Source organism: Ruditapes philippinarum, unplaced genomic scaffold (assembly GCF_026571515.1).
Source record: "Ruditapes philippinarum isolate M1 unplaced genomic scaffold, ASM2657151v2 ctg373_1_1_1_1, whole genome shotgun sequence".
NCBI lineage: Eukaryota > Metazoa > Mollusca > Bivalvia > Venerida > Veneridae > Ruditapes > Ruditapes philippinarum.
The window spans coordinates 8,409-140,988 of record NW_026855566.1 but is presented as its reverse complement, the minus strand read 5'-3'; the positions used below and the strand labels follow the sequence as shown (position 1 = coordinate 140,988).

The window sequence follows — 132,580 nt, the reverse complement described above, 5'->3', positions numbered from 1 at the left end:
AAAGCAGGGCAAATCCATCGGACAAAATTTGCAGATTCAGGATTGACAATACAATGTATCGTCTTAGAGTTGTATCATAACTGACTCAATGGAAATTTCATAAAAATCTAAATCCGCATACGATGTATCTACTTGCATCATTTTACATATATTCTAAAACGGATGTACATCTATTCACGTTGCCTTTGTATAGTTTATTGACAACGGAATATGTTGCATATCATTATTTGAAAAGGATATTGCGAAACAATGTTGTAAAAAAAATGACCAGGCATGTTTATTGCTATTCTGTTTATTCTGGTTTATATTTAACTTTGAACAACAACAAAGACTTAGAACAACAACAACAACAAATAAGAAGTTTGCTAGACAAAGGGTAGGTGCCGTGGAAATACATTTCTTAGATATAAATATACATTGTATATTTGAACACACTGAACATTTAACTTTATAAACGATGCAGAAAATGTGGATACATATGTATTGTGTGTACGCAAATAGTATACAGAACAAAGTTGGGAATTGTGAACACTAAAAAGTCATCATAAAGATTTATAATCTGCAGTCACATTTCTTCCATGATTTGTTGATTATCATTTTGATTAAAATAAATAAATATGCATTAAAGAAGCATGCCTTTAGATTGTTGCTATTCTTTAAAAGAAAACATTGTCCAGTGAATAAAGAAAGTAATTTACGCATTGCACTTAAAGTCTAAGAAAATTACCAAATATAGGTAAAAATGTGCAAATATAGCCCTTACTGCTTTATTATTGTGATAAATTTTGTGTTTCATTTGAATTTATTATTTCACTGTCTTTGAATTATCTTGTAAAAACTGACCCCCTGTGACCAAATCTGACCGAACCAATCGACTCCTCTCTTAAGGAACACTTTTTTCTGCCTCCCATAGATGTTGTACTGTGCATAAAAGTATAAATTCAACATTGATCAACCATGCTTTGAAACAGAAACATACAATATGTATTTTTTTCTCAGGCGTTTCGCTCCATCCAATCATTTTTTTTATATTTGCCCTTTTTAGTTACTTACAACTTGCGCTCAAAAAACTATTTTAAAATGATATATTAAACATTTTTACTGCTGAATTACATGTTAATGGAAGTTTCTAATTTGTTAACAACGTTACATCTTTAATTCTTAATTAAACATTTGTAAACATAATTTATGTATATTTATCAAATATAATAAATCTTTGAATTAACTCGACAAAAAGCTACAAATTACATGTGTCAAGCCCCAATAACTAATCCTAGTTACTTGAATCTATTTTTCAAGTCACAGTATAAAAATATGACACGAGTCAATGTTTAGAAAATAGCGAAATGTCTTTATTTTATTAAAAAAATATTTTTTAAATAGGTGAATCTTGCAATTAATAAAACAAACTCAAACGGGGTAAGAGTTCTACAACTGTTAGACTTTTGATGACAGTCCACTATCTTTGACAAAACTGTGCTCTCGTATCCAGCTACTTTGTCTGCAGTTTCCGTATTTGGAGATAACTTGTTCAAATTCATTACTGACACCGTCTCCATAATGGTACATTTTTCTCTGAAAAGAGAGGGGCGGTCTAGGCTTGAACTGCTGCACTGGCGATCGAAGTTTTGGTAGGTGGTATTTCCAGTGATAACTTTCATTTACTAGAAACTCATCATCGTTATTTATGTCAGGATTTAACTTTTCAGTGTGGCTAGAATCTTTACTTGACCGTTTAAGAATTGACTTGATTTCTTTCGTTATAGCGTCATCTGTAAAATTAGGTGGCGGAATTGAATCGGTCTCCGCAGTGTGTTCCTTTGGTGTCATGTTGAAACCAACGCTCTTCTTTCTTTTGACGGGAGTTTTTCTGTCAGTAGTATTAATTGTTTTATGTTTAGCATCAGAGCTGACATTCAAATGACTTTTATCTGGTTCCCATTGCCACTTAGTATGGACAAGTCTTGGTGATATAACGCTATTTATAGCATATGCACTCTCTGACGACATCTTTGACCCTGGTGGTGCTTCAGGAGAAGGAATTCTTGTACCGCGGGGGATGTGATCACTAAATCCTGAATGCCTAAGACACCTGTCATGACCACGTAATTTATAAAGCGACAAGGAATTCATGAACGTATTATTTGAGTAACGTTCCTTGATTTTCTCAACATCACTGAGTTTTTCGTTTAAATCGAGACTCTCGATTAATCCAAGATGAATTTTACCCGAAGAATCCGTGCTTTTGACACTTTTCGGGGAACTACTCCTTGCCGTATCATTTTTACTGTAGAACTTTTCAGATTTGTCTTTTAATCTTATTTGCCTTGAAAATAGCTCTGGGTTTTGGCCTGGTGTTAAGTAATTTTCGTTTAGTTTCTTCAAGGCGGCAGTCTCACTGGCGCGATGACGTGGTAAGTGTAAGTGACGCTTTGTGTTTTGAAGTTCCTTACTGTCGCTGTAGAAACTGGATCTTGAATGTAATCTTCCTTTGCTTGCCCCGTCATTTGCTTTATCCAAACTTTCTTTTGAACTGATGGAACTAATTCTTCTAGGCGGAAGTTTTCTTTCACGCATAAATGGCGGCGAGATAATTGGTGCTTCATGGCCAGATTTATACGCGGTGCTTAAAGACAAAGTACTTAATCGGTTTCGAATTTGAGCAAATGAACTCTCATCTGGGTCTAGAAATGACCTAGTCCTTCCCTTCTTGAATGTAGAATCCAGTGACTCGGAGCTTCCGCCTATCTCGCCAGTATTTGGAATTGTCCTGTTGGAAACATTATTCTCAGGTGTGAAATATTTCAGTTTATAAACAGTAGGATTTGGCGGATGTTGTAGATACATTATTCCAATTTTGTACGTTGATTTACATAATATTCTTTCATTTCATGCTTACATTATTTTCTATAAATCCATGTGCTATGCACATTATTATTTTAAAACCATTAATAACCGAATTGCATAAATCCCATTCAATATTTTTTATTATCAACTACACATCTGCACATTGCCAATCTAATCTTGCAGGGTTATTGTACAATTAATGCCGCCAAAATTTTATATTAAATTTCAATTTTAAAACCCGCTTTACGACACGGTACAACAAGCGTTGGCAAAGAGGTCTTTGCATGTATACTGAATTCACCAAACCGGTTAGAACCCTTTTGTCTTTGCGACATTCTCTTGTTTCTGAAGGCATTGTATTTTTTCACTACCGCCACCTCAAAGGACCCATTTTATTTATTGAAATATTGGAAGGTAGATTAAATAACCTGGTTATATTTTATACTACGGGGAGAAAATGTATAATTAACCGAAAAGACTTTATCTATGTAAGAAATCTAGTCTTGTTTATATAATAGATTACATTTAAACAATACTTTTTTGTTACTGATTTATCATTTTTAGATATATCGGTATATGATAGGGAAAGTTTTTGTAATTATATTATTTATTACAGTTATCCATTATCCTAAATATGCATTACTTTGGCCTCCATATGAGCAAAAACACTTCAAGACAACCAACTTTGAGAAAAATAGACTAAGATTTTAAGAAAAGTAAAAATATTCCCAATTTAAAGAATGATTTACATGTTAAATGCAGTGCACAACTGATTTTGCAGTATTTATCACTATATTACTACAGCGTGACTAACGTAATATGTGCTATTTTTGCATATTTTGGCCTTTATTTCAAGTTATTTGGTAATTTTCTTTGATTGAACGTACCGTATGAAATGTGTATATTACTTTCTTTGTTATTACGACAATATCTTATTTTTCAATACATTTTCAAAATTTTCATGAATATGGGCATGGATCTGAAGTCGTGCTGCCCTAATTAACACAGCGGATAAACTAGTCTACTTAGAGAGGTGCCCCCTACAAGGTTACAGTGGCCGGAAGTAGTATGTGCTTGTATTCGCAAGACATGGTATCATTGAATTTTGGGTTGCTGAAGGATTGTAATTCCTTAATTTTCTTTTTTTCTTCCCCGCTTTTAATTTTTCCCTTACCACGACATACACATCGCGAGATTTGATATTCAGAAATCACGGGAGAAATTGGTAATTACTGGTTAGCTATCCAGAAATGATCGACGGCCATGATATGACCAATTTATGTGTTAAAATCGGTGAAGAAACCAGAAAAAATAACAAAAGTTTGACGCCGTAATACGTGCGAAATCTGCAGTTTCGCAATGTCAAACTTCTTAATTAAGTATTTATATCTTTTGTTTGCCTTATTTTTAATTAAGATAACAATTAAGCAATAATGTATTAGAGATGTAAATTAACAACAAAATTTAAGATAAATTATAGACTTTACGGTATTTTAAGTTGTTTTATAGTCTAGCATACTTGATGAGTTCAGCGTCTTCTCAGCAAATCCGTCATCCACAAAGAAAACGTGGCGCCATAAATAAGAACCGTTTCATTCTATCCCTTCAAAAGGCCTTATCTTGAAGTATAATACTTAATTTATTCAATCAATGAACGGCCGCATTTTTAATCAAATAAGAGTTATCTCTCTGTAGCACGGTGGTAGTGGCATTTTATTCAAGTAATTTAATTCGTATACAATGTATTATGTAGATTTAGGTACGTGCATACAAATTTTTAACTTATGAAACACACATTATTTTTAGAAATACACCTTTTGTTTGTATTGAGTTTTGTTAAAGGAACTCCACTGAGGCTCAATTCCGAAAAATTATTTCCAACCCCGTTATTTAAAAAAACAACAACAACAAACAACAACAAAACATTCAGGCCCGGGAGTCTTTTTGAGGCCGTATGGATTTATACATTGATAAAAAGTAACAACGTAAGAGCAATATAGCGGCGATAATGCAGGGTACCAGTATGTTACCTGTATAGAATCAGACCAGACTGTGTATTGTAACAAAGGACAGTTATTAATTCAAATAAGGACCAGTCCATTTATATATACAAATAAAAACATAGGGCTTAAAACAGGAGATGGTAATTCTCACAGGTTTGATGGTATGTACATGTATTCTCATTCTTCAGATCCCTACCGAGGCGTGCATGTCGCGGAGAAGCCACTCGGCAGGTCAAGGTCAAATAAACTCAAGTACCAAAGTTATTGGCTGACCTGTCAGGGTGGCGCTAACAAGAGCCGTTTTTGTTAGATGATGCCGGCTGAAAAATGATGCCTGGGAAATGATTGTCGTCTGCTTCAACTACCAACTAGCTATGAACATTTCCCGGGGAAGATTCTGCATGACAAGTCGCCGTTGATGTGGACTCTACGATCGGATTAGCAAATGTGCAGATAATCTGGCCCATATGATTAATTCCGGCCTATCTTCACTCTATGTGTTAATTATGAGTTGAATCTGTTTGATGTTTGTGCCATAAAATGGCATTTTCAAGCTACCAAAATTTAGCCTAAAATTTTAACTTTACTGAAATGTATTTTAATAGAGCTATCACTCAAAAAGTTATGCATGGTAATTTGTAGACAACGTAACTTTCAATTGCTTTTATAATAATTACGTTTTTCTATTTTTATTAATGTTGATGAATCAAGATAATGGAATATCATGACTGTTAAACAAGAGCCGAGACACTTGCTTGTTTATATCAAATATACATTGCCACAGAAAAACTTTAATATCTTGATTCGGATTGCTCTAACATTCACCATGATCGAAATTTATGGTCTTTGTCTTTATGCTTCCCGAAGGGTGAGCATATAATCGCCGCTCTATTCGTCCGTCCGGTTGTCCGTTAAACCGTCTGCTTTTCTTGTCCGGGACATAACTCTGTAACAACAAGAGTTTCAACATACACCTTTGTAGGTAGTTCATTTTTATACTTTGAACTTTGTCCAGGATATAACTCTAAAACTGTTAGAGATATCAACATGAAACTTTGTCGATAGATAAATCTTATTTGGTAGATGTGCAGTGCACAATAACCGTAACTCTGCCTTGTCTTATTTTGGAATTATTGCCCTTGTTCATTTTTATACTTTGAATTTTGTCCGGAACATAATTCTAAAACTATAAGAGATATCAATATGAAACTTTGTAGGTACATAGATCTTATTGGGTAGATGTGCAGTGCACAAGAACCGTAACTCTACCTTGCCTAATTTTGAAGTTATTACCCTTTGTTCATTTTTACACTTTAAACTTTTTCCGGAACATAACTCTTAAACTATCAGAGATAACAACATGAAACTTTGTAGGTAGATAGATATCAATGAGTAGAAGTGCAGTGCAAAAAACATAACTCTGACTTGTCTAATTTTGGAGTTTTTGGTCTTTGTTCATTTTTACATTTTAAACTTTGTCCGAGACACATAACTCTGAAACAATAAGAGATATCAACATGAAACTTGTAGGTAGCTAGATCTCATTGGGTAGGAGTGTAGTGCAAAAGAACCATAACTCTGCCTTGCCTAATTTTGGAGTTATTGCTATTTGTTCATTTTTACACTTTGAACATTGTCCAGGACATAGTTCTGAAAGTATAATAGATATGAACAAGAGATCTGTAGGTAGATTGGGTTGATGTGCAGTGCACAACAACCGTAACTCTGCCTTGCCAATTTTGGAGTTATTGCCCTTTGTTCATATTTACATTTTGAACTTTGTCCGGGACATAACTCTGACACTATGAAGATATGAACAAGAAACTTTGTAGGTAGATAGATATCATTGGGTAGATGAGCAGTGCAAAGAACAGTAACTCTGTCTTGCCTTAGTTTGAATCATGCACTTTTGAACTTTGTCGAGGGGGGGAACTACAGGGCTCTCTCTTCTCTTTCTCAACATATTTTCCAGGAGCTCACAGTTCACCGGTTCTTGTATTTAAATGTTTACTATTTTATGGACTATGTGATTTTTGCTAAGTCTAAGTCAATTTTTAGTGTTTTCTATCAAATGGAGTTTTGGAAAAACAAACATAAAAACTAATGGGAGGCAACTTAATGTCTGCAATTTTGCCACGAGTTTTAAATTAAATGTTTAAGAGAAGATTTTAATTATGACAGCCGGAGTGCATTGGTAATTGCGGGTCACAGATGGCCTTTCCTTACATCTAGCGCTCTGAAAGCCGGTGCTGGGGGGGATATTTCACTTTTTCATTATCCCTCATGAACAGACTCGGTAAAACCAGGTCTGCATTGTTCATGTCATATTGTTGTTTTCACTCTTTCCGAGGGATTACCCCTTTTCTAGATTTTTACAGCGTAATCACAACTCTAAACTATTGAAATTTCATTTGCTATGTCACTATAAAATATGCTATAAAATAAATATAATTTCATAAAAGGTTTTTCTTTTTATGAACTACTTATAACTTGACTGATTACAATTTATAGCCCATAAATTATGCTAACTATGTAACATGTGAAGGAAATAAAGAGTGATTTATCTACCTACTCTTGCAACATCAACTTTAAAGAACTTGGGCATATATCAAAATAAAAATATAATCAAGCAAGGCTAGCTTGGTCAGAGGGCGGTAACTACAAGATGCCGGCATGCGGAAATATTTGAAAATATGAAAATCTGAGAATGAACAATATATAGAAAGTAGCAAAATTTGATATTACTTTGTACACAAACAATCGATTTGTGGTGAAAATGTTGGGTTTTAATTTTCCATGGCTTCGTTTTCGTTCTGTTATGATTCATAAAAATCAAACACCCTATAAGGCACAGTGATTGTAAAAACGAGCATGTCGTGGGGTATACACCAGACAATTTGAAGAAGTGAACTCGCAAAAGATTTAAATGCAATACGTATGGCATTTAGTCAAATATATGCCGGAGCCTTGCGCGGTGGCAGTGGAGTGGGTGGCGTTAGTGAAAAACAGCTTTCTAATTTCACGACTGAGAATTAACCTTTCAGCTTGAAAAACAGCTTTCTTAATTTAACCAGGGTTTATTGTTAGCCAGGTATACTGTCATGAACGGGACGAACATCAAACCGTCAACATTCTGTCAATTACATGTTATATCGAATATTGAGTCTCGAGTTAAACAGGTTTATACTAGGCGTATTGTGTTGTTTGTAGTTTACCCCCGGATACAGCAGTAGCCCGTTTCATCTATACTGTCAGAGCTAGTTTCGCAAAGTTCCTGGGCAGGCTTTCAAGCAGTTTATCAGTACTAGTTGCCTTCACTTCGCAAGGAACTGAAACTTCTGTACATACCAGAACAGAGTTACAGTGCGAATTGCCGTAGAAAGGACTCCATGATCAACCACAACAAAAGTGATCTTCACCGTCCGAGAATTGAACCCAGGTCGTCCGAATAGTACATAGATAACCAAATACACAAATCAACAAATATTAGGACAGCATTTATTTAATAATAAAGCTATTATATGATTTAAACAAGACCAGTTACAAAAATGGACATGTACATAGTGAAATGATTGTGAGACAATGAAATCTATAAATAAAGCAGCTAAAATAATTAGTGCACATAAAATGATAACAAATGGCGGGAAAATTAACATGTATTTTTAAATAGAACAGTAGTAGTTAATAGAAGCAATATTCTTTACAAAAAAAATACACATACATATATTTACACTCAATAAAAGTATTATTTGTTTGTGTTAAGCTCTTAGGTTCGATGAATTTATCTAACTTAAGTCTTATTTTGTTGAGATAACCTAAGTGAAGTGTAGTCCTAATTTAAGTCAGAACTTGAAATAACGTATCTTAAATATGCATTTTGTTGAAATAATCTAATTGAAATCTGTATTTTGCTGAAATAACGTAACCAAAGTCTGTATTTTGTTGACATTACGTTACTGAAGTCTGAATTTTGTTTGAATGAGCGAAATGAAATATATACTTCTTGGAATAACCGAACTGTGAACTTTATACTTGTTGGAATAACCAAACTGAAGTCTGTTTTTGTTGGACTGATATTACTTTCTGTTTTAGATGAATGGATTTTTTTTTGTGTGGCTTTCGTGTGAAGTCAAGGGAAGTTGTTGAGTAGAGTTCAAAAATACGATTTATAGTTACATGTACTCCCTCCTACTCGAAACTACTTGTTAGTCTGTCTCGTTCAGGGATAGGCCGTTTTAATTACAGCACAATTAAAAGTTTATGAGACTTCCTTACAATATATACGTATTCGGTTTCTATATTTGTAATTTCATTGACAGCTTAACATTGTTATTTTCATACTTTTTATATAACTTCACATTGTAAGAAAAAAAAAACACTTTCTATATTTTTAATTTCATTGACAGCTAAACAGAGTTTTATACTTATTATAGCCACACATTGCAGAGAAGAAAAAAAAGAATCGAATCGTTTTAATGTATAAAATGAGTTTTTATTCTTCAACCGGAAAAAAGAAACAATAAAAGAAATAAAGCATTTTTGACTTTATATAAAAACTTTCACAAAGAACGGAAGTGTCTGCGTATTTACAGGAAATTCGTGTTTCCTATTAATTATAGTACGGACAAAAACTTGTGATGTTTTTTGTTGTTGTTTTTTTGTAGAAAGAATTAAAACATTGAGTTTTTACCGTATACGTTAGAAACACAACTTTATAATCCATATAAAAGTATTCAATCAACTGCTGGGTTATAACACTGTATTTTCAATTATAACGGTTTACCTAATATTTCTAACAATCAAAAATTTCACACACATAGAAACAGGAATTATCTTGTCTAATTGTGGCTGTCTCGTTTTGATCTAGAAACCCAAGGTAGGGTGCCGCCGCGAACATGAACTAATACATGAAACATCCTAAACAAACACACCGTACACATCTTTCCCGGTTTTTTATAAAAAAAGGTTTCGATTAACGTTGATTAAAATTTGAGCCGCGGTTCACACAAAAACCAACATATTGGTTTTTGCGACCAGGGATCCAGACCAGCCTGGCATCCCGCAGTCTTGTCAGGGTCCTTGCTGTTCGCTTTTACAAACCCTACTACAAGTCCGAGAAGAAACTAATAGCGACAGCATGGCCTGATCAGATGCGCCGGATGCGCAGGCTGGTCTGGATCCATGCTGGTGACAAACGCATAATGTTGGTTTTGTCATGACGCGGCTCATTTCTTCTTATAACCACTTCTCACATACCCGTCCGTAAAAATGGCATTGCTAGACCGTGCATATATTTTGACGTGACGTCCTTTGCGTTACACAAAGATAGCGTAAAGACGCGCTCGATGTTAGCGTTTCTCTATGAGTGAGTTAAATAAAATGTGTGTGTGGTTTTATAAAATACTTTAAGCAGTTCTTAATTAGCTTATGTTATAGAATATTATTATATTATTATATTCGTATACTCATTTAGCGGACCGATTATCATTTTCCTGTCGTACTCTGTCGTGTAATTACATATTTTTACCGTCCTATTCTTACAACTGCACATTCGAGTCTCAACACTTTCAACCCATATCATTCTCGCCTGATAAAGTTTACATTGTTGTTTTAAAATAAATTACAAATGTAGCATGTTATACTTAAAATTTCTTTTTTTTTTTCATGTTCATGCGATACAAAAATATATAAACTCTAAGATGTTCTTTAACTTTTCCATTAGATCTATTAATGCGGTTTCAAGGTAACATTTTTATAATTATGTGTGTCAGATACCAAAATATAGCAACTTAATTAATCTTCATATTGACATACCAAAACATACAGTTCCACTCTAATATAATGTGCATTTAGTACAAATGTATTTTCAGAAGTAAGATAAATTAATCATACATGACTCATCAATATGAACTTTATGAAAAATAATTGCTATTTTGTATAAATGTAGCGTAAAATGTGTCATACGTAGATAGTCTCCCCCACAATAATAATGTTAACAACTAAACAAAACCCTCTTCAACCTTAAGACCTAATGTTATTCTCAAATCTTGTATTTCGTCGATAAAAAAACTTTGAAAATGAATTCATGTATAACAGTTCACAAAACTAACGCTGGAATTCTTCGATCACTTAAATTTGTTTTTTGTAAATGTCACAAGGTATTCTAAACCACAGTAAATATGGAACGCTGTTATAAAACACCATTTATACCATACCGCTTTCATAATATTCAGCTTGAACAAGAAACCAAGTAACTGTTTTTATCATTGATTATTGTTGTCGCCTATCAGACATGTGTTAAGACTTGAACAGCTTGTTCACGTGAAGTTTTAAGTAATTTTCCTCCGCATCCGCAGTTTTTCTCTTAAGTCGATTTCATTGTCGTCTGCTGGGTTATGCACGCAGGTGAACTGGTCCTTGTGAAGGCGCCCGATACTTGATCCATGTACGTTAAATCGAATATAGTCAATTTCTATACCGTAACGGTCACTATCTAAGACAGAGATTGTCAGTTTGTGTTTGCCAGCTTCTAGGCGTTGATGTCCTCCAATTGGACCGGAAGATTCGAACATATTCCACAAATCGCCCCATCCAAAATGAACCTTCGTCTTGAAGGTACCAAGTTCCTTGTTGTCCAGACTCAGCGCAATCATGTCCACCCCGCCGTCGTTCGAGTAACGTACATCTAAAACGTCGATAATTGCGTCATTCGGCAACTCAAAATTGATATTCAAATGTTCATTCTTGAACAGCCATATGGTTGCCTGGTCCTCGGCATTTTTGCGCAGTTTCAATCGATGTTTAAATTCCTGGTTGTTGCCCTCAGACGAACAGTCCACGGAAAGTGCTTTTGGTTTGGGAAGTGTAAACGCGCTATAACCATCGCAAGCAACCGCCAGAATTAAAAAGTAAATCCTTAACGACACCATTTTAAAAATACCAGTTTTTTAAACAGTAGTCCAAAATATAAAATATTATAGTATCCTACTAGATTTTTAAATAACTGTCTTTGTTATTTCAATTTTCAAACTTTAATTTATTAAAGGAGCCGATTCATCTGCGAGCAGTTATCTGTCAACTGAGCTGCGTGTCATCCAAGCAAATAATTTATATACTTTATATTCTTCACTGTTGAGATGTAGTGTATTTAAACAACGTTCAACAAACGCTATATCTAATCACGCGTTCTTTTTACGTCGTTACGTTAATGTTTATTTAACAGCTTTTGATGTGTTTTTGCCCAGCCTTTCACGCCTTAAAAAGCCGCATTTGGGATCGAAGTTCGGAAAGATTAATTGCTTTTAACCAAATACGCGCTAAATATAACACCGACTTAGATTGCATGACGACAATTGTGTGATTTAACAATTATTCTAAATTCAAAAATTGGGATAAGCTTCGGTTTTTTAATATAGCTTATGTGTAATGAAAAATTCTAGCAGAATTAAAAAATTAAAAAAAACAATAAAAACTTATGTATAAAAAATGACAAAAAAATAAGCATTTAATTTGTTATGGTCTATAAAAAATAACAAAAAAAACAATAAAACAAATTAATTAAAATTCAAATCTTATGTTTTAAAATCCATTAATTCTTTATTTACGAATATTCCCAATATATTATCCATAATTATTATTTTCCATGTAGCTAACCAATAAAAAATTATTATACATGCAAAATAATCATTATCCTATAATGCCATACATAAGTATGTCGTTACAGTTTAATTTATATAAACTTTTGATACAACGATTCTTTTTTTTCATCATCATCATCATCATCATCATCATCATCATCATCATCATGATTCATCATCATCATCATCATTTATTTAATTGCAAGATATTCTTTTAAAAGTGGTAAGTACCTTTATTGTGCGATTCTGAATTCCAAATAGTTGCACTATTGTAACAAAATGTCTTTTTACCATTATTTGCACGATGATCCGGTATAACTTTGTCATTATATGAATTCGATCTTGATTTGTAAATTTCATTGCTAAAAAGGTAAAAATATCAGAGATATATACGAAAGACTTCCCACTTCAGACTTCACATTTAATGTATAGTATATCATATGGTAGATTCTATATAAGAAATGTGAAGTTTGAAGTGTGTAGGTTGAAATCTGAAGTACGAAATTAGTAATCTGATCACTCTAAATAGTCACTAAAAGCAAACAGGTGACGTACTACTGATGACTTGTGAACTTCTCGCTTCAGATTCCAGAATTCATACTTCAAACTTCAAATTTCTGATATATTGTACATTAAATCTAAAATGTGAAGTCTGAAATGGTAAGTCACCACCGGTCTTTTGTTGATATATGAAGGCGTTAGGCTCTTACAAGACTAGTAATCTTATGATCGCTAGCCGCATGGGTTCAAACCCTGACAGGGGCATGTCGTTGTTTCCTTGAGCAAGAATCTTTACACTCATTGCTAAGTACTGGTTGGTTCCAGGAACGGATTCGAAAGTGTGTTTATAAGCTAATAGCTTCCTACACAATCGAACTAAAATAAATTCTGTATAAACAAAGCTTTTGTTAATAAGAAAAATTACATCGTTCATTAAAAGACAACCACCCAAGTTCTTTTAGGATATCTTGTTTTCATTCTTATTAGCGATGTTTCGTTTAAAATATTTCTTGCATGCAGCTTTACCTTGTATTTTCACTATTTTCTTGCCACGTAAACAAATTGTTGAATGTTGACGTTGGTAAGGTGTTGCCTAAACATTTAAAGACAAAATATTTTAATGGATAGAAGTTGCACAATTTGTACAAGTCAATTAATTGTATGTTCTGTTCGTGTAATCCCATATTAATCTTAGTTCGCATTATCTCTCATGCCACCTTACACCGCTCTTGACGTTTTAAAAGCAAAATGTTTTAATTCCCTCATTACTGTATTAACATTTCATATGTACTTTTGATATGCATCCGGCCAAAAAACATGTGTCTACAAGACAATCTATTAATTTTTTGGGTGGTTTCGAAATGTGGTTTTCTATAATATTTCAAGATTTATCTTTTCTAATATATCAAAGAAATGAAGATCGTTATATCTAATGTAACGACTCGCAACATGAAAGTATCTACAAAAAATGTCGAAAAAGTCGAGATAAGCTGAACGTCGCATATTTTATGACGTAAAATATGACAGAATTTTGCAATTTTCTCGTTTTTAAGTCTGTTAATAAGACATCATTTAACTTAAAAGGAAAAGAAAAAGCGTAAATGGTCGTTTCATTGCTGGTCTTAAAGCATGGACAGACTTACGGTTGTTTTAAAGATTCATGTCTATTAAAAAATATATAAAGTCAATACGGAAGCCCATTGAGGCCGTTTTGAGATAGAAGATAGAAGTTAGATGTTAGATCTTAGAACATAGATCTTAGAACTTAGGTCTTAGCTCTTAGAACTTACAGGTTCCATATTGGCGGGAACACGCCATATTTACTGCAAGATAGATAAAGTGAGATAAACTTTTTATTATATTTCTTTAATTTTATTTTTTAATTTAAGGAATTGCAGATATATAGTTAGAACGTTGTAAAAGATTAAGTGATTATATATTATAAATAATTACCGAAAAAAAAACAACCAATTTCAATTGGAGGCAAAGGTCGACCAAGCTAACTTCAACAGGCTGGTACAAACTCCCATAAAGTGGCTATTTTAGCCAGTTCTATCTATTTTAGCCGAACCTGGCTAACAAGAAAAATCTACGATGAGGGACACAAGCGTTGAACCTGATATCTGTTGCCTATATTTATGTTTATATCAACTATCAAATTTAAAACAGTATTTAAAATTGTTTATCTGTTAGTTTTATGATAATCAAAAAATGTCGGTTTTCTAAAGTGCATTAATTTATATTACAGAATTTTCTTCATCCCATTTTCTAGACGACGAAAATGGTTTATAAATTAGTATCTAGGTTTGGAGTTTGGCATTACACAAGTAACAAGTGTTGTAATCGCAGATTTAGCTGCCATTCCCAAAGGGTGAATTTACAAGACTACAACCGATCAACTTGTTGTGGCATGTAAATGGTTACGACAAGTTAAAGTCATGTTGATTCTGCATCCTCGGAGCGATCTGTACAGTCGACTTTCATTTTCTGGCTCAAACAGTATCAAACAGCGACAACTCGCCGGCAGTGAAAACGTCATACTACCCAGACATATTAGAGTAACTGAAAATTCTCAAATATAACGGCAAAGAAAGCGTCTCATGGTTGGAAAGTTTTATGTATGGAAAAAGTGTAGCAAAGCAGCGTTAAGAGTACTGGTAGGGATTACTTCATAGACAAGGTTGAACTGGTGGATTTCATTTTTCAAGGATCTCATTCATTAAAAGTTTGGATATGATAAATCGTGTACACATCGAATGTCTAAGATATTGTTTTATGGATTTGATCCAAGCAGAATTATATATGTAAGCTAAACCCAAAGGAGTTTTGAAATACCTTTCGGAAGACCTGATATAATGTATTTTGTACCTGGAATCTATCGTGGGCATAACTTTTGTCATCGTGTTGAACAAGAAGACATACAGATGTGCCAGCACGTTATGGATCACTTACACGGCTTCATTGAAAGGAAACCGAGAAATTTGTTCGAGTGTTGTCGTCGAATAACGGAGAGCCTTTGAAGCCATTAAACGAATCGTTAACATTGTACCTTGACTTTTTTACAGATGATTGTGGAGCATTTACAATGACTTAGAATGAACATGTAATTGGGTTTGGTGTTGGCATTCATAAATTAATAATAATAAACTATATTATTTATTAATTGTTATATTTATTAAATTATTGATTATATATTATATTCTAACATAGATTTATGTGATTTTAGACCCCAAATATTATTTTTTGTGCTAAATGATGCCTAGAATTTTGCTGAAAAAACCCATTGAACTGTTTCAAGATTACTGTTTATGAAGAACGCCTGGTGTAGTCAGAGCTCTAATAAATGGTCCGATCAAATTGTGTGTCTATTCTACACACTATGTTCACTTTGTATCAGCGGTGAATTCTTCCGTGTTTCCATTTCTACCAGGTCAAGATCACAGTGGCCACTTAAATAAAAGATAACCATTGCCTTAATTTTAACGATGTGCACTTCTGTATTAATATTTGATGAAATTATCAGCGTTTTAATACTGATTTGGGTTACTGTGATACATATTTATATTAAATATATTAAATGTATTGAAATAAAGTGTCATTTGCTACAAAGGTGCATAATTCTGCACAAATGATTGATGGTGTGACTTGCTCTTGGCTTCAAATTGGTGACATCAGTATATTTTACAAGGACATTACTGTATGACACAATATAAATCTAACAATTTAAGTTTATGGGCTTTAAATTGGGAGGGGGAAACCCAATGATGGCCCTTTTTAAACAATTGTTGTATAAAATTTGGCCCAAAAGTAATACTAGATTTTTTAAAACGTCAAAAAAAATAAATTTAAAGAATTTTTAGCGGTTTTATAAAAAACCCCATGCAAAAATTGTGGGCCCCATGTTTGCTGTTTTCCTTAAAGATCCTGTATGTTGTGGTCAAAAGTGGGAAACCCCCACTAAATGAAAAAATATTTTTTTAATAAAATATGAAAAAAAACTTTTTTTCCAAAATTTGAAAAATTTTGCAAAATATGTACTGCAAATTTTTTGGGGCATATTATTTTGTAATTTTTTAAGTATATTGCATTATTCCCTTTTTTGTAAAAATTTTACTTAAAATTTATAGAAAAAAAGTTTTTATTTTCCTCCCTTTTTTTAACGATGAAATGTTAAATTCGGTAATATCTTTATAAATAATGCTTTTGGAACCTACAATATTGATAAATGTACTTTGAGCATCGAATTTATGATTTAAAACCCATAAAAAATTGTGTTTCAGGATCTTTGAATTGCACCGATGAGGCAAATCACAGATTGCAAAAAGCAATTTTGGTTTATATGCAGTACGTTTATTGATTGTTATTGTTCTGTGCGTGTGTGTATGTCGGTCTTTTGTTCAAAGAAGTGTCAGCATCAGAAGAACCCATTTCAACTGATTTTCACACGATACATCTGGACTTGCGCATGCCTTTCAGACTACTTAGGACATGTGTTTAAATGCGCGGGCCAACAGGTATAACAATGCGGTGCAGACAAAATCGGAATATATCAAAGCTGTCCCGATCGATCAAAATATAGGGCTTCAAACAGGTGGTCCAAAGGGGGCCGTGGCAGTGAAGGACCTACAAAGTGACCTAAACATGGTTCCAACTATTAGAACTTAGACATAAGAAATTAGTTCTTAGAACTTAGACATTAGAACTTAGACATTAGAATTTAGTAATTAGAACTTAGCTATTAGAACTATGACATTAGAACTTAGTAATTAGAACTTAGCTATTAGAACTATGACATTAGAACTTAGTTATTAGAACTTAGACATTAGAACTTAGTTCTTAGAACTTAGTTATTAGAACTTAGACATTAGAACTTAATTATAAGAATTTAAAAAAATCGGTTTTGAAAGAGCTAAATGAAGGAAACATAACTCCGTCATCATACATAAAACTTTATTCAAGTAACAGTAAACTACAAAACATGATACAAGACACGTATCTGACTATCACAAAAAAGGATATCACAATCTAGACAAGAACTTGTCAATAGCATACCTCCGTGCACACTTCAGAAACCGTTAATACTTCAGCTTTGTTACAATTATATTTTTGGTAAAGATCAATGATATCTGTAGGTCTACATCGAATATTCATAGAAAAAATTCGTATGATACCATTCACGGATGATATGCTAAGAATTAAGAATTATTCTGAAGAAATAAATTTGGATACACAGAGCCACCTAGTACTTTTTAAAAGGTTGGCTTCTTACGAAACATCACTCGTCGTCATGTCGAACGAACTTTTCAAAACCTCAAAAATAAACACCAGACGAACGATATGCACAAAAAACCTGAAACAAGCAAATCTACATTGAAAAAAGATATCAAAATGAATTATCATATCATGTTTTTAAAACATCAAATAAAATCATACCTATAAATTAAAGTAATTCTAACCTTGAATTCTTTACAAAATGATCATTTAAAAAATGGAGTGGATATCTAACAATTTTCCCTTATATTGAAGAAATTCCTAACCAATGCTGCTAAGGGAAATATTTGATGTTCTTGTAAGCATAGTTCAGATGAAATATAACATCGAAAATAAAGAATTAACAAAATACTTTTTTTTAAACGTTTTGTTAAAAGTTTAAGAAAGTATGGCGTTTCTTTATCCGTCAGTTATATTCAAAACATACATGCACATGAACTTGAAATTAAATCAGAACGATGAACTAAGAACTTGGATATACAGTCCTGTAACTTGCCTAATTAGGCAATATCACGCTATCAATGCGGGCGTGTTGTTGTTGTTTGATACTTCGAAAGACTTTACCCGTCGATCGCTCAGTGGATGCAGAATCCATATAGCTTTAACTTGTCGAAACATGCAACACAAAGTAAAGACCTTTCGAGACATATCTTTGCCGATTTGATCGGTGGCTTTGCGTTCATAAATTCCTTTGGGGTCGCTTTGTGACAATAGCCTCATCACAAAATCTCTACACATTGCAACCGGTAGTCAGTCTCCGGTTTGTACTACAATAATGGGGTCCCTTCCATCGTCCTTTGGTGTACGTATTTTGCGTTGAATAATTTTGTTAGCTTTCAGTATTAGTGTAATATCCTTGTAAATAAACTATGGATAAGTAATTCTTAATCAGTTCTATGCTTGTTAAATACGCCCCTCTGAGAATGACAGCTAAATCCATGATCACAGCACAAGATACTCTGGTGTTTTAACAGCCAATTCCAAACATCCATGCCCATGTAGAAAACATTTTCGTCGTCCGGGAAAGGAATGAAGAAGAGTCTGCAATAGGAAAAATAATCAAATTATTTTCATACACATTAGAAGTCATTTAAATTTGATAATTGGGGATTTACATAAATACAGGCAACAGATATATCAGATATATCAGTTTCAAAGCTTGTGTCCGTCATCAAACATTTTTTTTGGGGTAGCCAGGTTCGGCTAAAATAGCTAGAACTGGCTAAAATAGCTACATGATTTGTCCCTGCTTGTTGGAGATAGCTTGTTCGACCTTTGTCTCCTGTTGAAATCGGTTGTGTTTTACCCGGTCCTTATTTATAATATACAATCACTTAATCTTTAAACGTTCTTGCTATATCTCTGCAATTCTTTAATTAAAAAATAGAATTAAAGAAATATAATAAAAAAATTATCTTCTTGTCTATCTTGCAGTTAATATGGCGTTTTCCCGCCTATACGGAACCTTTAAGTTCTAAGAGCTAAGACCTAAGTTCTAAGATCTAAGATCTAACATCTAAGTTCTAACTTCTATCTCAAAACGGCCTCAATGGGCTTCCGTAAGTCAACGATCCAGTCAAGGAATGTGTACCGTGATTTTCCGATGCTGTGACTTAATTAATTTGACGTTATAATTGCATTTTTACGCGTTTCTATCCTCTATAAAACATAAATTTTACTGACATAAAAATTTGGTATAAATCATAGATGATATTATTATCGCATTAAAATACACATTGTTACTATTAAGTGCATGTATATTGCTTTTTTTATTTTGATTTATAGCTCATACAACACATCTCCGTTTTAGGTCATGCTTCCCTCGAGTTAATGAACCGTGAAAAATCGATTGTTTGTTTACAATCACAATACGAGGGCAACACCCTTGCCAATTCATTTGCAATGTGTTTTTATCAATTAAGATTTAGATCATTTGACATTGATTTCAACTTTACAAACATATTTGAGCCGCGTCACGACAAAACCAACATAATGGGTTTGCGACCAGCATGGATCCAGACCAGCCTGCACATCCGCGCAGTCTGATCAGGATCAATGCTGTTCGCTATCAGTTTCTCTACTTGTTATAGAGTTTGTAAGCGAACAGCATGGATCTTGATCAGACTGCTCGGATGCGCAGGCTGGTCTGGATCCATGCTGGTCGCAAACGCACTATGTTGGTTTTGTCGTGTGACACGGCTCATTTGTTTATCATCGATTGTGAAAAAAAGGGAAAAATCATTATAATTAGTTTGTGTCCAATTCCTTAAACTTACCAGCACTGGAATCATAGTTACATGTTTGTGCTAATAGCCCGTGTAAGGCTGGAACTGCAGAGTCTTTGGCCAAGATGTCGACAGAGGATTAAACTTAAAGAACATCAATGATTTCAGTTATAGTAACATTTCAGTCAGTGACTACTAAATCTACTACTAGTTTTCTATAAATTTTGACAAACAAGAACATCTATATATGGTATTGATGAATAAATTTGTCGGTATCATATTGCCGTTTGACATTGAATGTTGTTATTTATAAAATTCCACTTCACTTGATCTAAGCAAGAATTAATTTTTTTAATGTTTTTAGCCTTTTTTGGTTTAAATATATTTTATTCGTCACATAAGAACATATTTACATACATGACATTTACCATCAATACAAATAAGGGTTAGACTGGAAGCAACCTAATGTTTTTTTTAATCTCAGTGGAGCTCATCAAATGCGTGCACAAGCACCTTTTACTTCCGGTGACTGTACCATTTATTTAATGCTTATTTTGTTCGACTTGTATCATTTCTTGCGAGCACAAGGAGCAGATTTGTTTACCACAGCGAAAAATAAGGTTGTGCATTCTTTGTGTTAATGAACCGTTAAAAATCAATTGAGCCGCGTTACGACAAAACCAACATAATGGATTTGCGACCAGCATGGATCCAGACCAGCCTGCGCATCCGCGCAGTCTGATCAGGATCCATGCTGTTCGCTATCAGTTTTTCTACTTGTAATAGAGTTGGTAAGCGAACAGCATGGATCTTGATCAGACTGTGCGGAACGCAGGCTGGTCTGGATTCATGCTGGTCGCAAACCCATTATGTTGGTTTTGTCGTGACGCGGCTCAATTGTTTGTTTACAATAACAATACTTGGACAACGCCCTTGCCAATTCATTTGCAATGCATATGCATATTTTTCTAGTAAAACGTAATTAATGATGCATAAAATTCAATAGGGAAGTAAATCCCCATTTTTTTAAAACTTTTTTTTTCATAATAACTATACCAGGTACGTATATTAATATACGTACCTGACTATACTAAAGATTATTTTATATTATGGCTACTAATTATAAGATTAAACAACGTTTAGTTGGAGAAACTGGTTTCTTTAGTTCTGTTTTAAGTTGGGGGTTTCTATATTGATTTAAGATTTTGAAATTTGGAAAATAAAACGCAATGCAAGCACTCCTATAATGTATAAGTATCTTTCCTCCTATATATGAGTATCTGTCACAAATTTATTTTAGCTTATTTGTCATACAGCATACATTAATATGTTAAGAGAAACAATTTTAGTGACACACCTCATAAGATAATACTGAGAAATTACTGGAAGAATAAAATTAATATCCTTCATTTTTGGAAAACTCCACCTTCCGCTTACGTTACAATATCCTTATTTATTTTTATTTTTTCTTCAATAAATCGATGTTTTTGAGTTAATTCGTAAACGTAGGATGGTATTCTAAGGACACGGTGTGCAGTAATAAATTATGTAATGAGAATTTTGTAGATTGAAACCATCATTCTTGGTGAAATAAAACAATTCTAATTAGCATTTGATTTACTTTCCATTTACACCATTGACAATAAAAACGCGTGTTTAAACGCAGATAATGTGAATCATGATGTATTAAAACATCGAAAAATATTCTAAATTAAAGAAAATCTCGTTTAGAAACAAATTAGAAAAAAAAGTTCACGTTAATTCGCCAAAAAAATTGTATTAAAACTCGTGGAATACAATTGCATGTTTTCGGCCTTTTCCTTCAGGGTGCTTATTGATAATCGGCGAAGTGTTCCGAATGAGGCTGTACATCCCATATTCGGCAACGTTTTGTGTCAACCGCACACCAAATAGGCAGAGTGACTTTGACAGATACGATACGGAAAGTGACGAGGTTTGCCGATCTTTATACTGGTTAATGATGGATTTCGAGATAGACGATACGTTAACTTGTGCGCACCTTAGATATTTAAATCTCTATTTTTAGTAAACAGTTTCGAATCGTTGTTTTATCTAGATGAATTGTTTTATTGAAAAAATAAAATAAAAGAATTTTCTACAATAATTTTATTATCTTATATTATTCAATTTAAGATATTTATTTAAGTTAGAGAAATATGTATAGAAATTTGTTGATAATTTGAACCACCTTCGAGTCCGCCTCATGAAACTAACCGGTACAGGTGTCTGATCAGGAAATTCAAAATATAACCATGACCTACATAGGGCTCAAACCTATTCGTGATTTGAGTGTACTTTATTACCCAATGCCCATAGCTTCTTTGTACTTTTACAAAAACCAATGATTCCCATCTGATATTATTGTTTAAACATTTTTCGTGAAAAGAAAAAAAATAAGCATACTTGATTTATGATTTTAGCCACAATTCAATGTATTATAACACCTTTGCATTATTTTTTTTCTTCATTTTTTTTAATCGTTCCACTTTTTTCCCATTGATCTTTTATTTTTCATTGATGAGCGCACATATCAAACATATTGATGTCAAACCGTGACTAGTTTCTTCCCAAACAGGAGCGGTAGATTTGATTAATGGTTTTTGTTGTTTTTTTTTTAATCTATGGTTGCGGTAACTGCATGGATACATTTTAAAAGTTCCTTTGTAACAGATTGATTTTTCATAGTCGTGTTAACATAATCCTTTTTATTGTTTGTAATTATGGATGAAGGTTTTTTTTTTCAATCTCAAGCTTTGTTTATGAAACTCTTATGTAACTTCAAATATATTGCCAGCTGAGTGACGATGGCGGCGCGTTCGATCCCAAAACAATTCTACCCTTAGCAACTAATTGCAGAGTATTTTCCCCGGGATGTTCCAAGCCCAAAATACTCTAAGAATGGTCACATAGTGAAAGTCCAAAAGATAATATAATTCTGTAAGTTAATATAAGATCTACATGTACTTTTATCCTACGAATAAGTGTACTACTCATCATTTTATTGCATTATTACTTTACAACAAGAAACTAGTATATATTTGACATCTTTGTGAAAATTTCGTAATGAAATGATAGAACTTTAAAAATGCTATGGGATTTTAAGCTCATACTCTTCATACAATTTGAAAAACCATTATTTTAAAATTATTTTGATTTGAACAATTGTTTTTAAATATTTTTATATTGCCGTCTCTTTACATATTTATCTAGTACTGAAATATGTTTTTTTTAATGATAAAATACTTAAAAAAAGCTAAGTGCTCACATAGAACTGTTCACATATCTATTTCAGCAATAATTGGGATATATTTTGCACAAAAATACGTTTTTTCATTAGATATATGAATCCTACTTCCATTTCTATAGTTTAGTTACTAACTTGACATATAAATCAATGGTACTTCATCCTATTTAAATCTGGATAGACTATATGTGTTAGTAGTGTGTGAATTTGAAAGAATATTTAATAGAAAAAAATAAGAAGTACCACGTGGCTAATAAGATATTTAATATTCTGAATAGTAGCCTATAGTTGCATCGTTTAAACAGACTGTGTATTTCATGCATTTTGAAACTTTCAAAATTCTCCTTTTACACACATTTAGCGGTGTGATACCAAAAACTCAAGAAATATTTAGAAGGTTCCACACTGGCCCGTTTTAGGGCACCAGACGCTTGTCTTGTTCTGTATACAACCTTGTTATGCAATAATCAGGGGAGGCTATCATAAATCACGCAGTTGACATGCAATTAGTGGTTGTAATTTCAAATGTCAAACATACTTCAAGTACAACAACATTCAATTAATAGTAATAAAATGATTGAATATAATATCTTTTTTAGATATGTAACATCAATTTATATAGTAATTTTGCTATTGATACATGATTTAAACATTTGGATCAAGTTATATATATAGACAATAGATTAATCGCTCAAGGCTGTTACACATTGTTTCTTGACAAGTCATGAAATATTAAATGATCCTTTCAAAAAGTAATGACCAAATTCAAATATCAATGATAGAACTTGTAGATAAATGATGAACAGATTGTTTTAAACTCAAGTTTGTGTTTATTTTTTTTGCACCACGTGACATGCGTAACATGTTGTTTTTTTATTCGGAATAGAAAATAAACAAAGGATGGAAACACTTATGATATGTCATTTCGGTGTGTTTTCCGTCAACTTTTCGTAAAGTTCGTTTATGAATAATGAGCAAGGGGTATTGACCAATGATAAATTTACAATAAATAATTATATATATTAATCACAGAAATGGATGCAATCGTATATATTTAAACTAATTAAATTGCAATCGGATCCTTACATTATAGAACAAGAAAAAAAACCTTCCGAAATGGTGCTTTCTCTACTATATCGACTGTTTGACATAGAGATTACTGCACAGTATTGAATCATTACGTAAATTGTTAGCACCCTCGAGCATTTGTGTGCTGGGGTTTCGTGATAAGAGGACTATATTTATTTTAAATGTTAACTGTACGAACGGGAGTTTCACCAAAACATGCATGACTAAAAGTACACATTTATAATAAGACACTTGTTAGGTGATTATATATCCAGTCGTAGCTAAAATGTCATACTGCTCTCTTACATCAAAACCACGTGTTAAGAATAATTTTTCACATTCGGATGTTTTGCCTGTCAATGTATCAATGAATTACGCCTGTGAATATTTTTGCGATTTTCTTTGAATTTAATGAAATTTCTCCACTTCGAAAACAATCAATATCAATTCCCGTAATATTGTTTATATCATGTGATTGACAAAACGTGATCACTTTCTTTTTTTCGGTAATTTATAACCATTTCGCTTTATTGTAATCGTCTTTTTCCGTTGTTTACAGACAAATTACGCAGTTTTAGTGCACGCAACAATTTTGTAGGATATTTTTTCCATCAAATTGATGATCTTCAATCATTTTCTTTAAGCATTTTAAGTCATTAAACAGAAAATAAACATTGTCTCTAAAAACAACATAATTATATCTAAAATATTTTTGGAAAATACATTAAGAAATAACAAATAATCTTCATTTTTCAATGTATGAAAATATTTAAATGACATTTCTTTTTAAATTTTGTCAATGATTATAAAATATGATTAATTACATTGTTTTCGTCTAGGACGTTAAACCTAATCTTACAATACAATTCCGATGTACTTTATAAATATTGAAATTGTATATTAAAGCAGCACACCTCCAGATTCATGCTGATTTTCATGAAAATTTCAAAATGTATTTAACAGTATAATATTGTAAAGTTATCAAAGAATACAATTTACACATTATCAATGGCACTTACAACCTATGTAAATTACTATAAAGAGGTCAAAATATGCAAAGTATGATAGTAACGCAGTAGAAATATAGTTATACATACTGAAAAATTCGGTCATTAATCGCATATAACATATAAATTTTTACTAGAATTTAGAATCTATATACCTTTCCTAAAATCTTAGTACATTTTTCTCAGGTTTGCTTTTATCGAAATATTTTTTTGCTCATCTGGAGGCGTGCAGCTTTAAAACTGATAAATTTCTGCTCAATGATTCTCGAAATGCCGTGATTTTTTTGTAACCACAACCAATTAGCATACATGAGCATTTACATGAAAATTTCTATATGATCACTGTTAGGAATATGGTACACGTATTACTCCCAAAAAATCATGGCTATTGGATTACACAGAACTTTTTACATGTATTGTATATTATGACGCCATCGTATTCGACTGCCATTGCGGTTGAAAAACATGCACGCACAACTTAATAAAAGACCGATACTATCAACAAATTTATTACTACACGTTTATTACGTCGCTTTTCATTGGAAAATCATGACGGTTATATAGTTTTGTAAATTTATGAAGAAATCTCACTTTTTTCTTTACAAAAAAAGATGTTTGCTGTATAATAAATTCGTTATAGATAACTCTTTATATAGTCGTATATAAACGGTTGTTTGCATTATAACCTCACCCTAGCGACTTAGGTTATAGTTCCAAACAACCGTTTATGTTGGACCATATAACCTGTCAAAAATCTTTATATCTAGATCTATATATACGTGTCTTCCCTTAACTATGTTTATACAAAACAAACACCATATGCATTTGTTTATTTTGAGCATAAGCACCTGTTACTTCCGACCACTTTATGATTTATTACAAGCTTATTTAATTCAGTTTGTATCATTTATTGCGAGCACAGGAAGATGACATGTTTACCCTATAACGATTAGGGACACTCAAATGTGTCTAAAAACCTATTAGTTTGTAGGGAAATGACAGTTAAGGTAAAACCTGTCATTATTAAATACCAGTATGAAGTAAAAGGATGAAAGCGGTCGTTGTAGAAAAGTGGCGTCCCGAAAGAGGTTAGGATGTACCATAAGTGACCAGAAAGAAAACTGAACATAAGCTTATAATGGTTGCTTTTGTAAATATAATCTACATTAAATTGGGTATGAAATTTCATTTTAAAACAAAAGTGAAGATACATGTTATTATTTTATTCAAATTGAATTTCTTGATTTCAGGTTACACCCGCATTTTAAAATTCCATACAATTGCAAGTTGCACATACATTATATATCGTAACAGTGAAATTTAAGTTATTAGTATTGCAAAGTTTGAAGCATTTAGAAACTATATAATACATTACGGTATAAGTTTAATTCATGATGAATTTAAAATAATAAAAAATGACATAATAAGTGAACATTGTTAACTAATAAATCATACATGAAATTTATCTACATCAAAGACATTAGTAAAAAGACCCGCGAAAGGACTACTTTGACTACTTAACCTTAATTACTGTGTCATCATCTAGTTTGTTCTAGGACAGTAGTTAATTTTGTTTTGTATAAAAAGTACCCGAATAAATATGATATACATGTATAAAACATAGACGCTGTGGGGAGGGCTGTCCTAATAGTGTTACAACTTGTAGCCCGACCCATTTGCACTATGTTTGTGAATATTTGTTTTTGATTTGTTCGTGTAACTTTTCATGTAAATATATAAAGAATAAATGCAATGAAAATTGCTAAATTTAACTAAACTGTTATGTCCCAGGTTTGTTCAATAAGTAAAATGTACCTAAGGTATATATATATCTTATCAGAGACGTACAAAACATGCCCTGATCTTATCAAAGTTTGCCTTTTGAAAGATAGATATAAAAGTTTGCAGATATAAATTTAAATATTTTGACCAACAAAAACACACTGGTCGAAGAATCTTAAGATGGTATTAATTTTCTCAGTCAAGAGATGAATAAAAAAATAGTACAACCTTAAATATTAGAACGATAAAATAGAGCGCGCTTTGAGCGCCACTAAATATAATCACTGTGTCCTTTAAATTCTAACTGCTCATGCGCAATGAGCGCAATCGAATTATGTATTATGTACTGGTACTATGAGTAATAGTAATTTCATTACATTGTATATATCACTATTTATTAAACAATAGTACTCTTCAAGGTCTTACCAACACTTTAGAATGTTTTCATGAACGAAATCTTATTAGAGTCATCCTCAGGTGAGGTATATCCATTCATATTGATCCTTGAAACTCTGAGCACTTCCGGCTTACTATGCACGCTGTTCAGTTTTGACCCCTGTACGATAGGTGAGTGGTTTTCTACTCCATATATTAAGCGATTTTTCTGGCGCGGGTCCGCTTCGTGAATGAAACGACTTCTCTGGTTTAAGTCAACATCGTGCTTGTATCGGGGCATGTCTGACACGTACATTGTCCGGCTTCTTTGAGGTAAATCCGGCTCGTACACGTACCGACTTGCTTGAGGAGTATCGGTCTCGTATACAGTCCGGTTTGCTTGAGGTGTGCTGAGCCCGTTCATTGTCCGGCTTACTTGCGGTTGGTCCGACTCGTAGCGATTTGCTTGAGAATTGTTGGGATCATACATGAACTGAGTATTGGGCGTATTCGGTGGACACGGCGTTTCTACCTCCCTCTGGGAGCTGCTGCACATTGGACATTCCGTACAAGTATGGGACGGCACTATAATAGGTTCTAGTTTATAAGTTGATTGTTTGGAAGTATATCGCAGCACAGGACTGTGTTTATGTCCATGTTCATGAGGTGAAGTACAAAAATAATTTTGTTTACTATTCCTATTTTCATCTTGAACCTCTGGGACAATATTTAACACGGTTGAAGGTCTGGAAAACGGAGTCCGGGATTTAGTCGTTCTAGATTGATTCCGTGCTAAAAGAGACTGAATGTCATCAGTGTTAGGCCAACCACTTGGCGTGTCACTGCTTTTAAATGCTTCCGCTATTTCTCTTAATTCGTCCGAGGTTGGTGTTTTAATCACACGATCAATTTGATGCATAGTTGTCCCTAAAGTCAGTGACGTGTCGGGTCGAATAGCAAGTGATACCATTGAGCTGTCCGGTTCGTCATCCGGCCCGACATTATCCGAAACAAGTCGCTTGGAAGCGTTCACATTATCTGGCGTCTGTTTTCCTGACGTGATTCTATATCTAGCCTCAATATTGCTACTTATTTCAGATGCACCGAATTTCATCAAGGTGTTAGAACGTGAATATTGTGAATATTGTCTAACTTTTAGATCCCGATCTCGCGATGAATCACGTGATGCTCTTAGAGCGGGTTTTGCGTGAAATGGAAGTGAAACAAGTGTCCGTGCTGTTTCCATAGTGTGCTCTCTGGCTAGAGTCGAGTTCGATCTCGGCGCATTGAATTCATAGTTTTTAATGTTAGCAGTTATAACATTGGCGTTTCTCATCTTTGCTTTATTTAAATCCATCAGTTTCCGCAGAGATTCTCGTGTTTTTGCAACAGTTCTAGAAACCTCTTCCTCTCCTACGTACGTTCTTAAGTTTATTTTAAAGAGAGGCAAGTGAACAACCTTTTTATCATAGTTTTTATTCTGTCGTAACTGTGGAGACGGTGAATCAGCACTTTGCCTCGATGCGGCAATTTTGAATTTCTCCTCAAACGCTTGAGTTTTTGATCTCCTCAGGGTTGGTAAAACGCTAACATCCTTCTCACGAGCGCCGCTTGCAGCTATATTCTGATCACTGCTGCATTTCATCCGTCCAGAATACAATCTAGAATCCAGTTTCATGTCTTTCTTTCCATCCAGGGCCTTTTCACCATTCCAGGTCCCCTTTGCGGTCCGACAAGTGTGATAATCGGAGGAAGGTCTTCCCACCTGACGAATCTTCCCGAGAGGGCGCACTGACTGATATTGTATATCATCGTCTGCTTCGTTATATTTTGAATAAAGAGCTTGAAGTGGGTGGGCCTCGATTGAAATTTTATATTGATCGGAATTCATAGCACTTACTTTCATAATCAAGCAAATATTATTCTAGTGACTTGTTTAAGTGTTCAAAACAATCGGTAATTTGTACAGCACTTGAGATAAACATTGTTTCACTTGTTTATATTTTCCCTCAATAAATCGCCGTCTTCAAAGATACAATTTCTATACCGATGTTTTTGGAATGACATTTTAAAAGGTAGAACTGTCCAATATTTTTCACAGAATAAGCAATGTGTATAACTAAAAATTGGTTTTCTATAAGTCCATATATAACTTTAAAGCTACTCTTGGCGTCAACGCCTTTTTTTTCTTTTATAACTTTAAACAGTTCATGATTCTCAAACGCTATGATTAATTCAGGGAATACGTTCTCTGCGACAGCTCATTAAAAAGGTCGTCCTCCGCTGTTAATCACGTAAATCCAATTTAATCTTATAAACCAAAGTCTAACAGTAATCTTAAGCTCCGTTCACCTTGGCAGAAGCCGTCCGGTACACCCGTCATATAAGACAGAGACAAGGAAATGTATTTAAATGCACATATCGATCGCAAATCTATTCCTACATTAACATGCACAATTGTGGAATATAATTATTTCCGGCAATTCTTAACTCCATCAGGCAATCCATTTAACACTCTCAATTATCAACAGTTGCAGTTTTAGAACGGTTTTCACGTATTCCAATCAAGTGTATTTAAAGATAACGCTTGTATTCGTGTTTTTCTCTGATTCTGTATCAATTATTCAATGTAATTGAAAGTATACCTCTGTTAGCAAATAAACAATTTAATTGGTTACAGAAATGTAAATCTGCTATCACAGCGATTCCGATAATTGACTTATTGGAGAGTACAACTAACTGTCTTGTTGAAGGAATCGATTGAGAACCATCCTCGAAATCTCATCTTCATTAATTAGATACACTCAAGCGTGGTGCCTACACTTTGTTCCAGTCATTATCTACATGAAACTTTAAATCATACATCTTTAATTAGTTTTTTGTCCGAAATATATTTTGTCATTCATTAAAACCCAAGTTTATCATTAATATTTCAACTCACTTTTTTGTCATTTATTATTAAACTCCAGTTCTTTTTTTTTATTTATTATTTTACTCATATATCATTTATCGTTCCTATTTTTTCCATTAATTATTTAACGAATGTTGTGGCTCCAGTTTCGACGTGATGATTTTCCTCTCACAAAATCCGCCGGCGATAACTAAACTGAAATTAGAACACTGTTATATACACGTGCTATATCAGGATAATTTGATACATGTCCAGTTTACGTAATCCCGAATTGGAAATTGCTTATCAGAAAAAAGCATCGTAATTGCGCCTCATTATCATTGCTGTATGCGAAAATCTCGAAATTGCAAATAAATTATACATCGAGTGTTCCTTGTACTCAAATGTACAGTTTAAATCGGAGATTTATTACGTCTTAAGTATTTGTAATTGAAAGTGTACTGAAATCCGCCGATGAATGCATTATAATGAAAGATTAAAACTGTACAATGTACACGAATAATTGTTACAACAGAACGTGGGTTCCCCCCGATCGGGACAATATCTCTTTACTTAAGATATTCATTTAAACCATATCAAAAATAACATTTACAATATTGTTTAAATCTTGCTTTTCTTCCATAACACACTGTTACGTGGATAATAACAGGGATTTTTCTCATTTTAATTAAATTCTTTTTATGTCTTTTTTCAACGAGAAAAATCTTTATGTAGGATACACTGAGAAAATCAAATAGAGACTTTATACAAAATTGAGACGCGGTGTGGTATACAAATTGTCTGTACATGTGTACAAAAGAACTACAAGAGAATTGATCTGTACTCTTACTTTCGGCTTTATCTCCAATAAAAGATTGATTATTGACATATTAATCCAATTTGTCAATCTAATCTACAGCATATTTCTTTTTATAAAGCACACACATGTCAGCCTGAATTATTATGACCACTGATTCTACTTACATCCCCTAATTTATGTTTTGTTTGGATTATTTTGGAGTGGATTTTCAAGGACGTATTTAAAGTTTTAAACATTTTTCTTTTTATTTACATGTATCGTATAAAAAGAATGTTTTATCTGAACGCCACTTTGTTTCAATAAATCTTGATCCAAAAGGACGATGTTCAACACGAGCATGTGTCGTAAAGTTGATAACTTTTGCGACAATTAAAATAAAGTCGATATTGTCTACACATTTATACCGTATTTAATCTTAATAAATCTCGTAATGTACTCGTATAAATTATATAAAGAACAAGAGTGATATATGACAATCATAAATCAGGTTTATATTACACACACACACATATACCAATGTAATACATGTACATTGTTGCACCAAGTACATGTACTTTAAATTAGATTGATATCATAGAAATTATATCGGTATACCATACTGTTGTACTTAAATTTATACCGGTATTGCTATCGCAGGAGTTATACCGGTATACCATTGAAATTTATACCGTTATTGATATCACAACAGTTATACCGGATTATCATACTTATTTAACTGTTCTACAATGTACTTTAAATTAGACTGATATCACAGAGTTATTCCGCAAAAATGTCAGCCACCTTGTCCCACCAAATACCCGTTATCTTATCAAAAAGAGTTACATACAATACATTGTTAGTCACCAAAATATCCGAATCTAAATGCGTTCAAAAAGTAACGAACCACTCAATTATAATTTCTTTTTTAGTAATATTTCACCGTATACATGTACCCTTAATCAAAATACTCAAATTCGAATTATATCATACATGTTAGTAACATGATGTTACCCGTCCTTTCTCACTGTATGTCCCACCAAAAGAATAATATACATGCAACCATTCCTTTTTCTCGCCACAGGTGTTTGGCGCGTTGATTGGTCACTACCATCCCCCATCTTCAATCCTCCTACCTCTCCCAAACACTGTAAACTGATGTATTTTTCATTTGAAATTTGTTTAATTTAATAATTGCTATGTGCTTTTATTTCAATCCAAAATCAAAAGTGATAGATATATATTTAGTACTTTACTAAAAACATGTATATAATTATATGTATCATTTTTTGGGGTAAGAGGGTTGAAGTGTGGGTAAGGGGAAGGGGTTGGTGACCAATCAACAAGCCGAGCACCTTTGTTTATCGCCTTATTCAAATTAATATAAAAAAGTAATCTATCATACATGTTACTTGCTCCACTTCAGGAAAAATTCATATTCCAATTGATTTCAAGTGTAATATATCATTAATTGTTATCTCAACCCCCCCCCCCACCCCCCAAAAAAAATCAATGGGCTGTTATCCATCCTCTCAAAATCACATTTCAACCTCTTTAAATGACATTTTACCTCTTTAAATGACATTTTAACCTTTTTAAATGACATTTTCACATCTTTAAATGACATTTAACCTCTTAAAATGACATTTCAACGTCTTTAAATCACATCGTTACCTCTTTAAAAAAATATTTTAACCTCTTTTAATCACATTTTAACCTTTAAATGACATTTTAACATCTTTAAATGGCATTTTAACCTCTAAATAACATTTTAACATCTTTAAATCGCATTTTAACAGGGTGGTAAAGCAGTTTTAAACTTTTCAAAAAGGTTTGAAGGAACACTGAATGGTAACATTATTTAAAACAAAGGTCAAAGTCAACAACGTCAGGCTCATATTATAATGTATTTTCAAAACAAATTATATTAAGCATTTGTGCAAATTTAAAATAATCTTAAATGCTTTTTTTTCTTATTTTATTTGTCAGTAAAAGACACATGCGCATTGCAAAACATATAATGTTCGAAAAGTAAACAAAAACATATAATGTTCGAAAAGTAAACAAAAACATATATTGTTCGAAAAGTAAACAACATTTATTTTTTTTGAAAAGTACATATTTACACATCTAAAGGTCCATACGCCGAACAGAATGTAAAGATATTGTTATTGGACCACTGCCGCCTTTTCACAAATGTAATAGTTATCCTGTAAGCACGACTCGTCGTTCATTGCCAATAGTCCAATTTCCATGCAGTGCTGATTTTCGTAAAGATTATTCGGCTGGCCAGACTGCCAATTTAGGTTTGAACTGACTAAGTCTTGCGAACTTGCCCACACCCATTTTCCTTCGTGGCCATCATCAGTAGCTCCAATCCAAACGTTGTCGGCATGTACGTTCGTCATTATATACGTCATTTCCTTGTCAGTGTCGGGTTCTGTCAGTTTCCCGCCAAAATCATCACATCTGATTCTTGCTCCATACCAGCTCAACTTTTCATCTTTCTCAAACAGGTAACAATTGTCTCCTTCTCGCTGCCAGTCCTTTGGGCAAGCGTCTTGTCTTTCTGAGCCATGTATAACAATATTGCCGTCGAAATTTTCAAGTTTGTCGTTTAACAGTTTTGTTTGCTCGCTCAATTCATTAAATTCACTCATCATACCCTCCTCGAACATTTTCCAGTCTGTCCTAAACTTGTCCCTTTCAATCTCATTTTGTTCCAGCGTTTCTTCGATTTCTAGAACAGACTCGGCATTACTGTCAGCCAACTGTTTCATTATTTTCAGCATTTTTCTCGTCATCGTCTTTTCTTCTGTTATTGCTTTCGATAAAGCCACACTTTTCTCTCGCTGCTCCTGCATAAATTGTTCAAGTTTTGCATCTAGTGCGTTCAGTTTTATCTCTATTTGAGGATTATTTACAGGTCCACTGCTACCAACACCTGCTGCTGAAACCGTCTCATTGATTTCATCAATTAGCCCTCCTAGCTCTAGAATATCTGATCTAGCACTGACTTCTAATCTACTAACTCGCAGTTCAAGAAAGTCCAGTCTTTTCTTAGACGAAAGACACACACAGATATATCCGAAAAGGATACCAAGTCGGAATATTCCTGCCATTCTCTATCCTTAACAATTACCGTAATAAAACGTTAAGTTAGAAAACAATTTTCATGATGGGAGTGTATACTCTAATGTGACTGGCGAACAAGAGATGCCACTTCATTGCTGAACTTTGCCATCTAATTACATCCTGTGTATTTGAAGAGTTATAAGGGAAATAAGACGGAACACAAGGACGTACTTACATGTATAGAAAAACAATCACATCTAACTAATCGTAAGGTTTTTTTGTTTTGTTTTTTTTTGTCCTGTGTCAGATTTAAAATGTTAAAATAGAACAGACTAAGTCTAAATAAAACAGAAAAATCGAAGAATGACTCTTCACATACACGTATTGTAATAAATGGTTGTAATGCAGATTTAGAACTGTATCAATTCATAGATTAATCAAATAATCAATCTAAAAACAAACCAATCGATCGATCAAGCAATCCTATCGATCAATCAAATGAAAAAGTGTGAAACAACGAGAATTATAACAATAAGCTGACCGCATATAGCTAAATCAAAAATAATCTTACGATGTACTTTTTACATCTACTAGTATTCTATATCGTTACATTGGCATATTTACAGTAACTTCGACAGTGCATGGAGTTTAAAATATGATAAACATGATCAACAAGGAAAGGCGGCGTTCAATGAACGCAATAAATTAGATCTGTAGTCCGATTATGAAAAATGTGATAAATAATTGGTACTTTACTTTTAGTCAAACAAAAGGGACGATAACATTTTTTTTTATATTATTATTTGAAAAAAAGCGTGTTTCTATTGATTTTAAGTTGTTAACCAGTTAACCCTATATTACAAAATAAATTTATTAACCTTTTACCGCATGAGCATATGCTGTTTTCATTGAAAAGCCTCCTGTTACAAGTTCAAACTGCTATAACCCTATAAAAATGCTTCAATACTGATCAAACTTGGCACAAATCTTGACTAGACCATATAGCCTTTGTAACAGCATGCTCAATTGTGAATGTCCTGTTACTGCGGCAACGGGGGACGTCTCAAAATTGCTAAAAATCACTCTTTTGCGTTTTTTTTCTCCTTCAAAACAGATTTCAGTGCTGCAACTTCTCAATGGATTGAGATAGAGTCAAATGCTTTTCAGCGTTGGTTATAGGTTACCTTATGATCTATCTGGGGTCATTTTTAGCCTCTCACAAGTCCAAAATTTTCTTGGCGATGAGGGGGACTGCCGCTCCCCTTCAACCCCCCCCCCAAACAGAAGGGGGCACATCCCCCTTCTCCCAACCCCCTGATGTATCTTTTGGTTGGGGGCCGCGCCGAAAAAGTGGTCACTTTTTTCAACAACATTTCTCAAACAAAAACAAGTGTTGGGGGCCTAAATAAGGCATTTTATAACCATTTGAGACAACAAAGGGGGGTGAAAAAGGCGTGTATATCGGGTAATGGGTTAAAAGTATTTCTATTTTTAGCTTTAGCCAATCAAATTAATATGAGTAAACTTGATAAAAGACTACCCAAGAATGCTACAAAGTTTGGTGATCATCCATCAATTAGTTTTGTAGTAGAAGACGTTTAAAGGTTTTTCTATTTTTAGCCCTAGAGACCTCTAAAAGGGGCCAATCAAATTAATATGAGCAAACTTGATAAAAGACTTCCTAAGAATGCTACAGACAAAGTTTGGTCATCATCCATCAATAAGTTCTGTAGAAATACTAGTAGATGTTTAAAGGTACAATGTATTTCTATTTTTAGCTTAAAGGGGCCAATCAAATTAATATAAAAGACTACCCAAGCATGCTACAGACACAGTTTGGTGATCATCCATCAATTAGTTCTGTAGTAGAAGATGTTTAAAGGTTTTTCTATTTTTAGCTCTGTTGACCCCCTAAAAGAGGCCAATTGAAATGACATGAGCAAATTCAAGTGTGACTGTCACAAGGATGCTACAGACCAAATTTGAAGTAAATCTGTCCAGCAGTTTCAGAGAAGAAGACGATTGTTGACGAATGACAACAGAGCACCCCCTTTGATACTAATAAGCCATCGATCGATCGAACAAGCAAATTCCTTCAAATGATGTCTGGAACTTCCTATAATGTGTTATGTACCGAGAATCAATATGGTCTTTTCTTATTACAATACAAAGGTTTAAGCTATTCACTAAAAGTATGTCACTAGATAAAGAAGAGGGCCATGATGGCCCTAAATCACTCACCCGAGTCAGAATACTTGTTAATTTGGTTTTTTTAAGATATTTTGTTTGCTTTAACTACATGCATACAAGGAAAATCAATGACCCCCTGGGGCGGTGCCAATTTTGATCCAAGGGCTTTTATTTGAACAAACTTGGTAGACACTCACTAGAAGATGTTTCATGCCAAATATCTAAGCTCTAGCTCATTGCGTTTCTTAAAAGATATTTGAAGTTTATTCTTTTGGTTGCCATGGCAACCATTTTTGCATGGAATTGAATTCTTTGAACAATTTTTAAAGGTGACCACCACAGGCACATTCCTGTGAAGTTTGGATGAAATTGGCTTAGCGGTTTATGAGGAGATGGAGATGTTGTTTAAAGTAAAAGATTACGGACTGACAGACGCCGCCGGACGAAAAGTGGTGGGGAGGTAATAAAACATGCATGTAGGCATTTACAAATACAACTCTGATGTTAAAGTATGTTTATTATTCTATTAGATATAATGTCAATCAAAGCACTTGTAAATAAATATTTTTCCCATAATTCATTCAGTTACCAGTTGTTTTCTAAACTGTATTCAATACACTTCAATGTTTTTTTCCCAAGAATTTTATTTGAAGGAGCTCTATTCTTTAACAGGTACTGTCTAAACTCTTCACTTCTCATCATCTGAAATTTTATATATATTAAAGATTAATATACAAAAGCAATTCTATTCTTTCAATATAGGGGTGCATGGTGAAATTTTAGAAAAGGCTGTAAGAGTTTGCCAGCTGGGTACTTTGGCTTTAAATATAATAAACACAGATGCATAAAATCGAGTGAATTTCATCGGGGTTGTTTAGGTCAGGTGACTGTCAAAAAGAGGTGACCCTTAGTACAGTTTCGACTGTATATAATATTATGGTCGAGTACAATTGCTCTCCCTATACTTCGAATAGTGAAGCTAAAAATCACTGTATAATAAATTTTAGTATATTATATATCAAAAGAATTTTACCATCTTCATCCGAGTCTTCAGTGCTCTCTTCCTCACTGGAATCTTCTTCCTCGTCTGTCTCAAATGTATTGTCAGGAATATCATAGATACGTACCATTGGCTGAAATTATATCATCATAACACAATCTTTACTTTCATCTTTACCATAACATTTAATGTTTGACCTAATACTACAACTACTAAAATCGCTTCAAAATGCAAAACTTTCTTCACTATTATCTATTAAAACAGACTACAAAATAATTACTATGTATTATTGTCAGGAATATCATAGATACGAACCATTGACTGGAATCATATCATCTTAACACATTCTGCATTTTATTTTCAATCGTTACCATATATACCATATATATTTAATGTTTGATCTAATTTCACAACCACTAAAATCGCTTCAAAATTAGAAAATTTCATCACATTAATTCATTAAAACCACAGACTGTAATTAAAGCCTGATTAAAACAGACTACAAAATAATTATGATGTAGTTTAAATAATCGGTCATCAAAGTCTGTGCAAGAATGGCATTTAACAAAATTTCGTCCATTCTGCTAAACATACTAGCAGAAAGGTAAAATTTATAATAATAAACATCATAGTAAGTATTAGAGAAGGAAGTCTAACTTAATGTCACACACATAAAAATAATCTGATTGTTGTCATTCATGATGAAACTCAAATTGATTTGTTTGATTCATTTTTCAACATCAAGGAGTCTTTGGTCTCCTTGGCAACAGTCCTAGCAACATTTCGATATTGAAAATAACAATGGATGGATCTGAATCAAAGCCGATCAGTTTCATTATACAAACGATGTTGATTAAACAGATTCACTAGTAAAACACTCACCTTATTAGGATCTTTCATGATGAGGTACTTCCCTTCTTTCAATTTAAAGCATATATCAATTATACACCTTAAGATTCCCCATGCATTGTCCATGTTTAAGTTAATCTGGTTAGCAAATTCCGTAGGTTTAAATTGCTGCGTGCCCAGTATAACATGGTTAGCGGTATCCTTTAGATGATTTCGAGAGACGTATCTACAAACATAAGATAAAATTGTCAGTATAAATAATACCTACAAAAAGAATTATTTATTTTTAAAATTTTTTTTTTCTCTTTTCTTTTTTTTTGAATTTTTGTTGGATTTTTCACGAGATAAACTTACGAAATATATGTACTTTAATTATTATTGCGAGAACTACCCAAAAAGAATGTGTAATAATTGTTAGTATAAATATATTATTCTTACAAAAAAATTTTGCTGTTGTTTTTGGAGCATTCCTTTTTTCTAGAATGTTTCTTTAAAATGCCAGATATACTTAATGTAAAGTCTTTAATCATTATTGCAAGAACTCAAAGATCGTGTTTTCATTTTTTTTTTTTTTTTGGAAACAATTAATTTTTTTTTAAACAAAATCCCTTAAAAACATAAACCAATAACTTACCCAAACTTTATATGATCAGATCCTGCTAGCAGGGAGCTGACAGTCCATTTAGCTAATTTACAGCTGTTGTTTTTCAACTCTGTAGCAAGCACAGCACCTCTTTGATTATCTAAACGACTTCTCCAATCTACACCACCACTACACTGTTAATGAAATAAAATTACAAGTTTAATATAGGAATGACCATAACTTGTATTAGCAGACAAAAATATACGAAGAGGTCCGTACTCTCAGTGCATGAAAAGGCTGATGGACCCCCACTAAGCATAAAATACACACAAATATACAATGGATGCTCACATGTAAGTCGCAAATTAAAACAAGAACAAAACTGTCTTTAAGCTTTTTAGACACCTATAATAGATCCATGAAGCTGTAAACAGTTTCTCAAGGGCTGGGTCTCAACTTGAAACAAAACAGTTGAGCTAACACAATTTTTTTTTAAAGATTTCTGTAAAATTATATCATAAACAAACACCGCTAAAATATATCTAAATTATTATAAATACAAATTTGTTCACATCCTGTGCCTGAACTAATTCCATGAAAAATTTAAAATTCACTGTTTTTTTTATGAAAAATTCAAGGAACATGTTTGTCAGTCTTACCCTAGGATCCCATTCATTGAGTGTTTTAATATTGATGTATTGTTTTTCTCCACTAACACCAAACATGACAGCATCATGTTCACATCTTACTATCAACTCTATATCATTACCCAGGCTAAACTTCTTGTACCTAGTAAAAAACAAATCAGTAAACATTAATTAATCGATAATCATGTACATGTATTTATTTTCTGTTCATTTTATTCTGGTAACACAAAACAGAAATCATTCAAAAGAAGATGATTTTTCTATTTTGTTCATGTTGTGTCATTAACCAGGTTTTCCAAAGGAAAAAACTGGTTATTAGATTGAGGTATGTCGGCGGGCGGGCATGCGGGCATAAACAATTTCTTCTGTGCGCAACTCCTCCTACATTTCTCAACGGATTTTGACCAAACTTTCACAGAAGCTTTGTCTTCAAGTGCCTTGGCGCATATTGTTCGGGGTTTTGTGATTGGATAATATTTGACCTAATTATGGCCCTTTGTTTTTTTTCCTTATATAGAATATATAGTGAACAATTTCTTCTGTGCCCAACTCCTCCTACATTTCTCAACGGAATTTGACCAAACTTTCACAGAGGCTTTGTCATCAAGTGCCTTGGGGCATATTGTCAGGGTTTTGTGATTGTATAATATTTGACCTAATTATGGCCCTTTGTTTTTTTTCCTTATACAGATTATATAGTGAACAATTTTTACCATGCGCAACTTCTCCTACATTTCTCAACGGATTTTGACCAAACTTTCACAGAAGCTTTGTTATCAAGTGCCCTGGTGCACATTATCGGGGTTTTGTGATTGGATAATATTTGACCTAACTAGAACTGCCACAACTGCCAACTTCATGGCGTGAATACCCCCGCATACCACTTTGTCAGAATCAACAGTGGCCATTTAGAGCTCAAGGACAACCTCCCTGCCAAATCTGAGGTTACTAAGCCAGTACATTGCTAAGTTATGTATTCTACATGCTTCAAATGTGAAAATGTCAAAATCAATACATTGCGGACAGGACATTCTTTAGCAATTGCGAAGAAAAGCTTTTTTTTTGTCAAGGTCCCTGTGACCTTGACCTTTGACCCAGTGACCTCAAAATCAATAGGGGTCACCTTATTGTCATGATCAACATCCATGCCAAATATGAAGACTGTGGGTCAAAGGAATCTAAAGTTATTGGGCAGACAAACTTTTTGATGTCAAAGTCCCTGTGACCTTGACCTTTAATCTGGTGACCTCAAAATCAGTATGGGTCATCTACAAATCATGACTAACCTCCATGCCAAATATGAAGACTGTGGGTCAAAGGAATCTTAAGTTATAGGGCGGACAAGCTTTTTGAAGTCAAGGCCCCTGTGACCTTGACCTTTGACCTGGTAACCTTAAAGTCAATAGGGGTCATCTATTAGTCATGACTAACCTCCATGCCAAATATGAAGACTGTGGGTCAAAGGAATCTTAAGTTATTGGGCGGACAAGCTTTTTGAAGTCAAGGCCCCTGTGACCTTTGACCGGGTGACCTCAAAGTCAATAGGGGTCATCTATTAATCATGACTAATCTCCATGCCAAATATGAAGACTGTGGGTCAAAGGAATCTTAAGTTATTGGGCGGACAAGCTTTTTGAAGTCAAGGTCCCTGTGACCTTGACCTTTGACCTGGTGACCTGAAAGTCAATAGGGGTCATCTACTTATCATGACTAGCCTCCATGCCAAATATGAAGACTGTGGGTCATAGGAATCTTAAGTTATTGGGCGGACAAGCTTTTTGAAATCAAGGCCCCTGTGACCTTTGACCTGGTGACCTCAAAGTCAATAGGGGTCATCTAATAATCAGGACTAACCTCCATGCCAAATATGAAGACTATGGGTCATAGGAATCTTAAGTTATTGGGCGGACAAGCTTTTTGAAGTCAAGGCCCCTGTGACCTTGACCTTTGACCTAGTGACCTCAAAATCAATAGGGGTCATCTACTAATCATGACTAACCTCCATGCCAAATATGACGACTGTAGGTCAAAGGAATCTTAAGTTATTGGGCGGACAAGCTTTTTGAAGTCAAGGCCCCTGTAACCTTGACCTTTGACCTCGTGACCTCAAAATCAATAGGGGTCATCTACTAATCATGACTAACCTCCATGCCAAATATGAAGACTAAGGGTCAAAGGAATCTTAAGTTATTGGGCGGACAAGAAAAAAACCGCCGGACGGCCGGACGGACAAGCTGATTCCAGTATACCCCCCTTACAACTTTGTTGTGCGGGGGTATAATTATGGCCCATTATTTTTTTTCCTTATACAGAATATATAGTGATATAATTCTTCTGTGCTGAACTCCTACATTTCTCAACGGATTTTGTTCAAACTTTCTTAGAAGCTTTGTCATCCAGTGCCCTGATGCACATTGTCGGGGTTTTGTGATTGGATAATTTTTTACCTAATTATGGCCCTTTGTTTTTTTCCTTATACAGAATATATAGTGAATACTTCTATTGTGGCAATTCCTCCTACATTATTCATGTTTACATTGCACATAGTTACATTGTTTGTTGCTTGTATTTGTATTTCAAATACAACATATTTATCTACAATGGTGATAATTGAAAACCTGGTTTCGTGGCATTGCCATGTTTCTTGTCTTAATGTTATCATTTTCATTTGAGACAACAAATGTGCTAACCAAAACAACCGGTTTGGCCAAAGGTCAAGGGCAATATTTTAATCAACAGGCCGAAAATATAATCAATTTTAACAGCATTTCAACCCATGATGTGGATCGCCAATCTGCTAATAATCATAATGAAAACCTTGGTTATACTTAGTCATAAACAAATGGTCCTTTTTAATACATGTTCTCCCTAAGTAAAGTATCTTACGGCATTTATTCTATGAAAATCACCAACTGTTAACTTTCAGACATCTAAAATTTCACAGATTTCATTTGAGCATCTTTTTTCATATCATATACATGTGTTTCTGTTAAGATCACTTCCACATGAGACTGTCTAGCTCGCCTTGCTAGTGGGTGATGACATTATTTGCAAGTCCATGCCATTATTCAGTCAGGCACTAGAGGGCAACTGCATAAAACAGTCCATTGATCATTAGTACCCTTGCCTTGCCAGATTGCATTAAAGTAATTAATGTTCATTTCAAGATTTGAACCCAAAGGTAAGATGGCTAACTCATTCAAGGTCAGAGACTTAAACCACTCAGCAAAGAAGGCTTCTGGACAGATGCTATGTTCTGGACAAATGCCAGGGTTTTACGGGACGCAGAATTTTGCGTCCCTATACGCATAAATTTTGACATGTACGCATATAAGTTATCCACTTGCGTCCAAGTGTACGCACAAAAATAATCCTAGACAATAGATATTATTGTTTATGGCCCGACATGATTTTATCTCTTTCTTCTCAAAGCTCACATAATTCCATTTAAATCTAATACAGCGAGCAGAAAATGCTTGCATTGTTTATTTCGGAAGTTAACATAATTGAAATCTACTGCGCATGCTATTTGCAAGTGCCCGCTGCAGAAACTGATGACGTTTATCGTGCAAGCTACAGTAACTGATGACGTTTACCGTAAAATCTATTTTAGGTAGCTGTTTTTGGTTTTTCTGTTGCTATATTTAGACGGACTATTTATAACAAGCAATTACTATTGGTAAGCGTATCCAATGTCGATGCGAATGTATTTTGTACATGAACGGCGATAATAAAAAAGGCAGTGCTTTTTGGCAAACTTATTTTCATAGTGTTATAGAAATTAAGTCGTCACTGGGTATGTTATTATCATTGGTGTTATAAATATAATGGTTTCGGCGAACTTAACTTTTGACTGGGACATCAAGTATGTGCCAGCTTATGAGGAGGTGCAAAAGCGGTTTCGTCAGCCTTTTGTCATATGATATTTTTTAAAACGCAACATATTTAGCTGACTGGTCTGTAAAGTTATATATTGTGTGTTTACTAGTTCAGCTAAAATATTTACAAATAGATCAGTACAAATTATCAGTCTGTTGGTGTAATCACCTTATCAATAACAAAATATGCTACTAAAACTTGACATTCCAGCCACTCAAAGACTTATAAGCCTCGGAAATAGCACAAAGGGCTACTAAAGGGCTATAAAAAAACCTAGTGATAAAAGATATTGAAATCATATACTTCTTATGAAAACAGTACAATATACATGCATATCTCTTGCATAGTAAATAAATGATTTTAAGCAAAATAGAGTGGTCTTCATAGTCTTTTATAGTGAAAATAATTTTGGACCCCTAAAATTCAGGCCTGGACCCCTACTTTTCTAGGCTGTGCATCCACTGGACCCCTAAAATTTCAAAGAGATGTAAAACCCTGAAATGCTATCTATTCTCTATATAAACATACTACTTGTCAAAATCTTGACAGTAATTTAAACAGTTGTACCTTAAACTGGCATCGTTATATAAGTGAAGAATTATATAAGAATTACCTATATCCTACTGAAGCTACTTGACTCTCTTCATCCTCCTGTATAAATGGATTTGGCTTCTCAAATGCATGCTTTTCTTCTCCCTAAATAAACACATTACATTTGATAATTATAATTGTATTTTGTTAATACAGTCAAAACAAATCAGCTTATACAAAAGTAATTGCTTCAAATATTAACTCTTATTTTGTTGCTGTGCCCCCCCCCATTCTCATTTAAATTCTGTTAACTTATTTTGGTTGGGTTGTACATCACAACAACTCAGTGAAGGTCAATGAGCGACTTTCCAGTTCTTCTTAGTTGAAGAAGAACAAGGGTTTCTCTCTGTGCATTATTTCAGGTACAAAGGGACACCAAAGTAGAACCAACGACATTTCATAACCTAGCTGGATCAGGTAACTCAACAATGTTCTGGAGTAGCAGCTCCTGTATACTATAATATCAATAGACAATGCATGTGTACTAGTCAATTGGACTACTATTTCAAACGTGAAGAAGAACTTACCATTTTCAAAACCTGTTGAGAAAAGTTATGATTGATGAACGTAGCTTCTAGAGCCAGATTTCTTGGAGAGTTTATACTTCCTGTCTCATCTTGTGGAGGTTCAATAGCAGTCTCACTGACTGTCAGCAGGTCAAACTCGGAATCGTCACGCTTGTCAAAGAAAAGTTTTTTCCCGACCCTCTGTACAATGATGTCCCAGGAGTACACAGATCGCGTACAGCACATCAGTGTTGCCAGGATAGCATCGGTAGCAAACACGTTACCAGTGGATTTGGCAAGCTGAAATATATACTTCCACATGTAATAATATTGATTACAATCTTTAATTATTATTAATAGCTTTATTACCTAAGAAACTGAATATCTTTAGTACTATCTTCTTCAAATATTATTTTTAAAAGTAAAAGAAACCCTGATACAACATCCCAGATGTTGTTCAAAATGAAAATAGCTACAAATGAATGCTTTTAAAATTCATTGAAAAACTCAACATTTTTTTTTCCAATGAGATTCAGGATACAAAACTATCAGTGGAAGTTATATTTGTCAGCTTCATACATGCAGGCCAAGCAATTTGAACTAAGCAATCTTATACTGCAATGGTGACCCTGTAAAGGAAAGAATATCCATGATAGTAAATCCATTAATTAATGAATGATCAATAACATTAAATAAGCATATATTACCTGTCTGATCATGGGGTCATCTGTTGTGGTGACCTTGTGGAAGATACGATTTATTCTCTTCAAAGGACGTTCATTCTTTGTAGAAACACGATCATAACTCTTGTCATAATACTCCATGCTGCCGCACTTTAACCTGTACACCGATATACTCATTTATATATGCTTTATTTCATTGGATAATTAAGTTCAAATTATTCATAGTTAGCACCTTGTTTTGCCGGGCTGAAGTATTCAACTGCAGCAAAGATAAGTGCACAGCTCCAACAATGGAAATACTCATTTTATTGCCATAAATGAAAAGCACTTAGCCTAGTGGCTAAACTTTAAGACAACACTTTTTAAACCAATTAGAGTTTTGCTGAACTTGTAAAAAAGGATGAGTAATTCATGAAAGTCTATCATCTTTTGTACTATACAAGAAATATTAGTCAGAAAAAAGTTCATTTGTCATGGATCTACTGTTATATTCATGTATTTTGCAACTAATCACATAGAAAATGTGCACATTTATGTCATAACATAATCAAAACATGTTATTTCTTACTAAAATAAAGCATTTAAAGACTTACAGATCTTCCCCTTCTGAAATGTCTGGAAGAGTTAGCTTGGACATACGAGGGAAGTCCAATTCTTCAACAACGCCCCATGTCTCTCGTACTTGCACGGAGGCATCACGATGTTTTAATGGAGTCTGTGAAAACAACCACATTTACTTCAGCATTTTTCATATAATTATACATTGCATGACATTGAATTTTTCATTTTATCTAGACTTCTTATTTATATAAATTCCTTGTACAGATTTTAAGACTGAGACATTTCAAAACAAAAATTTATGACACACAACAACATGATATGTCTGTAAACTATGTATGGTTAACACTTTAATCATTAAAGTAGTATCTGAAAATCTTACTGTCAAGCAATCTTTGTAATGTCTCCTGTCAATGATAAAAACAACAACAACAAACATTTGCTACTAGGTCACATATTTCCGTAACTTTAAAAAGAACTTGGGAGAAAATTTAATCACCTTTTGTCTATTTTCTTGCAGTTGTCTTCCAAACTGTTTCTGCCACTTCCTCAATAGCCTCTGCCTATCTCTGTAATATCAAAATATATTTAATGTACTAGGTAGTGGTCTTCAATTAACATAAAATAGTACCATATTATAGCTTTATTTAAGATGAAATGTCATTTATTCTCACCCATCATCTATTATTCCCATTACTAGGGTAAATTACCATACAACTGTAAGTGAACTTATTGAATCAGATACAAGGAAAAGAAAGAAATCAATGATAGAGTAAACTGTTGACAACCATAAATTTATTATGTACTATGTTTCTATCTGAGCCTTGAGGAAAGAATCTTTCAAACAATAACATGTTTACAATTAATTTTTGAACTGAAAAAAAAGAAGAGTTAATAATTTGTGTACTTTGATTAGGTTTTAAGTCACATTGATTATTATCAAGATCAAATAAGAACTTGTTTGTTTGTTTGTTTCATTTCACGCCTTTTCCCAACAGTATTTCAGTCATATAGGCGGGTAGTTTCCTAACCATCGTTCCTGGAGAGTTACACCAGTACTAGACTTCCTTCCTCCAAAATAAGAACTTTCCAGAGTACTGTTTGAGAGAGAACTTAAGTGCATCTATGTGTGCATTTCTTTTCTCACAACATTGGGCAAAATCTTCTGTCAGGTAGCAGAACAAGAGGGCCATGATGGCCCTAGATCGCTCACCTGACCCATCAAACTCATCCAAACAATTACCTAGACAAGCATTCTGACCAAGTCTCATGACAGGTGAGTCAAAAATGTGACCACTACAGTGTTAACAAGGATTATATATATTTGAGCAGTGTGACCTAGTTTTTTACCCAGGTGACCCATATTCAAACTTTACCTAGAAATCATCAAAACAAACTTTCAGACCAATTTCCAGGATACTTGGATCAAAACAGTAGCAACTAGAGTGTTAACAAGATTTTTCTATTTTTAGCTCCAGTGACCTAGTTTTACATGCGATTTCAAACTCATCCGAGCAATTACCTAGACAAGCATCCTGACCAAGTTTGATGATAATTGAGTCGAAAATGTGACCACTAGAATGTTAACAAGGTTTTTCCATATTTGGGCGGTGTGACCTAGTTTTTCATCCAAGATAACTCATGTTCGAACTTGACTTAGAAATCATCAAAACAAACTTTCTGACCAATTTACAGGATATTTGGATCACTAGAGTGTTAACAAGATTTTTCTATTTTTAGCTCCTGTGACCTAGTTTTTCATCCGAGATGACCCATGTTCGATTTAATCCCAGCAATGACCTAGACAAGTTTCCTGACCAAGTTTAATGACAATTTAGTCAAAAATGTGACCGCTAGAGTGTTAACAAGGTTTTTCTATTTTTAGCTCCTGTGACCTAGTTTTCATCCGAGATGACCCATGTTCGAACTTATCCGAGCAAGTACCTAGACAAGCATCCTGACCAAGTTTGATGACACTTGTGTCAAAAATGTGACCGCTAGAGTGTTAACAAGATTTTTCTATTTTTAGCTCCTGTGACCTAGTTTTTCATCTGAGATGACCCATGTTCGAACTCATCCAAGCTATCACCTAGACAAGCATCCTGACCAAGTTTGATGATGATTGAGGCAAAAATGTGACCGCTAGAGTGTTAACAACTAAATGTGAACGGACGACGGACAATCATCGATCCTAAAAGCTCACCCTGAGCATGCTCAGATGAGCTAAAAAGCCTCTACACATGTATTAATTCAGAATTCCTTGCATGATTTGAAACCAGTCTTACATAATATAGTATTATACTACCATCGTCTTCACCATTTGGCCAAGTTTGTGCAATCAAAATATTAAATCATTCATCATACAAACCTTTCTCTGCTTTTCTGGGTTTTTGAAAGGACTTGCATATTGTTTGCCGCCTGCTGCTGTTGCTTACGCTCCCTTTCACGACGCTGTTTATTCTAGAATACAAAAATAAATTTATTACTTCACAATTTTCCATGTTGAAATTAAATCTTTTTTTAATCTTCTGACTTATAATTCTTAGATGAATAACTTCACACATATATAACTGATAAAATGTAATTCTTTTTTTGCAACTATTGGTATCAGATTGACTAACTTTTTGTAGGTAATGAGACTGTGAACTAACAAAGTAAACTAATAAACAATGAATATTGTAACTACATTTATATATCAATTTTCATCCTGCTGCTATTGTGTTATCATCAAATTAATGCATATGCCTAAATTTGAATATGAGGTAATCCAGCACTAATTTCAAGCAGATTTCATATTGAAAATACTTAAATTAAGCAGCCAATTAGTAAAGGCAGCATGAATGTACCGTCTTGCCGACCTGACCCTGACTTTTTCTCTCTATAGGCAAGTTATAATTGCTGTCAGTATATTTCTGAGAGTTACTCCTCATACCTGTTGAAACATACGTCTACCACGTTGATAGACTGGTTTCTGTACTTTCTGCGTATCAACCAACTGAAAGGTGCTCTCGTCTTCTTCATGGTAATATGCATACTGACTGCCACCTCCACCAAAAGCGGAGTTATACTTCCCTGAAACAAAAAAGAACATTAATGATTTCAACAAATTCTTATGATTTTTATTGCACAATGTGACAACTGGAGCAAAAAACCTATATATTCCAAGACACTAAAAGTTTCACTGCAATACGTTTATTTTAAAATCTTTTTTTTCTGGAGAAATCTGCAAGCAAACACTGAAACAGTCTGGGAAAATAATCCAATAAATACATCATTTTAAAATGGACACGATAATGACCCTGTAACAACCATAGGGACCTGGCACAGTGTTGGGATAGTGTAAAAAAGTAATTTTAGAAAAAAATATATAGTTTATATGATATATATTGACAAGGGGTTGAACTCGCCAAATTGGCAGAATGCCACTAGTCTAGTAAAAGTCAAAATTGCAGTCATTTTTATGTAAATCGTATTAAGTTATATATCAATTTGCAGCTAAATGACATCACTAGAGGTTGACAATAACATTATTGTTCCCACTTTAACCGTTTTTGAACAACAAACCAATATTTCGGATGGAACATCGTATTTTTGCTAAGTCGACAACAACCATGCAACCTGTCAACACTCGATTTTCTATGTGTAAAAACGCAATTCTAAACCATGTCATTGTACCATCTCGCAATAAATCGATTAAACAAAACCAAAGAAACAACTTTGACAAGATTTTAGATTTGGCGAGTTCAACCCCTTGTCTATATATTATATATAAACTATATTTTTTTTCTTCTTGAATTACTTTTTTTCCACTATCCAAACACTGTGCCGGGTCCCTTTGATAACAACAGCCAAAACCCCTGCACTCCCAAACATTGATAGTTGTTTAATTACAGTCTTATAAGATGTACAACTGAATCATACCTAAATGCCTCTTATCTTGATATGTTGCACCTGTCCAGTCAGAAACCTGCAATAAAACAATATATACCAATAAGATAGGAGAAGTTACCTTAGAAAACGAAAATTTTAAAAGGTCTTTATAATCACTGTCTTTGGGACATTTCTTCATACTTTTCCATACTGAAATTTAATGAAAATAATTGAATGGTTTATCTTCTCGGTCATATTATATTTTTAAGCCTATGATATTGTCCCTGGCATGCAACACTGATGTCAGCAATTCTGACCAATTTGTGAAGAAAAAGCGACGTATTTTAAACTTGTGTTGCAAGAGTTGCTCCCCTTTTCTACCCGGAAAGAAAACAATATAAAATAAATAAACAAATAAAATTCCCCCTCCTATTGCATTTTCCCCTCTCCAAAGGGCACCTACCCCCTTCCCCCAAAAGTGAAAAAACTCTGCAGTTTGATAATTTTTCAAAAGGTTTATCTTTTTTACTTTTGTTATAAAACAGTGCAAAATTCAATGAAATTAATGCATTTATACACTGATTTGAGTGCTATATTAATCCACAAGATTTTCTTGCTGAATGTGCAATCTGAATGGGTTTGTGATCATTTTTGATATGATTTTGCTTTGCCAAGAAAAAAAAAATCTCAATGTCAAAGCTACTTCATACTGACAAGACTACGCTTTTTGCTTTAATTTATCAAACATAGGGTCGCGATTTCAGCAATCTCTTCTAATGTAACTCCCTCAAATTATGTCTGACACCCTATATTTTCTGGTAAGACAGTATATATTACATGTAACTTATTTCTCAGCCACATGCATTTCACCCCTCAAATGTCGAGTATAATTCACACCTCTAGCCACATCACCACAGACTTCCGACTTCCCTTCGCGGCGTGCATGTCGCTCGGAAGGCATAGGTCACACCAGATGGGTGAACTAGTTAGGTCACTTAGCTGGTGTGACCTAACCAACGGCGAGGGGTGTGGCCCTAAAAACAGCTGCTGCTCCCGGAAGAGGTGCCTTTCCTCTATTGTCAACCATTGTTCAAGAAGCGAGGAATTGGGTCCTAGAGAAGGTCTACAACGAACGACAGCATGAAAAGACCTCCGTCGCAGCTCTACGACATCGACGACGTTGCAGGCGAATAAGTCCTCCGTTGGCGTTGCAGGCTCTACGACCAGCAATCGTAATAGAGGCCGACTAGTCTGGGACATATGGGAAACCGGCGCCCAGTATAAATAAAACCTTAAACAACAACAACAACATCACCACAGACACAAGTGCCTGAATTAGCCACTGGGTGCGTTCAGGGTTCTAACAACGGTACCTATTGGTACTATAGGTAGCCATCGGTAGCCGTCGGTAACCATCGGTATAACGACGGAAATTTTGTTGGTAGCCATTTCTCCCGCGAGTATACAAGTCGGGTAGCTTTGGTAGCCTCGTTTTCAGTCAAACAAAAATGGCGGCTAATGAAGATACCATTTAAACACTTGAATATTATATCGCTATTTAGTGTTATTATGGAGTTGTTGCGCGATCATCTTACTTGCACGTACCAACATACCACAGGAACATCAGAAGTTCCTTCTCAGTATTCACTGACGGGCCTTTCGCTCGATTAAACGTTGGCGCTTTCTCCATCTGCACTAGCAGTGCAGGGGTGTGGAATTTTGGAATTTTTCCACTTGTCCGAGGACAAGTTGGATTGAAATTTCTAGTTGTCCGCAGCCCAAATTTACTTGCCCCCCCAAAACAGTGCGGATTATGTAAGTTCAGCAGCTATATTTTACTAACTGAACATTATCTGCAAGTTTGACCATAGACATTGTCTGAATTACCTTCTTTTGGCAGCCAGACAATAAACTAGCTATCCTGAAATAAATGTATTCCTTTCGAATCATACTAATTTCTAGTATCGCTCTCTGACTTCGTTTTTTGACTCTTTGGGAGTTTCTACAGGCTTTGAACTATTCATTCTAATAAAGAATTTGTTTAAGTTTTTTTTTGTATGCAAAGAAATAAACTTTGCAATGAAATCATCTGTGCTTTATATTTTTTGCCGCAATACAACCAATGAGTTCCTATAGCACATACGTCTATTGAGAGGCTTCATAGGGGGTAGTCCAATAGATTAGACGTTACAGGCTTGTTATAGTTTTATGTTGGTCAAGCCTTTACGTCTAATAGTTATTGCTCAAAAACTCGTAGCATTTTGAAAAATTAAAAAAATGTCTGTTGACTTGCCTTTCAAGCTTTATTCAAAAGCTTATCTTCTGTTCTTTCAATTGCATGGTCTATCATTAACAAAAACTTTAAAACAATGTACTTATCAATTAAAAATAAAATATAAATATCAGTCTATTTCGCTCATCGGCCATACTGGTTAAGTAAAGCGTTTTACAGATTGATTCCAATTTTTTGAACGGAAAAATATATTTGAACACACTGACGGTGCATGGGCAATTATTTCGTTGAAAAAATATTCCGTTAGAAACTTCTGGACTCATTTAAACGCTTGCATTTGAATTAGCCAATCAGATTTCGCGCACTGTATGGCGGCCATTTGTATATCAGCTGTACAAAGAATTTAATTAAATGAGAGGATATAATCATGACTTTTCGGTTGTGACAGTTCAATTATTTTGTTTAAAGGTATTTATTTTTTAGTTTTGTTCATAAATAGGTCAAAATTAATGTAAATACACGCTGTTTTAATTGTTTAAATTCATTAGATCTAAATCGATGTCTAATGTCAATTTTTTTGCTACACGATTTTGCAAAGATCTGTTAAGACCTAACGTAACATGGAAAATGAAAAATGTAAAATATCAGATTAATGAATGATAAATATGAAATAGGTTACGTATAGGTCTTATAATTAGGACTACATAGGGGGTAAAAAGCAAAACAAAATGGGTTATATAATTAAACTAGTTTGTAAAGGTGATATGCAATATTGGAATGAAATAAAATGATATAGAGTAATCTGTGACCAAAATTTGGCTTTTAATTTTTTTTTAAATGGCTCTGAAATTCACTTGCCCGCCGACAAGTCCAATGAAAAAATCGACTTGTCCGCTGGCAAAAAGGCCCGAGTCGGACAAGTCGGACATAGGAATTCCACACCCCTGCAGTGTTTGGAAAGAGTGACGAGAGAGACGGAAGTGACTCTTGAAGTCATCCAATGAATACATGGGGACGATTTCTTGATAGTAGTGCTGTATTCTCGGTACAACATCTCTCCTTTGCTTTATTACACCTAGCATGGCATCACAGTTTGATATGCTAGATGTTACAATACTCAATACATGCTCATAGTTTTGTTTTTGGAGCATTATCATAGCAGGAATAACCCGCCTCGCTCTGTGGTGTTGATCATACGCCATTTTTGTTTACCAAAGATACCTATTTTCGTTCAGAGTAAGTTGGCTACCAATGGTACCATCGGCTACCAATGGTACCATCGGTAGCCGATGGTAAGTAAGCTTTGTTGCCGATGGTAGAACCCTGAACGCACCCACTTATGAATGAGGAATAAAGGACTTTATCATCAGCGCGAAACGGGGGGGAAAAGAGTCAACTCGGCCCTATACCAACTCGGCACGGGTCAACTCGGCACGGGTCAACTCGGCCCACTTTACAAAAATATTTATAACACATTTAATTTGATTTGCATATTGTTAAGGTAAATGAATAATAAGAAATATCTTATCATTATATAATTATGCATTGTACTTCTGCCGAAATAAAGTAGTAATATTTAGAAAAAAATGTTATTTATTTGTCTTGCAGATTCGATAAAATTAGGATAATACATGTATAGATAAAATAAAAATGTGTTTCCTAAAATGACCTTAGATGCAATTTGTTTGTAAAGTAATTTTCAAAAATATATGAAACAAAAACGTGTTTACTTAATATCATAAGCTTCTAATAGTCAAAATATATTGACGTGCCAAAGCTTGATTCTGAGATATTTTCGTTCTGGGTCGAGATATTGCCCAGACACGAAAATATACACATTAATTGATAATAATAGCCCGTGACAATAGGAGTCCTTTAATGTCTTTTACCCATTTTTTAAAGTGGGCCGAGTTGACCCGTGCCGAGTTGGAATAGGGCCGAGCTGACTCGGGGACCGAGTACGTTTTAGGGCCGAGCTGACCCGGATTCAACGGGGGCTACAATATGTTGGTTTTGTACTTGCCTTTCCCAACCGGTCGCCTTTCGCAAACGGCTGATAAGGCATATCCTTGTATTTTTCTGGGACGTTACATGGTCCCCATCCATTTTCATTTTCCTGAATCACTGGGGGATCAAAATGAGCCATAACTTTGTAAAAAAAACGTGACACTTCAGACAATATGGCGGAACCGGTAAGGTTGACTTGATTGATTTTCTGTGACAACCTGCTGGGGAATATATTCTATGAAAATGTTTACGTGAAATGCGGAAAAAAATTGGTTGAACACTGTTAAATCAGCTTTTAATGTTTTTTTTCCTATTCTGAAGGAAATACAAAAAGATCGGTAATTGCACATAAATTAGGCAATGGTAAACTGCCTATAAAAGTGATATTCTGACTGCAACATGCTAATAAAGAACAGACCAGTTAACAGTACTGTAAAATTAAATGTTTGCCCTTTCAACTTCAGTTTGTTTGTTTTTAATTTTAGCAACATAGTTGCTCATTTATTTTTAATAGTGGAAAGTGAGTCGGGGATGAACCATCCACTTCTTCCAATCAAAATATCTTACATCTATCCCAATTAAGGAACATACAAATTTATGTTATAAAATAACAGTGTTTTCAACATAACATCTACATAGAAAACATACTTAATCATAAACACAATATATAATGTTGAAAAAGAAAAAAAACATTCCATGGGAGCTGGATTTATATACATGTAGAATTAAAATTTGGGGGGTTTTATATAACAAAAATATGTTTCACAAATCTTAATAAATGTTTTCTAGCCAAAGCAAATGCCAGGTTTTGCCAATTATATTATTTTGACTGTACAAATTCAAATATTTAGTTTATACACTCAATAATAAGTGTATAACTACAGACAAAAATGCAGCTAATTATAGTAAAGCAATTTAATTGTAATGTAATGGGGTTTATTCGGTGCATATGTGGATACTCTTTCTAGTATGTGCTTAGGGTTGTCCCCCTAACACCATGTATCTAGTATATTGGCTATACATGTTTAAGATGAAATATAGTGGTAATGCATAATTGCTAGAAAGAAATTGTTGACTTCTACATGTTAATATAAACAAGAACTTTCATCACGCGACTTCTTAAGTTTTTTTCATTACTTTTAATACTTCAGGTCTAATCAAAACAGGTGTATTGTACACTTTTCATAGTCAAAGACTAAACTTTTAACACTTCTTACAAAGTGTGTGTAGACAAATTTATGTACATATATAATACACAAAGTATTATCAAAATATAAATTCAAATGAAGACAGAGAGCTTTTATGTATGATTCATAAAAACAGGTATATAAAAGGTTTCTGGTGCAAACTACTAGAGTTTCCTTCTTAATGAAAGTAAAAGATTAATAAATAAATAGAAAAAATTGAAAATGAGAATCAGAAAGGATGTGAATAAGGCGGCGGAAAACCACACTATAATGGTTGTGGATGAGAGTTAAGAAAACTATATGTAGTCTAGCTTGTTCTGTATATAGTTATGATGAACAGAAATTACATAAAAACCTTTTAAATATATAGTACATGGTTATAATATTTTTTACTGCGATTCAACTGGAAGAATCTGACAGGCTTTTGAATTTTTGCCATGACTTCTAAAAATTTTCATACTTGACAGTTTGTTTTGCATCCCATTTTTCAATGCTATAATTAGCTATTATTATGACTTAAAAGCCTATTTTTTTCCATTTTATTGTAATATATAAAATACCCCGCCATTAACATTATCTTATTTATGACAATATCTAATTCTGTATTACCAAATAATATATCTGAAGTAATCTAATCATTAAAATTCAGACTACATTTACTTGTTATATAAAAATGAAGTTGCAGCCAAAATAGTTTAATTTATTTCACATTCATTGAACAGATGAATCAAATTTTTTGACTGACTATGGTATAAAAAGTGCAAGCATCTTCATTAGTAAGCTTTATTTTTTTCAGAAAGTTATTTGTTCCCAGTATTCTTAAACGTTAGGTTTTCTGTAAGTAATCAAACAAACAAACAAACAAAAATAATAAAATAAATTTAAAAAAGTCAAATTATTTCATGAAATATATACATTTTCGCTTTTGAAGATCTTTTCGCGCAAGAACGGTCGTTTCGTATCATGCGGCAACTCTCTAAAATGAAGATAGGATTCTCACCCAAATGTATTTTATGCGGGAATGTTAAAGAGAAGCATGGAAAACTTCTTGAAAGATCTCGATTTTCGAGTTTGGGGTTTAGTTTTTGGTTATTATGATAAATCAATTGCAGTAAAGGCATCTAAGATGAAGCCAGATAAGAAAAAGAGCTTAGTTGAGCTTGACAATTGGTAAAATCAACAAAATTGTAACTAAAAGCTCATACATAAATCTGTTAATCATTTATCAGCCATTCTCCTATAATTGAAGCACTTTTTAATAATTCCTGTCTCCACTTTTAAAATCGTAGTAAAATGTACCGACGAGCTTAATCCTTTGTGACAAACATTTAAATAAGTACACTGGGATATTCTCAGCAGCTTAACTTAAATTTTGTAGCGTGGATGCTCCTCGTTTTTCATTTGTGTTAAACTGAAAAGCTATTGTAACTGCAAAAAAGCGCTGTCGCTTGACCAATTAAAGTTTAAGATTGGTGAAAAAAACAATCCATTTCTATGTTTTCCAACAAGTTTTTGCCTAAAATCAATACAGTATTGATAATAGATTAAGAATTACATAAGAAGTTCGAGACAGAGACCCTTATTTTCCATGAATTTCTTTAAATGCTGCCGTCGCCGAATTGCAACTATGGTACCGTAACGATTTTAAACTGGAATGTAACGATCTTCAGATGCGTTATATTCTTTTAAATTTGTACTCAAAACAATATCAAAAGACTATATTTGGAATAAAATTGATAAATTAGACTCCTGCGATGATACATTTTTACACAAACCGTTTTATTGTAAATAATTCAAATGTCGCGTTTAAAATGCTATGCCTCCGTAACGGGCGTATACTTTTAAATATACATCATACCAATCAAACAAAAATTTTAAAATATTGTTTTGTATTTCTTTAAATGAAAAACACCAAAATGAGATGTCGTTTGCACAAAAATGTGACAATTCTGACCCGTGGAAGTCGAATTTCACTATGTTTCCATAACGACTATTTTCCGTAACAAAACGATCATCCGAATTTCGGTACAGTATACGGTTCAATTGACGGTGTGACTATTTTGCCTATCACCGCTCCCAATGATACGTCACTAAGAGGTATGCATGCAACATCTTAATTGACTTTTATGATACAATTAGGCAACTGGAGGTAATTGGCAATCACTGTACTTTATTTTGGCAATCACTGTTTTTGATTTGATAACGATGTTTTCACAATTATGTTACTTACACGAGAAATTTTACTGATAAAAATCGATTGCAAGCTTTATTTTCAGCAAACCACAGAGTCAAAAGTAGCAAGTTGATGCTATTTATATTTTTTTTACCTGTTTGAAACATTTGTTACGGAACATAGTTAATTATTTTGAGATCATAATCTGATGTCATATATGTACTTTATCCATAGTTATTTAACAATTTGAAATGAATGATTGGTTTCTAACATGGAACACATATTTCGATGAAAAAGAAGTGCACAGATTATCAAATAGTCAAAGGCAATTTGTTACGGAAGCATAGTCTTCTATCCTCTTTTTTTAGCACCATAATACATATATTCAGTTTGTTTATAAAAACTGTTCCAGTGTGTTTTTTCATTATAAAGATATATGAAAATGGTGTCCAATATTAACTGGAAGTCTAACATGATTTGTATTGTGTTGTAAGGTTGCAGTTTTCCGTTACGGAACATACCAAATTTGTTACGGAACATAGCATTCATAAATGCTATGTTTGAATATGATTTTTTATGTTTTTTTACTATTTATAAAATACCAAAATTGTAACATTATGTCACTTACATTATCTAAAAGTTTTAGAATTACAATTATCATGAAAAAAGTAATATTAATAATGATATTAATGTAATAATGATAAAAATGATGATTATTATGTACATGTAAATGTTATATGAATAATAATCATGACAAAAATAATTATTTTAATGATGTTCATGTATCAAGGTTAATAAATTTATAATAAGCAACGATTTTCTATTTTAGAATGGTGCTTTTAAAAACAGAAATACAGGAGACAAAGCAGAGAGGGGAAAACAACAAATCATTTAAAAGAGAAAGAAAGCAGAAAAAATTATGTTCCCATTCAAAAAAGAAAAAGCACTGGTGAGGAAAATGTAGAGGAAACTACATGAAACGTTATAACATTACAACAAATTTGTGTAAATTAGGCAGAAATAAAGCAAATAAAAGTGAAAAAAAAAGAATTCTTGTTCATTTTCAGTGAAAAACATAATATTTTATTTTCCATAACATATGTTCCGTAACAGATATCTTTTCCTGCACTACTCACTAAATTAAACTGTTGACGTTATTTTTAATTGATACAGTGTTTTATGATTGATGTTGTTTGTGAAGATACCACATTTAAATTGTTTAAGTAGTGTTAAAGAGTGAAAATATTGAGTTATAAATCCTATGTTTTATAATTTTTCACCTAAGTTCCGTAACAGATCATAAGGTCTGTTTGATGATCATTTATGAGGCGAAGTTTTTTTGGTAACGTTACACCGATTAAAAGTTATGCTTGATTTGTTTTCTGCTTCTTTTTTAGATATAATTCGATAACTTTTATGACAGTATTTGTTTGTGCATTGTATCGAAACAATGTCAATCTTAAGTTACGAAAATATTTGCTTATACAAGCTTTTCAAATACGAAGTATACAAGTTTCAGAATAAGGTATGGCATAACATATTATTGCTAAAGGTAACCATTGGTCTTCAACTTTACAATGCATATTTTTTTGGATTGTTTAATTTAAAATCTTAGTAAAACAATACCTCCAAAGTAATTCCTATGGTATATATATGTTCCGTAACAATGTAATTCAGTAACTAACTTCAAAAGCTTTCAGTATACAAACGGAGCGAATGGTGTGTGTTAAACTTCCACACAATCTGTCCAAGGTATTGAACATTAAAAGCAAATCATAGAAATCGTTGTTTATGAAAGTCAGATTTTTCATTTTTTGTTAACCAAAAGTGCTTCAATTATGGGAGAATGGCAATTATACTCTTGCAATATTAGATTATCACATAATTAAAGTAGTATAATACGTAATATTATACATGTGGGATGATTCTGGGCTCTAATGAAAGGCTCTAGTTACAGCACACAATATGGTATACTAACCAGACTATTCTCTTTTTCAGTTGAACAGTTCCTCCCCTGAAATTTCCATGACAGTTTTGGAGAGATCTAGCTGTCTGTGCAATAGTTTTGTCTGTTTGAAACAAAAGTACTTTACAACATGTAGCTTAAGTTCTGGATATTCTGCATTTTAACAATTTGTTCTTTCATCTGTTTCGGCATTAGCCTTGTTAGGAAACCATACCAAAATAACACAGATTTGATTTGTAAATCCTCGGGCTCTAAACAATATTTTGCATTATTCCATTAAAAATTATTTAAATATTATTCTATACATTTAAAACATCAAAATACTTGTAAAGTCTTTATTATTGCCTATTTTACTGTGAAACATCAATAACATGACCTATATCGGCACGAGACCTTATATCAAATTGGAGACTAAGCTATAGCTCCTTGAGCCTTATAAACCATATTAAAGACAACAGAAAATTAAATTGACAAATTCTTTCACCAAACAACTGCATTACCTATCCTTCAAGAAGTATTCAAGCCCTTGAGATTGACATGATTAACAGCACAGTGTTTTCAAACAATAAAAAAAAATCTCACCTCTGTTCAAAGCCAATTTTCTGATTACAACAGTTACTGTAGGATAATACAGTCACTATTTTCTTGCATATCAGACAAGATAATCTACCATTTACAACGGTCCTAGAAAACCCTGTCTTACACCAAATTGCGTGCTTTAAATGATGTCATTGCCTCACGCATTTTATGAATGAATTGCATTCTTAGGATGATGTCACTTAACCGTTATGAATGAAGTTGAAAGTTCATACGCTTCTATAAGAAAAAAGTGCATAATGATTAATGAGAATATCAGTTTTCGTAGTTTCTGTTCTAAAAATAAATGATATGTAATATGCAAGAAAAAAAATCAAACACCGGCTGTCGGTGCAGATGGGAATATCTAGCTCTTGGGTAACTGTTTAGCGGAAACTCGTCAGAGCCTCGTTACCGCCATAAACAGTCACCCTCGAGCTAGATTTGCCGGTCTGTACCTGCAGCCGGTGTAAGATTCATATAATATTCATATTGATTTGATTTGATTTCAGGTATCAGAATCAGTTACCTATGATCATTAAAGGGAGAAAACCGAAGCATGTTACCCAGGAGGAACTATGCAAGCTGATGAAGTGGAAACTCACGGTATTTATCTTGTTTTACAAGATCTCTGACTCACAAGGATTGTTTTGGGAAAAGGCCCCTGGCTTTATTTGGGGAAAATGATGTGGCATTTGGGGAGAAAATTTAAAAGTTGAAACACAATGTTTTACATGACTGACAAGTTTTATTTATCTTTAAGAAACAAGTAAAAAAGATTAATTTTTGCTCAGAAGTTGAAATAAGTTGATTTTTTTTCTTTGCAGCTTATGGAATATATTTTCTTTTCTTTTTTTTTTCTTTGTTTAATTTGGAATTGGGCCTTATACCAGCCCTTAGTGATAGGTTAAAATGCAACATACACAATGGAGTAATGTGCTGATATCACTTTACACATGCCTGTTATGTGTTAACTGGATGGGCATTTTTGTATCTCTCAGGCTCTATATCCAGTAAGTTGTTTCCCCTTTGATGATTGTATCCGGTTGTTGAATCAATGATTTGACCTGCACTTATTTTCTAAGATAATGTTCATCTGTGTATAATACTATTTTTTCAGAGAGGAAAGTTTAGACCACGTCTTACAGAAATGGTAGCTACAAACTCGGAGGAGGATGTAAAGAATGCTAGTGTAAAGGCATTTCAAGCGTTACCAGATATATCTTCAGCAATCCAGGCTCTTACTGTCCTTAAAGCTGTCGGACCTGCCACAGCGTCAGGTAAACTTTCATTATGAAATTATAAATGTTTACTCTTTCTGCATGATTGGATTACAAAATAAATTGGAAAACATGATCACCATAAGTAGTTAAAGTAACTTGTGCAAGATCAAGGTCGCTAGCTAAAAGATTGAGGTCGCAGCAAGGGATTGACCTTTAGGTTCTTTCATATACATGTTGTCATATATGCAGTATAATGCAGCTTGAGTTCTTCACCAATCAGTAAGTTCTGCATGCATAATGGGTTTCAAAATAAACTGATAGACATTATCACCATAATTAGACAATGTTTATTGTTGAAGACTCACATTGGATGTCAAATCCCGTCCAACTTTTAACTTTTTCATTTCTTGATATTTGGCATGGGTTTTCACCACAGAAGATCTGTGGTGTGTAAGGTCAAGGTTGCGCTTGGAGGTCAGATTAATTGTGACCACTTTCTTCTTCATCTTATAACTTGTCACAAGACCTACATGTAGGGAAAAAAAAAAAGAATTTTTGAAATGCTGCAATCCTTGAACAAACAATTATTGTGTATGTAAGTTAAATAATTCAATGATTTCGGGATGTTAAATCTAAATATCCAGTATTAATGACAATGAATTATATTGTGTTTTTGTTTTACATTTAAGCTGTGTTAGCAGCAGGTGCTCCAAAACATGGGGCATTTATGGCAGACGAGAGTATGCAGGCGTTACCAGGGTTACAGGTTATCAAATATGATCTGCCGTTCTATAAAGAATACATGAAGGAGGTTACAAAGATTGTAAAACATCTTAATAAAGAAGGTAAAGTAGTACTAGTTACTGTATATCCCAATCTTTACCTGCTGATTTTCTTAAATGGACTTGTCCAGCTTCCTTTTTAAGGAACATTCCATTATCAATTCTAGGGATATCAAGATTTAGATTAAAGTTGGTCAGCTAACAGTATAGAGTCTGGTAACACTGCACAGATGTGTTGTCTTGCCTGGCTCTAGCTGGTAGCAAAGGCAATCAGTTTCTGTTCCAGCAGGGCTAAAACACCCCCAGGGCAATGCATTAAAGATCCTGTATGTTGTAATTGAGGTTGTATACCACACTTAAATGAAATTATATATATGTACATGTATATAATTATGCTTGTATCATAGTTTGGAGACATTTCTGTTGAAAATGTGTCAGGGTTAAATCGTATACATATACATGCACAGTGCGTTAACTGGAGTGCGGGTATTAGTTACCCGCACTCCAGAGCATGCCCATTGATTGGCTCATTTTTGCTGGGGTTTACATATTGTGACGGCAGAGAAAGTGAAAGCGACAGAAATATCATATTCAGATGTTCGTTCATTGGTTCATTTTTGCCGGGGTTTCATATTGTGACAAAAGGGAACGTGTTTTTATGTTTGACTATGATACAAAAGAGAAAGAACACCAAAACACTCGGTAATCTGATTAATACTCGGGGGCTACGCCCCCTCGTACAAATCAGATAACCTCGTGTTTCGGTGCTCTTTCTATTACTTGTAAAACAATTTTCAAACATCGAAGAATATGTAAAATATGTACTGCAAATATTAAAATGTACATATTATATGTAATCATTGAAATATATGCATTCATTTCGTATTGAAAAATTTGACTTAGTCTTTATAGAAAATTATTTTTTTATTACCTTTCCTTATTTGAATGAAATGTTAAATTCGGTAATATCTTTATAAATAATGCTTTTTGGAACTTACAAAATTGATAAATCTTATTTTGAGCATCATATTTATGATATAAAACCATAAAAAAATTGTGTTACAGGATCTTTAATATGCCTTCAGGTACATAATAATTGAGAGATTAGTTTGTATTCTTAGCAGAATAAGTCAAAGGGGCCTTTATTTTTCGGTACATGTATACAGTTACATGAATATGATCAGCGATAAGAGTGTATTTAAGTTAACTTGAATCATATTTAGTCAACCCAATAGGCCTTTCTGATACAGACCACTTATGAAAAAACATAGTGGTTATAACAGACTCGAACCCACAAGTTCTGAATTAAGAGGCGAACACCTTGATCATTAAACTAGCTCCCTTTAAATTTGATAAACTACTTTTCTTCTGTACACGACTAGTTTCTGCCTAAATGGCTGCGTTTGGTCTGAACATTTCCATGCACAGTTGTCATATGAAGAAGTTTTGTATCTAACATACAATGTACAGGTTTTCTGTTCTATTGAGGTCTTTCTCCCATCAGTAATGCTGAAAATCTTCGCACGACCACGAGTTTTGATGCACGTGACTGAAAAAATCTTGCACTTCTCCAAAATATGATAGTTTTGCACTCCAAAACTTATAACACTCTTTTGGACAGATTGTTTAAATTTGGTACTTGCACTAGAAGTTATATTATGAAATTTATACAGATGTTTTGTGCAAACTTCCATGTAAGTACATATTTCACCCTGAAGATGTTAATAGAAATTGGATTATTCATTTTAGATGCTGATATGACAAATTGTGCATAAATTAGGCACCTCTCTTTATTTTCACAGATCCAGAAAAGTGTTGGGATCCTCATAAAGTTGAGCTGACTCTTTGGACATACCAGATAGCTAAAGTTCTTGATACCGATTTGTACAACAGCATTTCTGAAGCTATAGAATCAAATAACAATGACGATCATCCTCCAAAGAAAAAATTAAAAACATAGCATGTGTTTCGGTGCACAGTGTTAATCGTTTAATACTTTTGGTGCACATGTTAATCGTTTAATACTTTTATATGCAATATTGGTATTTTTTTCTGTTTATGTTATTTCTGTAAATTTGTAAAGTATATAAATACATAAAACAAATAAATATAGCAAATAAAATGGAAGTTGTTGTAGCAAGAAGAATTTAAAGGTTTTTGAAAGGTAATTCAAAAATGTTACATGTTGCCTCGTACCTTTAGTGACAAGTAACTCCAATCAGAACACCTTGACCGTTATTCATAATAATCTCTGTCTTAATACAAAGTAGCAGTAGTTCTACCATGTGGTTTTAGATGGAAATAAAATCAGAGAGTGTGATCTTCATATATTGTACAACAAATGTATTTATTACCCTTCCAGATTTTTTCCGCCTTTTTGATTGGATATTGATCACCCGAAAGAAATTGATATAACAGAGCCAGACGGGTAATATACACACTAAATTTCCCCGTTGGGTACCCAACGTTGTAAACAACATGCGCTGAGGTGATGCGCGTACGGTTCGATTTTACGCGGTGTAAATTCCAATTTAAAAGCACTTTTTAACTGTCAAATGATAAATATTTACAAAAGTAGAGTAATGATACATATTACCATCAGTATCGAAAACAAATATGACCTTGTGAAAGCTTGATATTAATTACAAAAAAGTGCGTTCAATAGACTACTCCTTTTCTCTTGTTTACATTTATTAGGTACGGGAAAAATACGTCATGTATTTATGTGACGTCATGTTGTGACGAAGAGGTACCCTAAAGGGAATCTTATTTCGACGTTTCATTTGAAACAGCAATGATTTTTTAAAAAATCGTCTAAACTCGGCAGGGGAAGGGTAATAAAATTATTATTTCGGTTTTGGAGTGATATATGTGGATATATTACCTGCCAAGATAAAATATCACCCTCGCCTAACGGCTCGGGTGATATAAAATCTTAACAGGTAATATATCCACATATATCACTCCAAAACCAAAATAACATATAATATTTGACATCCAAAGTAAGTTTATTTTGGTAAAATTATGATGAATATATGCATGGGTACAAGTTTTCAGGCATTTGCCTGAAGTTCAGGTTATTTCTACTCATGAAATCTGTTTCTAGTACACATAAAACTAATTGAAATGTAACTAAATTCAGCATTTTCAGGTTTTATTATATTTTGAACTTGCAACCATGTATATGTCTGATATTCATAATTTATCAATGCCCACAGTTGTTGCCAAATCTGAATAAATGTCAATAGGTATGTTTTGAACTGTGTTTCTGCAACCATAAATAATAATGTACTGTTTACACTAATAACTATAAATTTACTCAATAAAGGTGGACTTTTACTTGATATATAGAGGATATTGAATGAGTGTAAGTTCAATACTGAATTTATTGCACAAGTTGAATAAAATTATATTATGCGAGCCTCTGTCGAGCATATTATTTTATTCAACGAGTGCAATAAATTCAGTATTGAACATACATGAATTTTATATTCTTTTTATCACATACCCAAAATAAAGACCGTTTCAAGGGAAATAAGTCCTTTTTCATTGACCCGCCTATAGTACAACGCTTACATTTAGCGCGTCTTTACACTATGTTTGTATAATGCTTATGACGTCGCGTCAAAATATATGCACGGCTGTGCAATACCATATTTACAGAGTCGCAAAATCAGCACGGGTGTGTGATAAACATGTATTTGAATAAACTTGGTTGTGACTCCCAGCATTAAGTTACTTTACTTTTTGTTTACAGGTTTAATTTTTTATCACAACTGAAATTCTGTATCATAGTTTACATTTTTATGAGTTAAAAGTAATATATAGAGGATATTTGTTTGTTTCAGTGTAAGATCGAAAAATATTTCACCGAGTGAACACCAGATGCAATATTTTCCACGAGTGGCGTAGCCACGAGTGAAAATATAATAGCTGGGGTTCACGAGTGAAATATTATTTGATCTTACATGTAAAACAAACAAATTTTCTGTTTATTTCATGATTTTTTAACGATTTTTACACCATTTTATTGATTTTTGCCGCGTAACGTCATGCTCTTATCTTCATGACGTCACCAAATAATGACGTCACAATGTTGAAGCAAAATATAATTCCATGATTATTTTTAGATTTTAGATGTTTTTCAGCACAACGTTCGTAAATATTTACGAACTACAGTTATCACGTACATTTGTTATTATTGACTACATTTCCGCTGAAAAAAACATTCATTAATGATAAATATTTTATTTTTACGCCAAATATAGTTCGGCTACTGTGAAATTATATTTGGTAATCATTACTGTGAAATTATCAGAATATAATTAACCGTTATAATTCAGTAATCTACTGCAAAACGTGTAATAAATTTGTATATGCCAGTGCTTGAATTTTAGCACTGAAAGTCTGTATGAACCCTCTAGGTGTTCAAAACTAAAAGTAATATTATTTCTTCGACTAAGCCGCTGGTGTGTCCCCCCTTTTTCAATAATGAGCAACTTACACATGCTGTCGGTGTCTTGTTGCAACTACCGTTGTGTTCTGTATAGTTCCAAGATTGTAGCCAAACACCAAGTTTTTTCACCCGTTTGTGGGAAAAATCTATTTTCCTTTAGTATTTTGCAAGATCTATGTAACTGTATGTCCACTAGAGTGACAACCTAAAACTTTGTCCTACTTCTAAATATTACTTCGGATCTCCCTCTAAAGGATAACGAAGAACAGAGTTAAATGCTTTTTACTTTCATAAACTTAAAAAAAAATCATGGGCTATATACAATGTCTGGGTAAGCACATGAAATAATGAATTTATTAGACTACACACTATACTAGTAGTTAACCAATCCTAGTAATGAAGATAAAAGGTTTCTTCATCTCCGGTGCAAACAAATTAAGACAAATGTATTTTGTGTACATATGACCATTATTCATATTCAATTTAATCGACCCTAAAAGTAAAAATGTTAATCAGGCTCAATAATCCTGACCCTACCGTCATTGGCAGCTAATTAAACAAATTCAAACACGTCTATGAATTAAAAGGGCCGTCTTAATGTGTAACAATCATTCGAGTGTGTCCATTAATCATTTATGCTAGGCAACTTAGCGTTATTCCTAGTTTGATGAGAACAGTGACACAGACTTGTTTGGATTCAAAATGGCCACAGGAAAGTCCATTTTATAAAACGACTGCTATCATAGCAATTTGTATAGGGATTTTCATCAAGAATCAAATATACGTGACTGCTACTCGACATAACAGTAAGGTCAAGTCTACCTGTATATTCATCACATTTTAAGTACTAGCCTTGAAAGTGGATCGCCGATGGTGCTATATTTATAAATGAATTACCAGATTCATTGTTGTGATTTGGCAGAAATGGAAGCTAGATGGAAAATGGTTATACATTTAAGTTAAAGTTAACCTTTCAAGTAATCAAATACTTGATCGGGCGAAGGACTAATACCAAGTGAAATTGGTACTTGTTACAATCCCAAATTATAATTCAGCTTTTTTCTCTCTCAAGAAACAATTAACATTAAAATCTTTTGTCAGACAAACAAAACAAAATCCAACACAACAATATTTGTTTTCCCTTTTTATTTTTTTCTCTTCACTTGCTGGCATGTGCATATTTCTTCAAAAGTTCTTAATTAACTTTCAACTTCTACCAGCTTTCTACAGTAGAATCTCCTCCCCAGTTGGCTGGAGGCTGTCCTGCTGCTGGTGCGCCTGTAGTGGCAGGTACCTGTTTGGACCAGTCATCAGTAGCTGACCAGTCTTCAGTTGGTGCAGGTACGCTGGAACCCATGAATTGACCGCCAATAGCAGGCTGGGTGCTCATAGTTTCTGCAGCCCAGTCAGTTACCTCAGTCTGCTGTGGAATCTGGGGAACTGCCTCGGGTGCCCACTGATCAGTTGGTTCTTTAGCAACAGCCTTCTCAGCAATGGCAGTTTGCTCTTCCTTCTCGGCCTTTAACAAAGTGAGAAAATTTTAAGTACATAAATCACATTAATACATCTTGATCATAGTAACCTGGACACACAAAATAAGCCACATTCCCCATGTTCATCGAATTTACTGCTTAGCAGATGACCTCAATGCAAAATATTTTTAGATCCCCTTTCCTTCAAATTTTGTAAGCAACAAATTCTGCATAACTGTGTATTATTGGATCCTTTCTTAAATCAGTCTTGTAATTAGTATCCACACAACCATAAAATAGTTTTCCCATATATTTTTTATCAATTCAGAAGAAAACTGTGTTACCATGCTCATCTTGTCTTTAAGGATGAGCTTGAACCTACATAACTTTAAATCAAATACATAGCTTCCTAATATGATAGAATTTTTTCTCAGGAATAAAAATTTAAGGTTTAGGACAGGCTATTTATTTTTAACCACTTGATTCCTTAGGTTCGCTTTAGAGGTTTATATTAAAGGAACAACAAAACAAAGAAACGCTGCATGCTCATTTAGTTCAGAAATAAATATTGTTACCTCTTCAGGGTCTCTGTAGAAGTAGAGATCTACCATCACATCCCATGGATGTTCTCGGCTGATGGTACCACGAAGACGAAGTACTTCACGAGCCAACAACCACCACATCAGACCAATAGACTGTGGTCCCTAAAAGCATTAAAATTACATGGTTAATAAAGTTTTGTGGAAAAAATCACCTATAAATACAGGAGGTTTTCTCTCTAAAATGGGAAGAGGCCTAAGCCTCTCGATTTTGGGAAGAATCATAGCTAAATTTGCGGACTTGGGGAAAGTAAAAAGCTGGTGTAATTTGAACTCTCGGCAGGCTATGGGTTAGAGCTGTCATTGATTCAGTGCAAAGCATATCAGCGATATATCGATATCAAGTAACTAAAATCAACGATACACCGATATATCGATAATATCCTATACTCACTCGTCTGTCATAAACTTTCATACAAGTTTCAATGATTTCAGTCAAAAACATGTTCTGTACAGTGTCTTGTCCACTGCATGATTTTTTCTAGACAATATTTTTTGTCACCATTGCTATGAAATAATTCCACTATATTACAAAAGCATCAAATTTGATATAAATAATTGTTTCTGCATATATTTTGGGTGAATTGTATAATTTCTAGACATTTAATTTATAAGTCAAACGTATCGATTTTTTAAAATGTGTATCGATTATTGATCGACAAAAAAATATCAACGATACATCGATATTGTCGATATCGATGACAGCTCTACTATGGGTTCACATATTTAAATAATTCTGAAAAAAAAAAAGAAGCAAAAAGTATTGAGGAAAAAACATGGTACAAGACATACCTTATTGTTACACGGGATGGCAATGTCAACATATCTGAGAGGGGAATCTGTGTTGCAGAGAGCAATGACCGGGATGTTAACGTAAGAAGCCTCAGTGACTGGCTGGTGATCAGTTCTTGGATCTGTGACAACCAACAGACGTGGTTCTCTGAATGCAGCCTACAAAAGATCAAAATGTTAACAATCACGGTCTATTTTAGTGCAATTCAAAAATAAAATAGGCCGCAAAACAAGCCCCTACCCATAACCGTTGGGTATATAAATAACATAAACTAGTAACAGCATATTAAAGCAGTACTGCAGAAAATGTCTCCAACCTAAGGCAACCTTACCCTTTGTATAACAAAAACAAAATCTTTTTATTTACATTTAGAAAACCTTTTCATTCTTTTTTTTTTAATCGAAAAATTCATAACACTCTTAATAGTAAATTTTATAGTTAGGAAATTTATAAATCAAAGATAAAACATTTTTCAATTACCTGAATTTGATTGGTGAATGTACCTGGTGTGAATCTACCAGCAATGGGGGTTGCTCCTGTAGCAGAAGCAAATTTCAGGACAGCACGCTGACCATATGGCCTTGCAGAGATTATGCACACATCTGCTGGGTTCTCAATAGCAGCAATAGCCCTGGCTGCAAGCAGAAGTTTCTCCCATGTCTTTCTCAGATTGATGATGTAAACACCTGCAAGAAGCAATTACAAAGATCTATCATTGACATTTAAAAAGCGTTAATTTCAAGTCTTACTACATTTCACCACTTTGCATTAATCTAAAATATTCATCTGTCAATTTCTTCAAGAACTTCACAGGGCTCCAGATAATTTTTTAGGGCAATGAGTATTTACTCATTGATTTTTTTGTGAATGAGTAAAACTTGAAATCTGAAATTTGGCAGGAGTATTTTTACTCCTTAAAATGTATGTAAAAGAGTAAAACATTTATTATGCTTCCATTTATTATTGCATTATCATACTTGTAATACAAGATATGTCAAAGTCATTTCTTTTTCTTTTTGGATCTCTTGGTTTATAATCTTGCATTTCCAAACAGCATACGTTTTATCTGAACCTGAGGCATGCTTCTGTTGCTCATATGTGGCAGCGCTAATTATTTCATTAATTATAACCTTTGCCGTTTTTTTTTCGGCCGAAAATACGAGTCAATCGTTTTGACTATTGACAGCAACATTGTACCAGATGTTTATGAAATTGCGTTAATTCCACCACCTTACTATACATACGATAACATCCGATGATAGTCGGAACTACAGGAAGTTACCGTTAGACATTCATACGAAGTTAATTCCACCACCATACTATACATACGATAACAACCGATGATGGTCGGAACTACAGGAAGTTACCGGTAGACGCTTGCAAAGCGTTCAGTATAAGAAAATCGCCGAGTTTACTTTCGATTACGTTTACGCGAAAGAAATGTTGCTCAATGCGTAACCTGAATTTTGTGTGCGTTTTCATACGCTTAAATTTTGTTTTGAATGCGTAAACGTGTTATTTCCATGCGTAATTTACGCGTATACGCATCTTATCTGGAGCCCTGACTTCACCACTAAAGTATTACAAAGTATTATCACCACTAAAGTATTACAAAGTATTATCAGTTCTCTTTGATTACAAAGGACCGTCATCTGGATTACTGACCGTTTTAGTAACTAAAATTAAAAGGTTTTCTATAAATAAAGTAACTCGCCATCTGGTTTCCTTTTATACACATACTGTTCCATCTGGAAGTCAACATTTTGGGCACCCAAGTGTGTTGAACATCCCAAAAACTTTGTAACATCTTCCTCTTTAAGAGCAAGTGCGTCTAAACCTCCGGACATCTTGAAGCCGATCTATGGAGTTACGGTGATCAACCTATAAGGAAAAAAATCTTGATAATGAACAGTTCAAGCATATCGCCCAATCAGTGCATGACACACACATTGATGTATTTAATAATATATTAAATACACTTTAACAAATCAGTGGTGTTCCTTTATTTTGAACACTGGCGATCAGTGATTATGTCGCCTCAATACCCAATTGCATGTTGAATAACAAACTTTAAAATATTTACCTCAACATGTTTAAATGGGTTTGATGTAGGTATTTTAGGGATATCATCTATTTAAGTATGTACAGGTGCCATACTGGACACTAATATTTCAGGATCTTCAGTTTAATATTTTTTGCCAACCAGTGTCGAGGTAAAAAGTATGTGCCTATTTGTGAGGAAATTTTCACCATTTTCTCTTGTAAGGGCATGTCAGGTAATTTTTGCTGCCCATTAACAATAAGGACAATACTCAAGGTAGTCATAATAACTTAGATCTTTGTTATTTTGCTAAAGCAAATATTTTCAATATAAAAATTGTTAAATTTTAAAGTCCTGCTTTTTTGGCAGAAAATCGAAATAAAAGCGCACAAGATACACCTGTAAAGACACTTTATTTTCATGTAATCAATAATTTATGTTTATTCAAAGCCTGTCTGCAAACATAGACTTGAAGACGGTTAGACACGTTGATATCGCGAAAACATATGATATAACATGAATTGGTCAATTTTACCATTCAAGAACAGTTAGATTGAAATAACATTTTATCAAGCAGAATATGCTTAAACAATATCTTTCAGTTTTAGACAAGTTGACTGAATATGTTGTCTTGGTTTTGTTAAATTTGCTTACTTAGTAAAATTACAACCGATGCCGAGTGGAGTTCGTTCAGAAAAGGAAGTTGCAAGGGGTTTACATTTGAAATGACAAAACGATTAAGGGTTAACACCATTAAATGTCTGAGATAAGTTTTTTCAATACCGATAAGTACATGATCACGAGAATGTACTAAAAATGTAGAGTTCTTTTTAAGATTATTTAGTAAAATCATTAATTATAGAAAAAAAATATTTCATACAATTTTTTATACTAGCACCTTTCTGTGTTTTAATCACAAACTAAATGATGAAAGTAATTGACAGATAAAAACAGTTGTGAATACCACTTAAGTAAATTGCAGATTCTTATCTTAAATCTAAGAAAATTTCTCAAAATATACGGCCCCAGTACTGTCACAGAGCTTTATTTAACCTGTAATATAATCCTCTTGTACAAAATTAATAGCAGTTCAAAAACGCTTTGCAACTTCCCTGTAAAACGTATTTGTGTAGTTTTATAGTAATTTATTTCAGCACATAAAAATATTATGCAAATGAGAAGTATGTCATAAAAAATAAATGGTTTGGACAACATATTAGATTAAGGCGCCCTTCCCAGAAAAAAATGTTATCTATACTAAACAATGAACGAAACTTAATAAAATGGAATTTTAAAAGGTGATTGGAGATCATGAAACCTGCATATCATAGACAAGCTGTCAAAAGCCAAATTAAAAAAGCAGGCAACAAATCCTTAATTAGGATGATATTATACAGTATTCAAGTAAGAATACTGGAGCCACCAAAACAGAAAAAAATCAACTAGGAGGAACTTGCAGTACCACAAACACAAAAACAATATGTCGTTCTAAACGATATTGAAGGATATGAAATATATCATCTCTGACTGAATGTACGGGGCAAGTTTGTACGGCCTGATGTGACAGTAGTGATAATAGAATATAATAGATGATGATGATGATGATGATGATGATGATGACGATGATGATGATGATGATGATGATGAAGAGGAAGAATGTCAAATCAAAAACGCTTTAACTGTATATTGCAATCAACGATCCTGTAGGAACAGACACATATAATGACACTCGGAGAAATAGAGGACAAGGTTTTTAAATAATACACCACTTGTTCAACCGTAAAAATGAAATGAACATCGTTAAAATGTTAATAAAATGTGATAAAGATAAATTTAATATCATTTGCAACGGCATTTCCAACTTCATTTGATGAGGTTAATGTCACATTACAGGCCCGCGTCACGTTTTTGTGATTAATGCGGCCAATTTGGTAGGTTTTAGCCAGAATCTAGGGGGTACGGGGGCATTTTTTAACGGGAAAATTTTTTATCTAGGATGCTCTCAGGGGCGTTTTCCTGTATATTTGGCACAGTTTACAGCTTGTCGCCAGTACATGTTATAGTAATATGTCAACGGGCAGGTGTACATAAAAGATGAATACATGTCATTGATATTTGGCAAATGTAAAATAAACAATAACTGATGTTGTTATAATTCTTAGATGCATTTTATCTGATAATTATAAATAAACAAATACAGGAAATATTACAGTATGTGGATTATTGTTTAACATAAATTACACAATGGTATAAGCTTAAATAACAATCAATGCCATGATGGAAGAATAGTACGTTACGAGTCAACAATAACCGCCTTTTGTTTAGCAGTAACTTTTATTTTGTTCACAATAATCTTACAAAACACAGAGTCTCATTTTTATGTAAATTTTCCAAAAACACATCGCTTTCGTTCTCTGGTGGAAATGAACCCATCGGCAATTACACGTGGGTTGAGTGAATCTGTCCTGTACTTATGAATATGTAACACCCTAAGATTATTCAAGCGTACTTGAGACATTATCGATCTCAGGTATGTCTTTATTCTTCTGAGCGCCGAGAATTCCTTTCACTGGTAGCATTAATAGCAGGCATTACTAACAATTTAAAATCTTTAACAACACAACGACCTCAGAGAACAGTGCTCGTTCTAGCCCCGACTGTTTTGACACAAATTTCAAAGCGTCAGCTATAGTAACAGTACTATTTTCTGATTTGTCAAAATGTGAACGTAGCAGCTGAAGCTGTACCTCTTAGATGTCTCGGTTGATATCGTTGCCATAGAAATCACAAACAAAAACAAGTTTTCTTGTGAACTCGGTCTTCAAAGGTTGTGCGGCCTTAATAAGTAAATCCTCCACATTCTGAAGTACGCGATATCCCGGTTGGTCAAATCTCTCTTTAACACTGGCCATGGCAAGATCGATTGCTTCAAAGTACTTAGGCCAGAACACGTCCTGCACTGTAATTATGTAATAGAGTATTAAATGAGTTTATTACTGAATTTATTTCAGGAGTTGAATGAAAATATATTATGCGAGCCTAAGCCGAGTATAATATTTTATTCAACGAGTTCAATAAATTCAGTAATGAACTTACACGAATTTAATATTTAATATATGCACGGACGTACAATACCATTTTCACGGAGTACATGTATTACCCAATTTCACTATCCAGTTTCAAGGGGTTAAGGATATTCTTGCAAACTTGACTTTAATGAAAGCAACAGGGCCTGACGAAATTAGCCAGCGAATTTTAAAAGAAACGTGAAACAGTTTGTAGCCGTTATCCTCTTTTTGCATTTTAATAGATCACTACATGAAGAGTCATATCAAAGTTCCTGGAAACATGCAGAAGTTATGCCCCTATTTAAAAAGTGTGACCTCCAATTATAAAGACTTATATGTTACATTGTACTTAATAAGCTGCATTTGGGATGGTCATAGAAAGAATTGTGTTTAAACATATATATTACCATTTGCATTGTGATGAATTGATAAATCCGTTACAACCAGGGTTTATTCCACAGGCGCTAGTCACATAATCAAATATTTTACATAATCGGTCTATATATGTATATAAAGATATATCTTTTATATACATATATAGACCGATTATGTAAAATATTTGATTATGTGACTATCTTTTATATACATATATAGACCGATTATGTAAAATATTTGATTATGTGACTAGCGCCTGTGTGTCCGACTATTGACTCTGCACTTTTTTCAGCCAATCGCTGGCCATGTTACTTTGAAACTTTAAAACTTTGAAGTTCCTTTTTTTCTAACAAGTGCCATAATGCCGTTTCCCGAATAATCTGAAATTTAAATAGAGATATTATGGTGATAGAATATATTTAGTAGTGTTTGGCCTATGTAGTGGTCACAAATTTATGTCTGCACCGGCAACCCATTGCTATGTGTAAACAATAAAAGTATATTGATTAAAATCAACAGATCTCAGGTAAAATTCTAAATGACATGAAAAATAAATGATCAGCATTAATGCCTATGTATATGTTACATCAGTATTTTCAATAATTCATGTTAAACAGTTGTTGAATCTCTGTTAATCCTTGTTAAATTTTACAACTTTTTTGCTACTTAAGCAGTTAAGATCTGTAATTTTTAAACATTTGAATTGTTAAAAACACTGTTAGTGTTTTGAACTTTTGCCCAAGGCCCTAGACCGAGGGCAACAGTTTAAAACACTATTGATGACACCGGTCAGGTCTCGACACTAACTTTTTCAGCAGGTGGTATGCTAGTTCTGGCTTCCAAAACTTTATAAGCCGCTATTTAACATTTTTGATTTTCATCTGATGCGGCATTAAAGTTTTGGATTAGACCCGTTACGAAACCTAACCAGAATAACATAGGTTGATTTATTCTTGTTTTTCACTTGCAAATACACTTGACCCAATCAATTCTTGTGTATTTTACGATAAAACAACTATTTTAATATCGTTCTATACCAATTAAAGTATCAAAATATTAATACTGTCATTAAAATTGCCTATTTAACTGTAAAACATCAATTTACGCCGACTATAGTCGGCCATGACATTCAGGTGCCACGCGAGACCTCGTATGACGTCATTCGCGGGAACAGATTTGAATAGAGTCGTGTACTATATTTAGAACATTTTGTTGACATGATTTCGATATTTTTATTCAAGATAATGTTTTTATTTATTTTCATTAATTTTTTAGTACTTAAATATGATTTTATTGAATATAAAAGTCAGTAAATCACCCTTTTCAATATCTTTAAAAAAGTAATTTATAAAAATATTGGAGGCACATGGGTTCATAAAGGTCAATCTCGTAATCACGTGGTCAAACATTTTGGCAATATGGCGGCCAAGTGCCGAAATTTTTACCTGTCGGAAACTATTAGGTAGTTTATGTTCGTAATAAGATTTTTATTTGTCCATCCTTGGCTTATCAACAGATTATATATAGTTTTATCAAGGTATGCTTCACTTTACTTCATGGCATGTTCGATGAATAAATACGAGCGTGTCAGATTCCTGGCACGATTATTGGTGGACTTTCCCTACGGGGTTATCTTCAGCGTTCACGTCATGTCATAGTATATAAAAGTGTACGCTGAAGACCTTAAGCTAGTGGTATGCCGGACCACTGGATCCAAAAATCAGAATCCGGGTCAGCTCGGCCCTAAAACGTACTCGGCCCCCGAGTCAGCTCGGCCCTATTCCAACTCGGCACGGGTCAACTCGGCCCACTTTTCAAGTATTAATATTTATAGGTTTGTGTTATCACTATTTATTGTAATTATTTATAATACCTGGATTGACAGTTTCCGAACTAGCAGCAGACAGGCTTTTCTTATCGGTAGAATTGCGAGTAAAGATAACCGATTGCGTATCTCACTGTATTTCTGACTCATGGTAGGTTTAACCGTAAAATTAAATATCTTCAGTGTCAAAGAATGTGTTGAAATATATACTGAGAGAAAGCTAAGATCACCAGCTTTTAATTGATGTAATAAATTCTAAAATCGGACATTTAATCGCCCCAAACTAGGGATAATAATATTACTTTACAAACAAAATGCATCAAAGGAAACACATCTTTTTTCTAAATATACTTTTTTTTCTAAATATACTTTATTTCGGGCAGATGTACAATGTATACTATAATAATATAATTTAATAAGATATTTCTTATCATTCGTTTACCTTAACAACATGCAAAGCAAAGTTTATACGTTATATATATTTTTGTAAAGTGGGCCGAGTTGACCCGTGCCGAGTTGGTATAGGGCCGAGTGGACTCTTTTCCAAAATTCAGGTGGTCCTTTCTGCACACAAGTGGTCCATTTTTTTTACTCATTTGTTTTTAAGGAAACTTCAGATTTAGAAGAACTACACTTAAAATTAGTGACAGAGACGTCACATACATGTATTTATTATTAGATTTATAACAACTGAAGAAAACATGTATTTTTTCTATTTCAATCTTAGATCAGATAGTAAGTCATTGTAATCCTATTTTATCCTATTTTATCTCATTGAAAAATACATGACAGTACTCATACTTCGGTTAAGTGACTTCTTCCGCAACTCAAAGTAAGGAATAGTGAAACCATTTGTGAATGATTTATTTCCTTATACTGTTATTCAAATACTCATTGCTGTTTCCTGGTAAGAATAATAATTGCTTTTTATAGATTAAAATTTTTCATCAAACTATTAGGTTATTATATTCTTGTCTTTGAAACAATGAAATATTAATAATAAACAGAAAAATTCCTACATTATAATTGAGCTTATCTTCCTCACAGATTTATTATACATGCTTGTTTGTTGAAATTTATTTATTTTTGACAAAGTATTTATAACCTTTTAAAGTACTTTAAATAAGAAAAAAATGGGATCTCTGATCGTTTAAAAAAGTAGCCAAAGATTACTAGATATTTAATTTTTCATTTGCCTTTGTTTGCACCATTATTCATGTGTTTATCCAATATCCCATAGTGATACAATGTTATAAATTCAATGCAGTACTAGAGACATTTGAATGAATTTTATACTTTAATTATTAAAATAATTTTCTACTTTTTTAACTACACTGTTAGCGAGTTAATAAAAGGTTATGGATGTCCTAAGATCTTTTTGAACTAATGAGATGAATGAACATATACCTTTACATCGGAGAAATGGTTTTAAACAATAATTATAGAACACGTTTTTCGACCAAATAACCATTTTCCCAGATGAGCCCTCGCCATTTGGAAAATTCAAGTGGTCTAACGGACCAGTTGCCTGTAAAATTAGGTGGTCCTTGCCAAAATCAGGTGGTCTCGGACCAATGGACCACCACTAATGTCGAGGCCTGCCGATGGACAACTGTTCGACTGTTCCCAAATCACATATGAAATAACTGTTTTTGTGTCGCCTCTACCAGGATCTTTCAAATAGAATGGTCTGGAGACGGACCAATTTTAAGAAAAAAGCTGTCTCGGTTGAGTCACTTGATTGGGTTATCTACCGACTGTGATCTGTCATAGCATATCACCATTCAGAAATCAAATTATAAGATAATGTTTTGTTAAATCAATCAAACATTTACTAAAAACTAACTCTGGCTACATTATATTATCAGTTTGTACTTAAAAAGTAACAATTTTATAGATTTGCAATCAAATTAGGAATTTTTCGTTCCCGGTGTCAAGGTAAAAATCTACTGCTAATATTTGAAAATAGGTCCGAGTTTCATGAGCTTTTTTAAATTTATGCATTGTTCAATGACAAAATAGAAATTGATTTTACAGAGGAAAGATGTTATTAAATCGTATCATGTAAATATATTATTATGTTTCACAATTGTTACTTGCAAATATTTGATGTTGAATTTGGTGCATTTTCAAAATGGCGCTGTTTATCGGAAAATATCCTGAACAAGCAATCTATGTTTTTCAACAAATGTGGCTTTAAAAAACATTATTTTCTGAAATATTTGTCCTTTTTACACAAGTTCAAAGATTTTTAAATAACATCATGTCGTTAAAATTTTCATTTTTGCTCTTGTATTTAATATTCGCCCTTTTCTTGAACACTTACATAATTTGCATATAGCAAACTATACCGAGTTATACCGAGACATGTTTAATTGTAGCGAGAAGGGTTTACATAGCGTGTTTCCAGTCCATTCTATTTGAAAGACCCTGCCTCTACGGAGTAGTGGCGACATATAGGGATCACTTCTCTGTCGTCTGTCTGTCCGTCCAGACTACTCCACATAAACTACTGGTGCAATTTCATCCAAACTTTACAGGTATGATCAGTACCAAGTCTAGTTGTGCAAATTGTCAGCATTTTCCGGTTCAATGATTTTTGTCAGAGTTATGGCCCTTTAATAATTTTTATTTTTAAAGTTTGTCTGGACTACTTCTCTTATACCACTAATGCAATTTCAATGAAACTTTACAGGATTGATCTGTAGCTCAAGTCCTTGCGCATATTGCACGGGTTTTCCGGTTGAATGATTTTTGGCCGAGTTATGGCCCTTTGATAAAAAGGTGTTTTATTTGTGTGTTGCCAGATACACAAAAGCTTGTCTGGACTACTCCTCATAAACTACTGGTGCAATTTCATCCAAACTTTACAGGAATGATCAGTACCAAGTCTAGTTGTGCATATTGTCAGCATTTTCCGGTTCAATGACAGTGATTTTCCTACTTATATAACAGACTCCGAAAAAAAGGCCTCGTCCCAATTGATATTTTCTTTTTTTTTCTTAAAAATCTGAACTTAAACCAGCTTTTTTACTTCCCAATTCAGCATTTTTAGCGTTAATTTTTTCCCAAAATGAAGAGGCTAAGGCCTCTTCCCAATTTGGAGAGAAAATTCACTGAATGATTTTTGTCAGAGTTATGGCCCTTTAAAATTTTTTATTTTTAAAGTTTGTCCGGACTACTTCTCTAATACCACTAATGCAATTTCAGTGAAACTTTACAGGATTGATCTGTAGCTCAAGTCCTTGCGCATGTTGCACGGGTTTTGCGGTTGAATGATTTTTGGCCGAGTTATGGCCCTTTGATAAAAAGAGTTTTTTTTTATGTGTTGCCAGATACACAAAAGCTTTTCCGGACTACTCCTCGTAAACAACTGGTGCAATTTTATCCAAACTTTACAGGAATGATCAGTACCAAGTCTAATTGTGCACTGTCTGTCCGTCTGTCACAAAACTTGTCCCAACATGAAATTGGCCATCATGAGGCGAAACATGTGATCACTGATCGCTCTTGTATTACCTGATCAATAACTGTTTTAACAGTACTTGCAGAAGAAAAAGGGAACAAGAAAATAGTTTTGCAAATATGTATTCAGGGCGTTTTTTCTATCTGTAGCTAGGGGCTTGAAAATTTATAATGCAATTCTTGAAGGTAGCTGAATAGCTTTGGCAAAGCTATTCAGCTACCTTCAAGAAAACTGATGGTTCTACTCACATGGTTTCAACCCCTGAAAAAATGAAGAAGTTTGTATGAAAGGTCTTCCTTTGTCAAAATGATGTAAAATCATGTAAAACACTACCAAAATTGAAAGTATTTTCAGTTTTGAAGTCACTTTTATCTTTACTATTGAAACACCATTTAGCTTACCACAATCATACTTTCTCATTATTTGATAGGAAATGTTTTCATTCTTGAGTACCGGTATGATGTCAGATGATAAATATTATTTTTTGTTTGAATTCTCTATGAATGTGATACATAATGTAACTTTAATTGATGTAACTTTAATTATTTGTTTGGAGAAAATATGATAACACAGGATATTTATGCCACTATCACCAGGGCTAATATAAGGCCACATTCCCAATCCATAAGCAACCTGTATTTTTCCCCAATTTTAAAAAATATTGCCAACTGCAAGCCTTTTGGGAAAGTTTACCCTCTTTTTTTTTTTCTCTAAATTTAAAAAATATACTGTTTTGAGAATATTTCTTCTTCTGAATTATTTATGTATTTCCAGCATAAAGACTTTTGATCAGTCTATCTGACACTTCATCTATTTGAAAAGTGTTATAAGAACTAGCTTTATCTCTGAAAGTAATAAATTATTAATTTCACCACTTTTTAAGTATGTGATAATTTTGATCGATCTCTATTTGTTAGACAGATTTTCATGATACATAATTAGTAAAAACCAGATATATTTTACATGCCTTGACTTTTCAGACACTCACAGTCAAGTTTTGTAATTCTTAGCTGTCTTAAAATTGTATTGGATGTATTTTTTACAAATGACATTTAGATATTTTTTTTATTTCTGAACTTAAATACAATGTTTTGTGATTTAATTGGGTCTTTATTTTAATCTTCTTTGATTGATGACAGTCATGTTTGAACAATCTGGAAAGAAATGCCCATTTGATTACAAGTGTTGTTGTTTTTAGTTTTTTGTTGAGCCCGCTGGCCATGATCACCTTTGGTATATAACTTGGTGTATGTGATTGTGAGTCAGTCCAGATTAATCTGGTCTATATCTTGTTCATTCCTTGAAGGATAACAAAGTTATGTGGTACAAATGTTCACCATGATGGGGTTGTGTGTCGCACCTAAAACCCAGGTCAGCCGCTCAAAAGTCAAGGTCACACTTGGGGTCAGTGCAAAACCCATGTCCAGAGCGTAACTTCCACATGCATGGAAAGTATTTTAATATAACTTGGGGAAAATGTTCTCTATAGTGAGGCGGAGTGTCACGAGAATAATTTAGGTGTCTGTGGTAAAGGTTAAGGTCACACTTAGGGGTCAAAGGTCAAATAATAAAAAAATAAACATTCATTTACTAGTAACTTCTAACTACATGGATGGATTTTAATATAATTGAGCACAAAACTTAATGTTCTCCATGTTGAGTTGAGTTGTCTCGTGCAAAATGAAGGTCAAGATCACAAGAGGTCACAGGTCAAATAAAAATATTAAAATTTGTTTGTAGGCACTGTATCTTGCTTATGCTTTGAAGTATTAATGGTAAGTGGTGAGAAGATGTTTAAATTGTTGAGCCAGCTTGTGGTGTGGTTGACTTACTATCCACTATTCACTTTTGGTGGTTTGGTGTATGTCAGTCTGTGCATTCTTCTAGATATGACCCTATCTATATCTTGCTCATTCTTTGAAGGATTACAAAAAATTTTGATGCAAATGTTCACCATAATGGGGTGGTGTGTCACACTCAAAACCCAGGTCTGCCACTCAGAGGTCAAGGTCACACTTGGGGTTGACCCCAAACCCGTAACTTGTACATGCGTGGCGGGATTTAAATATAACTTTGGACAAATGTTCTCCATAGTGAGGCTGAGTGTCACACGAAAAATTCAGGTGTCTAGCAAAGGTCAAGGTCTTACTTTAGGGTCAAAGAACAACATTCATTAATTTTGTGAGTATAACTACTATATACATGGATGGATTTAATATAATAAATGTTGTCCATGGTAAGTTGAGTTGTATTGGGCAAAATGAAGGTCAAGGTCACAAGAGGTCAAATGTCAAATAAAAATATCAATTTAGTTGTCCGCACTGTATCTTATTTATGCTTAGTGGTCAGAGGATATTTGTTGAACCTGCTGGCGCTGAGCTCGACATAGTTGTCAAAATGGCTGTTCAGTGTTTGTGTTTGGGTGTGTGCATCCAAACTTGTCCATGCCATAACTTCTTTGTGCATGGAGAAATTTTCATTGAGTTTTTAGGCACAAATGTTCATCATGAGACTTCCTGTCATGCACATGAACCAGATCACTGGGTCAGACGTCAAGGTCTTTTAAGATGATGCAATGTCAAGATTTTGCCTTGAATATAAAAAGGATGTGTTGAGCACATCTCATCTCCTTTATCGGAAACTAATAGGTTCAGGTTTGAATTAATTAAGTTGAGCAGGCTTTACATTCTGCCTGTGGGCATGTCTTGTTTTATTCCTTGAGAAATAAGTGACAGCTGCACAATTCTGGTTGTCATGGCAACAAGATGGAGGAACTTAAGTCTTTCATAGCATTTCATATCAGTTTGAAAGAAATATGAATATAAATTGCAAGAAGTCATTTCACTTGAATGAACAGTCGACAAGATTGATGAAAAAAATGTCCATGAAAACTTTAGATTTGTCACTCAGATTTCAATTTGACTCAGTGCATCTGTACTGTTTGCTCATGGTCTGCACTGTTTGCTCTTCAGTCAGTACATATTTTGAAATTTCCCCTAAATTATGAATGGTTTTGTCCAGATTGAAAGATTGATTATCCCAATTAAATTATTTAGGGCAGTCAGGGTTATAATAGTATACATTTGTTATCTCACTATCAATACTTGCATGTAAATGAACTGCATGCTTCATTATATTTTCAGCAGATTATATCTCGCTAACAGCTTTATATTAAGTCTTAAAATAAATATGCAACTAATGCAGTAAGCTTTTTATGGCCTATGTGTACGTGCATTTCCACAATATTTTCATTTGAAAGTGTACCACAAAACAAGTATTATATATTGCAAGACAGCATTAAATATTCTCATAAACAGATAACTCTTAAAATAAATCAACACTTTATTGTTTAACAGTGTTTTTTCTCCACAAAATATTTGGTAGTATATAGCCCATATTTCTCTTAGATTTTTCTCAAAAAGATAGATACTTTTTATACCTCCAATATTGAAGAGCATAAAAAATGCAAAAGGATATAAAGTTATCTATTAATGTATATAAATTGTCAAATTTGACATGTAGAAGTACTTCAACATTTCACATCATTTAAACAAGTTTTTTTTAAAAATATATTATGTAAACATTTTTTTACTCTTTTCTTAAATAGTTTTTTTACTTTCTGCAGATTTTACATTACAACTTTATGTCAGTGATTTTTTAATGTGTGCATGAAATAAAGGCCAAGTATAGTATAGTATATTTTTATATGGAAATAGTAATTAAACTTTTTTGTCTCTTAAAAAATCTTTTAGATTGGCAGCAGTCATATTGTATTTTATATATATTTTAATTGTGTACATTGATGAGACTTTTATAATAAACTTATAAATCCCAATTGACAAAACTTATAAAAAATTCCAGATTTATCCAGAATTTTCTAAAAAAAATAAATTTGAAGATTTATTGAAACCAACATATACCTATTTTAGGCTAGGGGAAACAGCTCTTTTTCAGCTGTAAAATAAAGGGGGGGGGGGAAATCACTGTCAGTAAAAGTGATCAGTTCCAAATTTAAATCAGGACTAGTCCATTGCAGAAATTTAGTGGAGTTAGGGTTTAAGTACAGACCCTTCTATCTGGATTAAATACTTTGGGTTAAATGATTTAACTGGATTTAAAATATTTTCAAAGGCATTTGTGTACATTATTGATTATTTACAGATAGGCAATTTAAGTTGATCACTCTATCTTTAGTTTATACAGTTATATTTATTTAGGTCTGAAGTTTTTGTAAATGAATAATTATAACAATAGTCTACGTGTGAAAAATTTGTGATATTTGATGTTTAATTTTAATAACGTTTGCAAATTCACGAAGTGTTAATCACTGACAGCAGACAAGTATCACGTAAATCACTTTTCATTTTTGGATTTAACAATAACGTATGTAAGTAAAGTTTATCTTATGAAGTTCTGATTGAAAATTAAGATAATGAATAATACATGCCTATGCTGGATAGCCCTTTTTTTTCTTTTTTTCTTTTTTTTTTGTAGATCATCAGATGGCCAGTCTGTATTTATCAACAAATAAATTCTGAAAATTTAGGTCTTTTAAATTTTAAATGTTGTATATGCAATGTCTTTGTTTAATTATGCATAGACTGTTATGAATCTGATGTAGAAATATAATCCTAGAATGCTAAAAAATTTGACACTCCATTATTAAGCTTTCTTTTTGAAATTTGCAATATAAAATACACATGTAGAACCTGTTCAATTTTGATAAATTGTTTCCAAATTACATTTCAAGATATCAATTGATACTTTATTTGTCATTGAGTTTTCATGCTGAAATGACATTAAATACATGTTCATCATGAGTGATGAGTGAAAATTTTAGTTCTGCCCCTACTTAGTTTGTACTTTGCTCCGCCCCCTAGGTGATTCTATGACAGTGTGATGGAATGTATAAAAATTTGATGTTTAAATGTACTGAAAATATAACAAACTTAAAAGTCAATTACTTTACTGTAATAGTTTCAGGGTATAAAGGTATTTTGTAAAAGAATTATCTTGCATTAAGAAAAAACATATCAAAACAGTTTATAAGATTTGCTGTATTAAATCTTTATTTTGCACAAAAAAAATGGATGAATTTCTTTACTGTGATAAAGTAAAAGTTTCCCTGACAATTGAAATAACATGAAGGTAGGATAAAAGCAAATAAAGGTTGTGAAGTTTGGATAGGTGCTGTTAGGACCTACAATGATACATTGATTTTATGTAGCAATAAATATCTAATTATTTCATAGAAGTCATATTTCAATATTTTCATTAGGAAACACAATGTCATCACGTTTGACTTAAAGAATGCTTATAAGCATGATTTAGAAGAGACTTAAAGCTTGTAAGATGTTTTACAACTAAAGAATGGAGCGATGAACACTAAGAAGTGTGTCATAAAGGTAGCAAAACATAAACAAAATAGTATTTTGACTTCCATACAAAATACAAATTCACTATAATTTTACTAATTACCAACAGAGCTAAGAATGCAAAAGATAGTTCATCTATGGGGCAAATAACTATTTTTTTGTGAAACTGTAACAATTAAGATACCAAAAATATAAAAGTGATAGCAAATGATAGCATTTCTGAGGCATAATGGTCTTCATGAAGACTTTAAATGTTAACAGATAACTTTGTTCAAGTGCCCTTTGATGTATATAAAGACCATTAAATGTTTATGTAGAAAATCTTTTTAAAAGAGACTTAATAATGTGTTTTAAATGTTTTGCTCTACATTTTCTTTAAAATGAAGTCACATTGGACTATAATTGTTGTACCTGTTGATATAATTCAGTCAGATGTTGATTCAACTTTGAATATTGATGACACTTAACCCTTTACTTCATATAGACTTGTTTTGACGGCTTTTTGACCCCCCCCCCCCCCCTTTTTTTTTTTTGAGGCCTCTAACAGTGAAAAATTACCTTATTTAGGCCATTTTTCACAATATGCTCATGAAGGAAAGGGTTAAGTAATAACTTGGTAATAACTTGGTAAAGCATAGATTTTTTAATTATACATAATATTAAAAAGATTGTTTATCAGGGAAATAAGAATGGTTACTAAGTACATGTTTATTTTTTTTCCAAGTGAAGCAAAATTAAGTTATGATTGTAGAAATCTACTGCCATATTTTTCTGACTTACCATATGCGATTCTAACTGTGAAGTTCCTACTGAAATATAGTGATTATAAAAAGTTTAAACTGACATTGAAAGATATATAGTAAATAATTGTTAAAGCAGCATGCCTTTGGATTCATGCTAATTTTCATGAAAATTTTGAAACTTTATTTAAAAGTAAAATATTGGTAAGTGAACAAAGAAAGTAATTTAATCATAATTGCATATGTCACTTACAATCCGCGTAAATTAACAAAAAGAGGTCAACATATGCAAAAAATAACCCTTGCTGGGTTATAGTCACAGAGTAGAAATATGGTGATAAATACTGCAGTCAGTCATTAATCGAATATAATTTTATAACATGTAAATTAATACTTGAATCTGGAAACTTTTTACTTTCCTTAAAATCTTAGTATATTTTATATTTTTCTCAAGTTTGATTTTCTGGAAATAAATGTATAATGGCTCATCTGGAGACAGGCAACTTGACAGTCATTTATTTTTCAGTGAAATGTATATTTGTCAAAACTTCTGACTGACTTAATTTCATTGCTATACTTATAATTAAATAAAAAATCAATTTTGCACATAAATTTCTGTAAATTTTTGAATTTCTCGTCATCTACAAAATTGAATTGATATTTCTTTCTGTCAACTACCTATGAAGTGGAATCCTCATTTAAATATCTTTATAATTTATAAATTCATAAATAAGTTAACAAAATAATATGCTTTTACCAATTCAAAAGTAAGAAAAGATTTTGAAATGTATTTTAATGGAAAATTATGGACTATGCAAAATGTGTTTATTTTGTCATTTAAAGAATTATTTCAATTAAAAATATTTTCAGTTTTGATTGTATTTTTGCGGTCAAATTATGAATGAAAGCCGTATTCAATGTAAAAGAACTTCTGATTTTCACTTTTAGATTTGAAGTGTTGTTATTACATAAATTTAAATATTTAAACATTTGTAAATGCACAAGTAGGCTTATTATAACAATTGTAGATGTAACCTGGAAGTCCAGCATAAATTTAAAGTAATATTTTCTTCTTTTTTTCCATAATATTTTAATAATTATTCAAAAAAGAACAATAATTTTTCATAATAGGTTGCAAAGGGACCTTAAACATAAAGCTGTACTATGATCATATTCAGGATTTTTAATTTTGTATCTTAATTGATATTTCCTTTTCTGAACTTGGGGGAAAATGTGTGTTAATATCTACAATGTTTACAAATTTATGGGGTAAAGGGGGAAAAGTTAAGGAGTGTCACTTTAAATATATGTACTAGATTTTACCTTTAATATTTACAATAAATTCTTTGCATTACTACATGTAATTGATTAAAGGCAATTCAAAATATGTTGAATATTAGTGAATATTTTTAGAATTCAATTGTCAAATTTTAGAAGATAAGATAGTAATTAGTAAAGCGAGCCTGTTTATGAGAGGTCACTTTATTTTGAACAAACAATTGGCATCACAGCATGCTATAGTATCAATATCAGCAACAGACTATTGCATAGACATAATATCATATTTTGGTTTTGGAACAAGTACTCGCATAACGTACTTAAAAGTTTGCCATCTGCCAAAATCTTGTAAAGAGGGCAGTGACCTAGTACTAAAGGTTTCCGGCAGGCAGTGCATTAAGGTAGATTATTGTAATTTAATTGATCTTTAGGCTTACAACCTTTGACCTTCAAACAAATGATTACCCTTTTATGTATTTCTGTGGGTCAATAGGTCTAATGTCAAGGTGAATCAGCATAATGCTCCAATCAATAGCTTAAACATCGTCCTTGAATTCTTCAATTATACACAAAAAATTATCATACTGTAAATTATACAATTTATATACATGTACTGGATTTTTTCCAATCAATGAATTTTTATGTCTTGATAAAATATTTCAGGAGTGAATTTATTTACTGGATTGTCTTTGAATTCTTGACAATAGCTTACAGTACTGTTTGTCATAGAGTGTGAATTTATTGACCTAGACATAGCCATTGAAGTTTGATTTTTATTTACTTGTCTGTTTTATTTGAAGTATTTCTTACTTGTATGAAAATTTATGGAAAAAAATCACTTGTCTATAGAGACTGATAATGCTATATATTTCAAGTGATGATGTCATGTGATGATGTCATAGTTTCTTTGTTTTACAGGTAACGGCTAAGAATGCCACTGTTTATCCAAGACAGACCAATGGGCGAGAGCCCCAAGTCGGTTGCAGAATTCCTACAAAGATTTCCACATTTTAAGGTTTGTACAGTCATGAATTATACCTTCAATAATTTAAATGTGTGAATCTGAATCTTTCAATTATTGATAGACATTGTATTTCATTTGAGGAATCTACCTGGTGGAAGTTTATGATTTTTGATTGTTTCCTGAAATAAATCAAAGGGCTGCAAGCTCATTGGTATTTTCTGATCAATCATACTGACTCCACGTATATGTATGTATTTTCCTGTATTAATTTATTTTTAGCTCGACTATTCGAAGAATATGAGAGCTATTGTAGTCGCCCCGGCGTCGGCGTCGGCGTCTGCGTCGGCGTCGGCGTCTGCGTTGGTTAAAGTTTTTTGTAAAGTCAAATATCTCAATTATTACTTGAGATATTCAATTGAAACTTACAATACATATATAGTAACAAGGTACATCAGATTGACAAGTTGGATAACTCTGCCTACAATATTGACAGAATTATGCCCCTTTTTAACTTAGAAATTTTGGTTAAAGTTTTTTGTAAAGTCAAATATCTCAATTATTGCTTGAGATATTCAATTGAAACTTACAATACTTTTTTATAGTAACAATGTACATCAGATTGACAAGTTGGATAACTCTGCCTACAATATTGACAGAATTATGCCCCTTTTTAACTTAGAAATTTTGGTTAAAGTTTTTTGTAAAGTCAAATATCTCAATTATTGCTTGAGATATTCAATTGAAACTTACAATACTTATTTATAGTAACAATGTACAACAGATTGACAAGTTGGATAACTCTGCCTACAATATTGACAGAATTATGCCCCTTTGGAACTTAGAAATTTTGGTTAAAGTTTTTTTGTAAAGTCAAATATCTCAATTATTGCTTGAGATATTCAATTGAAATTTAAAATACTTTTTTATAGTAACAATGTACATCAGTTTGCAAAATTGCATAACTCTGCCTGCAATATTTGCAGAATTATTTGCCCCTTTGAAACTTAGAAATTTTGGTTAAAGGTTAAAGGTCTTTAAAGATATTTACTTGAAACTTTACACATGCACTTAGGGTCATAATTGGAGGGTCATAATTGTATGTCACTGACCAAGTTCCATAACTCTATCTTGCATTAAGGCTGATTCATATCCCCTTTTCTACTTAGTCTCTTGGTTAATGTTTACATGCAAGTTTTACATATCTCAATAACTATTAAAGATATTTAGTCACTGACAAAGATCCATAATTCTATCTTGCATTTAAGCTGATTTTTCTCCCCTTTTTCAACTTAGAAATTCATGGTTAAGTTTTGCTTGTAAGCTGTTATCTCAATAAGTACTGAAGGGTTTGTGCCTTTTTTGGGACAATTTTATGCATTCATAATAATAAAGCAGTGATTTACTTTATAAAACATCTAAATAACAAGCCTTTGTACCTTTTCTGTCAAATTTATGTATTCATAGGTAATTAGTATTATTATACTCAATAAAACACCCTTGTGACATTACCTTCCGAATAGTCAAGCCAATACTGTATAATTAGACTCTCTCTAAGGCCTATAACATGAATTTATAACAAAAAATTAGCCCTTTTGTCAACTTAAAAAATTTATCATTATCAAGGCTCTTTTACTATCAAGCACTTAGAATAGTCGAGCGTGCTGTCCTACCGACAGCTCTTGTTATATACTATAATTCATCTTACGCAGCGACTGCGTTTAGATATTTTTCTATAACAGTTTGAGATTGATACATATGGAATTTTGCATGACTAGAGTTGCATCAAAAAAATCATTTTTCATTTTTTATGACAGCCACACTATATCCTTGCATATGGTGGCTACTTCCTTAAAAAAGACTCTTAAAAAAAAGTTGCCTCGGCTAGGATTTGAACCTTTGGCCTCTCACACCCTAAACGAGCGCGCTACCTCTGCACCACGGTGAAGTAATACCTATGTAGCTTGAATAATCAAAGCACAGAAGGCGCTGAATTTGTTTGGGTCTCAGAATGTCAGAAAGGTGAAGGTTGTGAGATTATAAACCAATTTGTTTTTGTAAAGTGCCACCAATGCTTTCCACCGTTTTAGTTGTAGTAAATTGACTATAAGACTAATTTAAACACTGATATTCAATCCAATGTTTATTTGACTTAAACAATTTGAAAAAAAATGAGTTGCCTTAACTGGGATTTGAACTCCAGACCTCTCGCTTCCTAAGCGAGCGCACAAACCCCTCGGCCACGGTGAATTTATATGTTAACAGCCTGAAGAAAACTATATTATTCTAGATTAGGGTTTGTAACGCCGCTAACTGTTGTTTAACACGGATGTAAATAATCATGGAGCTTACTATCAGCATGTATATCTATAAAGAATATAAAACAATATTAGAAATCTTCGACCATTCGGGAATTATTTTGCTTGAAAATGATGCGCCTGTCATTTGACCATCTTTACGCAGTGATCTCCCCTGAATTTTTCGGCGTTAGTTTACATATAAAGGGAAGTAATCGCTTCAAAAAAGCAGACTACTTTCGGCACTTGCAATGAACAGCATTAGAGTCTGAAATTTCGCTACCATTATTTGTTTGGTCTGACGACCCAAACAAATAAAAACAAATACATTGTAATTCTAAATTGAGAATTTCCATTTCGTGTTTGTAATCCTTATTAATTTCGAGGTATTTTGTTCACGATAAACCTGTTGTTTAACACTGATGAAAATAATTTAGCGAAAATCTTCTCGCCAAAACAGTCCAACATGTATATATTCCACTACTCGACAGTCAAATTTATTTGTGCACTACGCTCTGGAGTATTCGGTAATCGACATAGCTAAAAATAGCATTTTCATTGATTAAGCTTTACGGAAATAGCCGAACATTTTTCATTGGGTAAAAAAGATATTCATCCGCGAAATTTGTGATTGTAACCTCATATTTCTATTGACTAATCTAAACTTTTAATGCACTGTAATTCGTTAAATGCCTACATTAAAATTATTCTTTCTTTTAAATTGCTGGTTTTTAAGCAGTTTTGAGTGAGAACTACTTTGCGTTGTTAGGTCTGTTAGGAAATTTTGTGTTAAACCGTGAATGTTAGCTTTGTATTTACTGATCTTGCGATCAGAAAATACAAAAACCAGGGTCTTTGTATAGAATGGTCTGGAGACGGGCCAATTTTATGGAAAAAGGTGTCATGGCTAAGTCATGTGATAAGGTTATCTACAAACCATGATCTTGCATGGTGTATCACCAATTCTAAATAACCTTATAAGATACATGTAATGTTTTGCTAAATCATTTAAAGAATTACTGAACAATCCTTGCTACATACCCTTATCAGAGTTTACTTAAAAAGGGATAATTTTATAGATTTGCAATGAAATTAGTTTTTTTTTATTCTTTAAGGTGTTGAGATAAAAATAAACTGCTCATAATTGAAAATAGGTCTGAGTTTTCATACTTTCCTTATTTGAATTTACGCATTGTGTCAAATGACAAAATAGAAATTGATTTTATAGAGAAAAAAATGTTATTAAATTGTATCATGTAAGGATTTTATAATTGATTTAACTATTAATTACCCAATGTAAATTAGGACTGTAATGTATGATAGGTGTGTCCTGATTTTAATCTGAAATTTTTCTTGGTTTATTTAAGGGATTTGAATATCAAATCCGTGTCCCCTGATTACCGATATTGGCTGCACTGTTTGCTATTTAATCAGTGTCTGTTTAGAAATTTTCCCTAAAAATGATGAGAGTTCAGATTAAAAGATGGACAAGTCCATTTAAGGTATTTAGCTTGGTTAGGGTTAAGAAAGTCTATGAATTACTTATCAGGATCACTTTGTTATTGTATTTATCAGGATCACTTTGTTATTGTATTTATCAGGATCACTTTGTTATTGCTTTTATCAGGATCACTTTGTTATTGTATTTATCAGGATCACTTTGTTATTGTATTTATCAGGATCACTTTGTTATTGTATTTATCAGGATCACTTTGTTATTGTTTTTATCAGGATCACTTTGTTATTGTTTTTATCAGGATCACTTTGTTATTGCTTTTATCAGGATCACTTTGTTATTGTTTTTATTAGGATCTCTTTGTATTGCATGCAGAACTCTGGTTGGCATGGCAAGCAAAAGAAAAAACTTTAAATATCTTCTGCTAAAAAACCCAAAGAGCTAGAGCTTAGATATTTGGCATGAAACATCTTCTAGTGAGTCACGGTCTACCAAATTTGTTCAAATAAAAGCCCTGGGGTTAAAACTGGCCCCGCCCCAGGGGGTCATTGATTTTCCCTATACATGTAACTATGTATATAGTAAAAACTTAAAAAATCTTCTTTTAAAGAACCCAAAGAGCTAGAGCTAAGATATTTAGCATGAAACATCCTCTAATGGGTGTCTACCAAGTTTGTTCAAATAAAAGCCCTGGGGTCAAAACTGGCCCCGCCCCAGGGAGTCATTGATTTTCCCTATATGCATATAGGAAAAACTTAAAAAAAATCTTCTTTTAAAGAACCCAAAGAGCTAGAGCTAAGATATTTAGCATGAAACTTCCTCTAATGGATGTCTACCAAGTTTGTTCAAATAAGAGCCCTGGGGTCAAAATTGGCCCCGCTCCGGGGGTCATTGATTTTCCTTATATGTGTATAACAAAAACTTAAAAAATCTTCTTTGAAAAAAAACAAATAGCTAGAGTTGAGATATTAAGCATGAATTAGCTTCTAGTGAGTGTCTACAAAGTTTGTTCAAATAAAAGCCCTGGGGTCAAAATTGTCCCCGCCCCGGGGGACATTGATTTTCCTTATATGTGTATAGCAAAAACTTAAAAATCTTCTTTGAAAAAACCCGAATAGCTAGAGTTTAGATATTATGCATGAAACATTTTCTAGTGAGTGTCTACAAAGATTGTTCAAATAAAAGCCGTGGGGTCAAAAATGGCCCCTGTTTTTAACTATATGTGTATAGTAAATACTTAAAAAATCTTCTTTTAAAAAACCCAATGAGCTAGACCTTAGATGTTTAGCATGAAACATCTTCTAATGGGTGTCTACCAAGTTTGTTCAAATAAAAGCCCTGGGGTTTTAGACTGGCCTCGCTCGTTGGGCCTATATACAGGTGAGCGACTTCAGGGTCATCATGGCCCTCTTGTTATCAGGATCTCTTTGTTATTGTTTTTATCAGGATCACTTTGTTATTGTATTTTAGGAGGGTGCTGCAGCTTTAACTTCCAAGCATACAAAAGAGGTTCCTCCTCATGGATTGCTTTATGTTGGTCAGAGGGAAATGGCTGTCATCTCACCAGATGATGGTAAATTTTCATTCTTAAAAGTTACATGCCTTTATATAATTCATATATAGTGACAAAATGATCAAAAATTCAGTAGTGACTGAAGAAAAAACGGTCTTGTATATGATGTGTGATTGTATGTTTTCAATACAGAGCTGGTCATATTATTAAGCATAAATTATTCCTGACATAAATATAACCTTTATTCACTTACATAAGAGACAAAGGTCTTGAAATTATATAATTTTTACTCTGGCGTCAGAAGACCTACAAAACAGCGTAAAGTCCACCTTAGCAAGCATTTGCTTTGAACTTCAAAATGTCTGTAGGCTAATTGGTCAGTTTCTATAATGCAAAATAATTCAGTAGGCTCTAAATGTGCACATTACTTCTTGCTGCTTCTTGCTCAACATTTATTGAATAGATTAAGGACTTGGCAGCCCTGTGTTAGTATATAAAGAGGATTTTTGTTTGTGTGTAAGATGAAATTTTATTTCATCGAGTGAGCTTTAAAAACATGTTTCTCACATAAAGCATAAAATAAAAATATATAATGAGTAAAAGTAATAATATCATACCAAGTAAAATACAGTTACCCAAGGCATAAGCAAGCACAATTGTTTCAATTTCAGAGTAAAAATACTAGTTCATCAGTCTTGAATGTGTTTATTTGTTTGTTTTAATATTTCAGAGAGTATACAGGTATTAGGTACAGATGATGCCACCACATGTCACATTGTTATACTTCGCCACACAGGTAAACAAAACCTGTATTTTTATATTGATTTGCATACAACTTTTCATAGTATTACTTATAAATGATGCTTAGTACTCAGTTGAAGAAAAATAACAGTGTATAAATGGTTTTGATGGTTTAAGTATCATGAATTTGAGTTGTCCAAAGCTCAATCTGATTTTCATGGATAAACTTGCTGACCTGATTTTCTGCTGATGGCATAGGTCTGTTACTGTCACCACTGGATCTAAAAAGACTGAAGAAAAATAATCATAATTATGCCCCCACTTCGAAGAAGAGGGGGTATATTGCTTTGCACTTGTCGGTCTGTCGGTCCGTAGACCAAATGGTTTCCGAGTGATAACTAAAGAACTCTTAGGCCTAGGAACTTCAAACTTGGTATGGTGATTGGTCATGACCAGTAGATGACCCCTATTGATTTTGGGGTCAAAGGGTGAAAGGTCAAGGTTACATTGACCTTGTAAGCAAAAACAGTTTCCGATCAATAACTAAAGAACCCTTAGGCCTAGGAACTTCAAACTTGGTATGATGATTGGTTATGACCAGCAGATGACCCCTATTTATTTTGGGGTTAAGGGGTCAAAGGTCAAGGTCACATTGACCTTGTAGGTAAAAACAGTTTCCGATCAATAACTAAAGAACCCTTAGGCCTAGGGACTTCAAACTTGATATGGTGATAGGTCATGATCAGTAGATGACCCCTATTGATTTTGGGGTCAAGGGGTCAAAGGTCAAGGTCACATTGACCTCTTAGGTAAAAACGGTTTCCGATCAATAACTAAAGAACCCTTAGGCCTAGGAACTTCAAACTTGGTATGGTGATTGGTCATGACCAGCAGATGACCCCTATTGATTTTGGGGTTAAGGGGTCAAAGGTCACATTGACCTTGTAGGTAAAAACGGTTTCCGATCAATAACTTAAGAACCCTTAGGCCTAGGAACTTCAAACTTGGTATGGTGATTGGTCATGACCAGCAGATGACTCCTATTGATTTTGGGGTCAAGGGGTCAAAGGTCAAGGTCACATTGACCTTGTAGGTAAAAACGGTTTCCGATCAATTAACTAAAAACGCTTAGGCCTAGGAAGTTCAAACTTTGTAACTTTGTATGATGATTGGTCGTGACCAGCAGATGACCCCTATTGAGTTTTGGGTCAAGGGGTCAAAGGTCAAGGTCACATTGACCTTGTAAGTAAAAACGGTTTCTGATCAATAACTAAAGAACGCTTAGGCCTAGGAACTTCAAACTTGGTATGGTGATTGGTCATGACCAGCAGATGACCCCTATTGATTTTGGGATCAAGGGGTCAAAGGTCAAGGTCACATTGACCTTGTAAGTAAAAACGGTTTCCGATCAATAACTAAAGAACGCTTCGGCCTAGGAACTTCAAACTTGGCATGGTGATTGGTCATGACCAGCAGATGACCCCTATTGATTTTGGGTCAAGGGGTCAAAGGTCAAGGTCACATTGACCTTGTAGGTAAAAACGGTTTCCGATCAATAACTAAAGAATGCTTAGGCCTAGAAACTTCAAACTTGGTATGATGATTGGTCATGACCAGCAGATGACTCCTATTGATTTTTGGGTCAAGGGGTCAAAGGTCAAGGTCACATTGACCTTGTAGGTAAAAACGGTTTCCAATCAATAACTAAAGAACACTTAGGCCTAGGAACTTCAAACTTTGTATGATGATTGGTCATGACCAGTAGATGACCCCTATTGATTTTGGGGTCAAGGGGTCAATGTCATATTGACCTTGTACTTAATGACGGTTTCTGACCAATAACTCAATAACTCAAGTTGCCTTGGTTGATATTTTTATATTAAACTTAAAATGCTTTTGGTATACACATTTGAAGGTCTTCTGTAATATAACAACTTGGCTGTCATTAATGAGGCCTACATGATTCATAAAATTTATGCATATTATATTTGGTAAGATTTGTAATAACTTAAATTGCTGCACACAACCTATGGGGTCACAATAATTATTACCTTGTGACTAGTCATGACCAGTAGATAACCCTTATTAATTGTTTGTTCACTGGGTCAGAAGTCATGCATAATAACCTGATCACATGACTAATTGGCTGCCGATAGGGGGCATACATGTTTTACAAACATATCTTGTTAAATAGAATTTTATCATAATTAATGGCATATAATTATGATATCTGAATATTGAAATATCAATTCTTATCATGCTAAATTTGTATATCAGTAATGAACTGTCTTTGTGGTATGACAGAATGGTTTTGATATCCAAACGCTATAATTAAAATTAAGCAGCTTACAGTATAGACCCGAGTCAGACTGCATATATTGTACTGCTGGGATAGGGAAGCCATTAATGGCATTAATATTCAGATTTTTTATATTTTTTCCTCGCCACTGTGGGTTGGAATCCTGACAGGGACTTTGGATTCTTTCAAGTGTGGAAGCCATCAAGCGGTCTGTTGGTGGTTCTACTCAGGTGCCTGTTTCTGCCTAAAATAATGCACAGAATGCACTTGAGGTCTTCCTCCACCTGAAAAACTGGAAAGTCGCCATATGACTTATACTGTGTTGATGTGATGTAAAACACTATCAAACACACAAACATTTTTTTCATCACATGGTTTTAAATTTCAGGTTCCAATGTGACGGGAATGAGTCATTTCGATGGTTCAGGATTACAACATGCTGTGCACCAACTTACAGATATAGTTATCAAAGAAACTGGTCAAGGTCAAATTCAGAATGGAAGGTTCTTATATTTATTATATACTTCTCTTATAATTTAGGGCAGTCATTGATTGAAAAATTTGTATTGTATGGATATTTATAACAAGCATGTATTACTTTTGAGACTCCATAAAAATGGTTACAATTGCACACCATGCATATATTTTGACATGTTGTTATTTGATTTGTACAAACATTGCATGAAAGTGCGCAAATTGTTAGTGTAACGCTATAGTCCAGTCAGTAAAAAATGATATTATATATTTCTACTATAAACAGTTCTTTTTTTGGGTATATAATTAATAGGAAATTATATATGTGAAGCTTTATTATGCTCCCCGAAAAATTTCGGGGGAGCATATAGTCGGCGCCTTGTCCGTCTGTCCGTCCTGTGAGAACATCCGTCTGTCCGTCCGTTTTCTTGTCCGGAGCATAACTTGAAAACCCTTGGAGATAATTTGTTTAAACTTCATACAGTGGTAGAGGGCATTGAGGGGGAGTGCAGTGTCAAAGAACCATAACTCTATTTTGCCCGGTTTTTGAATTATCTCCCCTTATAGAAAAATCTTGTCCGGGGCATAACTCTAAAACTATAAGAGATATCAACATGAAACTTTGTAGGTGAATAGATCTCAATGGGTAGATGTGCAGTGCATAAGAACAATAACTCTTTTTGTCCTAATTTTGGAGTTATTGCCCTTTGTTAATTTCAACACTTTGAACTTTGTCCGGAACATAACTCTAAAATTATAAGAGATATCAAGATGAAACATTGTAGGTAGATAGATCTCATTGAGTAGAAGTGCTGAGTGCAAAAGAACCATAACTCTGTTAAGCCTCATTTTTGAATTATCTCCCCTTATAGAAAAATCTTGTCTGGGGCAAAACTCTAAAACTATAAGAGATATCAACATGAAACTTTGTAGGTGAATAGATCTCAATGGGTAGATGTGCAGTGCATAAGAACAATAACTCTTTTTGTCCTAATTTTGGAGTTATTGCCCTTTGTTAATTTCAACTCTTTGAACTTTGTCCGGAACATAACTCTAAAATTATAAGAGATATCAAGATGAAACATTGTAGGTAGATAGATCTCATTGAGTAGAAGTGCTGAGTGCAAAAGAACCATAACTCTGTTAAGCCTCATTTTTGAATTATCTCCCCTTATAGAAAAATCTTGTCCGGGGCATAACTCTAAAACTATAAGAGATATCAATGTGAAACTAAAATTGTAGGTGAATAGATCTCAATGGGTAGATGTGCAGTGCATAAGAACAATAACTCTTTTTGTCCTAATTTTGGAGTTATTGCCCTTTGTTAATTTTAACACTGTTAATTTTAACACTGAACTTTGTCCGGAACATAACTCTAAAATTATAAGAGATATCAAGATGAAACATTGTAGGTAGATATATCTCATTGAATAGAAGTGCAGTGCAAAAAAAACATAACTATTAAGCCTCATTTTTAAATTATCTCCCCTTTTAGAAAAATCTTGTACTGGACATACCTGTAAAACTATAAGAGATATTAACATAAAACTTTGTAGGTAGATGTATCTCAATGGGTAGAAGTGCAGTGCACGAGAATCATAACTCTGCCTTGCCTAATTCTGGAGTTATTGCCCTTTGTTTATTTTTACTTTTTGGAGTTGTCCGGAACATAACTCGGAAACCATAAGAGATATCAACAAGAAACTTTGTAAGTTGATAGATAACAGTGATTAGAAGTGCAGTGCAAAGAACAGTAACTCTGCCTTTCCTAATTTTGGAATTATTGCACTTTGAACTTTTTCCAGGAACATAACTCTGAAACTACAAGAGGTGTACTTTCCTGTGTCCAAAACCTATTCGGGGAGCATCACCCGGCTCAAACCGGGCTCTTGTTATCAAATAAATTGAACTTGAATGAATAGAAAAATATTATGCCTGCCGGAGGCTCTCAAGATAATAATTTGAGCCGCGTCATGACAAAACCAACATAATGGGTTTGCGACCAGCATGGATCCAGACCAGCCTGCGCATCCGCGCAGTCTGATCAGGATCCATGCTGTTCGCTATCAGTTTCTCTACTTGTTATAGACTTTGTAAGCGAACAGCATGGATCCTGATCAGACTGCGCGGATGCGCAGGCTGGTCTGGATCCATGCTGGTCGCAAACCCATTATGTTGGTTTTGTCATGACGCGGCTCATTTTATTCAACTTGTCCAATGAATTCAGTATTGAACCTACACTCATTCAATATCCTCTATTGAAAACCAGATATCAACTGTATATCAATATATTAAATCAAATAGTTGGTAAACTTCAGAGGATCCCCTTTGAATATGTGATACTGATACCTATATATAAATATGTATTTACTATCATTGTGGTGTTGTGCATAATTATGCCCCCATTTCGAAGAAAAGGGGGTATATTGCTTTGCACTTGTCGGTCCGTCGGTCCGTCGGTCCGTAGACCGAATGGTTTCCGAGTGATAATTAAAGAACCCTTAGGCCTAGGAACTTCAAACTTGGTATGGTGATTGGTCATGACCAGTAGATGACCCCTATTGATTTTGGGGTCAAGGGGTCAAAGGTCAAGGTCACATTGACCTTGTAAGCAAAAACGGTTTCCGATCAATAACTAAAGAACCTTTAGGCTTGGGAACTTCAAACTTGGTATGGTGATTGGTCATGATCAGTAGATGACCCCTATTGATTTTGGGGTCAAGGGGTCAAAGGTCAAGGTCACATTGACTTTTTGGGTAAAAACGGTTTCTGGTCAATAACAAAAGAACCCTTAGGCCTAGGAACTTCAAACTTGGTATGGTGATTGGTTATGACCAGCAGGTGACCCCTATTGATTTTAGGGTTAAGAGGTCAAAGGTCAAGGTCACATTGACCTTGTAGGTAAAAATGGTTTCCGATCAATAACTAAAGAACTTTAAGGCCTAGGAACTTCAAACTTGGTATGGTGATTGGTCATGATCAGTAGATGACCCCTATTGATTTTGGGGTCAAGGGGTCAAAGGTCAAGGTCACATTGACCTCTTAGGTAAAAATGGTTTCTGATCAATAACAAAAGAACACTTAGGCCTAGGAACTTCAAACTTGGTATGGTGATTGGTCATGACCAGCAGATGACCTATTGATGTTGGGGTCAAGGGGTCAAAGGTCAAGGTCACATTGACCTTGTAGGTAAAAACGGTTTCCGATCAATTTACTAAAAACGCTTAGGCCTAGGAACTTCAAAATTTGTATGATGATTGGTCATGACCAGCAGATGACCCCTATTGAGTTTTGGGTCAAGGGGTCAAAGGTCAAGGTCACATTGACCTTGTAAGTAAAAACGGTTTCTGATCAATAACTAAAGAACTTTAAGGCCTAGGAACTTCAAACTTGGTATGGTGATTGGTCATGATCAGTAGATGACCCCTATTGATTTTGGGGTCAAGGGGTCAAAGGTCAAGGTCACATTGACCTCTTAGGTAAAAATGGTTTCTGATCAATAACAAAAAAACACTTAGGCCTAGGAACTTCAAACTTGGTATGTTGATTGGTCATGACCCAGCAGATGACCTATTGATTTTGGGGTCATAGGGGTCAAAGGTCAAGGTCACATTGACCTTGTAGGTAAAACGGTTTCGATCAATTAACTAAAAACGCTTAGGCCTAGGAACTTCAAAATTTGTATGATGATTGGTTGTGACCAGCAGATGACCCCTATTGAGTTTTGGGTCAAGGGGTCAAAGGTCAAGGTCACATTGACCTTGTAAGTAAAAACGGTTTCTGATCAATAACTTAAGAACGCTTCGGCCTAGGAACTTCAAACTTGGTATGGTGATTGGTCATGACCAGCAGATGACCTATTGATTTTGGGGTCAAGGGGTCAAAGGTCAAGGTCACATTGACCTTGTAGGTAAAAACGGTTTCCGATCAATTAACTAAAAACGCTTAGGCCTAGGAACTTCAAACTTTGTATGATGATTGGTCATGACCAGCAGATGACCCCTATTGAGTTTTGGGTCAAGGGGTCAAAGGTTAAGGTCATGACCAGTAGATACTTGATAACCCTTATTAATTATTTGATCACTGGGTCAGATGTCATGCATAATAACCTTATCACATGACTTATTGGCTGCTGATAGGGGGCATACATGTTTTACAAACATATCTTGTTATTTAGGCATCACAAATACAACATAAAAAAGGAAAGTATGTTTTTTAAATATAATTTCTTACTTACTTCCAAAAATTAAATTGAGGCTTTAAGCTAGCCAAGAGAAAGAAAGGGAAGTGACTTGCTAATTACTGCATATACATCCAGGAAACTTTAATATATTTTAGACTAGAGTTAACACTTGTTGGTGGATTTAAAGATGAAAGAAACATGTCAGAAGAATTGTCAGTGAAAATATTAGGTAAGGAACATTGCTAGTGGTGATACATTTTTATGCTCCCCGAAAATTTCGGGGGAGCATATAGTCGGCGCCTTGTCCGTCTGTCCATCCGTCTGTCCATCCGTTGTCTTGTCCGGAGCATAACTTGAAAACCCTTGGAGATAATTTGTTTAAACTTCATACAGTGGTAGAGGGCGTTGAAGGGGAGTGCAGTGTCAAAGAACCATAACTCTATTTTGCCCGGTTTTTGAATTATCTCCCCTTATAGAAAAATCTTGTACAGGACATAACTCTAAAACTATAAGAGATATCATCATGAAATCATGTAGGTCAATAGATCTCGATGGGTAGATGTGCAGTGCATAAGAACAATAACTCTTTTTGTCCTAATTTTGGAGTTATTGCCCTTTGTTAATTTTAACACTTTGAACTTTGTCCAGAACATAACTCTAAAACTGTAAGAGATATCAAGATGAAACATTGTAGGTAGATAGATCGCAATGAGTTGAAGTGCAGTGCAAAAGAACCATAACTCTGTTAAGCCTCATTTTTGAATTATCTCCCCTTTTAGGAAAATCTTGTCCAGGACATAGCTGTAAAACTATAAGAGATATCAACATGAAACTTTGTAGGTAGATATATCTCAATGGGGTGATGTGCAGTGCACAAAAATCATAACTCTGCCATGCCTAATTCTGGAGTTATTGCCCTTTGTTTATTTTTAATTTTTGAAGTTGTCCAGGACATAACTCGGAAACCATAAGAGATATCAACAAGAAACTTTGTAGGTTGATAGATCACATTGATTAGAAGTGCAGTGCAAAGAACAGTATCTCTGCCTTGCCTAATTTTGGAATTATTGCACTTTGAACTTTTTCCAGGGACATAACTCTGAAACTACAAGAGGTGTACTTTCCTGTGTCCAAAACCTATTCGGGGAGCATCACCCGGCTCAAACCAGGCTCTTGTTAATGGTGGGCCTTAACGTAACATGTTTTATAATAATGTAATAGTGCATATGTTATACATACAGTCTCAAAACATTTTTCCTTCTTCAGAATATTTTGTATTGTGTAGTTTTTTTACAGAATTGTCTTTACATAACGATTTGTAATTACATGAGTTTTTATGACCCTACCACTTAGGGTTTGGGGCATACAGAGAATTGCCGCTGCCCATCCTTCCATCATGCTGCCACCCTGTCTGTCATAAACTGATGAAACAATGGATTGTTAGGGCATTCATGTCTTATAGACACATTTCCATTGGGCATCCGTGGCTGAGTGGTTAAGGTTGTTGACTTCAAACCACTTACCCTGCATCGCTGTGGGTTCAAATATGGACAGGGACTTTGCATTCTTTCATGTGAGTAAGCTGTCCAGCTTGATTACAGAACATTGACCGTTCATGCCTGAAACAATGCAAGGAAGTGTTCTGCCTTAAATGATGACCTATACTGTGTTTGTGCCATGTAAAATCCAGCAAAAAGAAAGAAAGAAACATTTCTAGTTGACAGATCATGAGATGTAATTAATGTAATATTTTATATTTCAGATACCTTCAATAAATCACCAGCTCATATTCATTTGGTTACTGCTTGCATAACAGGTAAGTATCCTTGTGTTTATCACTTATCCCTCTGTATGCAGTCAGAAAAGTCTCTAAAATGTAACCTTTGCAGAGAAGCACTCTGTATAGGAGCGATAACTTGTTTTTAACAACCAGTGTCAATTATTTTTCAAAGTGAGACCTCACAACATCATATAACCTCTCCAGAGCAACACCTGTCTGTCCTTCGCCTGTAAACTTTTACTTTAAACAACATCTCCTCATTAACTGCCAAGCCAATTTCATCCAAACTTCACAGGAAAGGTCCATTGGTCGTCGCCTTTAAAAATTGTTCGAAGCAGAACTCTGGTTGCCATGGCAACCAAAAGAAAAAACTTAAAAATCTTCTTTGAAAAAAAAGCAAAAGAGGTAGAGCTTAGATACTTTGCATGAAACATCTTCTTAAGTGAGTGTCTATCAAGATTGTTCAATTAAAAGTCCTGGGGTCAAAAAATACCCCCCCCCCCCCCCACGCTTTTCCTTATATGTATACAGTGAAAACTTAAAAATCTTCTTTTAAAAAACCCAAAGAGTTAGAGCTTAGTATTTGGCATGAAACATCTTCTAGTGAGTGTCTAGCAAGTTTGTTCAAATAAAAGCCCTGGGGTCAAAATTGGCCCGTCCCCAGGGTGTCATTGATTTTCTTTATATGCAAAAACTTAAAAAATCTTTTAAAGAACCTAAAGAGTTAGAGCTTAGATATTAAGCATGAAACATCTTCTAGTGAGTGTTTACTAAATTTGTTCAAATAAAAGCCCCAAGGTTAAATTGACCCTGCCCCGGGGTCTAATTTTTCTAATATGTCTTTAGTAAAAACTTAAAAATCTTCTTTTAAAAACCAAAAGAGCAAGAGCTTAGATATTAAGCATGAATCATCTTCTAGTGAGTGTCTACCAAATTTATTCAAATAAAAGCCCCAGGGTTAAATTGGCCCCACCTCGGGGTCTGATTTTCCTTATATGTAAAAACTTAAAAAATCTTTTAAAGAACCTAAAGAGCAAGAGCTTAGATATTGAGCATGAAACATCTTCTAGTGAGTGTTTACTAAATTTATTCAAATAAAAGCCCAAGGGTTAAATTGACCCCGCCCCGGGGTCTAATTTTTCTTATATGTCTATAGTAAAAACTTAAAAATCTTCTTTTAAAAACCCAAAGAGCAAGAGCTTAGATATTAAGCATGAATCATCTTCAAATTTGTTCAAATAAAAGCCCCAGGCTTAAATTGGCCCCGCCTCAGGGGTCTGATATTCCTGTAGCAAAAACTTTTTCTGATATTCCTTATATGTCTTTAGTAAAAACTTCAAATATCTTTTTAAAAAAAAACAAAGAGCAAGAGCTTAGATATTAAGCATGAAACATCTTTCAGTGAGTGTCTACAAAGTTTATTTAAATAAAAGCCCTAGGGTCAAAATTGACCCCATCCTAGGGGGTCATTGATTTTCCTTATATTTATATAGTAAAAACTTTAAAAATCTCCTTGTGAAACTCCAAAAGAGCTATAGCTTAGATATTTGACATGAAACATGTTCTAGTGAATGTCTACCATGTTTGTTGGAATAAAACCCCTAGGGTCAAAATTGGCCCCACCTTAGGAGGTCATTGATTTTCCTTATATGTAAATCCTGTATTTTTCACGTTGTTTTAATTTTGCTATTTCCTCTGGGGTGAAATGGGCTCCACTTAATCCTTCTGACCTATTTATCAGGTGAGTGATACAGGGCCCTCTGGGCTCTCTTGTTAGTTAAATCATTATTTTCATATCATTTTCAAAATCATTGCACACAGGAAATGCTAATCTTCTGTTAACCTAGCAGTACTATTTTTTTTGCTTAGGTAAAATTAAAAATGTACGTTTTTTTATTTAATTTCAGATTTGAATACAAGAGTTGATAAAGGTGTTCCATTTCCCATCATTTACGGATTAGGTAATGTGACATAGATTTAAATATTAGAAATGCATCTATAAGCAGCAGTTTTTAGAAATGATTTAATTTAGTTTAAATCATAGTATAATAGTATAATATTTTAGGCTTTTGAAACTGAATCCTCTTTAAAATAAAAAATTAAGTTTCAAAACAAAAAAACAAGACAAGTTCATTATACAGAATTAGCATGGAACAGGTAAATCATGATCAATATGATGTATTTTAATAAATTTTGGTATGGTCACTTTTATGTATATTTAATATATCAACATTTTTATAATAATCTAACATACTTTGGTATGGTCACTTTTATGTGTATTTAATATATCAACATTTTTATAATATTCTAACATACTTTGGTACGGTCACTTTTATGTGTATTTAATATATCAACATTTTTATAATATTCTAACATACTTTGGTACGGTCACTTTTATGTGTATTTAATATATCAACATTTTTATAATATTCTAACATACTTTGGTACGGTCACTTTTATGTGTATTTAATATATCAACATTTTTATAATATTCTAACATACTTTGGTATGGTCACTTTTATGTGTATTTAATATATCAGCATTTTTATAATATTCTAACATACTTTGGTATGGTCACTTTTATGTGTATTTAATATATCAACATTTTTATAATATTCTAACATACTTTGGTACGGTCACTTTTATGTGTATTTAATATATCAACATTTTTATAATATTCTAACATACTTTGGTACGGTCACTTTTATGTGTATTTAATATATCAACATTTTTATAATATTCTAACATACTTTGGTACGGTCACTTTTATGTGTATTTAATATATCAACATTTTTATAATATTCTAACATACTTTGGTATGGTCACTTTTATGTGTATTTAATATATCAGCATTTTTATAATATTCTAACATACTTTGGTACGGTCACTTTTATGTGTATTTAATATATCAGCATTTTTATAATAATCTAACATACTTTGGTACGGTCACTTTTATGTGTATTTAATATATCAACATTTTTATAATAATCTAACATACTTTGTAACGGTCACTTTTATGTGTATTTAATATATCAACATTTTTATAATAATCTAACATACTTTGGTATGGTCACTTTTATGTGTATTTAATATATCAACATTTTTATAATATTCTAACATACTTTGGTACGGTCACTTTTATGTGTATTTAATATATCAACATTTTTATAATATTCTAACATACTTTGGTACGGTCACTTTTATGTGTATTTAATATATCAACATTTTTATAATATTCTAACATACTTTGGTACGGTCACTTTTATGTGTATTTAATATATCAACATTTTTATAATATTCTAACATACTTTGGTATGGTCACTTTTATGTGTATTTAATATATCAGCATTTTTATAATATTCTAACATACTTTGGTACGGTCACTTTTATGTGTATTTAATATATCAGCATTTTTATAATAATCTAACATACTTTGGTACGGTCACTTTTATGTGTATTTAATATATCAACATTTTTATAATAATCTAACATACTTTGTAACGGTCACTTTTATGTGTATTTAATATATCAACATTTTTATAATTATCTAACATACTTTGGTATGGTCACTTTTATGTGTATTTAATATATCAACATTTTTATAATATTCTAACATACTTTGGTACGGTCACTTTTATGTGTATTTAATATATCAACATTTTTATAATATTCTAACATACTTTGGTACGGTCACTTTTATGTGTATTTTATATATCAACATTGTTATAATATTCTAACATACTTTGGTATGGTCACTTTTATATATATTTAATATATCAACATTTTTATAATACTCTAACATACTTTGATATGGTCACTTTTATATATATGTAATATATCAACATTTTTATCATGTTTTTTCAGCTGTGATAATTCAGACTGGGGAAATTTTTCCCGCCAAGTTTCAAGACAGAGGTCCAGATCAACCCCTCAGATCTGCGAGACATTTTACAGGCTCAGAAGATGTAAGTTCTCCATTTCCTTGGCAACTTAAAATGTCAGACTTCTTCCCCATAGCACAGAAATCAATGAAAAGATCCCAAAGATGATGTGTATACATATGCTTATAAATAGAGGCAGATTTTTAGTTTAATGTTGAGGTGACAAAAATAATTTTTAGCACAAAACTGAAAAAAGGTTTAATATTTCCCTTACTTGAGAACCATTAAAATACATCTTGGCTGAGACATAGCAGTTGTAACTCAATAATAATAAAGAACATGCAAAAATAGTATTTCAATGAGCCCTGACTAAATGTACGATTGCCCTTTGAATGTTAGCAGTTATATAAACTGAGGCGTTCCACCAATATAAAACCTGACCAACCAGCATAATCAAGCTGTCTGACCCTATACTGCTTGCTGCTCAATTTTAGAGTATCTCAATAATAAAATACCTGAAACTTTCATATTAAACAGTTATATTTTATAAGCTAAACAAGAACATAATTCAAATTCAGCAAGGTCAGGTTTGTATCTGTTTAAAGATTCAAAGTCTGTCTGTATAAATGCATGATGTGTGAAATTAAAATTGTTATTGTCACTGTTTGTATTTGTTGTAGGTCATCAATATTTATGACATAAGAAGGAGGCAGCTTGTCATAGGACCATTTAATTACAGTTCCATGGATGAAATAGATCTTCTGTGTAGATTACCTGATCCCATTATAAGACAGGTAAAAACCGTCAATTTTATATTGCTTTAGAAAATTGAAAGAAAGTTTTCAAATGTAAAATGTTGTGTACATAATGTAAAATACCTTATGATAAAAGTGCTTTTCCTTTCCCTCATTAATGCTTAAAGTCATACAAAATATTGGTATGTAGGACTAGTTAGAATCCTATAATGAACTTTGAATTCTTTCATATAATTAAGCCACCCAGATAGCTTATGGAAAGTACATATGTAAGTGATTCTTCTTATATTATGTGTCTGCTGGAGCCTGATATATAATGCATGTAGGGGTTGACACTATAGCTGTTCCTCCACCAGTATAGCCGAGAAGTTGCCATATGACCTTTACAGGGTCAAAATGACTTACAATGTATAACCCAACCAAAGAAAAAATTGTTAGAGCAAATTGATATATTTTGTTGTAAAAATGACTTGCATGGAAAACATAAGCAGTGTTAATAACATAAGATATTTTGGTAGTTTAATCTCACACATTACTTTAGTCATACATTAAAGACTTATTTGTAACCTTTTTTTTTTACAGGCATTTATGATAAACTTTAAACATTAGGAAAGATAAAACTTGTTGTTTTTTTTTTACTTGTTTCAGCATTTATCAACATCACCAGAACAAGAACCAAAACATTTCGAAGCTTGTGTTCGTGCCGCCCTTGTTCAAATCCGAGATTTCCCGGAACCACTGAAGTCTGTGTTTAAAGGCAAAGGCAACCACTACAAGAAAGAACCAGATGGAAAATGGACCAAAGTTAATTAAGAAATGTTGTCAAGATCTTGTATATATAACCTTATCATGAGATGTTTTTATTTTTTCATTTTTCGACATTTTTGACATTTTGATTCATTTTATTATATAAGTTGCTTTTTTCTTTTGTTTCTTTTTACTTTGAAAGGAAATTATGTTGTTTTACACGTTGTAAAGACATATGCCTGTTAAAGGCTGAAAAAATGAACTTGTTTTAGTTAGAATCCTTAGAAGAGTGTGGCTTTGATAGCTGTTCAATTGAGTGTAGTTTTAGTCAAATATGAAATTTCTAACACTGTAAATTCATTACCAAATTTTATGAAATACTGAATGCTTTATTTTCATATATTGTAGAAATATCATCCTTAATACCAAATTGTTCGCTTTGAAATTCAGTTGATATTAACACAAATGTTTGTATTAACAGAAAAGTTAGTATAAACAGAAATGTTATTATTTAAAGGTTTATTTAAGGTTATATAACTATGTTAGTTTATTAAAGATTTCAAAACCAAAGAATTGTTAAAGAGTATTTTGATATTTTATCAAGTTGTTAAGTATAAGTATTTCCCTTTTTGACCTTTAGCCTGTTTGTGGCAGTTGAATCGACCCATGTGACCAGTGCAGACCAAGATCAGGCCTTTCTGATCATGATCATGGTCTGCACTGTTCGCTATTGAGTTATTTTAAAACTTTCTTGTTTGGTCTATATTAACAGATGGTCTGGTCCGTTTATGATATTTAGCAAAGTAAGGGTTAATGTTTACCACAGGCAAGTCTATTGTTTTTGATTTTGATTAATTATATAGAGGATATTTGTTTGTTTTGCATGTAAGATTGAAATATAATTTCACTGAGTGAACACCAGATGCAATATTTTCACGAGTGGCGTAGCCACGAGTGAAAATATAATAGCTGGTGTTCACGAATGAAATATATTTCACTATTATATGAAAAACAAATAAATTTTCTTTTTATTTCATGCTTTTTTAAGTGATTTTTAGTATTTTTTACTGATTTTGCCGCATAACGTCGCACTTTCTCCTTTGTGACGTCATCACATCATGACGTCACATCATCAATTTTGAAATATAGTTCTGTTAAATTTCTCTAATGTTGTTACATTTTTAACATGATGTATGGTGACATCGACTTTCTTTTCCTAAAGAAGCAAAATTTACGTATGACGGCATTTATTTCTGTCTGTTATTCCCTTTAGTTATGATTTTCTTTTCATCCGCATTCAGATATAGTCCGGCTACAGTGAAAATTATATTTTATAAATTTCACTAGTGGTTTATCAGAATATAATCATATGATATATTACAATAAAACACTTGAAAGCATGAAATAAAATGTTAGAAATCATACCAAACATGTTAATAATTTAAAATAGTTTGATAATTGTGTAAAGTAATTATGCAATTTTGATGTCAATGTTATTAAAAGACCCTTTTGACATAATATATTTATTTGCCTGTAAGTAGGATCCTTTTTCTTTTAGACCGATCTAATTTTGCTATAACTGCCCGTTCTGCATTGAATCTCATAAGAAATTTTAGATTTTATTTGGGGAAAAAATCACTGTGTGAAGTGTTACTTTATATTCCAACTTTTTTATGAAACGAGATACTGGTTTGGGGGATAACTCTAAATCACATATTTTTTGCAATAACTTAATTATTTTCCTGTATATTTTTAATGTTGAACCACCTAAACAAAGTGCAGTTCAAAGACTTTACATTATACTACAAAAATTATGTATGAAAATGTAATCTGGTACTTCATGAGGTATACAAAACATGGTCTTCTAACAGTAGATAAAGTCAACACTTAAATTTTTATGTAAAAAATGACAGGAAAATCAGCATCAATAATATATTTTTACATCTTACATGTTTTATTTATTTTTTTGTTGATATAAAAACAATTTTTCAAAAGTCTTTCTCAAGTCAGTGGCCTGTGGTCAATACAGTTCTAAATACCTTAATGTAATTTAGTATAGACTGTGAAGTATAGCTTTGATAGAGCATGCTTTTTTTAACAATAAGCTTTTATTTTAAATTATTGTTTTGATGGTAATTGTAAATTTTGTGTATTATTTATTTGTCATGTATAGACCAAAGTTTCCTCATTTTTGTATTTTTATAGTTAAGAAATGTTTTTAAATTATTCAAGGCTGTGATAGTTTTAAAACGATATGTAAAATTTGAGCTCAAAATTATGAATATGTTTGGAGCTCATGTGTGTTGTAATCCAACCTCTTCTCAACCTCAATGTTTATCTGTTTGATTTATTACAAACACATGAATGACAAACCAAAACATGAATCAACACATGAATGACAAACCAAAACATGAATCAACACATGAATGACAAACCAAAATATGAATCAACACATGAATGACAAACCAAAACATGAATAACAAACCAAAATATGAATCAACACATGAATAACAAACCAAAATATGAATCAACACATGAATAACAAACCAAAATATGAATCATCACATGAATAACAATAAAAATATGATCAACCAATGTATTAATGATAAATCAACACATGAATGACAAATTAACACATGAATGACAAACAGACACATGAATGGCGAATGAGCACGTGAATGACAAAACAATATGAAACAAAGTGTTAATTAGAAATCAACACATGTATAAATAGCAAACTAACACATGAATGACAATGCAGAAATATATTTAAAAAATCAACACATGTATTAATAGCAAACTAACACATGAATGACAATGCAGAAATATATTTAAAAAATCAACACATGTATTAATAGAAAACTAACACATGAATGACATTGAATGCAGAAATATATAAAAGAAATCAACACATATATTAATAGCAAACTAAAACATGAAGACAAAGCAGAAATATATTAAACAAAGTATTAATAACAAACCAACACATGAATGACAAACAACACTTAAATAACAAACCAAAGCATTACAATCATTCCAGCACATGAATAAACACTATGACTAAACAAGCATATGAATGCCAAACTAGTACATGAATTACATACCGGAGTAACTTCTACAAAATGCAAAAGTTACAAACTTACTATTTTGAATTATAAACAACTATATATTAGCTGCTGATTTTGTTTATTTCAAATATAACATTCCCCTGGAATTAAAGAGGCTTTATATAAAGTTTGTTTTCATTTTTGGTACAAAATATTTGTTGATTTATGAAATTTAGTATTTGCTTTAAGATCATCAAGCTTTATTCCTACATGAGTATGCGTTGCAAACCTATGTCATTAGTGCAAAACTGATTCAAAGCAGGACAATTCTGTGGTACAAATTAAGTATGGTCAGGATAAAAATCCACATTAGTTTTATGTAATATCACATGAACAATGGTGAATAGAAAATTGCATTTTTCGTTTTTGCTCTTGCATTTTTTGATTTCTAAATGCAAGTGTTAACATTCTGAGTTTATTTATAAGTGATAATTACATGTAGATTATACATTTTGTACCATTAACCACTTGTTACAACTTTTGTTTTGTATTACTTTTTAGGCATGCTCATTTTGAAAAATGAAATTCATTATCTTTAAAGATGTGATCATCATTGACCTCTTTAATACTGGTCATGAGCATGCCTTTTCAAGTCAATTATTGAACAAGCCCTTGCCTACACATACAGACCCAGAGTGTCCAGTCTTTTTATCCTTTTCACCGTTTGGTTTTGTTTACCACCGGAAAGAGACCATATGGGCGAGCCTTTTGAAAACGAAATTTCTCATATTAAACGAGGACAGGTTCTGAGCTATAGGATGGTTATGGGTTATAGGTTAATGCACTGTGCTTGCTTAAATCAAAGAAATAAAGAGGTTGTCCATTTGGTAGAATACGTAGACTCAAAGTAAATAGTGTTTGTTATAGAACTTTTGGAATTAAATTTATTTTTACCATAGTCTAGTAACTTTTCAAATTTGAAAACATTGAATTGCATTTTACATAACTTACAGTGACAAAAATTAAAATGTATATTGCATAACATTATTTTACTATTTGACCTCAATGTTATTAAACATGATTTCAGATAAAATTAGCTTTACAATTGCATTTATATGATAAAAAATTAGGATTGTTCAATATATCAAAACACACATGGAGCGTTTTTTAGAAACATATATTTTTAAAAAAAAATCAGTTTTGGAAAGACTAAATTTCAGTTTTGGAAAGACTATGTGAAACAACCTTATGGGCTCTAATAATGTTTGTTTGACAAAAATGTTAGCTTTAAGAAAGCAAGGTATCAAGAACCAAGTATTTTTAATATCTATATACCATTCTTAAAACATTTGTATTAGATACATATTGTACTTTTATAAATTAGAAAATGCTCAAAAACATATTTATTTGTATTGTAAAAAAAGTATGAATAAAAGTATTTTGCTTGCAGAACAAAAAAAGGTGTTTCGTTATTTTTATCTCAAAACTATTACATTAATTATATATTCTTTGGATATTCTTGACCTACACACCTTGTTTTTGTAATTGTTATTAAACCACATATGTGCTGCTCACAACAAAACCAATAAAGTGCGTTTGCGACCTGCATGGATTCAGACCAGCCTGCGCATCCGCGCAGTCTGATCAGGATCCATGCTGTTGGCTATCAGTTTCTCTACTTGTTATAGGGTGTGTAAGCGAACAGTATGGATCCTGATCAGATTGCGCGGATGCGCAGGCTGGTCTGGATCCATGCTGGTCGCAAACACATTATGTTGGTTTTGTCGTGACGCGGCTCATATTTCTTTAAGGGGCCTCCATGGCAGCGTGGTAGACCCTACTTAATACTTGGAACCAAAAGTGTTCAGCCTTTGCCACTACTATAGAGATCAGTTCAAAATTTAAAGGGAGGAAACTCCATTACACAAAATCAGCAAGTTATGAGAGCTGACTTTGTTCATATTGTACATTGTGTTATTACAATTTCAGAATCTGTCATGAATATATTTTACTGAAAATATTATTTTTCTGATCATTTTCGGTTATTTTACTTTTCTACGCCGGATAGAGATCGTAACATTTAAGAAGATAAAATGGTCGGTCAAGAATGTTTATCAGAAATAAAACCCAAGATAGAATTACTTGTCAGCTAAAAGTAACTGTAGATATTGTATTAAGTCGAATGTAATTTATAGTATACAATTGTACAAATGTACGAATTTATGAGCACGGACATGTAAGTAAAATGTATGCAATAATCTTCGGCAATACGGAGATTTCTGTATGTCATGTTATGCTAAATTGAATTTAATAAAAAACGGAACATCGATCTAAGGTGACTCACATATATTATTAAAGATTTACTTTGTATTGTCATATTGTTGTCATAGAATTTTCTACGTCTCTGTGGCAAAAATTGACACCTTTTAGAAATTAAAATATCCGTTGAAATACCTGAAGATGACCCACCTCGTTAAATTTAGATAAAGGTAGTGCATACTTCTTCATATTTTTTCTGCAAATCAATTACATGTAATTTTTGACAGACCGATGGCATAGTTACTTAATGTTCTCTTAAACTACCAGGAATATTGTATACATGAAGACATCATGCTTGAGTATTGAATTCAAATCGTATTTTATCCTGTAAGCAAATGCTCTACATCAAGCCTTTTTCAGTTTACAAAATCTGCGTAAGCAAAAAATTTTATAAAATGAAAAAAAAAGAACAAGAAACGGAGGTAAGAAAACTATCTCTTGAATTGAAATACACCCAAAACCAATATTACATATTCATAACCAAATTTTTGTGTCAATGATAAACGTACTACGCTTCATAATGATTTACTCACTTATTGACTAATAAAATACGCTAAAGCGTGCCGTAAATTAGCACAAGAAACACACTGCCAGCATAAGAACTTTATGACATATTCAGAGTTATCACAAGAACTCTGTGACATTTGAAATATCGGTATACATATATAAGCCTGGACTTTACGTTTGCAACTTTTCATTATAATTAGGTTAGAAGTATGGCAACGAAAAAGCAAGTAATTTGGAAATTTTACTCAAAACAACCAGATTTTAAATAAGAGGCGATAAAAATAATGGACAATAAAGTATTTTCTGACACATAATACAATATGTAAGGCAAGCTTAATCATTTAAGTTTTATTAAGCACCTCAAACTCCACATTTAAAGATAAAAAAATACGATTTTTAACGTGTGTTTCTCCAGTATACAATAAAGTTTCCGACGAAATCCGTAACGTTTTCCAGGAACTCCGTGACAGTTATCCTAAGAACTCCTGACAAGTTGATCATAAGATCTCCATCCTTCGTGTAACAATGATTTGGAATTCTTGGTGTTTAGCGACGACCGACTTTACATCATAAAAGGTAGCCTAATTATAACTCTAAAATTTTAACAAATAATAGTTTTCTATTGTTTAGCTATTCACCTGAATATAAAACCAAATATGACAATGTCTCAAGAACAAGTTAAGGTATAAATTTTTATAAAAGTTATATTGTCAATTCATTATAGAAATAACGTATATATTTTCCGAAAATTAAATCTCGCTCCATTCCTTCATTTGTCCTAATAGTATATAGTTCTTGTTCTTCAAAATTTTGTGACAGATAACTGTTAGTCTTTATACTTCTCAGTTCTCAAATTTGAAATATTTCGAAATAAGAAAAGCAATTGATTATTATTATTTTTTTTTTGTTGATTTAAATATATTTTAGTTTAATTATTATTATTATCATCAGCATCACCGTAAAACCCCCGACAGCTGTCGCTATGAAACCAAAGTCATGTGCAACGCCAGGAGCAGCCGACATGCTTTATAAGAAAATGTTAAGTAAGTACGATTTCCTCATTTCTTATGGTGTAATTTAGAAAGTTCAGTTTCAAATAATTAGTGTTTGAGAAGCCAACAAAGAAATATAGAAACATTTAGTCTATTTAAAAAGGGGGGGATTTAGCATTTTGCCGCCTTTAGTACACGTTTCCCTTAATGAAGGCGTCAGCAATATATAATCGTATTTATTATATACTTATAAAAGAAATATTGAGAAATATTGATGAAAAATGTGTATTTTTATTTTCCGTATTTTCACTGTAAAGAATACTTTTTACTGCAATGAAACATATTTTCCGTATTTTCACTGGTGTCTTGCCAGACTCCTTCTAAATTCAGACAATGCACAAAGGTTAAGGGGAAATATCTTTCAAATTGTAATATCAAAAAGAAAAATGTATATATAATAAACAGAAAATTCAAGTTTTTTTTCTATAAATACAGGATATATATTCATCTTGTCGTATAAAAATTATCATATTTCACTCGTGGCTACCGCCACTAATGAAATATTTGTTTCCATACCACTCGATGAAAATAAATCCTGTATTTATAGAAAAAACTTGAATATCCTCCATATATTGGTAGCGTTAGTAGCGACAGTATCACGTTTATTTCGCTCATTTAGAGCCTGACTAGCCTTAATACACTTCCGGCCGCCGACTGTAACCAAATTTTATACCGATGACAGCTTAATAGTCCTATTCTTAATTTAAATTACTGTACTGTAAATAGACAATGGACAGTTCGTCAGAGCCAAAGCATTTCTTTTTTTTATTGTTATTCTCTGACAGGGTGTCTGGCAAATGGCGGTGACCCAAAACAGAAATATTCTCCAATGAAACTGATAGACTCAGGGTAAGTAATCTCTGATACATTTATATACATGTTATATCTTATGCAGTGCAGAAATTTGACTCTGTTTGCTCTTTTGTTCATTCGTTTGACTTCATGCTAATTAAGTAACGAACGTATATCTTATTGTAGTATAGACTTGTGTTAAACGTTTTGATATTAAATGATATATTCAATATAGATATATTAAAGATAGGTATTGTACTATTCTGTTAAAATAGGGAAAAATGTTTGAATAGAACCGAAACATTGTGTTAATTGTTGCTTTTAGATTGTCAAGATTAATATTCGATGGATTGTTCTTTTATTTGCTCTCTTGAGACAAGATAAAAAGTTTATTGACGCCTGATGTTTGAATTTCAAATACATGTACATCATATTTTATTTGCTTTTTCATTTGCAGAACATTTAGTCATGTGGTTTTAGCAAGTGTAAAGACGAGCGCGTATAAGAGTTTAGTAGCCATAAAAATAATGAAAGTGGAGAAGCAACCATTCACCATGTTAGCAAACGAGTTGACCATCATGAAGAAGATACGTCATGATAATGTTGTTAGCGCCATTGACGCCATCTATGTAGAGGCGGTCAACAAAGTCTGGCTAGTGATGGAATACATGAAAGGTTGTTCACTGACCAAGATTGTAAGAAACGCTCCATTGCGAGAACCTCAGATCAGATACATAGCCAGGCAATGTCTGAACGGTATAGACTATCTACACAAAGAGAATATAGTACACAGGGATATCAAAAGTAACAATGTTCTTGTAGACGTACGTGGAAGAGTGAAAATCACAGATTTTGGTACAAGTTACATATTCAACAGACATGACATGAAGGCGGAAATTGTAGGTTCGCCATGTTGGATGGCACCGGAAGTAGTTGCTAGGTAACTGGAATATAGTTGTTTAAATTTTACAAAGAATTATTAAATATACATCTATATTTACAGCATTGACTTTTCACTTGCAACATATACTATTTTTATAACTAACAACACTTAATTGCTATTTATCTATTGATTAATTACATTTATTAATTTAGTTTTTGTTTACGAGATAGTTCAAATTTAACGTTAACTTTTGCACATTTTTTTATCATTGGTAACGTTCTCTTATGCTGTAATGTCTTTATTTCTTTGAGTAATGCTTAAAATCGTTTTCTGGGAAGACGTACATGTAAACAAATTCAATAATACTGATAATAATAGTATTAAATTATAGTTGTCTTTTTGTTTTAGGAAACCATACGATTTTAAGATTGACATTTGGAGTTTTGGGATCACATTGGTAGAGATGCTCGAGGGTGATCCCCCATACATCAACGAAGAAACAACCAATATCATCAAACTTGTGAAAGGGATCGGAAAACCATTCTTTAAAACATACTTTAAATTATCCAAAGAACTTAAATCTTTTGTAGACAGGTGCCTCATAGTTGATCCAGATAAAAGAGCTTCAGCACGAGAGCTCAAGGAGCACGAATTCTTAGACAGTGATATGGAAGTTGTTACTGCTTCATTCGTTAAAAAATAATTATTTCATTTATTTTGCGATAAATTCATATTTCGTGTAAAAAAACTGTTTTTGGTAGATCTAATTGATTTTGGTACACTGTAGAAAACACATTATTTATAAATACTTTACTGGTTTTTTTTTTGTTTTTTTTTTTGTTTTTGGTGTTGTTGTTGTTGTTAGTGTTTTTTGGGGGTTTTTTTCTTGTGCAAATACATTTTGTAAAAAATAACAATTACAGATTAACACCTGAAAATGTGTCTATAAATTTATCTTTCAAGACAATATTCTTTTAGAAATTAAAAAAAATACAGGTAACCTCCCTCAATCCCTTATGAACGTCATTTATTATTTTAAAGAGAGGTCGCTTTAAGATGCTTTATTTCACTCAAGAAACAGTTACATCCCTTCGGCCCATTGTCGCCATTTGCAATTTTCAGGAAAAAAAATAATCATGGATCATTTAAATCTACCTTCTGAATTTTAAAGCCTTACTTTTGTTAAGCAACAACTTATATGCAGAATATCGCCTGTTGTTCACACTCACTGTGACGCATAAACATGGCAGTAATGACTGTATTGCTGCTAATGGCCACTGTGTTACTTTCCAACCCTGCAAAATGTTATCATCGGTCTAAATTTAGTGGCAGTAACAAAGGATCCGTGAACAATCAATACCAGTAAAGTCGTCATGCAGTACTCGATGGACTTAATTGGTTGGAAAAAAAGCATAATCCGATTTAATCATTAGTCAAGCGAGAATTATGCTGTTACCTGAAAATCACAAAGATAAAGAGAAAACAGTAGAAGCTAAACTTTCATAAAAATAAGGACAGCAGAAATCAAGGTCCAGCTCCTTATTTAAAATCAAAGTGCTGCAGCACTGAATGCGACGGACATGCAACCGGAGAGACATTATAAGGCTTTTTTTTTAAGAAAAAAAAAAACAAAACAAAACACAAAAGATATAACAGAGAAAATTTGTTCCATACAAGTTCAAGATTTGCAGAGCAATATATTTTATGTGTCCCAATCTGATTTACATGTAATTCAGATTTTCTACTTTCAAGCAGAACAAGTCCAAATTTTTAAATACAGAATGAAATTTATGCCTAAAAACTCTGGTCAAACTTGTAAATCAGTGTCCTTATCGATTTATTCCAAGAAATGATATGTAAATAGGAAAAAAAAAACTGTCAACGAAATATTTCTAAAATAAAACCATACAAATAAACTTCAATCATAATACATAATACATGTGAGAATGTTAATTAGAATTGCTTCGTGTTATATCATAGTGGGCATATAGACAATAAAATATAAGTAATTTGTTTTTTTATTTTTATTTCTCTTGGATATGTCTCATTAAAAATTTTTTGGTTAAAATCATCAGCAATTAATGGTGTATTTTTTTAGATTTTTTTTTTCATTTACGTCACTTAAGCACTACAGTGTTTAGTTGTCCCTTTCAATTTTCACACTAAATTCCATTTTCTTACATGCAATTTTATAGAATTTCTTAAAGTATCGCATGTAAACAAAGTAAGTATCCGATGGTTTATTACATGTATAATGTGTACTCGTCCGAAAGTCAGCACAGATGATGCAGAATCTATTTTTAGAATAGTGTAGGCTATTATAATCTCATAGCCGTGACCTAGAAAACTTTGTAAACAAAACACAAGAAGTGGAAGTAGAACTGATATTATAACTTCCTTCAATAAAGATTACCATGAAAGACTACATGGTGATAAAGTGTTGAAAAACTCCCTTGTTACATGCATTTTCAAAAATTGATATCTATAATACTGTAGTCTAATTTATTAATAACTGCTGGATATTCAGCTAAACCCGCGGTATGAGTCACGGAAAGAGTTCTTCTTTTATTAATGCGCGAGTTATTCTAAAGTCACGAAAAACTTTTGATGTTAATAAAAATGTTTTGTTTAATGGGGAAATATTTATTTCTTGCTTATAATTTCTATGAATTATTGAGCTTACTCCTTAATTATAGCTTAATTTGCTGTCCTACTTTTTCGACAGCGGTATATCGTTTCAGCAGTTATTTGCATAATTGCGCAATAATACTACGGGGCTACAGCGTTTTTATCAATCAAATACGTTTATATTTTAACTTTGATAACTTAATTTGAAATTGAAAAGGCTAAACATGGAAGTTTTTAAGATATCCCGACGAAGTATGGGAGTTTCATAGGATCAAATTCATGTACTATTTCGTGGACTGTTATTCGGTTGAGGACACATTGCGCGATTGTAGCCGACGAAATCCCATGTGTAGATGACATAGCTCTGAACGCGCCTGAGGGCGCGCCCGTCGCAAAAATCTTGAAGATCATAATAGTATGGTGGCTGATTTGTGCCATTTGTGTTTTCGCCCGCGACCCCGCAAAGCGAAAAGTCGAGAATTAACAAGTTAAAAGGCGGGGTCGCGAGACGAAAACGGGCGCGGGGCGAAGTTTACTAAATAAACGCGGGGGCGGGGGGCGATATTTAAGAAATAAAACAGCGGGGTTCGGAGCGGGGGTGGGAGGAAGTTTTATTTATTACACTTTGACCCGCGCCCTCGCTAATTGGTGTGTTTTCATCCGCGCCCCCGCCATTTAAACTTGTTAATTTGACTTTTCGGTTGGCGGGGTCGCGGGGCGAAAACATGAATGGCACAAATCAGCCACCATATAATAGTGAAACTGTGACAAGTTTTTCATACTGATAAAAAAATACGTCAAAAGAAGCTAGTGAAAATGTATTTGTAGAAGTACTTGGTTAAAGTCAAGGTAAGGTAACTGAAAAACAAGAATATGCATTCCTTTGTCTGAATTTAATACAAAGAATTTTTCACATTTGCTTCCCCCGAAGTCTTTCTCCTACTTGGAAACAAATACATTTATTGCCATATGACTTGCACATCTATGTCAAACTCAGCAGAGCATGTCATGTGCTATGAAAATGGTGATATGGAAACGGTCTATTTGCTCGACACCAATTCTTTAAAGATTGTTATACAAAATGAAAAAAACACACATAAGGGCAAGCAGCTACATTGTCAAACAACATTTTTGGGCTTCCTTTAGGGATTCGGTTTTATTCTATTTGGTGAGAAGAAAATGTCTTAGATGACCTTAAAGAGCAGTTAAAAATGGAGATTACTTTATTGCCAAAATACTTTACTTTAGGGCTTATTTACAGGAAACATCCCAGTAAATTGCACACAAAAAACCCAACTAAATGCACTCATACAATTTCAAATCAATGAAGATAATAGTCTTCCATTATTTTTTACAACAAGCAGGTGAGCAGAATATAACATTGTGTGATTATTAAATATCTACAATAAAAAAACTTCGGGCATTTCTCATGACATAGATAACAGGAAAAATTGTTTTGCAACCTTACAAAATTGGCCACTACTTTTTGAGCAAAGAACGCTTAGGAGCCAATCAAATTAATATGAGTAAACTTGATAAAAAAAATTGATAAGAATGCTACAAACAAAGCTTGGTGATCATCCATCAACTAGTTCTGTAGTAGAAGATGTTTAAAGTTTTTTTTTTCTATTTTTAACTCTTTTTGTTGACCCATAAAAGGGGCAAATTGAAATGACATGAGCAAATTCAAGTGTGACTGTTACAAGGATGCTACAGACCAAATTTGAAGTAAATCTGCTCAGCAGTTTCAGAGAAGAAGACGATTGTTGACGACGGACGCCGGAGTTAGCATCCCCCTTTGATACTAATAGCTCACCCTGAACCATTGGTTCTGGTGAGCTAATAATAACTAATTTCCCTTATTCAGAAAGCTGTTACCTTTTTTGCATATTATTCTAAAAAAATGCTTTTTTACTAACTGTATAGTAACAAAAACAAGAATAAAAACCACCAACAAGGCAAATGCAATGTTCAATTGACGCGTTAAACATACGACGAAGTTTATGGCACTACTGTGTCACATTAAAGGTTCAGTGATAGCCGCCGTATAAACATTTGCATTTCACCATTTTCGTGTTTGATTGTTGAATTCTGCTAAAGCCGGTGCTATTGGGAGTGGACGGTAACTTGCACTTTTCAGTACCGTCCATGAACAGGCTCAATCAAACCGAGCCTAATCAAGCCGAGCCTGCAACATTTTCAATTTTGCCGTGTTGGGTATTCGACATTATTGTTTTGTTTATGGTATTTTTAGTTTTAACTTTTTGGCATTTTCTAGTTGGGTGGTTCCAATATTCCTACATGAATAATATTGAATCACCCTTAGGCAATGTTGCTTGCTTTATAAATTTGTCTTTTAACGTCATATCTGTGATATCCAGTCTTCATAACATCGATTCCCTTTCAAAATTCCATTTTATATAGTTACGCCCATTATTTCCTCGTTTAGGGCACACGCATTCTTTTACTTGGTGACCATACGCCGCTTTTCATGGAAAGGCGCAAAAGTGTCACATTGCAGGTTCCCTGATAACCGCCCATAAAACACATCTGCGGATGTTTCTAAATTCAAAATTTCGCCATTACCATAATTAAATGTTGAATTCTGCTTAAGCCGGTACTAGGGGGCGTGGACGGTAACTTGCACATTCCATTACCGTCAATGAACAGGCTCAATCAAACCGAGTCTGCAACATTTTCAGTTCTTTCTTGTTGGGCTTTCTTTAGGGATTCTTTGTTTCTCTATTCGGTATGACCCTTTTCGAAATAGTTGTGAGTAGTCGATACTATTTCAAATTTTTGAAGAAGGAAACATTGAACTATTTTGATTTGACTGTAACAGTTATCGCTATAGGAAATGAATTGTTTTTCCCTTCACCTACCTTGTTTTTAACAAGAACTTATCTCACATGCCCCTCTATTTGATATTGTTTTATTCCATATATCACATAATTCATCCTTTGTACCCAAGTCATACAGTAAAAAATTGAAACTATTCAGCTTTCTTTTGTAGAACGTGTAACCAAAATTTCTTGTAAATCAAAGCAGGCACAAACTAGTGATTTGTTTGATTTAGTTTGATTTTTGTCTGTTGCTTTATTTTCACGTGAAGTATTTTGTTTTGTATGTAATTATTATAAGTTGATTCCATGCTTACTCTTTGGTCTGGGAGATGCAACACAAATGCCACATCAATTTGGTCTTTTATGGGCCTGTGAACAGATATATTATATTCAGTGTTAAGTACATTGTACTTTTCTTGGCGAGTGTCAACTGTACTTTTCTGTAAATTGGAAGTGAAACATTGTCTAAGAACTTCTCTTGGAAAAGCTCATTATATAAAGCAAACATTTTGTTTATATTAAATTCAGGACTGAGGTATTCCTTTTTTGAATCTTTATGACAATAGTGACTTTCCATTGTTTGGAAAGACTCAGTATGTGCCCTTACAAATCCTAATTGCTCAAAACTAGTTTTTTATGGGGTCTATTTTTGGTGTCATCAGCAATCATGCCAGTATGGAATTTAGTGTGAGTTGTGGTAACATACCTCTCAGAAACCGAAAGGATGTCCAAAATTAAAGTTTTACAAACCTTGATTGAACCTATATGAGATGTGAAAGAGTAAGATACTGAGTGCCTGTGTCTGACTGGGGTCCTTTGTTTTTTAGTGTGTTGAACAGAAAATTTGACAAAAATAAATTTATTTTTTCATATCACAAAGTTTCCAAAACCCATGAAATATTTTTTATTTCTGAATCTGAAAAATGTAGGTGGCATTTATATCACACTTGGGTCCATAACCTGGCTTCAAAATTCTGGCTTGTCTTATTTTACCTTTTTATGTTTCAGTATCAAGGCCTTGATTTCGCCTAATTTTTAGAATATTTCGCTTCCATAAATTGGTGTCTTTTGTTCTCTTGCGAGATAGTGTTATCAAGCATGACATTTGTGGTTAAATTTATTTCTCTTGGGGTGTACACATATTACAATGATTTTGACTTGACTTTTTATTCAAATAAATTAAAGAAATATTATCACATGCATTTAATTCATCATCATCATGAGGATCAAAACCTTAATTATCACTAATGAGATAATTATCTCTCTCATCATCATCATCATCATCATCTTCTTCTTCTTCATCAGGTACAAAATCTCTTTCTGTCACTTTTATCATCATCATTGTCATCATGATCATCCTCCTCATCATCATAATCACCACCATCAGTAACATAATCTTCATGCCTATCATCACAAACATCTCTCTCTCATCATCATCATCATCATCAGGAATAGAACATTTATCTTGCTTGTTACTCACAACTCCCTTTTTAACATCTATATCTGGGACATTATGATTATCATTGTCATCACTCATCACGTATAAACATCATTACCTTCCATATCACTAACATTAATATAAGATATATCAGCAAACGTGTTTTCATCAAATGTCTGCCAAAAAAATCTTTGTATTATCCATGTCATTAAGGACATCTGCAATGACAGAATCACAAAAAGAATTTGCGTAATTTTCTAAATCATCATCATCATCATCATCATCATCTATACTATAATCATTATCTTCTCCAACAAGACTTGCATCAGAAACATTTGAACAATCCATCTCCATAACTTTTTTGTATATTCTCTTCTGCAGGAAAAAGATGGCATGCTATTTCTCCTTCACTTTGTAGGCTGAATTCTGAAAACTCTAGCTGAACTTGAATCACTGATAGGAGCGCTTGAAATAAAAGCAATTTCAACCATTTCACTTGGCATATCATCTTCATTTGTTCACAGATTCTTAGCCAACTTTTTGATAAATGCAGCAAAAACTTTTAACACTTTTGTACAGGACAATGTTGCTAGCCCATCAGATTCAGGCATTCCTGTAGAAGAACGACTATGGGGTCATAAAAATACACATTCAGAATTTGACAAACACTGTCTACAACTTCCATGGAATTTTGGGTGGCCCTGATGATAAGATGCTTGTAATGCCATTTTGTTAGGGAAAAGTAATACTGTATACCACAAACTTAAAAATAGAAAATATGGACATGAAAGTATTTTTCAATTGTTTTTTTTTTTTTTTATATAATTTATGATCTAGGGTTAGAAAAGATGACTTTATAATGACAAATGTTACTCAAATTGTGATAATTGTTACAGTCAAAACATGCAAAATTACAAAATTAAAATTTCTTTTATTCTAAAATGTTAAAAATATGAACCACACAGAAATTTAAAGAAATTTTAAGTTACCCACGGATAACTGCCAGCTTCAGCTACAATCATATATCTTCATTACTTTAACAGAATTTTTTCAGTATTATCAAGGCCATTGGTGCCAAGTTGATTATGACATCACAGTTTCTGTTATGACATCATAAGAATGTACAGTTTTGAGGACACAGTCTGAGTTATAACAGTTTTGCATTTCAATTCTACTGTATGGATATGGGACTGCATTATGTAACTCAACTTACGACAGTTTTCCACAAAAAATAGTAGCATAAAATTACGACACTCTTGCAACTATGGTGTTACAGTAATTTATTAAGAATATGTTGCTTACATTTTGTATTATGTTTATGATTGTCAACTAAGCAAAACGGTAACTTGCACTTTCCAGTACAGTCAAACAGGCTCAATCAAACCGAGCATATGCACACATTTTCAATTTTGTCGTGTTGGGCTTTCCTTAAGCATTCTGTTTCTCTCTTTAGGGATTTTTATTTTTTCTATTTTATCACCAAATCAGCGTTGTTTATGCCGTGTGGAGGCTCAGAGATGTTATATTTCCGATCCTTAAAAATCGTTCAGCACGACATTAATGTTAGTGTTTGTGGTAGATCTACATTTTAGTTTAAACTATTTTGCATTTTCTAGTGGGATAGCTCCAATATTCTTTCTTGAATAATGCTGAATCACGCTTAGGATATGTTGCCTTCCTTTGAGGTCTTATCTGTGATATGTAACCTCTGATCCCCTCTAAAAATTACATTTTGTTTAGTTCCGCCCATTGTTTTTCCATTAAGGGCACACGCTTTCTATTACTTGGGGGCCATACGCCGCTTTTCATGGAATGGTACGGAAGTGAAACATTGAAGGTTTTATTATTACCGCCGTATGAACACATCTGCTGATGTTTCTAAATTCACAATTTTACAATTTCACATTCGGCTTAAGCCGGTGCTACGGGACGTGGACGGTATATTGCACTTGACAGTACCGTCCGTGAACAGGCTCAATCAAACCAAGCCTGCAACATTTTCAATTTTGCCGTGTTTGACTTTCTATAGGGGTTCTTATTTTCTCTAAAATCTGCAACTACTGGCTGGATCTTCTACTACTAAGCTGGTGCTACGGGTCGTGGAAGGTAGTTTGCACTTGACAGTACCGACCATGATCAGGCTCAATCAAACCGAGCTTGCAACATTTTCAAATGTGCCGTTTTGGACTTTCTTTAGGGATTCTTATTTTCTCTATTTTATCGCCACAGCGTTGTTTGTGTCGTGTGGAAGCTGTAAAATGTCGCCCCCTACATTTAAACAGAGATGTTATATTTCTGATCTTTAAAGATCGTTCAACGCGACCTTATTGTTGTTTCTGGTATATTTTAGTTTCAACTAATTTGGATGGTCCTAATATTCCTACTTGAATAATGTTCATTCACCCTTAGGATATGTTGCCTGCTTTTTAAATTTGTGTTTTGACGTCTTATCTGTGATATGCAGACTTCAAAAAATCTTTCAAAATTACATTTTGTTTAGTTCCGCCCATTGTTTTCTCGTTTAGGGCACACACTTTCTATAACTTGGGGACCATACTCCGCTTTTCATGGAATGGCACTAAAGTGTCACATTGAAGGTTCCATAATAACACATGTACACATTTGCGGATGTTTTTAAATTCAAAATTTTGCCATTTCATTTTGAAATGTTTAATTCTGCTCAAGCCGGTACTAGGTTGCGTGCACGGCAGTTTACACTTGATGGTACTGTCCATGAACAGGCTCAATCAATATCATTTAAAACAGAATGAAAAATTACTTGAAAATTACAGACTCGGTTTGATTGAGGTGCAAAACCCCTCACGCCCGCTAGCACCGGCTTGAGCGGTACTCAATTCTCTAATTTTAAATGTAATGAATACGGATATTGTTTATTTATTATTTATTATTATTGGAAAACCCGATAAAAATAATTTTAAGAAGTTTCAGACCTTTAAATAATATACGGATAATTTGGGTAGCTATATGTATTTGGATGTCAAGACCCGATCAATTTCATTTCTAGGTGAATATGGTTTTTAATAAATCAATATATATTTAGGAAATATTCAATAAATTCAAGAAGATTTTCTTTTTTTATAATTATGTTCTTTTTAAATTTCTTATAAAGAAATAAATTATCTGAATATCAGTCATATCGTTATGCACCACACTGAACAGGGTAATATGAAGGAGCTTTCTAGTCGGTACCATACCAGGTTAGAGTCACGACTGTACCATTACAGGTTAGAGTCACATAGGCTAAGAAAATAATCATTAAGTAGTGAACAATAGTAACTTTCAAGAAACTAGCTTATAAAGTGAAATAAATTTCTTTTTTGTTTCATTGTCAAACTGAGCTGACTTGACTAAAAGTTTAAAAAGATTGACTATATATAATTGTGATTGACTAACATTTGCTGTTAGGAAATGTTGAGGATAAAAAATAAATCTGCCTAAAATATATGTAAATTCCGACGGATTTTCACAGAATTTTTTTTGGACCATAACAGTAATTCATCGTTCGTTGGGAAGTAATTTTAAAATTGAAAGGAATTATGGCAAAATCTAAACTTATTTTGACTTCCACATATGTTCACTCAAAATATATACATGTACATGTATCATGATATGGGCATAATGTCACTTTCAATAATTCAATGTAGTGTTGTAAGCATGTCGAATCAATACGTGTTTTTCTCTCAAATTGCAACCTTTTAATTGTAGGAATAGTAATAAAGAAACAATTTCGGGACATAATTACACTTTTTATAAACAAATATCCCTTTAATGACCGTTTATTTATCAATGATTTGGTAATGAAAGTGTTCAACTATGTCGGTTATTTAGTTTAAATATGTAAAATTGAAGATTTGACCATAACATTTGGTTTGAGTTAATGAAGTTTTAAAGAGCAATAAAACACGAGCAACATTTAAACACTGCTTGTCACGGAAAAGCGAAGTCAACAATGAAATAAGAGAAAAAACTTGAACAAGTACCATTTTAAAACAGGTTTCATAAAATATTTGTTTAATTTTCTTGCACAATGTCGCTAATATTTATAAAATATTTCTTCGGAATTTGTGTCATTGGTAAGATTTCTTTTTTCATAAACTGATATGAATTAATTAAAGTTTATTTTCCTTCAACTTATTTTTTGTTTTAATTGTTCAACCTTATTTCGTAAAAGATGGGACTTACATCTAATGTTTTGCCCGATACTTCTTAACATGACTCTGTTTGAGTCTGGTCACAACTTTCTGATGGCTGTATTTATATAAAATGTAAATTTTGGACATGATTTGTGTGTTCAGGCTCTATATGATTCAAACTTCAGTTGACACTGTACGTCTAAAACCATTCTGCTATCGATGATTTAATACTTATGACAACGTAATTAAGCCGAGTCTGTAATTTTCATGTAATTTTGTTGTGATTTATGCTTCCGAGAATCACATTTTTTTCTTCTGATATTAAGATGTTTTCATATACGAGAAAAAAGTTTACATTGGAAAATACTTTAAAAAAAAATTAAACCTTTTAATACGCATGCTTTCTTTCTCACATTTGTTTATCAAACATGCAATAACAATTTTGAGTATAAAAATTATTCATTTTTGTAATTTGAATAAGGATTAAGAAAATGTGGATGAGAATTATCCATTAGTCTAGCTATTAATTTTTTTTTCAGGTGTGTCTATTCCGGTGAATTCTTTAAAGGTATGTTCACCATTTACCATAATAAATATTAATAATTGTTACATTTAAAAATTATTATTGGCGATCTCAGTAAGGACATGTTTATTACATTTTTTACAGACACTGAAATATATTTTTTACTTTAAAACCGCGTACATTAGGTTTAATTGATATATATTTAATAGGTTTATGGGTTGGTACTGACAAACATTCAATAAATTTTGGAGGAGCTCTACACACCAAATATCTGTGATTGATAAAAGGAATCTTTTCTGTCTTTCTGTCTATAATTAACTGTATTGCCTGACAGAGATATTATGACCTTATTTGCCAGCCGATGGTTGTATTAATCTCGACGGGCTATATCTTCATCAGCATTTCTTTAAAAAAATCATTGTGAATTTAAAATGCATAATAGCTTTTGACAACATTATAATTATCCTTCTTAGTAGTTTCGGATAAATGCCATGTATGTGATTTGTGATTCCTTTGTTGCTTGGTGTAAATTACATATGCTAATAATGGATGCAATTTTTCAGTGTTTCGAATATGCATGTAATGGTACAAACTGTCTTAGTACAGAAGTTGTCAATAACCCCTTGCTTATAAAGAAATGTGAAAGAGTTATCTACAAAGGTTGTTATGTAAGTAAAGCTTCATACTCATAATATTATGTGTTTGCCTGTTTGGTTTTAAAGCATTTTGGATTATTTTTCATGGATAACAAACAACCAATAAATGTTCAGCATGCGACCGACAACTATCCTCACATGAGTCAGAACTTAATTATCATATTTATGATAACTGTACAGTACATTTATAGTTTGGAAGAAGCAGCAGAACAAATTTTATTTTACATCTTCCGTATACATATTGATACTTATATATAAACAATCGTCTTCATAATTATTATGCTATTATTATTTTAATGTAACTACGTTTTGTTCTTGTTATTGATATAAATGGTTTTAGCATGGATTTCACCCAGTAAGGGAACTTTATTTGACTTGAATAATTCATGTCAAAATGGTTTCATAATTTTGTTGTCGGCCGTTTACATCATATTGTCTAAGAAATAAGTTTTGACATTCTACAGTTTATTTTTTCTTCTTTTTTTCGTTAGACGGTGACGACTACTTTCAATGAATTTTCCTTGACAACGGCAGGATGTGTTGATAAACAATTTGAATGCTCGACTGGCACGTGCTCTGGTACATTTGTCAGAACAAAGGTGTCTTGCTGTAACACGGATCTTTGTAATGATGGGATCGTGTATTCACATTCAGACAAGATCATACTAAGTTGGATATGTTTCATATTATGTGTGATATTTAGCTTTAATGACCTTGGCGATTTTTGAACAGGAATGATTTGTTCCGAGTGCCCTACTAGTGATGCAGGGTTGTGTCACACTTTGTCCAGATCACACTTTGTCTAGATTTTTGCCTTGTTGAAATTCGTACATCTTGAAAGATGCGTCTCTCAGAAGGAAAGAACAATAAATATTTGGTTGTTAAATTAAACTGTTTATATAAATTTTAGATAGTTTTATAAATACATGTATGTGTAATAAAATAGATCATTTACTAGTATGTATTTGTATTTTTTCTATATCTCTCTATATTCTTTTCAAGAAATTTTACTAAATTTTATAATCGTAATTTCGATTTAATAAGTGATTTTAAAACTCTTCAGCGACTAGGGATTAGCCATTCATCTTTATTCTATTTTTTTTTGCATAGAGATGTGATTTAAAAACTTCGTAAAATCCTGGGTCATGATCATTTTTCTGGTGCCTTCTAACGTTTTATTAAAAGAGGTTATGACCCTACTTGTTTAAGACATACTGCATGCTAAATGCTTAATCCTTTTACAGTTGGACACTACGCTTTTGATTAAATCTGATGGACCAAGTGGAAGAATCTATGATGAAAAGTTATAAAAATCCTTGGGACTGAAATGTCTTAATTTTCGTCTTCTATCTTGCCTTGTCGGGCCCTTGTAGGTAATTACATTGCTGATCTGTCTTCCTTTAAGACATTAAGGACTTTTGTTATTGTCATTGGGTTTACTTTTATAGGTATCTACGTGATCATTTCTGTGTTTTACTTATTTAGCCCCACCATGTTCCTGTATACGAGACAATGTCAATGAAATGAATCCCCGCCAAGCAAAATTCTAACAGTTGTTATGGTTACAAAAGGTTGAAATGAATTAAATAAAACACAGAAATGATCAAGTAGATACATATAAAAGTAAACCCAATCGAAAATATTCGTTCATTAAAAACTTTTACATGACTACAAGCTCAAGCGAATCTAATTAACTAAGGTACATTTTAATGCTACTTTCGTGAAATATAAAAAATAACTGTTTGCAGACTTTAATCCTTTTTCAATCATAATAAAATTTGGAGCACACATAGAACAACTAAATAGTGACTCGGGATCATCGATTCCAACACTTTTAAGTGATGATCTCTATATTGAGTAGTAATGAGTACCGCGTAAAAAAGTGCAGTCCATTATATCTTTTTTGATACATTGTTAGAAAAGGTCACAATTTTTTTAATGCATCAGAAAGTAATAAGGTCAATTTTGATTGTCAATTTTAACCAAGCTGCATAATTTATGGTTCTCTGTTACTATGTGTAAGATTTATATCACTTTTGTAAAGATCCACATGGTAATGTTGCATGCTTATTAACTGACCCCTGGGCATTGTAGTTTTACACAAGAAAGCTAAAATGTGTTTCCATACATAAGTCTAAATAAATTTAGTGGCTCCATGCTGAGCTATTTTGATCCCCATGAGAGGATCTTTCAAACAGACCCTGCCCTGAGGGACGATCTTTGCAATATTTTTGAAGAAAACCACGAGGTGATGCATGGTTCGTGTCAATTACCTTAGCTTTGGCCCTTGTATCGTATTTTCCTAAGGCCTACTTACGCATCAGACCGAAAGCATTTGCGATGTGGAGGTATAGCGATTCACCTTCATGTATGTATGTTTGTATGTATGTATGTATGTATGTATGTATGTTTGTCTGTCTGCTACATAAATTATATAGTGAAGTTAAAAAATCCTCTTAAAAACTATAAGTCCGATTTCAACCAAACTTATCAGAATTGTTCTTTCGGTGAAGGGACCTCCAAAGCTGTTCAAAGAATTAGTCTAAATATTATACAATGTCTCTAATGATGTTTTTAAATCATAAATGTTTTTGGGGTTTTTTTTTTGTTGTTTTTTTTTTTGTTGTTGTTTTTTTTCAAAAATAGGTAATGCTTAATTGAAAATATAGTATATTTTAGAAAAATAACCGGATTTTAAAGTTAAATAAAGCTATGTAAATAAAAAGGTCACCTAAAGAGATATTGTCTAAAAAAATGTGGATTGATTGTGAAGCTTGCATTAACAAATATGTTAAGCATGAGACATTTTCACTGCGTAATAGACAAACGATGTACATAGATATCAAATATTACACAACAAACGATAACAAAGATCAACAAAGCATTCACAGGACGCAGTCCCCGACACTGTTACCAAATATGATAAAAAATAGCTGTTTGGTTTGATTGTGATAGACGTTATAAGCATATTGAAACACTCTCGAATTCGTTCCTGGAACAAACTAGTACAAAGCAGTGAGTGTAAAATTTCTTGCTCAAGGAAACAATGGTTTGGACAGTTAGACCTTTGGTTCTATTGACAGTGGCTGTTTGTAACAAATTGAAATATTTTCGAAAAAATAGACAATTTTCACAAAAGTAATCCCTTTTTATGAATGTAAAAATCATTTTTTGAATTCACAGTCATAAGATGCACATAAAACTATTATCATTTAGTATTGTTTACATGTATACAGACATCAAACCCTATATCAAAATTACCTTAATCAATACATTTGTATAACCTGTCAAATGCAAAGACAAAAATAAAGAAAAGTAGAATACCCTAAAAACCGACCAAAAACGACAAAATTGAAAATGTTGGAGGCTTGTTTTAAGATATACCGCATGCTTAGTGTTCAACCCATTTACAGTTGAAC

General features: G+C 33.1%; 6 protein-coding genes and 1 long non-coding RNA gene across 8 annotated transcripts; 4 read left to right on the top strand and 3 right to left on the bottom strand.

The window, feature by feature from the left end:
- Positions 1 to 29,610: 29,610 nt before the first annotated feature.
- Positions 29,611 to 34,412, bottom strand: LOC132743720 (low affinity immunoglobulin epsilon Fc receptor-like). Its single transcript, XM_060732273.1, has 2 exons — positions 33,293 to 34,412; positions 29,611 to 30,586 (listed from the first exon to the last, which is right to left on the bottom strand). The coding sequence occupies exon 1, from the start codon at positions 34,286 to 34,288 to the stop codon at positions 33,335 to 33,337; it is 954 nt and encodes a 317-aa protein (XP_060588256.1). The 5' UTR covers positions 34,289 to 34,412; the 3' UTR covers positions 29,611 to 30,586; positions 33,293 to 33,334.
- Positions 34,413 to 36,928: 2,516 nt separating this feature from the next.
- Positions 36,929 to 54,054, bottom strand: LOC132743718 (eukaryotic translation initiation factor 3 subunit D-like). The gene is made up of 14 exons (XM_060732272.1): positions 53,854 to 54,054; positions 49,649 to 49,694; positions 48,660 to 48,799; positions 48,096 to 48,187; positions 46,227 to 46,296; positions 45,763 to 45,884; positions 45,194 to 45,326; positions 44,508 to 44,786; positions 44,003 to 44,085; positions 39,523 to 39,652; positions 38,915 to 39,057; positions 38,314 to 38,506; positions 37,465 to 37,564; positions 36,929 to 37,133 (listed from the first exon to the last, which is right to left on the bottom strand). The coding sequence occupies exons 1-14, from the start codon at positions 53,974 to 53,976 to the stop codon at positions 37,120 to 37,122; spliced, it is 1,668 nt and encodes a 555-aa protein (XP_060588255.1). The 5' UTR covers positions 53,977 to 54,054; the 3' UTR covers positions 36,929 to 37,119.
- A 1,958-nt stretch (positions 54,055 to 56,012) lies between these two features.
- On the top strand, positions 56,013 to 63,866 carry LOC132743717 (uncharacterized). Its single transcript, XM_060732271.1, has 5 exons — positions 56,013 to 56,194; positions 60,252 to 60,345; positions 60,860 to 61,019; positions 61,652 to 61,807; positions 63,547 to 63,866. The coding sequence occupies exons 1-5, from the start codon at positions 56,046 to 56,048 to the stop codon at positions 63,702 to 63,704; spliced, it is 717 nt and encodes a 238-aa protein (XP_060588254.1). The 5' UTR covers positions 56,013 to 56,045; the 3' UTR covers positions 63,705 to 63,866.
- Positions 63,867 to 67,329: 3,463 nt separating this feature from the next.
- Positions 67,330 to 71,877, bottom strand: LOC132743716 (small ribosomal subunit protein uS2-like). Its single transcript, XM_060732270.1, has 6 exons — positions 71,760 to 71,877; positions 70,779 to 70,945; positions 69,545 to 69,750; positions 69,064 to 69,222; positions 68,248 to 68,376; positions 67,330 to 67,719 (listed from the first exon to the last, which is right to left on the bottom strand). Exons 2-6 carry the CDS (start codon positions 70,909 to 70,911, stop codon positions 67,414 to 67,416), a joined length of 933 nt encoding a protein of 310 aa, XP_060588253.1. The 5' UTR covers positions 70,912 to 70,945; positions 71,760 to 71,877; the 3' UTR covers positions 67,330 to 67,413.
- A 3,048-nt stretch (positions 71,878 to 74,925) lies between these two features.
- LOC132743715 (protein N-terminal asparagine amidohydrolase-like) lies at positions 74,926 to 109,173 on the top strand. 2 transcript variants are annotated; one of them, XM_060732268.1, is made up of 11 exons: positions 74,926 to 75,074; positions 88,151 to 88,247; positions 93,417 to 93,519; positions 94,190 to 94,255; positions 96,888 to 97,002; positions 101,312 to 101,385; positions 102,919 to 102,972; positions 104,844 to 104,897; positions 106,801 to 106,901; positions 107,498 to 107,611; positions 108,221 to 109,173. In XM_060732268.1, the coding sequence occupies exons 2-11, from the start codon at positions 88,164 to 88,166 to the stop codon at positions 108,383 to 108,385; spliced, it is 930 nt and encodes a 309-aa protein (XP_060588251.1). In that variant the 5' UTR covers positions 74,926 to 75,074; positions 88,151 to 88,163; the 3' UTR covers positions 108,386 to 109,173. The 2 variants fall into 2 exon arrangements, with proteins under 2 accessions (XP_060588251.1, XP_060588252.1); XM_060732269.1 differs by lacking the exon at positions 74,926 to 75,074 and adding an exon at positions 83,995 to 84,226.
- Positions 109,174 to 116,186: 7,013 nt separating this feature from the next.
- Positions 116,187 to 117,622, top strand: LOC132743711 (uncharacterized). The gene is made up of 3 exons (XM_060732264.1): positions 116,187 to 116,197; positions 116,494 to 116,976; positions 117,328 to 117,622. The coding sequence occupies exons 1-3, from the start codon at positions 116,187 to 116,189 to the stop codon at positions 117,620 to 117,622; spliced, it is 789 nt and encodes a 262-aa protein (XP_060588247.1).
- A 10,873-nt stretch (positions 117,623 to 128,495) lies between these two features.
- LOC132743713 (uncharacterized) lies at positions 128,496 to 130,077 on the top strand. Its single transcript, XR_009627608.1, has 3 exons — positions 128,496 to 128,550; positions 129,069 to 129,173; positions 129,653 to 130,077. It is a non-coding gene; the product is annotated as an uncharacterized LOC132743713 (long non-coding RNA).
- The last annotated feature ends 2,503 nt before the right edge of the window (positions 130,078 to 132,580 follow it).

Excerpts from the sequence above, each read along its gene's own strand:
- LOC132743720 (XM_060732273.1), bottom strand. The coding sequence starts at position 34,288 with ATGGCAGGAATATTCCGACTTGGTATCCTTTTCGGATATATCTGTGTG.
- LOC132743718 (XM_060732272.1), bottom strand. The coding sequence starts at position 53,976 with ATGGCTCATTTTGATCCCCCAGTGATTCAGGAAAATGAAAATGGATGG. Across the intron at positions 48,800-49,648 it reads TCAAGATAAGAGGCATTTAG|GGAAGTATAACTCCGCTTTT; the intron begins GTATGATTCAGT and ends TTTTTGTTTCAG. Across the intron at positions 45,327-45,762 it reads ATTTCAGAAGGGGAAGATCT|GTTAAAGTGCGGCAGCATGG; the intron begins GTAAGTCTTTAA and ends ATCGGTGTACAG.
- LOC132743717 (XM_060732271.1), top strand. The coding sequence starts at position 56,046 with ATGTTAAAGAGAAGCATGGAAAACTTCTTGAAAGATCTCGATTTTCGA. Across the intron at positions 56,195-60,251 it reads TTAGTTGAGCTTGACAATTG|GTATCAGAATCAGTTACCTA; the intron begins GTAAAATCAACA and ends ATTTGATTTCAG. Across the intron at positions 61,808-63,546 it reads AAAACATCTTAATAAAGAAG|ATCCAGAAAAGTGTTGGGAT; the intron begins GTAAAGTAGTAC and ends TTATTTTCACAG.
- LOC132743716 (XM_060732270.1), bottom strand. The coding sequence starts at position 70,911 with ATGTCCGGAGGTTTAGACGCACTTGCTCTTAAAGAGGAAGATGTTACA. Across the intron at positions 69,751-70,778 it reads GTATAAAAGGAAACCAGATG|GTGTTTACATCATCAATCTG; the intron begins GCGAGTTACTTT and ends TGCTTCTTGCAG. Across the intron at positions 68,377-69,063 it reads CCATCCCGTGTAACAATAAG|GGACCACAGTCTATTGGTCT; the intron begins GTATGTCTTGTA and ends TAATGCTTTTAG.
- LOC132743715 (XM_060732268.1), top strand. The coding sequence starts at position 88,164 with ATGCCACTGTTTATCCAAGACAGACCAATGGGCGAGAGCCCCAAGTCG. Across the intron at positions 93,520-94,189 it reads TGTCATCTCACCAGATGATG|AGAGTATACAGGTATTAGGT; the intron begins GTAAATTTTCAT and ends TTAATATTTCAG. Across the intron at positions 107,612-108,220 it reads CTGATCCCATTATAAGACAG|CATTTATCAACATCACCAGA; the intron begins GTAAAAACCGTC and ends TACTTGTTTCAG.
- LOC132743711 (XM_060732264.1), top strand. Across the intron at positions 116,977-117,327 it reads GCACCGGAAGTAGTTGCTAG|GAAACCATACGATTTTAAGA; the intron begins GTAACTGGAATA and ends TTTTTGTTTTAG.